Source organism: Clavelina lepadiformis, chromosome 5 (assembly GCF_947623445.1).
Source record: "Clavelina lepadiformis chromosome 5, kaClaLepa1.1, whole genome shotgun sequence".
NCBI lineage: Eukaryota > Metazoa > Chordata > Ascidiacea > Aplousobranchia > Clavelinidae > Clavelina > Clavelina lepadiformis.
Window position 1 is genome coordinate 7,131,935 of NC_135244.1, and position 135,118 is coordinate 7,267,052.

At 36.0% G+C, this 135,118-nt stretch overlaps 16 protein-coding genes, 1 long non-coding RNA gene and 1 other non-coding gene across 24 annotated transcripts; 5 read left to right on the plus strand and 13 right to left on the minus strand.

Annotated features, from left to right (window-relative positions):
- Positions 1-841: 841 nt before the first annotated feature.
- Positions 842-5,420, plus strand: LOC143459671 (uncharacterized). Its single transcript, XM_076956898.1, has 7 exons — positions 842-1,039; positions 1,477-1,565; positions 1,785-1,902; positions 2,422-2,507; positions 3,216-3,424; positions 4,125-4,512; positions 4,697-5,420. Exons 1-7 carry the CDS (start codon positions 957-959, stop codon positions 5,230-5,232), a joined length of 1,509 nt encoding a protein of 502 aa, XP_076813013.1. The 5' UTR covers positions 842-956; the 3' UTR covers positions 5,233-5,420.
- Positions 5,421-5,536: 116 nt separating this feature from the next.
- LOC143459672 (hsp90 co-chaperone Cdc37-like) lies at positions 5,537-8,966 on the minus strand. The gene is made up of 8 exons (XM_076956899.1): positions 8,693-8,966; positions 7,984-8,209; positions 7,556-7,681; positions 7,296-7,380; positions 6,926-7,115; positions 6,599-6,714; positions 6,412-6,506; positions 5,537-6,199 (listed from the first exon to the last, which is right to left on the minus strand). Exons 1-8 carry the CDS (start codon positions 8,853-8,855, stop codon positions 6,046-6,048), a joined length of 1,155 nt encoding a protein of 384 aa, XP_076813014.1. The 5' UTR covers positions 8,856-8,966; the 3' UTR covers positions 5,537-6,045.
- A 6,475-nt stretch (positions 8,967-15,441) lies between these two features.
- LOC143459929 (uncharacterized) lies at positions 15,442-18,390 on the minus strand. Of its 4 annotated transcripts, none has more exons than XR_013117805.1 (3): positions 17,568-17,871; positions 16,218-16,518; positions 15,442-15,925 (listed from the first exon to the last, which is right to left on the minus strand). XR_013117805.1 is itself a non-coding variant. In XM_076957252.1 (3 exons), the coding sequence occupies exons 1-3, from the start codon at positions 18,095-18,097 to the stop codon at positions 15,486-15,488; spliced, it is 603 nt and encodes a 200-aa protein (XP_076813367.1). In that variant the 5' UTR covers positions 18,098-18,390; the 3' UTR covers positions 15,442-15,485. The 4 variants fall into 4 exon arrangements, 1 of the variants encoding a protein (XP_076813367.1); XR_013117806.1 differs by lacking the exon at positions 17,568-17,871 and adding an exon at positions 16,668-17,561; XM_076957252.1 differs by lacking the exon at positions 17,568-17,871 and adding an exon at positions 18,067-18,390 and having other exon boundaries at positions 16,218-16,349.
- A 1,087-nt stretch (positions 18,391-19,477) lies between these two features.
- LOC143460954 (kazal-type serine protease inhibitor domain-containing protein 1-like) lies at positions 19,478-25,193 on the minus strand. Of its 2 annotated transcripts, none has more exons than XM_076958657.1 (7): positions 24,514-25,193; positions 24,148-24,321; positions 23,805-24,013; positions 21,189-21,349; positions 20,890-21,034; positions 20,352-20,492; positions 19,478-20,228 (listed from the first exon to the last, which is right to left on the minus strand). In XM_076958657.1, the coding sequence occupies exons 1-7, from the start codon at positions 24,840-24,842 to the stop codon at positions 19,972-19,974; spliced, it is 1,416 nt and encodes a 471-aa protein (XP_076814772.1). In that variant the 5' UTR covers positions 24,843-25,193; the 3' UTR covers positions 19,478-19,971. The 2 variants fall into 2 exon arrangements, with proteins under 2 accessions (XP_076814772.1, XP_076814771.1); XM_076958656.1 differs by having other exon boundaries at positions 19,478-20,231; positions 24,514-25,191.
- Positions 25,194-27,132: 1,939 nt separating this feature from the next.
- LOC143459834 (organic cation/carnitine transporter 2-like) lies at positions 27,133-33,423 on the plus strand. The gene is made up of 11 exons (XM_076957131.1): positions 27,133-27,529; positions 27,653-27,815; positions 28,164-28,261; positions 28,807-28,910; positions 29,019-29,173; positions 29,332-29,500; positions 29,778-30,011; positions 30,236-30,450; positions 30,629-30,811; positions 30,905-31,043; positions 31,165-33,423. The coding sequence occupies exons 1-11, from the start codon at positions 27,302-27,304 to the stop codon at positions 31,253-31,255; spliced, it is 1,779 nt and encodes a 592-aa protein (XP_076813246.1). The 5' UTR covers positions 27,133-27,301; the 3' UTR covers positions 31,256-33,423.
- A 10,176-nt stretch (positions 33,424-43,599) lies between these two features.
- LOC143459677 (uncharacterized) lies at positions 43,600-47,384 on the plus strand. Its single transcript, XM_076956906.1, has 3 exons — positions 43,600-44,641; positions 44,870-44,981; positions 45,098-47,384. The coding sequence occupies exons 1-3, from the start codon at positions 43,713-43,715 to the stop codon at positions 45,476-45,478; spliced, it is 1,422 nt and encodes a 473-aa protein (XP_076813021.1). The 5' UTR covers positions 43,600-43,712; the 3' UTR covers positions 45,479-47,384.
- Positions 47,385-48,517: 1,133 nt separating this feature from the next.
- On the plus strand, positions 48,518-50,352 carry LOC143459719 (uncharacterized). Its single transcript, XM_076956967.1, has 3 exons — positions 48,518-49,196; positions 49,410-49,543; positions 49,724-50,352. Exons 1-3 carry the CDS (start codon positions 48,539-48,541, stop codon positions 50,036-50,038), a joined length of 1,107 nt encoding a protein of 368 aa, XP_076813082.1. The 5' UTR covers positions 48,518-48,538; the 3' UTR covers positions 50,039-50,352.
- A 1,103-nt stretch (positions 50,353-51,455) lies between these two features.
- LOC143459532 (ribonuclease H2 subunit A-like) lies at positions 51,456-53,711 on the minus strand. Its single transcript, XM_076956736.1, has 6 exons — positions 53,570-53,711; positions 53,055-53,256; positions 52,807-52,945; positions 52,472-52,643; positions 52,308-52,391; positions 51,456-52,140 (listed from the first exon to the last, which is right to left on the minus strand). The coding sequence occupies exons 1-6, from the start codon at positions 53,709-53,711 to the stop codon at positions 51,962-51,964; spliced, it is 918 nt and encodes a 305-aa protein (XP_076812851.1). The 3' UTR covers positions 51,456-51,961.
- Positions 53,712-53,777: 66 nt separating this feature from the next.
- LOC143459531 (heterogeneous nuclear ribonucleoprotein A1-like) lies at positions 53,778-55,587 on the minus strand. The gene has a single exon (XM_076956735.1). The coding sequence runs from the start codon at positions 55,455-55,457 to the stop codon at positions 54,426-54,428; it is 1,032 nt and encodes a 343-aa protein (XP_076812850.1). The 5' UTR covers positions 55,458-55,587; the 3' UTR covers positions 53,778-54,425.
- A 3,279-nt stretch (positions 55,588-58,866) lies between these two features.
- Positions 58,867-65,457, minus strand: LOC143460203 (traB domain-containing protein-like). Its single transcript, XM_076957628.1, has 8 exons — positions 61,865-65,457; positions 61,097-61,266; positions 60,869-61,009; positions 60,629-60,747; positions 60,392-60,523; positions 60,135-60,304; positions 59,929-60,037; positions 58,867-59,773 (listed from the first exon to the last, which is right to left on the minus strand). The coding sequence occupies exons 1-8, from the start codon at positions 62,154-62,156 to the stop codon at positions 59,629-59,631; spliced, it is 1,278 nt and encodes a 425-aa protein (XP_076813743.1). The 5' UTR covers positions 62,157-65,457; the 3' UTR covers positions 58,867-59,628.
- Positions 65,458-66,382: 925 nt separating this feature from the next.
- On the minus strand, positions 66,383-74,201 carry LOC143461291 (sodium-dependent phosphate transporter 2-like). The gene is made up of 15 exons (XM_076959167.1): positions 74,062-74,201; positions 73,261-73,415; positions 72,940-73,099; positions 72,553-72,693; positions 70,965-71,050; positions 70,785-70,881; positions 70,390-70,527; positions 70,045-70,142; positions 69,768-69,861; positions 68,852-68,904; positions 68,676-68,723; positions 68,425-68,555; positions 68,015-68,200; positions 67,700-67,784; positions 66,383-67,480 (listed from the first exon to the last, which is right to left on the minus strand). Exons 1-15 carry the CDS (start codon positions 74,180-74,182, stop codon positions 67,325-67,327), a joined length of 1,749 nt encoding a protein of 582 aa, XP_076815282.1. The 5' UTR covers positions 74,183-74,201; the 3' UTR covers positions 66,383-67,324.
- LOC143461303 (uncharacterized) lies at positions 73,326-76,829 on the plus strand. The gene is made up of 2 exons (XR_013118033.1): positions 73,326-73,458; positions 76,298-76,829. It is a non-coding gene; the product is annotated as an uncharacterized LOC143461303 (long non-coding RNA).
- Positions 76,830-78,029: 1,200 nt separating this feature from the next.
- LOC143461288 (uncharacterized) lies at positions 78,030-86,527 on the minus strand. Its single transcript, XM_076959161.1, has 16 exons — positions 86,416-86,527; positions 84,158-84,302; positions 83,349-83,434; positions 82,861-83,074; positions 82,436-82,669; positions 82,145-82,285; positions 81,742-81,865; positions 81,378-81,549; positions 81,115-81,243; positions 80,629-80,736; positions 80,402-80,539; positions 79,873-80,044; positions 79,482-79,615; positions 79,212-79,356; positions 78,884-79,041; positions 78,030-78,747 (listed from the first exon to the last, which is right to left on the minus strand). The coding sequence occupies exons 1-16, from the start codon at positions 86,501-86,503 to the stop codon at positions 78,656-78,658; spliced, it is 2,280 nt and encodes a 759-aa protein (XP_076815276.1). The 5' UTR covers positions 86,504-86,527; the 3' UTR covers positions 78,030-78,655.
- A 4,472-nt stretch (positions 86,528-90,999) lies between these two features.
- Positions 91,000-93,365, minus strand: LOC143461300 (plasminogen-like). The gene is made up of 5 exons (XM_076959177.1): positions 92,489-93,365; positions 92,149-92,296; positions 91,848-91,933; positions 91,387-91,534; positions 91,000-91,283 (listed from the first exon to the last, which is right to left on the minus strand). Exons 1-5 carry the CDS (start codon positions 92,577-92,579, stop codon positions 91,193-91,195), a joined length of 564 nt encoding a protein of 187 aa, XP_076815292.1. The 5' UTR covers positions 92,580-93,365; the 3' UTR covers positions 91,000-91,192.
- A 252-nt stretch (positions 93,366-93,617) lies between these two features.
- Positions 93,618-106,205, minus strand: LOC143461289 (uncharacterized). 3 transcript variants are annotated; one of them, XM_076959162.1, is made up of 14 exons: positions 106,024-106,205; positions 105,032-105,236; positions 101,408-101,633; positions 100,941-101,175; positions 100,692-100,783; positions 100,135-100,294; positions 99,730-99,883; positions 99,115-99,270; positions 98,703-98,859; positions 97,538-97,549; positions 96,280-96,438; positions 95,900-95,964; positions 95,334-95,405; positions 93,618-95,066 (listed from the first exon to the last, which is right to left on the minus strand). In XM_076959162.1, the coding sequence occupies exons 1-14, from the start codon at positions 106,085-106,087 to the stop codon at positions 94,772-94,774; spliced, it is 2,052 nt and encodes a 683-aa protein (XP_076815277.1). In that variant the 5' UTR covers positions 106,088-106,205; the 3' UTR covers positions 93,618-94,771. The 3 variants fall into 3 exon arrangements, with proteins under 3 accessions (XP_076815277.1, XP_076815278.1, XP_076815280.1); XM_076959163.1 differs by lacking the exon at positions 97,538-97,549; XM_076959165.1 differs by lacking the exon at positions 95,334-95,405.
- A 7,000-nt stretch (positions 106,206-113,205) lies between these two features.
- Positions 113,206-114,684, minus strand: LOC143458929 (nectin-2-like). Its single transcript, XM_076955839.1, has 4 exons — positions 114,484-114,684; positions 114,016-114,250; positions 113,767-113,858; positions 113,206-113,364 (listed from the first exon to the last, which is right to left on the minus strand). Exons 1-4 carry the CDS (start codon positions 114,682-114,684, stop codon positions 113,206-113,208), a joined length of 687 nt encoding a protein of 228 aa, XP_076811954.1.
- A 543-nt stretch (positions 114,685-115,227) lies between these two features.
- On the minus strand, positions 115,228-129,954 carry LOC143458930 (transmembrane protein 183-like; the record flags this gene model as incomplete). The annotated part of the gene is made up of 10 exons (XM_076955841.1): positions 115,228-115,432; positions 120,005-120,109; positions 120,200-120,294; positions 120,552-120,728; positions 120,923-121,329; positions 121,604-121,705; positions 124,797-124,889; positions 125,083-125,118; positions 125,234-125,319; positions 129,917-129,954. Coding segments are annotated over 10 exons (1,200 nt in total), but the record flags the coding sequence as incomplete, so codon positions are not given.
- On the minus strand, positions 127,870-128,023 carry LOC143461344 (5.8S ribosomal RNA). Its single transcript, XR_013118037.1, has one exon. It is a non-coding gene; the product is annotated as a 5.8S ribosomal RNA (ribosomal RNA).
- Positions 129,955-135,118: the final 5,164 nt, after the last annotated feature.

Consider the following 135,118-nt stretch of genomic DNA (forward strand, 5'->3'; position numbering starts at 1 on the left):
CATCTTACTGGCAGCTTGTCCTACTCTCTAACAATTATGTTTGGATCGAATAAAAGCCGACTGAACATGCACGTCATATAGCGTTCCACGACAATCTGTGACTAGACGCAGGAAATATCATCCATCGCGTCCTTTGCATTCCTTTGAGACCGTCTCGCGGGTAAACTTTATGAGGCTTAGTAAGCGCATGACGACAAATCATGTCATGATTTGTTTGCATTTTACTCTGTCCCGCTAACAAAACAATGACTGTTTGGGCTATTTTTTGATAAAAACAAAAACGTCAGCTTAAGTGGTTGGTTGCCTTCATTAGTGCATCTTACTTATAATGAGTCATTCCGCATTCGCGTTTCCTCCTTTTTAGATAACTTTGCTCTCAGTGTACTTTTTAAGTTAACTATATTTTAACCAGTGATTAACATGTGTGTGAGTCTGTCTACGTAATATTAGCAAATAAGTATATTACATCCTATCTATGGTGCAACATTATCTGACTGATTTTGCCATGATGGGTTAGCAGTCGTGTGTACGCTTTTATGTGAAAGGTGTAATGAACAGACATACCCTTATAGATAAATTATCTTATGCTTTCTGCATAAGAAAAGAACTACTTAGTCTACATCGTAATGTAAACGATACAGAGAAATATTTCAAAGCAAGCTTTTAAAAGTTTAATAAATGTAGGTATCAGAGGAAAAAAAGAAATTTCGTTTTTAAAGAATTATTTGATAGACTATAGAATATAGATCAATGATTTATAACATGAGATGCGTTAGTTTAAATCGAAAATTAATGACACTTTTTGAGCTGTTAAAATTGGTCACGTTTTAACATTTTTATCTATATTTTTAATAATAAGATAACCGTATAATTAAACTGCAAATTGGGCGATTGAGCAAACCAATGGATACATCTTGACCTCCTAAAAGCGGGAAAAAGCGAGAAAATATAAGGAGATGTACAAATTGACATACGAATCCGATGAAGATGTTACGGCTCCAGGAGATGATGCCAGGAGCAGGACAAGCGACCACCATAGGTCAGCGCTGTATTTGATTTATGTCCAGTAAAAGCAAAAAAATGCTTTATACTATATGTAATTTGTTAACTATTTATACCTATGTATGTTTGCAATATGTTTGTCTCTGTATGCATGTGTGACTTCGTGCATGACCATTGTATATACAGTACAATTGCGTTGTATGCAGCTTGCTGTGCAAACGTAGTACAAATATTCCGTAGAGATGACATAATTTATATCAGAATATAATGTAATGTACGTCAACCGGATTACATTCCAAAGTTTCCTGCGGTCATCAGGGAACAAATCATTGTTATATCATGGCTTTACTAATACGAAAAATGACTCACCTGACTTACCTTGCGTATGTGCTGTAAAAAACCCTTCACTGCAAAAGGTTCTTGTTTACGATAAGACGCTTTCCAGTTGCATTACTGCATATACGCTTGTGGCAGAATCGAAGAAAAATCAGACTTGGGTAATCCCAGCAGCCAGGCCGAACTTCGCTCGCAGTGGTCATCGTACCCTGAACATAAAGACAAAAGTAAGTTAAAAGTGGACTTTATTGACGCCTGCAAAAAGAATGTTACAGTGTACTTCATAAAATTATTTTAGGAGCTATAAGCCACGCCTTTCTGCAAAAGGTGTCTGTCTTACTGTAATTGAAAGACGTTAGAGGTTTCATCAATATTTTAAAATTTTATTACATGATCATAATAATTATTGCAATTATAGTGTAACATTATTTTGCTCTGTTTTGTAGTGGAAGAAACGTTAGAACAAAAGGAAAGAAGCAGCACCGCGGCATCAACTACGATGGCAGCCTTTGGAGTGAAAAGAGAAAAATCAACGGAAGCCAATTCAAAACAAACGGATCAAAAGTGAGTAAAAAGAAACAGTAATAAGAAGCAATAAAACTTGCTAATAGTTTAAAACTGCCAGGATAAATTTTTAGTCTATACCGGATCTCAATCTTAATGTCCAGGCTAAAATAATCCAAACTCCGTAATAAGAATCCTAACCGAACATTTGTGTTGAATTCTTCAGTTTTATTCCATTAGCCTACTACAATGCCCAAACTAACTCAGACTCTCACAATTATCCGAAAATTTTGAAATTATCCAGAAGTTCCTATTTTTAGTCTGCTATGTCGTGTTTGTTAAGGTTATTCCAGTATAGGTATAACGCTGGATTCCCGTCATACTATAACTTAAACATTTACTATAGCATAGCGTATACACAAATTGAACAGTTACCAGCTTAAGTTGGAATATCTTTTGTTATGTAGCCGTGTCAGTTGTAAATTCGGTTCAGTCATTCATTGCGCGGTAAAATTTATGATGCATGTTGGCTGAGGTATTTCATAAAAACTTAACGGCAACTTTTTTGCATTATCACAGGAGAACATTTTACTCTCTATTTAAAAACGATCCGGTTGATGACAAATTAGGACAAAGAAACACTCCATCCACGAACCAGTGTGAATGTAAGTTAATGCCAAGCTCATTGAAAGCGAAACTTGTGTGTTTTAAACTTTGGGTGACATCACTTGCTTCTTGCAAAAAACAGTAACATCTGTTAAAACGTATTGGTTGAAATACGGTAGACAGCGATATCCATAGGTGGGCAGCAACGCGGTACTATAGTACTGAATTACTGTACCGTGGTACATTTTCCGTACCTATATACAGGTATCGTCGATATTTTTGAAAAAAATTACTGAATCCCTGTAACGAATTACTTTTTTCAAAAAATTTCAGTTGGTCCCGGTACTCGGTACTTTTCACGTGATTATTTCAAAATTTTAACAAGCATGTTTTTAAAAATATTTCTTAATTAACCCCGAATACCATTGTTAGCATCTGTTGATCTTTTTTAATCTAGAAATGTCAAGTAAAAGTGCAAGCGATTAACGTCACATATGTTTTGACCCGGAGTAACTTTTAACGGGGGCATAATAGCGGCAAATATTCCATTTGCAGCAGCATCATTTACACAAAAAGTACCGGTACAGAGTACCAACAAAGTACCAAGCTACATTTTAAAAATAATACCGAATGCCACAACCGTTGGTACATTTTTTGCCAAGTACCGTTACCATTACCGACGGTACTTTCAAAGTACCGACTGCCCACCTCTGGCGATATCCAGTGACATCTTTAACCAACATAAAACTTACCGATATATTTTTCAGTTTGGAAAGTATTTTTTGTTGTATTCTTCATGATGGGTCTGACTGCCGGAGTTGTAATACTCTTCGTGTTGTATCAAGACCTTAACATGAGGAACGATTCTCTAATGAGCCGAATAAATTATCTCGAAACACATGGACCCCGAGCAACCGGTCAAGTTGCAGTGGACGCGCTCTCTGCAGAGGTCGCCCCTCCATTACCAGAGCACGTAGTGCGTAATTATAAATTTTCGTGATGCTTTTGCAGTACTAGTTTTGTCAGTACTGTACCAGTAGGCCTACTAGTAAACTATTTTTGAATTACAATGTGTAATTGATTTGAATTACATTATATAGTAGGAATTCGTAAGTTAGATACTATTATAACTAATAGTTTATATCTTTTTGTTTTCCTAAAACTCAGTCATTTTTAGTGGGTTTCAAATCTCAGTTAGCCTATGCCGTTAGCTGACGCACATCACGGTGTGCCAAGTGGTTTTTATGGTGTCCAAGTTTTAAAACATTTAGACTGTCTTTTACACATTAATCTATAAATTCAATAATTCATACACATGTCACAAAATGTTATGCAGTTTGCATGGTATGGTATCGAACAAACCTTTTCTCGGATAAATTGGCGACCGGATAGTTTCATATATAGGCCTACACTTTTGCCTCATGTACAAAGATATTTGGCAACAAATGGTCAATGACAAATACTGAAGTATAAGGCATTGCAGACCAATACAATGAAGCAAAATACAAAACTTGGGGTATCTACTGGGATCAGCATATACTCTAGAACAGCAACAGATACAAGCAAGAAGTGTGGCTTGAAAATAAAACTTACTGTGCCGGCATCAGTAATACGACAAACCTGGCAATGTGCTTACGATGAACCCATACATTAACCAAAGATTTGTTACGTCGCAGGTGCCTCCATCGCCTCGACACTTCGATAGTTTTCAGAATCCTCCCTCTGCAGAATTGTCTATCGACGACACTCTTTCCTCATTACGGAGTGAGCTTGACCAATTTAAATTGAGAGTATCAGCGAATCAAAACGAAATCGGGGAACTCCAAGAGGAGAACAATGATCGTTCGAAAGAGTACCAGGCTGTCGTTGGGAAAATAAGAGCTCGGCTGTTGTTGTTATCTGATCGCTTGTCTAGCTCGGTGGACGCTCAACGGGTTTTCGAAAACATGCTTCGGGAATTACAGGCTGACATTGCAGTGATGAACTACACCGTCTCCTCATCTTTGCAAGATGTTTTTCAATATTTTGATTATGGTACCGAAGTTAGTGAGGATGATTATGAAGGTAATAATTTCTATGTTTGGTCTATATTTGATTGATCACAATAAAAAACATAACAGAATGAAGTAAGGTAGCAAATTACATCATCTCTTCACATACAACGGATTAATGTCTCAGCTTTGAGCCTTTCGTTAAACTATGTCGATTATAATTTAAACATGAATCTAAACACAATTTCCTTTCACAGCGATTGCTTTCGATGCCGTGCACATTCGCACCGAAACGAATATCGACACACACGGGATGGGTTCGCCGGATTTTTTCGAAGTCATGTATTTTCCTGACTCTTCCGAGGCGGATTCAAGAATATTTTACAACTACGAAATGATCAACAGGCTTGGCGTGTTTGAGGCAGAAACTGGAACCTTTAATGTTCCATCCGATGGAATTTACGTTTTTTTCGTCACTTTTTGCACCAACGTAGATAGCACTGACGAAACGGTGATTTCGTTGATGCAGAACCTTCTCCCGATTCGTCGCTTCCGTGTGCCCTTTTCCTCCTTCGGATATACAGACACCGAAGAACTATCGGACTTGGAAGAGTTGATGGAGGATTATATGGAACCGAACGTCATGCAGCATAAATATACGGTGATCACTGAGTTAATGGATGGAGATGAAATTTATCTCAGATTGACAAAGGGTTCGATTTTTGAGAAGTCCAACACAGCGGAGTTACAAGACGAAGCATGCACTAGATTTTCGGGCTTCAAGCTTCGTTGACCTAACCGCATTTACGCTTGGCATTTTAAGTGCTTGTCGTTATTTTATTTGGGAGTTGTGAAGTCTTAGATATTCATTACTGTCATGTTGAATCATTTCTTTACTGTACCCACGCACTTCTATGTTCCGCGTAGTAGCTTATACTCTTGTACCTGTAACCAATTTTTTTAAGATTTCATGTGCACATATTTTTATGTTTCAGCTAGTATTAAGGTTACGATAGCTTGTCTGGAAAGTGGAAAGGCTTAACATTTCTACACAAGTTCAAAAATAGCATGTTTACAAACATTAAACAGATAATGACTGCAAGACAGAAACAAATTTATTGCGATGCACATACATACAGATAAAAAATTTAACATGAACAGCGGGCATTAAACAACACATCAGCATATATCCAGTCACCAAACAGAAGGAAATAAACTTAAGAAAATTATAGGTCCAGTTTCTGAAAATAACCATGACAGCTCAAATATACAAACGTACTGGTAGGGGACCTAATTTCACGAGTAAAATTTTGACCTAATCTCACAACGCAAAAATTTCTTTCTTAGGGAGTGTGCACCGATTCAAGAAAACACCAAAGTCTATATTTACACGATATGGTATTACAAAGTTGGAAACTTTAACAGATAAATTTACTTTGATCGCAAGTGGAGAAAATGAGACTGAACAAGAAAATCGCTGTTTATAAAGAGGGTATTCACACTTGGTTACGATTTAATAGACTTCAGCTTTGGTCAGGCATCCTTCATATTTGGTACTGAAGCCGAGTTCGATCATGCCAACCAATTACTAACGTTTTTTGGTAAATCAGACCTGCGTTCCATCCTTATTTGATGTTTCTGGAGGATTTTCTGAGACCACTTCGTATTCTCCATCTGAACCATTTTCCCCTTCTTCGAAAGTATTTTCTGTACCATCCTTACTTTTGCCTTCAGGCACCCAGAGTCCAGCTGCCACACATCTGTAAAATAAAAAGCAAACTTGCTTAGGGTTATCATCTTTATTAGTGGCAATAAGGTTCATGTACTTGAGCGCTGGTAACAACCTGCAGCACCTTTCGAAATGAGGTTCAACCAAAGATCACAATAAGAATGTCAAAGCAGGCAAAAACTGAAACATTGGCTACAAAACATATTCCCACCCAAAACAGTGACACAGAAATGAATATTTTACCTTTTCATGTGGTATTTGGCCTGATCTGTGTCCATCTCTTTGATGACTTTTTGCAACATTGGAACGTCTTGTTTCTCGAAGCATTCCCGCAATTCCTAAAAGAAAAAATTATCATGAAACATCCTCATTATTTCCTAGAATATGCAAAATGTAATGTAAGCCGCATTAAACTATACAACAAACTAACCGCTGGCAGCGTCTCCATGACATCAGCAGGGTGCAATCCTCCCGGGCCCATTTCCTGCTGTCTCTGCTCCTCTTCGTATCTTTTCACTGCTTCCTCAATTCGAATCCGGGCTCTTTCTGTTAACAACAAAGTATGACACTTATCACATGAAGGCACTGAACACATTAAAATCAAATTATGGTGTCTCAGCAACGTAGAAAAAATAAAATTTGATTTTAAAACGATGACCAACACCAAACGAAATAAACTTTTACTGAATAAATAAAAAATAAACAATTTAAGCAATCATGAAACAATAGCAATGAGTTGAACCAAAGCACTTCTTGCCTTTTACTCTGCCTTTGAAGGCATTCAGCTCATCATTGAAACTCTCAATGTATTCAGCTTGCATGGTTTCAAATCTTTTGAAGAAAGCCATGTAACAGTCTCGAGGATCAGTCTTCATCTGTATGCCCAGTTGGAGAATAAATTGCAAAATAATTGTCTGATGAGCAACTTGTTCCATGAGGCTTGTTTTCTGCAAGAAGATTAACAAAATACAATTAAAAAATCAAAATCAAACACCAATGACACGGATAATGAGATAAACATTCATACACAATAATCAAGGCATTTACCAGCTGGTTATTTGTATTTAATGATTAATGATACAATAATATTAGCATGAAGCTATTCATAGTGAAAATGTAAACCTTACCTCTTCAACCTGAAGATCAATGCACCAAATCACCAGGTAATTTGCCGCTTTGTCACTAATAAGGTGTGGATTGTCTTGGAGATACCTTAACATTGTATTACTGTTTTACAACTACATCAGTCTATTTACACTTTGCTACTGGACAGTCTTAATTTAGTAGGAAGTATAGATACCCTGAATACAAACTTAGTATGAGATATCAGACTCAAAACAGACAATCATAAAATGCAGAATCCAGAAGAAACATATTTCTATCTAACCTACGGCTATCAGCTGCTTTGCTCAACATGCCATAATGCTGAAGTTGATCCCTGTACTTGTCTTGAAAATCTTTTTGCTGTTCAAATTGTTCGTCTTCTGAAAGCTCTTTTGCTTCTTTTGGTGACCTATGAGTGAAATTTAGTTATACTCAGCCACAAGACATACAAAGATGAAGTGCAAAACACATTTATCTTGCAAGAAATTTAGGTTTATATTTCTGTAAAGAACTCTTTTTTTTGAAATATATACATGATAAAAATATGTGCCAGCATTTATCATTCCTTTGATAATTATACACTTCAGTATGGGTAACACTTGTTGTTACTGAATTAAATATCTAATCAGTACTTAAGAATATAAACATGTTTATTCTTAATTTACCCGGAAGGACAATCTGAATAAAATCATGTAAAATAATTTGACATACTTGTTGATGATTGATTTGCTAAAACCTTCTTTACAAATGGTGTCAACATTCCATGGAGTCAGTTTATCTTTGTTTTCTAATTCCTGCTCTTTCTTCCTAAAATTTTCTTCTTGCTTCAATAACTCAGCTTTAGTCAATTTTACTTTCTTTAATTCCTGATCTGAGAGTTGTTGTCGCTTCATTTTCTCTTCTACTTCTTTCAACTTCTGTTTTTGTTGCTCTTTCTCTAAACAAACCAAAAAATGAAAATAATTTTAGAGACAGTGCCAGCCAATATTAAATTACCTGAATTAAAATTGGCATCTATAAGTACAAAGGCAAGCTAAATTGTATTTTTGCCAGGTTTGGGGGATATCTCATCCACAACAAAATGCTTGTTTTAGTGCACTTTATTTTAAGTTTCATTTTGCATCTTATCAGTGCAACATGCAAAGAATGCAATTTATATGGTGATAAGAAAATATGGCAGCTTTTGACAAGAAATCATGTGTGCAATTTACTTGTCTTCTCAGCACATTATAAATTGGCATAAATGTAAACGATTGGTGTGCAGGCTGACGAGTCTTGCACATTAGTGTGGTCCACTCTGTACAACCTACATGGTGAAGCATGTAAGTACAAAATCAAAAACGCTATATGCTTTCATTTGTGCGTTTATGTTATTACAGGCATTTACAAAAGTCGCAAAGACTTTAGTCTATGAAAAAACCTTTTTCAAGTTTTTCCCATTCTTCTTTTCTTTCTTCCATTCTGTCAACTCTAGCCTGGTGTCTCCATCGAAAAAGACTCGGTGTATCAACATTTGGATGAGTGTCATCCTCATCATCAGATATTTCAATGTGATCCCATTTGCTGTAATCCAGCCTAGACATTTTTCACATGTGGAATCAACCGTGTATAAACTCCTTTTTCAGTTTTGAAGTGTTTTTAATGCAAAAATGAACTGAAATATAAAACTTGGGAATCTGTAAAATTTGAAATTGTAATTTTAAGTACCGTACCCCACTGCCCTAAAAAATAGCTCATAGTTCCTTAAAAAAAAAAACAGAACAGTGGTATAATGTCATAATCTTTATCCTCAGACTGAGAAAAGCCTGCAAGACTCAAACTCAACGATTATTATTATTCTTCGTCGCTCATCCTTACCGAGCTTGCCTTTGTGCAAGTGCACACTTTTTTTGTACGGTATTACCCTAATTTACAACTATTCATCAGGTCCACTGAACAGAAGCCAGTATCGAATGATCACGATACTGAGGCATTAATCCTTAAGGCCTGTAACCAGCATGATAGTTAGGGCCGTTAGGGGGTCTAATGCAAGTGCGGGACCATACAACTGCCTGATCACCTCGACATTGTACAGAAAAAGTGACGTTTATACCTTGCTCAAGGGCCACACTGGGAAGTACGGCAGCTTTGACAAAATATTGTGTGTGCAAAGGCACAAACTGTGATGTGACGGTTCGCATTTAAGTAAAATTTTTTTGTTTAGTTAAGCAATATTAATAATTGGCGTTTAAACAATTAACTGTTTCTCGCTTGTTTAATATAAATCGGTGAGATGATGGAAAAGTTTAACATGCACGTTGATAAATCTTGTGTGTGCAAATGCCACACTGGCTTTCCACTATGGCTCAAAGGCATTATACTGGTAAAATGCCAAAATAGTAGCACAACTGGGAATTGATCCCAATTTGCATATGTAGTGCCCCACTCATAACTATATAATTGCTACCACAAACTACACAAGCAACAACTCTATAATTAGCATCACAAACGAGAACCTACTTTAATAGATTACTTTAAAAATGCCTAGCTGCTTACAATGTTTGAAATGTGAGTTGGTCAAATCCCTGACTGAAAGGCACAGCAGTTTTTGACGAAAAATTGTGCGTGCCAAGGCGCAAATTTTGGCATGAAGCCTCAATTCTTCGTTTATTTTTATAAATTGGTATTTTAACAACCAGCTTTTCTTTGTTTCTTTATTACACAGCACAACAAAAAAAATTTTTTATGGTGCCGGAAATGTTTCAACAGCTATAGGGTATTTTTAGGGTGCCAAATTCAAAAATGGCATTGGATTTACCAAACTGGCTCTACTTTTTGAGATATTGATGTTTTAATATTTTCATCAAATACGTGTTAACTGCATATACTTTATGCAAAACCTGTGTAGAGATGCTAAGGTTGTGGATAAATGGAAAAAAAGCTTAAACTTTGGGGTACCTAATGGTGGGGAGGGAACGAAATTATCACCACAATAACTGTTATTATTGTATAGTTAAGTTAACAGTTTTTAACTGTAACGAAAAAAGTGGGATTATCCTGGCTTGGCATCAATGAGGCGACCAGCAGTGTTGCACTGTGAAGGCAATCCTGACCCTGTCTTTGCATCACTGCCACACCTTTAAAAATAAAACACTGAAGAACCTCATGAGAGGTAACGTAGAGAAGCCGACTGTGGTAGTTGCCACGGGACCAACACATGGTGGCAGGTTACTGCTGGAGCCTCGAACATTGTTGTCCTGATGTCCACTACAAAAGAAAGTCATTTAAGTCAGCCAATTGGAAAAAACATCCTTATTTTTGGATTTAGCACCCCAAACATAACCCAAAATTGATGAAACATCTCCGGCACAAAAAATTGTGCTGACCAGTGTTATAAATCAGTGTGAAGATGAAAAAAATTTGGCATGCACGTTGTTGAATCTTTTGTGTGCAGCTGCCACACTTTCCACTATGGGTCACATCTCTTTAGTTCGCCAATCTGAATCCTAATCGATTCTCCAATCTGAATGCTAACCAATCCGCCAAATGTGTAGCCTACTATCAATCATTGGCACATTATCGTATTGTTGTTTCTTTCAATGGTTAGCTTTTTAACCATAGCATGTTGCAAATTTTCGTCTTTTCGAGATAAAACATCTTTGTCGTATGTCCATTGTTTTACACTTTACAACATTTATGTCCAAAGATACAGAATGGTGTTAGAACCAAACATCTACCATCAGCGAAAACAAAGAAATACGCGGCGCATGAGGAGAAAGAAACAATATGAGAGCATATAGGAAGTAGGGGAGAAAAAGAAAAAATCTTGTATCAATACCATTATTGAAAAAGCGTACTGATATTACTGGTATCATAACCGATTTCTCACCCAAAAGCAATAAACTTTCCAATTTGGTTAATAAACGGCCATACTGAAAAGCATGGCACCCATCTGCAATATCTCGAGTGTGCAGGATGGCCAAAATTGTGGGGTCCGTTTTCCAGAGGTAAATGTGAAACTTTCGGGTGCAGTTGCCATTCTTTCCTCTATGCATGAACAGAAAATGCAGTCAAAGTCAAGTTAGGTAATTGGGCCTTCCTATAATTGCAGGTAATAACTACAGAACTAGCACAGCCAGCACTAAGCCTATGTACTACAGTATTAGATCCCGGGTCTGCTACATTAAGGTTTTAGTATGTTATAGTTATATACAAATCCGTTTTATATACGGTATTCGCTTTAATCTCAGAAAACCATTGACACCAGCCGTTTGCAATTTTTGGCAAGGGTGCATTCAAGTGTGGTTTGACTGAGATTTAGCAGAGCACCTCAGGCGAATTAATGTGCACAATAATGCACTTGCACACTTGGGATAGGAATAGGATAATGTTTATATGCCAATACTGGCTGACCTGTAGGCTACTCAATCGTGGACACAGTTTTTGTGCACTTTGACATGATTTATTGCACTATTACAGGTTTTATAGAAAACAGGCAGTACAAGGGAAAGGGGCCATGGCCCCCCCTAAATTTTTCTGTCTATAGGCTTCTACATCAGCTGGCGATGTCTTAAAACCAACACTTCGTAATTCCCTTGAGCTCATAAAATATTTGCCCTCCCCCATTTTTTTTTCTGGCTACGCCACTGCAAGGGGCTGGTTAAAACATCAAAACTCGCACATAACAGACTTCGAGTACACCCTTCCATCTTTTACCCATCCAAGACCATTCTAGGCTAGGCTAGACATAGTCGAAAACGTTTAAAAATGTTGTCTGAAGTCATGTTTGCATCACCACCCTCCACTCTTCACACTATTGTAGTTTTTTACATGCGTAGATGACGTCACAGGGAAAAATCTAGACATCTTCAGTTTGGTGATGCAAAACTTTGTTATAGACATTACATTAACGTGTTAATGTAATATCTATGACTTTATAACACGATTATAGAAAACAAATTTGAGTAGATAATGTCGGCAAAAATAGAGTTGTTTTCTAATTTACGTTTTTCTTATTATTACAGTATAAGCGAACGTGTATCACACACAATAACAGTGTAGCGTTCTCCACCCTATCCGCTAGACAGCGGAAGGACATCACGTTTATATGCTCAAAGAATTATATAGCGTAATGTCGTTGCGCTATATATTTCGGTGACCCCGGTAAAATTAAAACGTAACTTTTGACTGGAGTCAAGAATGGAGTCAGCTTAACAAAGTAACCGTTCAGTTTTGCACTGTACTCGAATGATAGACAGCACTATGGCGATTGTAATAGTGAATTGTATTAATTTAAATAATTGGCGTTTTAATAAGCGATTGTGTGTTTTCCAGCTAGATAAAATGTATTCTTAAGAAAGTTGTACTGTCCTTGGATAATCATGTCATTCAAAAATTTAATTCCTAAACCAACATATTTGACCTAGTATATAAGTGTTTTTAAGTGGCGTCATATATTCAGAGTATACGAAGTTAGATGGTACTTGTGGAAAAGAGTCTCGGTGACGTAGAATATGTTAGATTTTTAATTATTACTATGAAATAGTTTTGGACGCGTATTATGACGTAAAAAGCAGTGTCTCTTTCTGATTGGCTGAGCATAGCGATATTAAAACTGAGGCTTTGTTCAAAGTGACTCTTTTACCTCTTCTGTTTTATTCATCCTTCAATTCAAGTCATTAGCTCTATTCGGATTTTGAAATGGATATGAAATTGCTTCTGATGTAATTACGACTATATTTTGGAATGTAAGAATTTGGACTTTATGAACGTTGTACCGACTTGAAGAAACAATCAGAGATAGCATAAACAACGGAGTCAAAAATAAAATAGACAAGGATTTCTAAAAGAACGACTAAAGCCATTGGCTTTAGGCCATTAACCTAAAACAACCAACCTCGCCATCCTCATAGCACGATGGTGTTCAGAAGGATGTAATATCATTTCTAAAAAACTTTTATGTCTGATGATTTGTGATAGAGCTTGAAATTGTATTATTTTCGCAATGTATCGTAAAAGATATATTACGTACAACTTTTGAGACTCCACATTTTTGATGTATGCTGAGGTAGGCAATCGGTACTTTGAAAGTACCGACGGTAACGGTACCGGTACTTGGCAAAAAAATGAACCGACGGTTCCGGTATTCGGTACTATTTAAAAAAAAGTATAGTTCGGTACTTTGTCGGCGCTTGGTACCGGTACCTTTTGTGTAAAAGATGCTGCTACAAATGCAATGTTTGTTGCTATTATGCCCCCGGTAAAGGTTACTCCAGATCAAAACATATGTGGCGTTAATCGCTTTCAATTTGACTTGACATTTCTAGATTAAAAAGATGAACAGATGCTAACAATGGTATTAAGGGTTAATTAAGAAATATTTTTGAAAACATACTTGTTAAAATTTTGAAATAATCACGTGAAAAGTACCGAGTACCGGGACCGACTGAAATTTCTTTAAAAAAGTGATTCGGAACAGAGATTCAGTAGCTTTTTTTCAAAAGTATCGACGGTACCGGTATCGGTACAGAAAGAGTACCGCGGTACAGTAATTCGGTACTGCCCACCTATGGTTGTATGTAGTGCACACTACACAGCTGTAGTTGCTGTAGGCTATAATGTAAACTGCTATGTTTTTTTGCATATGGTCTGGTGTTTCAAGTGCTTTCGTCATTGTTATAACAACGTATGTCTTTATTTGATGGCATTGCTCTAAGTTATTCTTCGTCGCTTCTCGCCCCTCATTCGCTCTTGCCCGGAAGGAAAGATGTTGTGTAGCGGCAATTAAGTGTTTCATAGTTTGTCGCTGGTTGGCGCCCTTAAATTACTCCCCGTATTTTGTGTAAAACCGTGGCATTAAATCATTGCATACTGTTTGCCATTCATTCTACGATTCGACTGTTACACTATTAAAGTGTTGAGCTCAGAAACCTATTATTTATTTAATATATGAGCGAAAACAGCCTACTAGTAGCAGCTTTTTGATCTACTTCGCGTACTTTGTCAGATCTACTTCGCAGGAAATAACAACCCAACAACATAACCTCGCCATAACAACATTTTCTTCATTCGGCTAATTCTGGATTGTATCTGAAAATCTTTTTCTTTTTTAAAAGAAAAAAGTCTGTTTATAAAACTCCGGCATAGTTGAGCTGCATTACACAAAGTAGATTTTAGCCATTTAATGTTTATTGGAGTTAGATTAAGATTAGAAGATAGGTTTAGGTTACCATGTTATAAAATTTAAGTTTGATTAACAAGAAACTGTGAAAAATAGCTTCCAACGCTTGATTTTTGCTGGTAAAATAAGGGCAGTCATAAATAAATGACAACACTGGCTTCCTTGTCGGCTCGGTAGCCGAGTGGTTAGAGCGCTGGCCTCGCAATAAATGTCGCTCAGGTTCAGTGTCCGATACCCATTAGCGCTATACTGCTGTAATCCTCCTTTCAACTGTCTAACTCTGTAATCCAAAAATTCTGGGTTAGAATTGTCGGGTTTCAATTGTCGCCATACAACAGCCTTTAATGCAAACCGATATTATTGAAAAACAAATAGGCTATACAGTTAAGTTAATAACGAATGAAATCAAAGCAGTGATAGAGTTGTTGTATCAACGTTTTGCACTCCAAAATTTCTTTAAAATGGCTTACTTAAGGGTCAAAATTAACTCAAACATGTGTCCTAATTATGAATTCCAAATGTAGGGGAAAATGGGGTAAATAGGACACGTTAAGAGAAAAAGACGTTTTCTCACCAATTTCAACGCAACTTAAAGCAGGTTCAAAAAAGCACTATTCATCGAAAAAGATTCTATGCAAAAATTAGCTTCAAATCTTAAAGGGCATGAACCTCCCAGGTTCATTTTATCCCAATGAAGTTAATATGTCGTTTGTAAATATTAATGCATTTGCTGATGTTAATGTTTTACCCAAATGAAGTTATTATCCTCATTTTTTCACTACGGTATACTACCCCTTAATAACATTTTTAACAAAGGAAATGAAAGTAGAATCACTGCTCTAACTCAAGCCTTGGAAACTTAGAAGACTGTACTTTCTCGCTGAAGTTTCCTGGGGGAAAAAGTGATGTATTCACAAAACGGCGGTGCCGCCACCGTTCGTCGTTTTTTTTTAAAACGCACGGTCCGTTTTGCACCACTTTCCCCTATGCAAAGCAGTATAAGGCCTTCGGCAAAAACTTTAAAACCACACATTTGAAAATCAAATTATTTGCACTATTTTTTGCAAAAACAGTTAACCAGGAAACGCTTAAAGGAATATAGTCCAAAAACAAAGGCGTGTACAACAACTGGCGCTATTATAATCATTGCCAAAGTTACCAAAAGCGCTTGAAGAGGCGCTTCACCCCAGTCAATGCTGTCATAAACAGCAGATTTTATATGAGTTACATGCAAAAGCAACAGGATAATCCCATACAGTGCAGAAATGGCGGTGATTATAACAAACTGTATCATATACAAAGGTATAGCGTTTAGAATAAGGTCGACTAGAAGAAGAACCAGGTTTATTAAATGAATGTTAATGCTGAAATACGAAAAACCATGATACGTGCTGTCTTGTACAATTGGGTATAAACACGAAACAATAACAGCTGTGTCCATGGCTACTACGAACATCAGACCAGTTGTGATGTGATACCATCGCATTTTTTCACCTGAAATGTAACATTATGATACATGAATTCAAAGCAAACCTATATCACAAATCAAAGCAGATTTATCAGAGTTTGCGATTTTACACCAATTTGCTTTTGCCTGAGCAAAATTTCCATGCAAAGCTAAATCGATCAGTTTGTGCATGGGTAGCAGGATTTATTTTCCATAGGCCCATGAAAAAAATTCTGCTGTATCTTAGAATGGTATATCTATGTAAGGGCTATTTAAATTTTTTCATGTTAGCGTACATTCTAATTATAGAAAAGTAAATTGTAAACAAAATTGATTTACCGGACATTGCTTTTGTTCTGTGTAGAAATTTGTCAAAATTTCTTTCATCGTTTTGCTGTTTTTCTGCCATCTCGATGACAACAACACCTTTTGTTAAAGACGGCTTTTTTCTTACGCATTCCAACAAACAGACTGAGAAGGCAAATGTCATATATAAAAATACAAACATTTGTCCCCAGTTAGAAAGATAAAACAAAAAATGTGCTTTATCTCGGAATTTGACAAAATAAGCAATGAAGGTGGACGTCCAGTATGAGAATGCAAAGGTCCTGTAGATTTCATATAATGGACGGATGTTCCACTGCAAGCAAGCATTATAACTGTTAAATTACGATCAAAACATATATATGGAAGCAACAAGGTGTCAGTCAAGTCTAAACACAAGATACGTATTCAGCGACTATATGCTTAAATGTGTATTGGGCTAGTGCAAATAAAAGTTTAACTTACCCCGAAGAACACTATTGAACACAGGCTTTCAAAGAACTTTCAAAAATATTGTCAGTAGGCTTAGGTCGGTAATAAACGCCAAAATTATATCGCACATTTAAAGTTGTGTCACGCACAGCGGTATGACGTCTGTAAGAAAGGCTATCGCGAACTATTCTTGTTTATAGGGTATTTTACCGTACAGAATTTTGTAGTTTGAAGCTATTTTTTTTTGTTTTTAGAGTCACTGTTTCACCATAAGTAGGTCACGCGGCCTGTTGTTAAAGATAGGCGGTTCGTTTAGAAGAAAAGCCATGTAAAATTTGATTTAAGCTATTTAAGGTTTTATTGGAGTTAGATTTATATCAGATGGTAGATTTGGGTTAGGTTTAGGTAACCAAGTTATAACATTTTAGTGAGATTAACAAGAAACTATGAAAATAGCTTTGAACGCACGATTTTTTCGTTGAAATAATGGCAGCCTTTTGCATGTGTGTACTTTTTATAGGCTACCTAAGTTGTCTACCCTAACCCTGACCCTAATTCTCACCTAAGTGCAGGCAATGCATAGGGTAACCTCTCGTGCAACGAAGCTCAGCAAAACAAAATACCGTGCTAGGTTCTTGCCATTTTTCGCTCTGTAGGAGAAAGCGAATTTTCGGCGTCGTCACACAACATGATTTTTAGTGGCTTAATTTCACCGAAAAATTTGTGGGTTTTCGACTGTTCGGTTTTTTCTTTTTTGTTGTTGTTAATCGGACTTGAGAGTTTAAAACATACTACACCAGAAAACGATCCCAAATGTATTTTCAAATTTAATCTGAGCCACAATTAAGGTTTGTAACGAAAATAAGCCTATATCTTTTTCATATCCTTTCTTCAAACTTAGCCTTAAAAAAGCTGAAATCGCGACCAACTTACCGTAAAATAGTATGAATAGCTTTCGAATACGGTGAAATAGCTTTCAATGGGTTATATACTCATCCCTTATTCTCATCAACGCTGGAATAAACCAAACCATGTAATACAATTCCTATAAATAGACACTGTGTATTACACAATTTTGGCGTCTGATTCAAGTTAATTTAATGCTAACCTTTAAATATAATCATTGGTTAGTTCCGGGATCATATATACTGTCCTAGAATAATATCTTAATGCCAACAAAGAACTGACATCATGTCGCGGCTAGTAGTAGTGACATAATCTATAACGACCCCGCCTCGCGTCGAAAGATCACATAAACATGATCAAATTTGGTACTTAATTTTGGCAATTACCTGACCATTGAAAATTTTTTTCAAAATCTCCTCGACCAGTTCATTTAGTTAGTAATGTTCTTCGAAATATTAAACTTAAATTTGCACTAGCCCTACTCTTTAAATGTTTACGATAATTAATTTGTAGATGTAAACTTTACCTGAGATTTGTAAAACATACTCGGGCGACATGATGTGAAAAGCAAATGGTGAAGCTTAAACTGCTCTGCGCAGCAACCCATTAAAAATGTATGTCTTAGCTTAGATCAAAGGCAACCTTGACAGAGTGTAAGCAAACTTGGCATAAAAACGCATTGGGTCACATTACATTATTGCAAGGCTTGTACAGTATGATATCCCTATCTCTAAACTATAATTATGTAGCTAGCATACATGCAATATACGTTTTATAGACCAATGTAAAGGTTATAATACTTAAACCTAATGAATTCTGCATCGTTTGCAGAAACTATGGTTCTGCTGTATATTCTTTCCCGTCTGATGCCTGATTCTTGCGTCTTCATAACAAAACCTACTCGCTTGGCTAACCCTCAACATTAACGTGACTAGTACCGTAAATGTAACAGCACACAACGATTTGTGGAACCGTAACCATTTATGACGCTTTGTGGCGCCAAAATCGGGAAAACAAAATGACACGTATGATTTCTAAATCTAGAGTGGTCTACAGAGAGCAAGTTAAGCGCCATCCATAACACTTTCTTACAAAATCTCTTGTTTTTCAGAAAGTATGTTGGTTCATATAATATATGAGGTAATAATTACAGAATAATTCTAGCGCATGTTGATTGCTGCTGTTTTTTTAACAGCTAATATATCGTACTTGAAGCGATTATTTCAAAAGTTATTGTCTTGTCCATCAATACTTTTACCGGAATGTGTGCCACAAATAAATGTAGGCTGTTCAGCCTTCACATGATCTCACTGTGACTTCTGTGAGTAAACGGATGAAATGGCTACTAGCACTATACCGTAATACATTAGCGATTAGCCAAACTGATTTAGCTCTGGCAATTTAATCGAGTAAGTATATTGAATAAAGATCTATATCCAACTATATGCACATCATCCATATTTCTACTAGTTTGCCAAATCGGCTTGGTTACCTTGTTCTACCTACCTTCATGCTTGGATAAAACAATTACGTACGCATACTAGATCGCTAAATAGCCGTGTCCTGCATAGACAAGAATACCACTTAAGTTTAGAATTCATATCGTATATATGTATTTTCATCTTTATCTAATAACTGCTACAAGCAATTTGCTCAATATTAACACAGTTTTGTTTATTCTTAATTTTAAAACTTAATCCGACCGGAAGACTTTGTAACGCCCACGAGGTATCGGCACATTTCCGTCTTAGATCTACATAGCGTTGCAGGCAACAGACGTTCTCATACGAGCTATCAGGTTACAGAAATTTATAAGCGGCTGAGCAAAATTTAATTCAGTGGTGGTTTACGATTGGAGTTGTCTGGTAGCTAACTAACTCACATACACAAGGTTGAATAACTTTCTGAAAACCGTATTTCTATAGAACAGAATAGAGTTGTTCTCTCATCAAAAGCCTCATTTGCGTAATCGAGTTACTGTTGTCAACAAAATAAAACAAACACTCATAGAGTTGTTTACAAAATAGCAACACCGCAAAAACTAAACAGGCAAACAGACTTTAAAATAGATGAGCATTTTCTTTCATTGGGACATATGGTATAAGTAATGCTAAAATGGCATTAGTCCATATGAGCAGCAAATTAGCTTCATTTAAGAAAACTTGGAACGCATTTTTGATACATGAAATAGATAAAGATAATGAGACATATATTGTATATAATTATTACTAAGTACAATATTGTTCACGTAGTGCGAAATGTGGATCAATTAACTTATACAAAACGATTGCTAAGCCATAAAAGTATGTTGAAGATAAAAGGACAGATACTTTGCCAAAAAAGAAAAAACAAAAACAGTGGCTGCATCTCTACATGTAAGTGCTTTACGCGATGACAACTTGTGACCTCAGCACAATTTATAAAAATTGTATTAATGCATCAAATTTTCATTATTTCCAGAACCTTCCGAAAAATCATCGTCGTCAAAAAATATGTCTTTGAAATCTTTTGGCTCCACCAATTTTTTCAAGGCTTTAACATAAAGTTTTTCGATTGAGTTGCTTAGATCATTATCTTTTTGTCTTACACGATCAAAATCAGCCTTTGCGTTTAGGCGTGTACTCAGCAAATCTGTCCTTTCTTCGTGTGTGTAATGTCCAGACTGGTGCATCGTTTGAGGTCCAGCTACTTCTAAACATAAAATTTCTGTATAATAGGACTGATTCATGCTACAAGTTACAGGTTACAACTGCTAAGCCTGTAGTTCAACACGTAAATGGAAATAATTAATGAATTCACTTGTTTATTTACCAGGCAACCTGTGAGATTGCAAATATGAGGCTGTGTAACGCATTTGTGCGGAGGGCTTGGCAGTTCCTTTTTCTTCCGCATCCTCAACAAAGGCATAATGTTTTCCGCGATATACGTAATGGTTCGTTTCGTCAAACTCGCCTAAATAAAAAGAACAATGGAATGTTTATGTAAGAAAATTTAAATGTTGCCAGGGTATAAGCCCACTAGCCAGTTATACAACAAGCAACTATATTGTCATCGCACTTGGCTTGGCTTTTAAAACAATGAAGGAAAACTTTTGCTACTTTTAAGTAGCCTATAAATCACTCAAACACCAAACCTAAAACATCAAAACTCATAAACTCACCCAAAATATCACCTAAATACTAAATACACAGAATCACAGATAACGCTTTTTAAGCGCTTAAGCCATGTTAAGCAAAGTTATGTACAATCTATTCTCTATATATACAAGTTACCAATTGAGAGCGGGCATTTGTTTGTTCTGTATTTGCCGTTGCCTAATCTTTAGGGTGTAATCGTGGCGTATAGTTACCTGGAATAACTTCAAGAGTTGCAGTTGCGTTTGCAGCTCCGTACTGGTTTTCTGCTATGCAGGTGTAACTACCAGAATGCGATTTGTCGATCTTCTCTAACTCCAACCAGGTAGTAACTTGATATTTAAGGGGGCCGCCCCGGATCTGCCAATTTTTTAAACACAAGTGAAAATGTCACTAAAGATACAACAACATATGAGCGCAACTTAAAAATCGGCACAGTTGAAACATTAGTACTCGATGTGTATTACCAGATAGCGCACTTAATTTATTATCAGTTCGTTCAAATAGAAGATACCTGCATGGCCACGCCATCAGTAAGACCGGGCTGGAATATGTTTTCGCCGTTCCTGAACCATTCAAACCACGCGAAAGGGTAACCTGACACAGAGCAACTGAATACCGCGGCGCTTCCAGTTTCTGCAGTCTGGTTCATGGGAGGTATCTCCACCCGCGGTGCTAAAAAGAGAAAGTGGACCATTAAGACCTTATGTGAGTTACGCCTGAGCTTTGCTGGGTGTTGAACATATTTTCGGTCATTGCACGACGTTACTGGGGTCAACCTAACATGCAAGGAGAATGTCAGCACGCAAAGTTTGCGGTCGTGAAATCATTGATCTATACTTGAACTTATATACCTAAATTACAAAACCTCGTTTTGTTTTGTATTTTTGCAATTTGAGTGACCTTTAGCAATGCGGCGTGAAATCAAAGAAGTCGCTTTTATACAAAACTTTGTGTACTTGCAGCTATTTATCTTTCGCCAAAGTACAATGCATTAAATCTCTTACTACACAATAAGAACACAATTATGACGGACACTTAGCTATAGATTCTTTATCGTGACGTTTTAAGACGGTGTGATAGTAAAGAACTAAATAGAAGTACTGCAGCAAACAAACTGAACTTCAATAAGATCTTTAAAACCGTTTAAGAATCTTATAACTTAATCTCGATAACCTCGATCCAATGTATCGTGTAAACATAGAAGAAGATTACATGGGACATTTTGGCAAGGTTTAGTATTGTGAATACTATAACGAACGTTAACACTATACCGTACTTCAAACGCATCAAAAACTAGCACTATGGTAACCAATATTTAGTTACGTAAATGGTAATCGATGATGTGGTTTATTCAATAAAAAAGTTGACTCAAACAACCATATGGTATTGACACAACAGTAATAAACTCAGCACTCAACATGATAGAATCTTATAACTATATATGTGGTTTCACGGTCCGACGCTCATGAACGTATCACTCATAACGTGAATAATGTACAAGTTTAAATAATCACTTGGCTAAGTGCATTGCATAGCACCCAAGACAGTACTTAGGAATTGAGGCGCAATTCTGGAATAAAAATGGTTGACTAACGTACGTTTACACCTGCGGTGCTGCAAAGATAATAACGTACCTAGCCTGTATATATCTATTTAAAAAAAGCTTAGTTTAAGATTTAACAGCAACGTTTAGCGTCAATTAAGTGACCACTTGAGAGAAATAGGCGTCATCTAATCTTACCAAAGTCTGACAGGACATGGGCATTTGCACAAGGGTTAACGATGGCATCATCGCAAGACACAATAGGTGCTCAGGTGGTTAAGTGTTTAGAAAACGTCACCTACCGATAGAAATAGGGCAAAGCCTGAGCTTGAAATGCTTTGCATACCGAGTATACCGTGCTTATTAAAATGCCAAAACATTGAAATTTGTATGCGTTGTTTTGACCAACAACAAACCCGCCAAAGACACGCTTAAATGCACTAGCACTTCGCACATAACTCAAACCGATAAATCTATCAAACAGCAGATCTTTATCGATAAAGATAAAGATGCGTATAAAGATCTTAAAGATTTCCTGTGCAGACAGAGATTCAAAGCACGTCATTCAATCAGCAGTGTGATGCGCACCATTGAAATTTGGTTGAACGTATCGTATATACATTTTCACCCTAATCGCTTAGATTGACGTCAAATGATACCTGGGAGAAGTGGCAAAAAGTTTTGGATACTAAATGGAAATGCTAAACGAAAATTCTTGTCTATTAAATTATTATATGTCTTTACAAGATTTTTATCGCAGGACGCAAAAATATCCGTAAGGCATCATTTGTAGATGCCAACTCCATGTAATAACATTCGGTTTACACATATACGTAAATTGCAGTGGGCGTTAACCAGAAAATCAACCGAGTTGGTTGTAGTGTTACAAGAAGCGCACAGTTCGTTAATTTATTAGGCCTGCTTAGAAATATGTCTGATCATCTCAACTCTTTATCGACCTTATCGCAAGTGGAAGAATTTGCCACAAGAAACAGTTTGCCGGCGTGGAAGGCAAGCGTGTCTACTGTCTACGCCCTCGGACGGAACCGTGTCTAATTTGAAAGGGTTGGGCACTTAGCAGACATTTCAGAACTTGCACGCGGCTTGAAGTTCCCATTACTATTAGCTGCTTTTCGTAAATCAACTTAATCTAATTAAGTGATATCGATGCCAAGTTTATCAAAAGGTAACAAGTTTGAACTTATTTAACCGGAATTTAAGCGACATAACAACCTACTGTAAACCAAATATTGATGGGTTTCAACGTGCCATCTAACTGGTGTAAAATATATCTTGTTGTAAGCCGTTTCAGAATGTTGTCTAATGGTTTAATTGCTGCTATGGCATGTGAAAACTCTTTGGCAAATTCTTGAAAGATGACTCACGCTTTAAGTAGCATTACTGAAGCCTTTACATGACATTGTATAGTCTTGTTCATAGACACTATCATTGCCAAATTTGGTTCTTCTTAGCTGTTATATGGCTGAAGCTTAAGAGATTATAACACTGGCACTGAGTCAAGTAAACGTTTTACAAGTATTCTCTGTAACTATCTGCCAGGATTTAAAATTACGCAAAAAGTACCTGCTAAACAGGGGCCTTTGTGTATTCTTTCCAAGGAAGAATTTCGTCCACTCGCTCGTTTGAAGCGACACGGATTAGAATAGGTTCTGCCATCATTGCCACATATCACAGTGGTGTCCGCACAGGTGCAGTAGGCTGCTGCTTCACGTAAGCGTATTTCGGAGCTTGATATCGGGGAGCAAACTAGTCCCTTTCCGCACTCTCCAAATCTTTGCAACAAAAATTGCAAAATCGGTTTATAATGAAACCAAAACATAAAAACGCAACTGAAGTGGTATAATAAATAGCACTAAGCTCATTCGTACATAGCACACCTGTGTAACTATAAAATAACAGCCATTACCGAAATGGCTCCCCGGGCAAATCACACGAGGAATCCTCCAGGTTTCCACAAACGTAACAGCAGTCACACGAATCCCGAATCAAACCACTTGGACAATTTTCCGGTGGCGCTTCACACCTGTCGGGATCGCAAACTCCGCACGAAGTGGTCGTCCAATCAAAGAGCAAAGGATGTCTGCATAAACAAAGATGATCACAAATGATAGAACGATTATGATAAATTACAACTCAAAATTCGATTGCAGTAAACCAACGTTATTCACGAACTCGAAAAAGTATAACATGTTTAAGTATACCATGTATAAGATTGAATGATCGATTCAAAAACACCAAGAACAGAATCCTATTTCTGTTTAACATCCATTACCGTTTGATATGATGCCTGTGCTTGACGTGAACAAAATCTTCGTTGGTTGTGCCAGTATCTGCAGATACTGGAAGAATTGACAAGAGAGGATCTTCAATACTTGCTTTGATGTCAATGCCAATGTCCAAAGTTTGCGTTGATGCATTTACGGTATGAGATATTCTGTTTCGCCTGTGATGATGTCGATGCCCTAACGAAATCCCATTTGCTGGATGCCAAGTCAATCCGACATTGAATACCAAGCATGCAAAAAGAAATGAAATTTGACGACCTATTGTCGATTTTTGTTGGATAAGCGAAACTCCGACAATCATCTTTCTCATAAACATGCCAAACACCTTATAACCTTCTTAGCTATCACCAAATCTTTTTATCACCAATCACCTTCAATATAATGACATTAAAATGAAAACATATACTGTGCAAACATAAGTTCAAGAAATAAAAATCAAACAAACAATTTTTAGCAGCTCTAGACCTTACCTTGCGCACTTGAAGTTAATCAGTGTATTGTTGCAAGGCATTTATTTGCTGCCATAACCCTTGACCTAAACTAATTCACTGAACAAATCGGATAATCTGAAGCGTAAATCTATTACAAAAGACTGACACACAATACGCTGGAGCATCTGTAGCTCGAAAATTTCTCAGCCCCGCTAAAAGTTTCGCACTTCGGATTCCATTTCAAACAAAAAAAGAGGCTGAGATTGCGGCAGCCGCCAGCGACGCATCAGATTTACGAGAAAGAAAAAGTGCACAAACGAGTTTTTTTCACTCGCTAGCCGGAAGAAAAGCCAGAGAAATGAATTTAAAGGTAGGTTATTTATTAGATCTACACATACGTTTTAAGGAAGTAAATGAGGCCGTTCAGTCCTTTGATAATACATTCTACACAAACGAACAAATAGTTCCGTACTTGAACCTATCGATTTCTAATCCGCTTGCATCATACCATTATATGACGTAACGCTTTTCGGTTTATCATTAAAGTTTTCATCCGAGCTAGAAGGGTATTGTTAAGTTGACCACACACATGGCCCAGTTTAAATTTGAGTCAAACGATTGTTGAAATTTTATTGGTCTTTACACTTCAACAACTTGCAAGTTGAGGCTTATATTAGATATTAATATCAATAATAATGTGTTGAAAAATTATTGGGTGTTTTTAACGGTATTGTGACGTGTTTAAGTTTGCTCCCCTGTCTCTCAACTGTATTACAAGCAGCAAAAGGTGTGGCCTGATACATAAAGGACAAGATAATAAAACCAACCTCTTTTCCACAGAGCAAGTTCATCAGAATGCCCTTCCATCAAGAAATGTAAACCTCGTCATTGCCACGCATGACTGGTTTTCCTGATTTTTTGCTTGTCATACGGTAGGGTCGGGCTTATCACTCAGACGCCTCATCTACCATCCCTCGTTAAATATATCACCGCAAAAAAGTTTAAAACAGGAGGTCAGATTACATAATTCGAGAAGCTGAATCAATAACAATACTGTACCCCAAGAGAAGAAACGACAATAAAACGATTTCCATGACTGCTCAACGGAGGCAGCTGCAAACCAAAGACGTAATTAGGTTTGCAGCATTTATGGATGCGCACGCCATCAGACGGTGAAAAAACAGGTCTACCACTCTGTATGAATATACCACTTTACCGTACGACATCAGCAACCACTGGCAATACCGAATATAGCAAAACACCTAAAAGTGTTATTTGGACAATTCTTATGTACGGATGTGAAACTTGAACATTAACAGCTATGTGTAAAACCGAAAATAGTTTAGAAGCCGCTGTGGTTGATGTGTGGTTTTATAGAATGATTCCACGTAGTGTATATTCCAGATTAACAAAGTATCTATAATCTTTACATTTAATATCATTTTTATGTTTGGTGACCCGGCGGTGGTAATCTTTCATTTCATCGGTTATAGCCTACAATAACCGAGGTATTGGATGTCTTGCATGGTATGTTGTATTATGGAAGTCCTTGGTTTGTGAGTATGTCTCCGTTACTTAGTGTGCTGTCACAAGGTTAGCAGCTAACGCTAAGTCTTGCTTCATACTGAATAAAGAAAAATAAACGATAAATTCACATAATATCTACAGTATATTTTCCAGGAAATTCTAATGCAGAACCTTATATGAGTATAACGAACAATACCACCCCCTACTTGTGTACGCGTCCGGGAAACCGTAATTAGGCTACAGCTTGCTGGAATTAGCTTTAAGCTTAAGTTTTTAAATTTTCTTTGTCATTTTTTATGTCGTTCTTATATAATACGTTTTGCGGATTGAAGGAGATCTCAACACGTTTTTGTAGATGTCAGAAAAATTCGACAGTTCGACCATTTTCAACATATTTCAGCACAAAGAACCGGGCTCTCTGAAATATGACCAAAACGATACATGATACCGTTTACTGCAAAACGATAACAACGGAAATGCAAGATCGTTTTCAACGTTTCCCATTTATCAGAAATGTATTGTACGGCAAAACATACGCACAAATGTAATCATTCGTCAGTCTAAAGTCTTTTTAAAGAATTGACATTTGGTAGCAAAATATAGGCCAAAAAGCTGAATAAAACACAGTTTTTTTAAAATAGAGGGCAGTTGACAGTCCTATGCTGTATGTAATAGATAAAAAACAAGAAACTACTGCCAACAATGACATCAGCAGGGTTTAGTTCAAATTGCTGAACAGGTTTGTTGCACCATGCATTTATTTGGTTGGTTTACTGATCGACTTGTTATAAGGTAATTAGGTTAATAGGTTTGTTGTATGTTACTAACTTACTTCTATCACTGCATTAAGTTACTTCTTTTTACAATGAATCTGAAAGAACTTCTGGGAAGCAATAATTTTGGTTACTATGAAAAACGACTCTGCTTTCTTCTTTTCTTATCATCAATTCCAAATGCTTTTACAATACTGCAAAGTTTGGTCAACCAGTATACTCCATCCTATAGATGTGATGTGTCATCAATTGTGAATAACATAAATAAAGAGGTAAATAAATGGCTTTCTAAACTGAAATCATTTTTGTCTTTGGCGTTGATATTTAGTTTCTGGATAGTTTGTTAAGGTAACACGTTTGATTTCTTTACCCAACGTATTTTTCTTTGTAAAAAGGCTGTGCCAGGTGACTGGAGTAATACTTATGCTGAGCAATGGGATGAATATCTCTTAAATCTAACAATTCCTTTTGAGTTAAATGGGCCGGAAACAACGATAAGAAGCTCTTGCACACAATACAATGTGTCGTTGGAACCTTTCCAAAATTTCTCGAAACATAGTAAGAATTAAGGGACATTTTATTACTTAGATTTAGGTATATAGGCTTATAGTTTTTAGTCATACAGTATGTTTATTGTGGACTGGGTATAGGCCTGCCTACGTTTTGGTAAACAAAGTTGTCCCACTTATTCGTCTTTGGTAAATTAAGCGCAAAATTGTCTGTGGTTGATTTAAATTTGTCCCTTTTTTGAAAACTGCAACAACACAGAAGACTAAATAAATTATTTAACAAAGTTTGCCATCTGGTTGTGAAAAAATAGCAACAATTTTAAAACGCGATAGAAAATTTAAAACTAAATCAAGCAGTAAAACAAACTAGTCTATTCCATCATCGAGTTATCTTTAGGAGATCTTATGCAATCAAAGGAAGAACTTCCATACCAAGATATTGTCGCCTGCTCAGAGTTCTACTTCGAAGGAGTAGAAGTTAGTGCAGTCACTGAAGTATGTACAAAGTTCTATTTTACGGTACATTCCACAGTATTCCATTTATAGCAAAAAACGTTTTATACATAACAGCATGTGGTGTCACACTTCTAAGGAATAAAATTCACATGTTAGATTTAATTACCTATAATCGGCTTGATCGCGAAGTGGTCAGAGTGCTTGGCTTGCAATAATGCAGCCCATGCATGCTCGGTAACCAGTGCTAGCGCTTATGTTGCAATGCTTTTGGGCAAGGCATTAACGACACTTGCTCCTGTGAAGTGCTCCTGATGAACAGTTCCAAATGCGTGCAATACAATACAAACAAATTCTTTCCCTCAAAATTATGTTTGGCAATCGAGGCTTACACAACGACTGCTCGGTAACCGGGGCTCGAGCAATGAGGAATCATCATTGAGATTAAGTCGTGCAAAGACTTTGTGAAGTTTGAGGATAAAGATTATAATACCATGTACCATACCAAATATAACTGAGAATTTTTAGTTACTGCACTTAGAATTATGTCGTGAACAGTTATATAAAATGGCTAATTTTTTTTACAGTTTGGATTAGTTTGTGATCAAGCATGGCAAAGACCATTTTTCGTTTCTTTATATATGATGGGAATGATGATTGGTGGAATATGTGGAGGAATCATCTCAGACTGGTATGGACTAAAAACAATAAACAAGAAATTTATATCGAGCTTTGCCATTCCTATAGGCTAAGTGATATTTACAAAAGCATTGTATATAGCCTACCATATACTATACAGGTTTGGTCGTAGAGTGGTATTCTTGTTGTTCACCTTACTACAATTTGTTGTCTCATTTGCAACAAGTTTCGTCACAACACCAGTTCTATATGGAATCGTGGTTTTTCTGGGCGGATGGACTGGTCTTGTGAATTACTCTGCTGCAACTTTGCTGGGTTTAAGTTATCGCTACCATGAAGCTAGTTTGTAGTGCATTAGCCTTGTAGTATCAATAAAGCTCAGTAGCATACAGAAGAAGTTACAAAGACTTTGAAGTAGTATGGTATTTGGTGAAAACTTAAATAGTGTTTTTTGTATTAAACCAATTATATAGCTTCCGAGTTTGTTCCTCCGAAATTTCGATCATTCAGTTATTTTGCTTTGGGCGCTGGAATCGGAGTTGGAAATATGTTACTTGGGCCCATAATGTACTTTGCTCGTAACTGGCGTTGGTTTATGGGTTTTATGGGATTGGTTGGAATTCCCTACGTTCCTTACTTTTGGTAAGACTATTTAGTTCAATGTTGTTCGTGTGCAGGAGAGTGTTGCTTCGGAATTGGTACAATATATTCAAGCAGTTTATATTCATGCATTCATCCCCAAACTCAGGAAGCATCTGCTGAATTGCATGCAATTAACCAATCATTCAATCGATAAATGGCAATGTTTGTTTACGAGCACATGAGGCCCTTAACAGAATAAATCGCACTGTTACTTATAACATGTTTCAATCTTATATCAATGCAAGAATATGTTCATTTCTGGCTTCAAATATTCCAGGTTAATTGATGAAAGTCCAGTTTGGTTGGCTGCTAAAGGGAAAGAAGAAGAGCTTGAGAGAGTACTTCAAAAAATTTCCAGGATTAACAAACAGAAGAAAAAAACCAAAGAAGAAATCAAACAACTTCTTCCATCTGAAACTGAGAAGGCCCTGCCATCATGCTTTAAGGCAGGCTTGGAGCTCGTGATAAATAGTACAATGATAGGGCGACTTCTGATTGCCTGTCTTTCATGGTAATTAAGATATGTTGTTGCTAAAATTACAATAGTAAGTGTAATAAAACGTTTCAAATAAAACAAATTTTATAATGCTATATATTGGCTACTGATATTGCAAAATTTGACATGTAGAAAAAACGTTTTGACAAAAAATTGGGAACGATCGCATAGTCAACAACAAACTTTAGTCTCAGTGGACAAAAATTAAACAGTTATTAAAGGGAGGTTGTGTTCTCCAGGTGTGTTGTAAGCATGTCTTACTACGTCATCATTCTCAACGTTAACAACCTGAGTGGAGACCGTTTCGTGAATGTGGCGATAAGTGGTGCCATGGAGCTAGTGGCTCTTGTTTTATTTTACGTCATTGTCGATTCATTTGGACGCAGAAAATCCTACATGATAACAATGGCGTGCTGCGCTGCGGGAATTGCTTTAACGCCTTTGGCAGCGATCTGTAAATGGCATTAAAAATATTTACCTTATTTTTTGATTTGTTTACCAGTTACAAAACTATTAACTGTTTTATCTGTGAATGAAAAACCAGTAAATCTACAAATGTTTCTGATAAAAACCATAAATGAACAGAAGCATTAAGTTACTATAATCTCGTAATTAATATCGTAATTTTATAGGGAATTCATACTTGGTTCTCGCTCTTTCCATGTGTGGCAGGTTGACGTCAAGCCTCGGTTTTGCGATTATTTTTTTTTATCATGTAGAATTCTTTCCAACACCTACAAGGCAAACGGTGATGGGAGTCTGTGCTGCTTGCGCCAGAATCGGAGGAATTATTTCCCCATATGTGCTGCATGCAGGTTTTCTGGTGACTTCTAACTTATCTATGAGATTGTCTGACTCTGAAGTTAGAAAATATAATTTTGAATGTACGATATTTTGCTCTTGTAAAGGAGAAAATGGTGAAGTTGCTGCTCCATGTATTGGAATGGCGGTTGTGATAGTTCTCTCCGTTGCATTAAACATTTTCTTACCTGAAACACGCGATCAACCACTTCCGCAAAATGTGGCGGGCAGTTTGAAGATGAAAGGGTTAAGTTTGCTTTCAATGTTCTTATACTTAAAGTTTAATTCGATTATATAGATAAGTTTAGTCTACGTGATAAATTGTTTTCAAAATATTATAAATTAATGCGCAACTTAAAATCGTTAGGTTGTTATCTACCAGCCGTTGTTATTGTGTCACGGAATCTGGTGAAAAACAAAAGAAAAAAGACCTTGCCCAACCAGCAATTTCGATCTGATCGAGACAAAGATTTAACCTGCCTTACCTTTCTACAATCGTATTTGACAGAACTCTTTATGAAACTAAATGATAATTGACAATTACATATAACCTAGGCTTTTAGCGGGTTAACTACATTGTTATAAAAAGTGCACGATATTACACAAAATACAACCGTATCCAGTTTAAACAGAAATGGATGAGTTCAAGCCAAGAGGAACCACAAGGCGTGGTAACTTCTCGTCTCCTCCTCACAACCTAACCACAATAACACGACGCTCCTGAACAATGATATAATCGATCGAAGAAAATTAGAAGATAGCCGTCTGTTCTGTTTAGTTGATAATCACTATATATGTACTCCTTTAAACGGGCTTACTCGTTTTTATTTTGCATCAAGACATATTGCAGTATCTACAATTTGCTATGGTGTACTGTATATTATATGCAGAATTTGCTATATATTCCCAATTCGTTGACTAGTGTCTCAGCAAATCAAGTATCAATGTACTCTCTCTCTTTTCGAAACGCTCTTTTTCCTCTCAGAAGGGTCGTGGGGTGCAAACGGCTCTAGGAGCACCCGGAACAGTTCGCGATCTTTCGCCACCTCTGTCAGTTCGGTTAAAAGAATACCTATAGTCGTGACCAGGGCAGGTCAGTGATTTAAAGTGATGTAGTTGTACCACCTTGTTCTTGGTCGACACGTTGGTCTTTTACCGGTTGTTGTGGGAAACATGACTTGGTTTGCAATTCTTTCCTGAGGCATTCTGGTGGCATGGCCAAACTATCGTAATTTGGACCCCTCAATTCGAAGAAGTACATAGGGGCTCAACACTTAGATATTTACGGATTTTGGTGCTACGCATTTGATCTAGTGGTGTTACACCACAAGCCCTTCTTAAAAATCCCATTTCTGAAGCCTGCACCCGTGAGGGCACTCTTTCAGTCATTATCCAAGACTCATGACCATATAGGTGAGAATTGAAGGAAAACTGACTTATAAATTGAGAGCTTTGCGGTCTTGGAAACCTCTCGCTTCATGACGACCGAACGTTGAAGCTCATGCATGACTGCACTTGGTTTGCCAATTCGGGTGTCTAATTCAGTGTTCTGCCTTCCATCATTCGTGAGTTGCACTCCCAGATACTTGAACTTCTCCACCTGGTACAGTGTTTCTCCGCACACTTGCAGCGAGCACTGATCAGGGTATCTTGAAAGACAGTGTACCTCAGTTTTCTCTATGCTTATTTTCATTCCGGAGTCATTGCAAACAGTTGCAAAACGATCGAGTGCATGTTGAAGATCAGGTTCGAAAGAAGCCAGAAAAAACTAGTTTATCTGCAAACAGCAAATGACCGATCCCACTGCTTCCAACCATGACACGCTCTTCGCCAAGGCTGTGCCTGTATATCCAGTTCATGTAAACTATGAAAAGAAGAGGTGAGAGCACACACCCCTGGTGCAGTCTGCCATCTGCAGTGGAAGGTTTGGACTTAAAAACGAAAGTTTTAGCGAAAGTCAATCAGCAGTCTGTGGATTACTGATCAAACATAAATGCAATTTAAAGCGACATGTAACGAACATTCTCGCCGGTTAATTTGTGGCACTCGTTTTAATTATAGTAAGCCATGCAACAATCCATATACTACGAAGTCATCCCGCTGTGATACTCCTGGAATGGCGATTCAGAATGATTCTAGTGAAGAGAAATTGGCCCCTTCCGAGATACATTGAGCAATTGTCGTCACTGTAAAATAGCATATGTACGTAATTTGTAAGGAAAATTTTTTTAACGGCAGCCTGTTTAAATCGTCTTATGAAAATGTACATCAGTTCGATGTCTGAGAAATCATTTCGTTTTCCTTTCAACGAAGGAAGTCAAATTTCAAGTGTTCGAAACAAAAATCCGTTTTCGTGTAAAATATGCAAAAAGTATTTTTCTTCTGATGGGAGACTTTCATACACATGAGCACTCTGCAATATATACGTGTAGCCGTTCACTTTGTGAAAGAAAATTTATCGAAAAAAATCAGCAAGAATTGTAATGTAACAAAATTTAGTAATTGATGTTCTATTCACCACCAACACTGCTTGATACATAACCTGTTTTATCGTTTCTATTTCATTGCCTTTGTCGTTTCACATTTTCGTGTTTTTATCTTTTAATTGCGTTACCGTGCGAGTTTTATCCTACTGGCACCTCGTCGTTATATAAGCGTCGTGTTATTAGCGCAAGAGGGTTCAGTTTTAATTACGTTGTGTGCTCGTGTACTGCCTTGAAAAAATATATAAGCATGAGAAATCTTGCCTGAAAGTTTTGCTGGTTTCGCGGTCGCGGTTCATTACGCCTGTCGCAATGTCAAGCTTTGCGAACGGTTTATTCAAGACAAAGCTTGCTTGTCAAATCTGCTGCAGAGTATTCTGTAACGCAGTGGTTCCCAAACTATGGTACGCGTACCACTAGTGGTACACGAAGGTCTTCCAGGTGGTACGCGAGCAACTTATCAAATTCACACTAAACGATCACAAAAGATCTTTTATTGTCGTCGGCATTAATTTAATTCACATAAATTAGGTAGAGCGTGAAATTTCATGCCATGTTCCCTACTGAATACTAATTTCTTAGGGTATTGACGCATTGGATTGTAAAACAGGGTTTCTTTGTGACGAAATAGAACGTCGTTTATTACTACATAACAAATCCTTGAAGTTAGTTTTTGTAATACGTTAGTTATGTTGTAGCACTGTAGCGAGGGCGGTAAAAGTTCGACTAATTTTTGTTTAACATTCACGAGCCTGTAGTAAACATTTTGCTTATCATTTTTTATTTGTGAATTCTGGAGTTTTGTCGGACCACCTACAATGTAGGTGGTACGCGAACGCTACATGAACCAAAAAAATGGTACGCGAGTAGATAAAGTTTGGGAACCACTGCTGTAACGGAAGCTGATTCAAATAATACAGATGTCTTACAACGCACTATAGTGGGAAAGCAGAGAAAACAATAATAAGCAACCCAAGTGGGATTTTATTGTTAATGTTCAACTTTAAACGTTAAAGAACAATCCTATATAGGGTTATTTAATGGCAAGATGACATACTCCTTGAGGGTTATACTGCTGTTGGTTCTGTTTTACTGACAATGTTCTACAAACAGAGTGGTTACCAAAATATATAGATTTACTATATTTTGGTTCATATATGAAACTTCTTCGTTTGAACTTCAGTCAAGATTAATGGCTTGCCGCAAAGCTGAAGCAATTTTATAACCATCATCTAAAAGTACCAAATAGACGCATTTATGGCATACTACTTGTACGAATCAAATAAAATACGTCTCTCGAGCACGGGTTGATGAAAAAATAATAACAATAAACGTGGAACAAGCCACGCCTGCTCGACGGAACAGTCAATTTAGACTTGTGTTACATCTTTAGCTACTGCAGGAAAGCGAACCATGTGTTACACTTGTTTTTACCCTATATTTATTGCGTTTCTCCTTTGCGGCCGATTATACACTTTTTTGTGCTTACTTAAACACATGTGTCCGACAGATAGTCGCATGTGTCAAAGAAACTTAAATAAACTGTTTTTAAATAAAAAATGTAACTGTAAATCTGTAAATCTAAGAGTGAGGACAACAAAGCGTAACACTTGTGATCAGTGCGCGCCCAGAACACAGTGATAATTCGCAACCTGTTCTAACCAGAGTAATAGACGTGTGCATATTCGGACTTGGATAACTAGATGGTATGGTAGGATACTTATGAGGAAAATCTAGTTGAAGATATTTCCAGTTGTCTGGTTAACGAATTAGAGCAAAATTCCAGTAATTTCTAATTAATTTGCACAAAGTTTGTGTGCTCTAATTTTAGTTCTAATCTAATTCCCAGTTTTACCGAAAACGTTAGTTTGTCCAATGGCTTTTTTACGAATGCTCCTATACCAGGAAAGCGCTATTAAGGAGGTGTATGGGTGTCAAAAAAATTTCGATTTCTTTGTTTATTTTTTTATGTGGTAAAATTATTAACTGAACTAGGTTTACCTGATACTATCTCATACTGTAGTAAATCGAAAATCACATATATCTACATCCCCACAGTCAAAAGGGGATTTTTGGGCCTAAAAATACACATTTCCTACTTTTTCATGCCAATTTCTATGTATGTTTTTTCGCGCAACCTTGAACTTTGACTTTGAAACACGCCTACTGCTTGGGGAATTCCCAGGTTACAAAACAACACTAACCATTCTGTCCGGTGATTGGTCTAAATAGATTTTCAAAGCCCTACGTAAGAGTAAAACGAAATCAGAGAAATCTTATTTTTTAATAAAAATATAATAAGATTATTAGATATTAATAGAAATTCACCATATGGTACACATGTAGATACCACAAACTCGTGTGACAATTTGTGGTTACGAAATGATACGTTGCGTATTTATGATCCAGGTCGAAGCAGATTATAGTCTATTATAGCACATGCGAATTCAAGGCAAGTCGAAAGTTGTCTGGGACTTCTGACAATTTGTGGTTAGAAAATTAGAGGTTGCCTATTTATGATCAATGTCGGTGCAGTTTGGGTTTCTGGAAACGACTTGTCTGGGAATACGATGGTGGTGCTAACGTCATAGAAGGACATGTTTTGGACCGGTTAAAACGAGGGGGTTTTTGCACGATACTGGTGTTATGTGTCTGAGAATGAAGAGTATATGATCTTCTGCGTTTGAAAATAGAAATCATCATATCAGCGAAAACAAAACGAAACGATATGTCATTTGAAATGGAAAGTAAAGCAAGAAAACTCGATATTGATGCTGTTACTATTCAAAAATTGTTTGAAGAACGGAAAGTGATAAAAAATGATTATCAACCGATGACACGTGTGTATCAGGCGTCTTTGTCGGTGAAAGCAAGAAATGGCAGTTACTACGACGTTCCACGCCTCGAAGAAGTGGTTCGTTTAATTTTCAAGGATCGACCATGCAGCATGCTGGTCACAAAGCCATGATCGGACTTTGAACTTTGACTTTGAAACACGCTTACTGCTAAAGGAATTCCCAGGTTACAAAACAACACCAACCATGCTGACCTATAACTGGTCTAAATAGATTTTTTAAAGCCTTCCGTAAGAGTAAAACAAAATCAGAGAAATCTTATTTTTTGACCCATACGCCAAGATCAAAGTTCCAAGCCGCTATCACACTGCTTAAATCTGCCTTTTCCGTCATAGTAAGATAAAGTAGTAGGCCTACCTTCCCCCATGCTGAAAAATACCGTAGGCTTACATGGCAGTGTAGCACTTGGAGAAAATCGAATTTTTCTGGCAGTTCAACATACTACGAACTTCAGTTTAGCATAAGTTGAACTTGATTTGATTTAATGTAATTCTAAAGCGGGTTTAGTTCAATTTTTAGTTTTGCAAATTCTATAACTCTAATTTAATTTGGAAAAACTAAGTAGCTTTAATTTTACTGTAAATCTGGTTTAATTTGGGAAAGTTGAAAAAAAAACCTTGCATTCACGTTCAAAGTCTTTTAAATACGATACAAAGATGCATTCCTTAACAGAAATCAGGAAACTCAAAACGCTTAATGCACGTGAACGTCGGTTGTGTAACAAAAAATGTAACACAACCAAGCAAAGTTTACGTTACAGTGGCAGCATACATAAAAGAATGTTCGCTCATGTGCAAGTTATTACAACTAACACACAGAACTAACTGTACAAATTTTCGATTGCAGCAAGTAATATTCCCTTGCCTATTGTAAGAAAGAAAGCTTAGTTCAATACATGACCTAAACTATTTTATAGTGTAAAATATGTTTATTTGTTTGGTCTATGACGACATCATTGCTATCTAATTGACTTACTTACAAATATCCTATTTATTTTATGCAGTTTTATAAATCGCCTTATGATTGTTTCTTTCAGTTACAATCTTTCACCGAGAAAATGATAACACATGACCTTTTAATCTGATGCGGTAAAGTGTATTACATTCTAAGTCCGTTTATGTATAATAGATAAATGTAAAGTTGTATTAATAGTGCTATTTACGTCTATAACAAATCAATTACAACACGATTAAACTTTAATGTTTCCATAAAGCGGCACTTTGTTCAATGCTAAGTTAGTCCAAAAGCAGGAATCTTGTAGGGCCTAAATAACTGACCTCCGTGCACTGTATTGTAACAAATGCAACGTGAAATGTAACGTGAAAACTCCGTGTACAAATCGTCACGTGAAATTACTGTTTAGATTAGATTGAAATTGTACATTGTGTACAGTACAGGCCTACATGTGCACGCGATAGGAATTAGGAAGTGATTAAGGTTTGTACAAAAGTTATTAAAAGCAGCCGTTTACGGCAAAGTTATGTAGCGGCAATCGATCGAAGCTTTTTGCTGGCAATTTGCTTGATGATTCATACCATCTTGCCCGACGGCTCAATGTGGTTTGGTTTATAAAGGCTACATGTGGATCATGTTTTCATTTCTGATATCGGTCCAGATTATAGCTACAGTCATACGGGGCTTTACAATTGCTAATCCGACTTTATTTAGGACGTCACGCAGCTAAGCATTAAAAAAAGAGATTATCATGTTAGAAGAATGAATGGGTTTGCACAAAGTTGATTTTTGTAAGTTAGCGTTTAATTGAAAATATTAGATTTGGGAACAGGTTCGTCTACTATATGCTGAATAGTAATTGAATTAGTTTGTGATTAGGCTAGTTCATAAAGGAAGTTACATTTGTTTTTCAGTTTTTAGACGCGATATGTGTTCTAAAACGTAAGAAGTGTTAGACAAGGTTACAGTTAGTCAGTTACAGGTTACAGTCTACAAACGAATACAAATTTGTGCAATTTTCTTAGTCAATTAGTATTGTCCAATGCCTACAGGCTTTTGTAGAGCATTCGGCCCTGTTTGTGAAGGAGACTTGCTTGTAACAGATGTTAACGTGTTTCACAATCAGCAAATATTTGTATACTTGAGCGAAAAGAACTCAAGTGTTTCTGAGAGCCAGAACGAAAACAGTTCATTAACTGTTGGTATTATCTGCATACGTTTCAAGTTGGGAGTAACGATTTCACCGTAAGTATGTCAAACATTCTTTTGTTGAAGGTTGGCGGTTAAGTTAGGAGAGGAGCTATGCAAAAGGTTAATGTATAGTTATTTAAGGGAGTTAGATTTATATTAGGAGGTTGATTTAGGTTGAATTTAAGTTACTATGTTATAACATTTAATTTAGGTTAACAACAAACTGTGAAAAATAGCTTCTGACGCACGATTTTTTTCTGGTAAAATAGTGACAGTCTTTCAAGTTAGGGGTGTGAAGTACCATTGTGAACATGTAACCTAACCCATTTAGTTGTAAAGGACTTTGGTATATGTTCGGAAAACTATTGACAGATTTGATGCTTTACAGGGCAAACGTTTCAAGGCAAACGTTTCAAAGCAATGAAGTGTAAGATTTCAACTTACTATGTGCACATATAGTTGTATCGTGATTATAGGTCAATAAACTTTGAGACTGACTACTATGACTAACCCAGCTGATGTTGACGCAAATATTCTTACAACTAATGTTGTTCATGCTTCCCGAAAAGGGAAAGAAAATAGCCTTAATGTGACAAAAAGAAAAAGCAAAACTTCACGATTTAAATCTAGGTCAAAAAGAGTTTCTAGCAACAGCCATCCGAGCCCGGTAGCTTGTCCAATTTGTGGATTAGTAATCAAATACAAATATAATTTAAATCGACATATAACCAATATTCACGGTGGTAATAAATCAGCACTTGTTTGCAAAGCTGAGGAAATTCCCTCTGCTGCGGATTCGTCCTGTGATACTCCAGGAAAGGAAGCTGGCGATGATACTAATGAAGATGAATTGGTATCTCCTTCGCGACATGAAGCAAATGCTGTCATTGAAAAGAAGCATATGTGCGTATTTTGTAAGGAAAGGTTTTCTACGGCAACTAGTTTAGATTGCCACATGAAGATGCACATCAGTGAGAAATCCGGTTCAAATGGCCAAGTATCTTTTACGCTTTCGCCAACACAGCAAAAAGTTACAAGCACTGGAGAAGAAAATGCCTATCATCAAATTTCGTTATCTGGGAAACCATTTCATTCCGACCGGAAAAACCATATTTTAAATGAGCACCTGGTTTGGTGTAAAATATGCAAAAAGTCTTTTTCTTCTGAAAGTAGTCTTTTTACACACATGCGCATTCATGCAACCTGTACGTATAGCTGTCCACTATGTGAAAGAAAGTTTATCGAAAAAGATCAAATAGAAGTGCATATGTTGAGACATGAAGGGAAAAGATTCTTTTCATGCTCCATTTGCGACATGTCCTGCATCCGGAAAGAGAAATTACAACAACATCTTGCCTGCCACGCTGGTGACAACCTAAAGAATATTTCATTGCACAACTTTTTCAGCTAAAGTAAACAGTCAACTGAATTGTTACAAAAACGTTTATTACTTACTGACAAATTAAAGAAAAACATTCCTGATGCCCATTGTGTTACAAAGTATTTTATGTCGGTGCTTTAATAAAACATATGGTGATCAATTAAAGAACGGTTACAAGCCTCAGATATTTGAGAAGTTGTTTGCTGATTAAATACCTTTAATAGGCATGTGAGAACACATTCGAATGTAACCTTTCGTACCATTTTTCCCTCATCCGCAAATCGTTCATATGTGTCCATGAAGACAGTTGGGCACAAAAGTATCCCAGTAGATCTCATAGGAAACGAGTGTATTTTGCTGTGAAATTTGTCTTGAAATCAACCAAATTAAAACTTTTTTCCAAGAAGTAGCTTATGTAAAGTGTTCGTATCATAGCTGGTGTAGGAAACTAACTTATAGGTTATTGCAGGAACCAAGCAATATCTTCAGATAATAACTTAAAAGAAAGAATATCTCTTATTATTATCATTGTTATCGCATAAAACTTAAATTATCTTGCTTATATTTGGCAAGTGTGTTTTTCTTTTTCCGTATCGCTAAGGGAAATTTCATTTCTGTTGATCAGAAATTTTGCGTTTGCTTCTAAGTTTTGCGTTAACTATGTTTGAATGTTAAATTATTTTGGTCACAAAGTGCTGTCTAACGAAAAAGCTTTCATCTTTACTTATCAAAAATCTCAATAAGTACAATGTTAGATTCAACCGATTTTATTTCATTATACCTGGCAAGATAAAACTTAATGTTCTCACCAGTCGCATGGAGGCGATATAAAGCCAAACAAATCAAATCAAAACAAAACTCATAAAATTGTTGGAAAAAAGAATTCAGGCCATTTTTTTTAATAATTTGCGAACGTCGTTTCGATATATTCTTCGTTTAACATATTGCTGATCTCGTTATTTTTGATTAAACAATTTTCCAAGTTCGTGTCATTTGACCGTTTTGTTAAAATAGCTTTATATCATTAAAAAGGAAAGCGATTTGCTAAAGTAATTTTAAGTTTGCCCCGTGGGATTAAGATGAGATAACTAGAAGACAACCAGCGTTGATGCTACTAAATTGTAAATAAACTGTGGTTAAAAGAAACGTTTCATACCAGCATAAATTAAAATTGTCTATACATATGGCAAATACTGTACATTCCTGTAAAAAGTTTGTTATTGTTTTCCAAGGCTAGAAATATATTAATAAAACTGCTTTTAAATATAAGAATGTCGGCTACAAATTAAAATTGCCTTTGAGGTCAAGTGCATTTCGTCGACCCAAGTTTACTTATTAAATCAAATTTGTGAATTTGATTAATTAAGCCGAAAATCAATGCAAATTGATTTACGTTTTCTTTAAGGTTGACAGATTTAATTCTAAACGTTTTTGGTAGAATAAACGTACAAAATACCACTATCAGCAAAATGGTATTTCACAAGAAGATTATCGATTATACTGTACGAAAATTCAGGCCAAAACAAAACAAAATGGTTTTCGACTAAAAGTTGATGAAAGATTTTTGCTTCAAAATATATTTTTTTGATTAGAAAGTTCCTTATACATTGCAGTACATTTGCATTTTTTTCTATTACAAAAGACATTTTAGAGATTGATTTTTCCTTCTATAATATAAAAGTTATATGGTTTCTACAGTAAGTATAGTGTGCGAATGTAAGTATAACAATTAAGCATAGACTGTGATTTGTTGAGTAATATTATGCTATATGATCTGCGTATGTTTGTGTAAGCTTCGGTTGTACGGCATCATTTTGTCTCTGTGGGAAGAAATGTGGTATATAAGGAAAACTAGTTGTTGTGTTTGTATAAATAAAATCTTGTTTCATTGATTTGCAAACGTCTGTGTATAGTGTGTCGTATCAAATTTATAGTCTTTGTTGACACAACACTGCCAGCCGTGGAAAGCAGGCGAAAGAAAGAGATCAGGAGAAAGAAAATTAACCGAAAATCATCAACGGATAGTCGACGGAAAGTAATTGTATATTTTATGAAAACCTATTTCGTCAGTTGAAAATCAGTTCGGTTATTAGCTTGATGTTATTTGCCAAAAGCCCCTTTTTAACCTGTCAAATTGGTATATATAGGAATATCAGACGTATTTACTTCACTGTAGTTGATTTTCGAAAATTTTTCTTGAAAAGAACAATACAGTCCAGCATGCGATTGGATATCTGCTTACTATATGTCTGTTTATGGTGACAACAAAAATGAAATGAGTTTCAACAAAACCAAGCTACCCATCACAAGCTTTCGATCGCGTCATAAAACATCTTGGCAACAAAGTCCTTATAATTAAGCTTTCGTCAACCAATGATATATATCGGAACAGAAAGTTTAACACGTATATTAAACTAGAGTTAGTTGAGGTTGAGGGTCATAGGTATATGTTTGCCGTATAGGGACAGAAATAACCATCACAGCTCATAAATTCAATGTGCCCCTTGGACATGCTTCAGACATGGTGAATAAATTATGTTTTAAAGTGCACGAAGAAGTGTAAGATAAGTAATGATTATATTTAACCGGCACAGTTGGTTGACATTGGTTCAGCGCAAACAACGAACAAGTAAGAAAAGAGTAACCTAAATGTTCTAAGCTTTAGCGCTTTTACTTCGTAAGCCAACCGTGTGTCCGTGCTGATTTAAATGTGTCATTTTGTTAATGGACGCACGCTTGTGTAACGTAGTTCTGAGAACGCAAAATATCGGCTTTAAATACTGTACATTGATTTTTTTACTTGGCAAAGGACAAGGTTTTTACATTACGCGAATTAAAGCTATTTGCGGAAGGGAATAAAGTTTTGTCCAATCGTCACAAAAGAGTGCACTAGTTTTTTTTTTCAGTTATACCATAATTTTATCCAGCTCGTCGTAAGTGGTGAATTACCATCGACCAACGGGTTTCTTTCTACATGGAGCTATTTTTAGCTAAAACGACTAGATGAAAGCATAACAGAGTAGACAGAGAAATATTCATCACGAGGTTCAAGATGACATTGTGTTTTATGGGGAAAACATCTGCTATAGTTTCAAATATACACGCAAATACAACTGCACACCCTCAAACGTCGTACGCGGTGTTGTCTTACAACCGCACAAAACGTTTAAGGACATGGGAAATACATCGAGGCACCATTTCTTCAAGCAATGATGAAACATGAAGTATTTTGTAGATACAGCTTAGTCGCAATTGAAAGTGGATAAGTACTAGGAGAAAGTTTGCGCAACAATGCCAAAAACACTGTAGCACTCTTGAACCAAATGTAGACTGGTCTTTAGAAAATATACTCGACATTGTAATTATAATAGCAAATTCGACGAAAGGTTGTTTTTGGAAAGGCACGCTGTGGTGTTTGGTAAGGCTAAAGCTGTTTCGAAATAAAAAATAAACGTTGAGGTTGGAAGTGTGTAGTGAAATTACGCCTAAAGAGGTAGTAATTAATATGCCCACAAAGCATAATTTGTGATACAGCTAAATGCTACCGTGAATAATGATGCTTGGAAGTACGTTGGGGTAAATCATACAACGGATTATTTACATTAGACGGGATTTTAATTGGCCTTGTTTCAATTATCTTTACAGTTTGATGAGTATGTTGTTGTCATTTCATCGATCGAATTACGATGAAATGCACTTCAAATGATTTATGAATGCGTGGCTATCTGAAGTTGTATATACGTATTTTACATAGTTTAAATGGCAATTAAATTTATGTTTGCGTAGTTAATTTGTCTAGAAATGTTTTATAAGCAGTTGAAAAATGAGCAAAATATTTTCGTTTTAGAAATTCTTGTGAAACATATTACTTTAACATAGCAGCAAAAGCTTGGTTAATATAGATTGTGTTCTATGTTTAAAATAGCTTTGTTCATTTTTCAGAAAATGGCAAGAACGTTATGCTATAGAGGTAGAAATGAAGAAAGATGTTTAAAATAGAAAAAGAATAACTGTAAGAAACTGCACGAAGCTGCTTTCCAGCTTATTGGTGATGATGGAAATTCTCGAAAATCTACCTGGTATAACAGTAGAGAGATATACGCTGATGGACCGAAGTTACAGTTTTTCCGCGCATGAAACAAAGCAATCTAAAAATCATGCAAATAAAACTGGCACAGGCAGTCACGTAAAATATTCTAGGCCACGGCGTAACTCTGCAAGGAAAGTTAACGTCCCTACTATCCATGAGGAACCAAGGCACGACAGAAATAGGGTAAGGCCGCCCCAACGGCCACAGTCCAGAGGAAAACTAAGTACAAGCTACTTCACAACAAACACGCCTCTGAATGCTAAAATCGAGTTGGAGGTTTTAGGGAAAAGCGCGCAACATATTCCACAGGCTTCTATGAGATTAACCAGTCCAGCACTTGAAATAAAATATCAGGAAAATGAAGACACTTTTCCCAAAGAACCGACTCTTAAGTCAATCTTGAAGAGACCGGGATCTGGAGTAAGCACGAGATCTTCCCGGTCGTTAGGAGTTATGTCCTTGGATTCCGGCATGGCTAAACTAGCCGCTTCGTTGCTACAAAATAAAGCAAAAACGGAAATGGATCTCAAACATTTCTACTCGAGTAAAAAATCGACAAAAGGACAGATGGGTAACCTAGAAAGCCGTACAGAATTTTCTCCTGATCTCCAGAATTTGCCTCATTTGAGAACAACTCCTCGCAAATTACTGAGCCAGGCAGCGAAGGCGGATGAGTATTCCTCGTTGCAAACGGTGTCTCCGTCCAAAAGTGTTACGTTTAAGCTTGAACCAGAAATGCAACCCAAAGAAGTTAGAAGGGAATCGGATGTAACAAAAAGCAAGATGATGAAAAAAGGAGAAGCCAGATGGGGAGTGGCTCTATCCTCTCATCAGGAACGAGTGCGAGAACGTAGCATGATTACAGATCGTTGTAATTTTCGAACAAAAAGGTATTCATCTTGTTCTTAAGTCAGAACGGCTTGTGCCGACGACTAGTTTTTTATGTTTTTTCATGTTTTTAACTGTTTTTAAAAATCACGAACTTTATGTTGAGTGTTAAGTTGTGTAACGTTTAAGTGTTATGTTGAATAACGAAGTTTTAGTTTATGTTCAGCTTTTAGTCATTTATTTTTGTCATAAGGCTTCACTGTAGATTTATAAAGGTAAATTTTTTGTAGCAAAAAGATGGCTCACGATAAGCGTACTGTAAACAACAACACAGAAAAGCAGTCTAACTGTCTTACTCGTGACTTGCAAGAGAAAATGCATACAAAAAAATTGGTTGAAGAAGTGAGTTTGTTTGACGTGATTAACGATAGTTGTTGTGAAAATGAAATTCCAATACTTTTTAAATTCATGAAACTTTAGCTATTTTGTGAAATAACCAAACAATTTCATATTTTTAGCAAAACCATCACCTTGTGGAATATGCTGTCAACGCGTATTCTTCTTCAGCGCTTTTGCGCCCTCGTCCGGATGGTGGTATAACCGGAGTTTCTGGAATACATCTTCTTTCAGACCCGTATCGGCGTTACCTCATGGCTCGGGCAGCAGAACAATCACAGCGATATGCTCTTGAAAGCAAACTGAACAAGAAAGGACCACAGACAGTAAAAATGCATATAAAGGCGAAAGAGCTTGATAGTCAAAGGAATGAATTGAAAAGTTATAGCAGCAAGGCAAACCCGTCCAAAGCAAGCAGTTTGGACAAGCAGTATATGGCGCTCTCAAATCCAAGTTACAAAAATGAAACATCAGTTTTACCTGTTCTCAATTCGGGAAGATAAATCATCTACTGTATATTTGTTACATATAACTATGGGGCCTTAGATTAATTATGATAGAGTGAGGTGTTACGAGTATCACTTATCTTGATATGCAAACGTATACATTTTATGCCCCAGAGATTAATAACCGAATTAACTAATTGTACGTTTTGCCTTCAATGGCTGAACTGAATCATTGCATCTTTTGTGTGAGGCTTCAATTTGAACTGCATGGTGTCTTATAAAATGTAAAGTGATCGGTAATTGCCAACCTTTACTATCATGTTACGAATGAACTATAGAATAAGGAAGCCTAACAATTAACGTCAAACTTTTCCGAACAATTAAAGCAATTTAATCTTTTCATAAATAGTATAGCTTTTAGATTCTTGAGATTTTTGTGTATGCATATAGCATGAAAAGCAATTATGCAGTTTTATAAAAAAAATGTTCTTATGTTCTTTTAATTTGTAAAGAAGCATTAAGTGCTTATACAAAATATAAGATCTGAAACACAGAACAAAACCACAAAACGGTAAAGCATTTATTAATATCAAAATCTACAGAAAATCTTCTACGAAAAAGATACAATGCCACTGTTGTTCAATGATGACATTATTGAATTAAAATTTGTCGAGGTTTCGAGCAAAGCCGATGTCACAAACCACTTGAGTTTATGGTTTGTTTAGAGAGAAAGGCTAAAGTTTTATATAACGTCAAATACAACGGCAAAGCATCCAAAACAACTTCTATTCCATTTTTACAAATCCAAGAGCGAGCAATAAACTCTGTTCTAAAAAAAACATTAAAAAGTATTGCAAAGTGGCAATTAAAAGCACTTTGAAGAGGTAATTAACCGAGTGGGAAACATTCGTATATTAACACTAAAAACCGTTGTACAGTTAGTTTGCGATTTTAAAACACCGATCGCCCAGAAATATATACGACATTGTAATCTTTGTGATGGTAAATTTGGCAAAAACTGCATCTTTTGAAAGGCTCAGTTTCGTTTATAACAAGACTCTATATAGCGTTCCGCTTTCTGCTATAAGCCTGCAACTGATCGATACAACTAACTTGAAATCAGTTTTTAACTTCTAAGTGTCAGTTCGGAAAAGAAAGTCTCTTTACGACTCTTGAGGTATGAGTCAGCCTCATCTTGTTAGTTGTAACTTTAATTGCCGTTAGAAACCGAAGAGCGTCTACGCAACAGTTTAATTTGTTTTGAAACGATACAATAAGGTAAAGAATCAACACTAGCGATTAAGAATTTTGACTCGGTTATTCTGTGGTTTGCTGGCAAATAAGTGAGTTGACTCCGGCGGCGCTTACTCATTAATCTGTCATCGGTAATAAAATCCAATGCAAAATAAAGTAAAGTGTAAAAGGATTTATTTTAGAACAAAGGTGCAGCTTTTACGTAAAATAACTTATACGATATCATGTTAAATATCGTAATTCCCGGATTAAATTTGTCGAGTTTTTCGAGCAAATTCAATGTCACAAACCACTTAAAATTATGCTTTATAGAGAGAAAAGCTGAAGTTTTAAATAACGTCAATACAACTGCAAAGCATTTAAAACAACTTCTATTCTGTTTTATAACTCCAAGAGCGAGCAATGAACTCCGTTATAAAATCGTACCTAAAACGCAATTTCAGGGAGCTATTAATCAAGTCGGAAACAAGTCAATAATGATACCAAAAATATTGTTGGCCTACAGTTCGTCAGCCATTTCGAAAAGCTAGTCGTTCAAAAATATGTACGATATTGTAATCATTGTGATGGTGAATTTGTCCAAAACAGGATGTTTGGAAAAGCTTAGTTTTGTTTATAATGAGATTGTGTAGCGTCTCGCGTCTCAGTTCGGAAAAGAAAGTCTTTTTAAGACTCTTGAGGCGTGAGTCAGCCTCACTTTTTCAGTTGCAGCTAGTTACCAGCAGAATCCGAAAAGCGTATACATAAAAGTTTTGAAATAAAACAATAATGTGATGAATCAAAGCTATAGCGATTAAAAATTTTGACTCTGCTACTCTAACTTTTTTGCATGCAAAATCGTGATTTGATAGCTGTACCACTTACACATTATTCTGCAATGGAAAATAAACTATACATTCCAAGGAAAATCTACGCCCAATAAAGTAAGTAAGATTGACCTTACAAATTACCTTTCGCAGTGTGGTTTTGTAAGACATACTCTGATTCAAAACAGTTTACCGTAATTAAGTTGTCACGACCTCGCTGGTACAATAGTTAATTATAGTTTGCTTGCGAAAAACAATATCAAAGCAACTGAGTTAGTTATGTATATTTTGCAGTATACATACTTGAAGCAGTAAGGCGTAGGTTACGTGCGAAATAAATCGAAGCTCAGGGTATTGATTTTGCAAGCTGTGATGTATAATGGTTGAATCCCCATACTTTAATTGAAAAACCGGAATAATAATCTTAACTGCGTAGGCCTAACAGGAATCCTTAAGATAACTATAACAATTTTTGGCAATGTCTTCAATACTATTACTTCGAATACTAAAATAAATCCTCAAAAATTATCTGAAAACGTTGGAGTTATATCAATAAGTTTTTGTTCTTAACCTATTATCTTTTGCATGGTAGGATTATTCCGGTCTATAGACAGGCCTATGTCGATAGATACGTAAATGATCCTAACGCTTTTGGCACAATGGTACAGGCTATAGAAAACTACGCCGTGCCCTGTGTGGTCGCTGTGAGAGAAACGTGACTACAACATGTCTGAAACAAAAATACCTATGACTTGACTAGGGTAAGAAATTTTATTTACGCAGTTTTTAAAGACCATTTCAAACAATCGGTCCTAAAACAATTGGAAAATATAAAGTGGTTTGAAATGTGTACTGATATTTCAACAATTACAGGCTATTAATTAGGTATAACTGTAGATATAGCGTTAATTAATAACAACGCATAAGAGAAAAAGTTTGTTCTTTTGAGAATAATAGAAATACTTGAAAAGCTTTCTGAAATAGCAGAAGAAAAAAAACAATCTAATGAGTAGAATTAGTAGTTCATGTCCACTCGAAAGAAAGCAAGTTAAAAACCATGCTTCAAAAAATGACACTTGGCCCGGTTTGTCGCAATCCAGAACCATTCCACAAACCCAATAACGATCCTGCCGTCTATGACAATTTACAATGTGACAGAAGTACAGTGCGATTGCCTACACGATCCAAAAAGAATAATCATAACCTTCAAGGCATGAAATTATCTGGTGAACCCAGGATGAAAGGGTATCTAAAAAACGAAGATATTTTTGCTCAAGAACAAGGCCTCAAATCGATTCTGAAGAGCAATGGATTTAGGAGAAGCAGTAGACTTCTCAAGTCATCGGAAGTCAGGTCCGTGAATGGAGGCATATTTCCTCATGCAGTTCCTCTGTTTCTTGACCAGGCACTTACTGAAACCGATCTCAAGAAGGGCCATTTAAATGAAACGTTGAGACAAACGTTTTCTAAAAGTTTCAGCATGGAAGCATACGTAAACGAACCTCAATCTTTGCACATTGAACCTCCTTCCAAGTGTGTGACATTTAATACGGGTCGAGAAAAAAATCAACGAAAAAAATACGAGGGATCCGATAAAACCGGGAGCAAGATGGAAAGGAAAGTTGACGCAAGGTATGAAGTAATTCTTTCCTCTAATCGACAAAGCTCCCAAAAACAAAGGGAAACGAAGGTCACAGGAATTCTAATGCAAGGAGGTAGACTCTTTTTTTGAAATTGTCTAATTGTCTGATGCTAAGTACCTTTTGCGTTATCTTCAATTGAAGGTAACACAATCTTAGAAACAATAAGCGCAAAGTAGTAACAGGTAGAGTTTCAAAAAACTCTAAATATAATTGAAGCTCGCATATGAAGTATAAGTTATAGGTAGGCTAACGTAAATACTTCTATATCCAAGTATTTCTGTTTAGTACGAAAGACGGATAAGGAAGTATTTACGGAAGATAAGAAGCATCATAAGTTGGCCGTAAAAACAAACAAAGAGAAGCTACCAAAGTGCTTGCAGCCTCACTTGTATGAAAAAATAAAAAACTTAAATAGAAAGGTAATTTTCCTAACGCTTCGTGTTAAAGATCTTCTCTTACTACTTATAGGCCTACCGTTCTTCATCTTTCACCCAGTTTCAGGAAGTGCAGTAAAATGCCTATTATAATTTATATTTATCAATACCAATGGAGTAGGTTGAAATGTATTTCATATAAATAAGTCCTGATAATAAATATAGGCTAATCAAAGTGCAGCTCCTTTGCGCTTGTGTGCGGACGGTGATTTTACTGGTGGCTCTGGAATTCGTTCTTCTGGAAAAAAGCGTCGTTGTGAAAAAGCTTGGCTACCAAAAGCGTCGCAGCTAGGTCCTTTGGAAAATGAGCTGAACAAGAAAGAACCACAAACGGGCAAAATATATATACAGGCAAATAAGTTTGATGGTCAAAATAATGATTTAAATATCTTCACGCAACCGCTGATGAAGCGAAGTTTTCCAGATAAAAGCATTTATTTTATCATTTGTGAGCATATATCTTTCAATATTGTCCAGTGAATTTTTAATCCGTTGTTATCACCTGTTTGCGCTCGTCGATATAATTTGGCATTGATCTATTTGCGATTTAATTAACCGCAATGCATATCGCTATTTACCACATATATCAGCTGTAACTTTGAGTGCTAGCCTCGCAATAATGCGGCGTGTGCCTCGCAATAATGTGTTTCGTGTTCGGTACCCAATGGCGTTACCGTTCTGATGCCCTTGGGAGAGACAATAACGATGCTTGCTCTTATTAGGGGAATTGGTGAACAATTGTAAGTTCGGACAACATAACAAAAATCCAAATAAAAAATGTGTGACATTAAGAACTTGCATTAAGGCTAGCTCGGTAACCGTTGTTCGGGCAATGAGGAATCACCACCAGGTTTAAGTCGTGCAAAGGATTTCTCCAATAAATTCGACAAAGATTATAGGCCTACCATACCATCAGCAGTAAGGCCGCATTATGGAATCTTTTTTATTCTGGGCTATTAGCTTACATATATCTAGATACAAACGATTTGCTTTAACTCTTAACTGTGCTGGCTTGAAAAGTCTTGTGTATGTCGTATTCCAACACTGACCGTTCTTAGTAGAATCGTAAATTAATAGCTTACAGCTTACCAGGGCTATTCAAAGTGTGACCCGAATGCTGCCCAGCAAAGTTTCTGCGGATCTTGACCTGTGTCGCAATTAGGGTTGATTTATTTGAATCTAAATGTAAGAAACGGTTGGCGGTAAGTTTGTGACGATTACGTCACGAGTTGTTTTGAGATGTTTGGAATTTAATTTGGAATTCTGTAATTCAGTTGTTTACCAGACTTGAGTTTTCCTTAATGACGTCAGATAAATTTCCTCGATTGAACTAGTGTGCCACATATATATACTGTTGTAATGTTTACGATCTCCCCTTTTACCGTTTCACGTGTTACTGAGCGCGATGTAACATTATTTGCCCAAAGGCAAAAGCCTTTGTGTTATAATAAATAAAATGGGAACTTTATAAGTTAGTAATTTGTATAGACAGAATCAAGCAACTAACAGCATAGTCACGCAATTTGAGAAATGAGAACTCATTCATCGAAGCAGAAGTAAAACAAGTTATCAACTATCTATCGTCCTCACTCATATTCAAACAATTTCCGCCAGCATATGCGGTCTTTATGACAGAGATGTTCGTTGTGTAATACTTCACACAAGTAGTGCACAAGTGAATATAAAATTTGTCATAAGTTCAACCACTAATCAGGTAACCCAGTGTGGACTGTCAAAGAGCGAGAAAACACTTTGAATATAACCAATTTAATAAACCAAGGTTTTTAATCCGATATTTTGAGAGAAGAATACCAAGATGCAAGAATAGCCCATGTACATAAACCTTTGGATATCCCTGGAGATTTAACTTAACTCAATTCGAAGGAACCACGTGGACAACTCCGACATAGTTTATTTCAAAAACATCGCTTGGTTAAATATTTTGGGTGGTTTAGAGATTTTTGGACGGTTCTCAAACCCTTTTAAAAATCGAAAAATAAAGCACTATAACACCCGTGATCCAAAGAGAGTCAGCCATAACGGACAATATCTAATTTTCTATAAACCCTGATCCAACTTTACTTCAGTGGAATGCAGTATCTGTGTTTTCTACATGATTTTTGGTGCATAAAATCTTGTTTTCTTAGATTTCATTCACGATAAATTACCAGCAATTGGACAAATTGTACAATAAGAATGTATTTCCTTTCTGCAGTGCCTATTGAAAAAGTTAGTTATTGTACAAACAAGATTGCTTGCAAGTGGCCACGTGGTATATCAATAAAAAAACAACGGTTAGACTGTTAGAGTAGGAGCTATAAAAAAACTCTGTTCTCAGTGTCGATTACTTGGGATGGCAGCAGAGGTATTATTGTTCTAGAAAGAAATCAACTTTGGTCCTATTCAGAAGGACTCAACTTGAGTGAGTTTATTATTTCTAAAAAAGGCGTGTCTTATCTCCGGAGTCTTCTTGGCTGCAAAAAATGAGGTGATTGCCGGAGTATTGGATGCAGCGTCACCTTCCTCCTCATCATCATCTGGCCATGTAACCTTGACCGCTTCAGTTTCCAGAATTTTGCTTGCTTCAGATGTATAAGGTTGATATTTTTGTGACAAAATGTTACATATGAATTATAATCAAAACTATAACAATGCAGTTGAGCAATCGGTGCATTGCTGCTATGCTAATATAACAATTAGTGCAAGGCATTATTGTAAATTCTGCACACGTCTTTCAAATATTTCTTACCTGTTGACCAGCTGAACCTTACAAAATTAGGAAAACCAAAAATTCTATCCACATTTTTTCTCAGCCAAGTTTTAGTTGCAGGGTCTACACAGTAACAAATTAACTTATCTTATATTTACTTTAAACTTATCGATGTCATAAAAGTGTTCCATTCAAAAACTTACCTGATGGATAACCTGAGCCATAGTTTTTTTCGATATCTGGGCTTTCACTAAACACCCATTCATTTACAACTTTATCACGGCAAACTTTTGCACATATACTTGCAGCACTGACGACTGGATATTTAGCATCAGCTTTCTTCTCCACAGTGACTTTTATTTGAGGAAATATTCTCTGCGACACAATAGAAAGCAAGGCAATTCTATTTTAAATTACCCTTTTACTCGAATATAAATATTAATTTTTGCCACATTATGCCTATAAAAAATGAGATAAAGCATTATTCTTTAGCTAAGTCATTGTGAAAATGTAAAAATAATTTGCTTTAAATAGATACCTGCAGCTTAGCCTGGTAAACGTCTGGTGGTCCCACTGTATCGACATAGATCTCTTTTACATCTACACCTAGTTTTGTAACTGTTTTTACCAAATCGATTGCAGTATCATGTGAAATGGAATTCAAATTATATTTAGACCTGCAACAAAGAACTAGCTGGTGATCTCTAAGAAAAAGTTTGACATACACAAAAAAATTTTCTTGGGCAAAATTGGTAATTGTGTCTTAAATGTTACCCTACTCATTACCTGCTTAACATGGATGTCGACAAATAATTAGGTGAAAGGATATGTATTATCCAGCCAATGAAATCCGATGTTGCTGCATTCAATTTTTCAAACAATGTTTCACGTTGTTCTTCTTTTAGTACTTTTGAATCGTCGCATCCCATATTTGCCAAATCCTCTTTGGAAGATACTGGACAGAAACAAGCTGCATATACCATAGGGCCTGCCAAAATATTTGCCTGCTCAAGTGATGCAATTTCAATTATGTTTTAACACTTTCAAAGCTAGGTATTTCTAAACAGTAATCAACGGAATATCTGCAAATAAAAGAATAATTTATTAATATCATCTGTGTTAATCAATTCCTTGTTTTAGCCCAAGGGCCGATTGTCCAAAACAAAACATTTAAAAGAGATATCTTATTGAAGATAGATATACTATGAAGATTTCTCTTACCTACTGAAGATTAACTTTGGTATCTGTAGTGTAAGCCTACATGTGGTACAATATCTAGTTTCTAGAAACAACAGTCTTACCTAGGACGGGGCCACGCCCAGCTTCATCGATTCCAAGAATGCAGGGCTCACATTTCAGTTTTTCTCCAAATGTTGAATGAAACTTGTAATTTTCATCATTCTTGGACATGTATGCGTCTACCTCCATCTTCAACTTGCGCATATAAATTCACAATACACCACTACAGCATGTACTTAGGATTTATTACAGTCTAGGGTTTTCACAACACTTTCAAAAAACAGTCAGTCATCAAAATAGGATTTTATTAGAAAAGTCAAAGTCAGACTACAATCATAAAATTTACATTGTTAGAAAACAGCTGTCATCACCATGCGAGGCAGACAAAATTTGCGATCTCTCAATGGATTATACTAGACCTATTGAAAAAGTTTGAAAACCTAGACCTGAATCTGCTTGTGCTAATGTGGCAGTGGAAAATACACAATGCTTAATTAAATCTTTGCAGAAGTAATGAGATGTTCTTTGCAGCTTGATGCTTGCCGATGTGTAGTAATGCAGCACCAGATAACTTAAAATTTTACGTTAGTCCACTGAATGCCAGTATCCTAATCACAGAAGGAAACAACACATAGCAACAGCAAGCTAAACATGTTGCTTCACTGTACAAGACAAATATAATAGAGTTTTAAAGTCACACGTCCTGCTTAATGGTATGCAATGAATGCTTGAGTACAGGCATTTGTAACTTGAATGAAGATCCACATACTATATAAGCACGTTTGGCCAAAAATTTAAGTGTATATTGTTTTGGTGTTACCAGCAGCACAATTGACTTATTTTATGAGTGAGTTGCAAACAATCCCTACATAAAATATTGACAAAGTTAGCAATCAAAGTATGCTCACAAGTTGAACTTTAGTATTTTCCACCGCCAGCGTTACTATTGCCATAGTAATGGTGTCCTTGTGAGCCATACCCACCATAACCATCATATTGTCCACTTCCATTGTAATTACTTCCTCCAGATGAGTAACCCCCATATCCTCCACCAGAACCATAACTCCCATAGCCACCTCCAGTATTGTATCCACTACCACCCGCACCACTGCCATATCCACTACCATAAGGACCACTTGATCTTTGTGACTGATAAGGCCTCATTGGTCCACCTCCTCCGCTTGCACCCCCATACCCACCATAACCATCATTGTATCCTCCGCCATAACTACCGTACCCATCCCCATAGTAATCTCCACCTCCACCTCCGCCGCCTCCCATGCGACCTCTGGATCCTCCACGACTTGATCCTCCTCTTGATGATCCACGTGTAGATCCTCTTGAACCCCAACCAGCGCGTGGAGGCTTGCTACTGACTTGTTGCTTTGCCCTTTCCATTTCTTCCCTGGAAAGTGCCTTCTTGACCTCACAGTCAAAACCACATATGTTGTGCATTCGTTTTGCTACCAACTTATCCGTGACATCAAAGTCGTTGAATGTCACAAAACCAAACTTTTTCCTCTGATCAGTTTGTTTATCTCGAGGAATTTCACAAGCAGTAATGGTGCCAAACTGGCCAAAATATTGCCGCAATGTATTTTCATCACACCCCTCTTGTATACCACCAACAAAGATTTTCTTAACTTGAACGTGTGCTCCAGGTTTTGTGGATTCTTCTCTTGAAACTGCTCTTTTCGCATCGATGGTACGGCCGTCGAGAGTGTGTGGTCTCTCTTTCATGCATTCATCAGCTTCTTCTTCTGTTTCAAAAGTAACGAATCCAAAACCTTTTGATCGCCCACTTTGTTGATCTCGGATTACAACACAGTCCGTAATATTTCCATACTTCGCAAAGTACTCCCTCATTCCCTCATCAGTTGTGTCAAGTGAAATTCCACCAAGGAACAGCTTGCGTGATTGTTCCTCTTCATTGCCCGAGCCAAACGGCATTTTCTTGACGTACCAGTAAAATGAATTTAGAAAAATGAATCTTAATCTCTAGTGGAATATATACACTACCTTTGTATCATATGTGTTAACTTGTACTTATATCAATCTAAACCACTGTACACGAAACACTTTATATAAATTCAAATAGTGGAGATTGCACAGTGCAAAGTGGGCAACAGGAAAGTAAAAAGGGTATTTCACACTCAAAAACTTTTCTTAACAAAAATTTTGTTAAGAAAAGTTTGATGAAAAATAAAACATCTTTACTCACCCAGCATTGTCACATACATGTATAACAAAAATAAATAAATTTTTAATAAAAAGGAAATTTCGCAAACATAAATTCGAAAACCTATTATTATTGTTTGTGATCATTGTACTATGGTAAATAATGAAGTAATGTTTTTGTTGCTTGTTGTATGAAAAAAAAATAAAGAAACTAACCATAGGCGTAGTTGCCTAAACTGGAAAGGCTTTTCAACGACACGATTACCCCTGGGGGCCATGCCAGGGGCATAAAACCGGCATCAGGCCCCTTCTCTCCGGCCACTTTGGAGAAAAAACGAGGGAAAAAGCACACGAACGCTTGCAGATCCAGTATGAAAACGGGCTAAAATTTGTTGAATTTTTTGCTATTACTAGATGTATGTTGGGTCGATTTTGAAAATTAAAACATTTGTAACATGGCGAGACATTCCTCTTTCCAACTATGTAATCAATTTTTGTTTAACTACAGCAACAAGCGAGGAAATCGAACATGTAGAAAGCTTACTCGAGTCAGCAAAACAAAACAAAACCAGCAAGTAAGCATTATTGTGACCTCCTAAATTTCAAATCACACACTTTTGTGTGTCACTATCCCCAGTCTGACCGAATATGAGGCGTATAGGCTAAAACTAGGTAGTTGTCAATATGCGATATGTGGGCGAATTCAACTATACCACGATATAGCCTACTTCGAGAAAGCGCGTAACAACAACAATAAGCAATGGAAATAAACTAAGCTAAGGTCATGTTTCAAGATTTAGGTTGGGCATTAAATTTTTAAGTCGCTATTTTGCCGTATGTACAGGTACATTACACGGCCTGTTATTAAAGATGGCGCTTTAGTGGGGACAATGGACAACGTACCAACGATAATACTTTAAACAACGGGAGGTAACAAAGACGCTTTGGAACACAGCGAATGAACATACAATGCGCTGTATGTGGAGCGGGGCAGGCAAAAATAAATACAGTAAAAGGAATCTTTTTAGCAAAGGAAAGATGCCATCCAACGAATGGCTAGAAATCTTGTATTACACACATGTCTACGACACTGACAAACTTCATAGCCCTAAGAACAATGTGGCACAGGTATGTTCTCAACAGGTTAGGATTCATCAATGGAAAGTTTGCAATGTGGGGCTGATAAATCTCATGCGCAGCCACAATCTGATAACAGACTGGAAAGTTTTTTTTAAATTTACTCGTAATCCACGCAACTTCAGGCCTTTTCTAAAAAATTCACGCAAGATAATTGAAATCAACAGTAAATAAGTGCAGTTTAAGTGTGAGTTGAACGTAAATCACGACATGACAGTAGTGGATATATGCTATTTCACACTATATGTGTCTCTGAGTTCATACAATATGATTCGTGCAAAAGTCATTCCTAAAAAAAATCAACACGCAAATTTTTAACTATTATCTGGTGTTGATATCCACACATTTTCGACAAAACCTGTTTTGTAGTCTGTTTAACTGCACCCATTTCATGACCTACCATACCTGACGATGTAAAAAATTTGTTTTCTGGTGAGGAATCCATTGAACAAATTTTCAGGGTGAATGAAAGTATACCTTTTCGGGAGGAATGATGTTTTACAATTTCTTCGTTTTATACAAATTTTGTCATGCCTGTTGATAATCCTCATGTGTGTAGGTGCCACACTTTCCACTATAGGACAACTCAAACGCCAAAGTAGAAAGTGTGGCACTTGGCAGCATAAGAATCATTAACGTGCATGCCAAACTTCTTATCTTCACACTGATGTGTAAAATTCCAGTGTGCACTGCGACTCATGACCCAAACCTGTCCGGTATTAGTGGTAGGCAAGGTAAGACCTTTAACAATAGAATTGGAGAAAAAATTAGTCTCCTTTTTTGGAGACATCGCTTTTCTCCAGATGTGAAATACTGTTTCGGCCAAAAATGTTGCATTTTGCAGTTAATACTATCCTTACCACAAAGTCTTTGGGCTCTCTATGTCAACAGTAAATAGGTGATCCTTAAAAAACGAGATATTGGGGTGCAACAAGCACAGTCTTGAAAAATCAGGTCAAGTACACAAGTGCACAACCACAGGATGGCTTTGTATACTAGACCCCAGCTACTCTAATTGTGACGTCATCTGGTTGTGCAGTTGTATACTAGACCCGAAAAATGTTAAGGATGCTGGGTACAGTTGCCATGCTTTCCACCAGCCTATGGAAAAGTAAGTCCGATTTATAATAATTAAAAAGAAAATTTTGAAGAAAGTCAATGATAAGAATTATTCATTTGGAACACTATCAGCTAGGTAAAGTCTGCTATAGATTTTCGATGGAATAATCGCCCCACTCGTAGGCAGCAACCGGAGTGACTGGTCTGTCTTATTGTCAATCAGTCCATAGGCCTGCAGTCCGCAAATTACCGTCGCTGTTCTGTTTAACGTAACGCCTATGATCTACAGCAAAGTAAACTTTAGAAAAGTGCTGGTTAACCAAAACAAAAGCAATGATTTTCATCAACGTGGGTCGGTAAGATGTCTTAAAACTAACAGGCAGAAAAGTAACAACGATCGAACCAACAAATTAATGGCGGGCCAAAAAGTGAAGCAGCTCTTTCAGATTACTGGATGTAGGTGTTTCCATTAATTTTATTTACTATAACTTACCTTTAAAGTACAACAATGCTCCAAGTTCATTAGCTCATAAAATTATTTTATAAAGTAAATTTTAATATTTTAGGCGTATTATATGTCATTTTTATGTCACAAATAATATTTTATTTTCGGATAAAATTTTTACAATAAGAATTTTAACAAGGTCAAGTATAGAAAAATATATTTGGCAACATGTCCCACGCGGTTTCAGAAAAAAAATCATATATCTTATTTTTTCATTGCTAGTTCAAGTTTTTTCATTCTATTTGTCTAATTTTTTTGGAAATAGTTTACGATATGCGCAAAAATAAAAGGACTAACTTGAACAAAAATAATCTAAGAGATTATAAAACAATAGGCAGCTAGGATAATATGCTAAGCAATAGTTCATTCATATTTGGATCGCTGTACACAAACTACGTTTTATTTGTCATTTTTGTTGCGGTTGGTTATTTGCATAATTTTGGATTTTATTCTCTGTTGCATTGCAATATAACTTTCGTGAACAATAAAATATATATATTGAAAACCATATTAAAATTAAAATCCGCGTATTGCTGTATTTTTGCCAATAATACCCTGAAAGAACGACCGCAAGTTACTGATTAGCGAAACCAGGTAAAATTTTATATGGCACCAGATAACAGAATCACATTTGACAAGAATGCAAAAACGCGCCAAGATTTGTAAACTTTGCTGCAAGGAAACATAATCGCTTTGAACACTAGAGCAATTGCACATGAAAAGTTAACTACCACCAAATAGAAAGAAGAAAAAAAATTTTAATTTGAATACGGATCCAGCGCTAACTTCAAAACATATTAAGTTAAAGCAGAAATATTGGAAAGGAGATATTACCTTAATGAAATAATTACAATATACAAAGCTTGTCGGATAAAAGATTTTTCACAAAAATTTGGTTTAAAATTTTATTGCAACAGTAGAAATTGCAATCCAAAAAAGCCTATCAAACACCAAAAGGTACACAAGCAATTAAAGCTCAAAATACTAACTCTTGCTGGAATGAGAGTAGCGTTGTACACACAGCAATTGACCAAGTGAACGCAACCAATATCAAAAGTATGAATAGAAGGATGCAGTTTTATGAGGAAAAGCAACTTTCCAAGTAAAAACATGTAATGCAAAAATAGCATAAAAATTGCACAGCAATGTTAAATACAAGATTTGGAGTTTCCAAAACAATGGAAAGTACAAACAACATGCTTACGGTGAATAATTCCTTGATTCAACATAATAAAGTCAAAGTTAACTAAAGGAAACCCAAGATGAAGCACGAGTGTCAAAACCTAACCAACGAGATAGTCTGTATGCTCCATATACAGTAGACAACAAGAAAATGGCTCGAAAGGCTATTTTTGTGTATTTTTTAACTCTTGATGGAGGTGGTAACCTAAAACATACAAAATAAAACGAATGCATTATAGACAGATTTAATTTATTTACTATCAAGTATCCAAAAGTACAACAGCCTAAGCACTTGTAGTATTGCCGCTTGGAGTTTTCTGAAACCGAAACAAACTGAAAACAAAATGATAGAATTCTCACCTGAGAATTTCGTCCATTTGTTGTTTCGAAATGTCAGTTGCAAAATGTGACTTGATACCACCAGTGTGACCAATGCCCACCACACCAACAACTACAGGAGGTCGCAAACCTTATATGGTAAGATATATCACAATTATTATAGCCATATAATATAAATGGCAATATGGCACTTTTTCTGTTCTTGTTAAACAAGGCGTTAAACTTACTATTGTCAGGTAGAACTACTGGTTTTTTGGCAGCTTTCTGCAAAGATCCAGTAAGATACAAATCCCTTTCAGTTACAAGAACCTTTGCCATGTGGGGAAATTCAACAATCATTTCACCCATCAGCTGCTCAAACATATCTTGTTCCTTCATACGTTCCACATCTTCAGCACTGCAATGATATTCAGGGGTTGAAAAAACACTCACTAGTAAAGGTTTGCCATGTTAACTTTATATACAAACTTATAGCTGTACAAACCTGATAGGTTTTAATTCTTGCAACATTAAAAATCCAAATTTCAATTTCTGCCATAGTGATAAAGACGCAAGCATCCTCTGCATGGTAATTTCAATAGGTCTGTCTCCCAAGTAAAGACTACATCCAGGCACTCTACAATACAAAATGTAAATCAAACTACCAATCAAATCAAATCAAATCAAATAATCAAAGTTTACAAAATCGAAACTATGAGTTTAAAAATGAAATATCATTTACTTGTTGGCTTCATTGAGTGCTTGACGAAATTCACCTCCTGGTGCCATACCTAATTCTTTAGTTATGTGTGCAGACATTTGAAGCATGATATAGAGCACTAGGCCTGATATCAGTCCCTTCTGTATGATAAAATAAAAGGTTTAATGTAATATGCCTTTCACTTTCCTATACTTGCACCAATGAAATCAAGGTTCATATGTGTTATGACCTAAATCTTTATTTATAACCATGACTTAAAACCTGGTTTATGCATTTTTTAAGCCTATCCATACGGTTTTCATCAGAAATCTCTTTTAGCTGTTCTTCATCAAAAGTCAGGATTTGTGTTCGAGAGTTGCATAATTCAACAACAACAGTGTCTGGCTGGACAGCTGAAATCACCTACAAAACAACAACAGTGCAGTCTGCTGATAATAAAAACAAAGATAATGCTAAAAGACACATAACAAATTTCAAAGGAGTTTTTACCTTTCGAACATCTTCACAGCTTTCTTTACTAAAGTGTGCTGTTCCCACCAAGTACACTTTCTCCCCATTTGAGCCTTCCAACAGTGATACAGTTTTGGGCAACTGCAAATCATCAGTAAGTTGGCGTTTTCTTAACATCTGTCTCACGAAAGCTGCTTGCTTCATGTAATCTAAATTTTTACTGAATTTTATAGATGTTATTCAACAAGAGATGACAGAAAAAGGAAATTGTAAATACTAAGAGTTTTGGTATAAAAGCATCGTTTAAAGTAACTGCAGGTTAAAAAACGAAAACTTCAAAAAAGGTTTGGTTTTTTGATAAATACATTTCTAAAGATTTCTGCAAAATTACAAGACGCAACATTTACAGATTCTTCTGCAATAACAAGTCTAAAAATTGTCTATGATGTCACTTGTTGTGGTTATGACCTGAAATAACCTATAATTGACAAGTTTTATAATGGAGTCCCAATTAACCGATGGACTCTTGGTCTCTGTTAGGCATTTGTATGGTTTAAGTTTGTATCAGCCTAATAAACTATGCATAGGTCAATCAATTTCATAGCAACAGGTAATTTTTAGAAAAAAACTAACCACTAAGTAACATCATTTCTTGCTACCTTTTTATTGATTTGTAGCTAAACAAAGAAAGCAACAGCAAGGTTTAAATAAAGATAAACTTTTCAATTATAATATGTAGTAAGACATGTTTCTAAATATCATGTGACAGCTATTTAAAAGCATATCAGTGTAAGGTTGTGTAGGTACCAATTTCTTCCATGTTGTCTTGATCCTCTTCACTTTCAATGTCTGTCCACTCATCAATTTCATCATCACTTTGAGTTTTGGATGTGGTCTCGTTTGTTTTCGCACCATTACTCTTCTGTGCTACTGGTAATTGATCTAGCATTTTTGAGTTTACTGAGGCATTTTGATTAGGATTTGTTTTATCACGGTTTATTGCATTTTTTACACCATTCTCGTTTCCTTTAAGGTTATTTTGGTTTTCTTCTGATAGGGCATTAGCATCTTCATGAATAACATCACAGGAGTTTTCCATCAATTTTGGAAAAACTTACTTAGAATCAGCTTAAATGTTTTTAAACCACTGTAACACAGCATGCATTAAAGTTTGTGATTCTCAAACAAATTATAAATAGCCTATATATTTTCTGACAAACTAAAGAGTAAATGGGAGTATTTCAATATTTGGGGAAATCAGTTTGTATAGAAACATCACTAGTCTTACTAATACGTTTTTCCATTTTAATAAAAAAGATGAAGGGCTGGTTATATATATTCTAAAATGTGCATGTAAATTCAGCTTGTACAATACAGTATGCAAAATATTTAACTACTTTAAAATAGTGACATTTTTCATGTACATGTGTCACCAGCATGGCGAAGAAGCTAGAGTTAGTCTGACTCTGGACAAACCAATACAGCTGACAAATGTTACAAGAGAGTGAATATTTCACCGAAAGTAGGTCAAGCAGCCCATAGTTAAAAATAGACAGCTAGGTTAAGAGAATTAGTATGCAAAACTTGATTTTATTATATATTCATTTATATTATTTCGGGTTTAATAAAAGTTAAGACCTAGGTTAGAAGGTAGATTTAAGTTAGGCTTAGACTACTATGTCATAACATTTAAGTTAAGTTAACAATAAACTGTGATAAAGAGCTTTGAAAAAGCTAACCAGCAACTCTGTCGAGGTTGTAGCTTACCACCTTATCTTGTGATCATAAAATAAAAATATTTCAAGCAAATCACAAGGAAGGCAAGAGTAACAATGCCAAAGTCAACTACAGTAAACAACATTTCAAGTAACACAATAGAAAGAATTAGTTAAAGCAATTTTTTGCAAAGCCAGACGTACATTAAACATTACCACATATCTCTGTATCACAGGACTGTGAACAAATGTAATTCAGAGGAATGCTCCAAACCAAACACAATTTCTAAGCTTGAAAGGACTGTTGATCTGCAGTCAGAAAATATAGTTCAAGAACAAAAGGTTAAAGCATCATATAAATTATAAACATGCAAATTTTGAAATTGGCAGGTAATTTGCCAAAGAATAAGTTATGTAATTTTCAGAAATAAAAAATTGTTAAAGTATATAATGCTCTACTGGAAAGTTCGAATGCTTCTGCACCAATTTTCTGGTGCAGACTTACCGCTTTGTCCTATGTTCTATGTTAAAAGCATTATGGCTTTACATTTGTTGATGAATTTTTTTGGAGCACTGAAAGCAAACTAAGTAGGGCATACATGCTTAGCACCATAGTCCTATGCATTACAAATTAAATGTAGAATAATAGTTTAGACTTTTGCTCAAAAAATGACTTCAGTTTGAACAGTTAAAACAGTTGTAACGGTCATAATCACATTGAAAAAGTAGGTTATGATGTTTCCAGGGGGTCCTATTATAAATGGTTCTCTCATGAAATATAAAATCATTTATAAATATATTTTACTGCAATGTTTTCTATGGTACGTTGAAAGCTATTGCAACCCCTAGAAAAAAGGCTAATAGACCCCAGGTTGAAAACCACTGGTCTATGGTCATGTGAGTTGTGTTATTTTCAGGTCATATGACATGACATGATAAGGCTACAAACAAAGCCAGAATAACGATGACAGCTTATGATGCCCCCATGTTGGGTGAAATACCGAAAAAGCCTAGACTTGGCCTATCGGCTTGAAAACAAAAAATCAATATAAGTTAAACAATTATAGCCTAAAACTGTAAAACTAAACAGTGTTTAAGATGAAACATGCAACATTGGCCATCTTAACCATCAAGCTCAACTGATGGCTACTCGAGAGTGGAAAGTTTATTTGATGCATCGGGCGCAGAAAGTTGGCTTCGGCACCAACTTTCTGGGTCAGAATTGCTGTTTTACCCTATACTCTATACTATAAATATTATGTTTGCATGACGCAAACTTTGGCATTACATTTATTGACGCACTGAAAGCAAACTTTCCGATAGGGCCATCAAAATTACAAAACACTGTCAAGATGCAACCATAGGGTCTGGTATACAAGTGCACAACCAGATGTTGTCTCAATTTGAGTAGTTGGGGTCTAGAAGACAAAGGCATCCTATGGTTGTGAGCTTGTATAATTTATGCTTATGTTAAATTTATGCAGCCTGTTAGTGTACACATTCGATCATGGGTAGGCTAGTTTGTTTCATTGGTGAGTTAGTAATAACTGTCTGGATATTATCAAGTGGCGAGGGAGTCCAATCCCTACAACGCTAAGGACAAGACACAAAGTAAGAAGAGAAAAGGTGACAAGATGTGATTCCACTAGAGTGAAAAATGTTTAAAATCATCGATGCGTAACAAATAAGCAAATCTGGATTCATTCATTGAGCCATAACGATTGTCTGAATTTCGATTAGAATAGATGAAAATTTATCCAGCCCACATATAGCCAGAGATTGATTGATAAATTTACAGTCCTAGCAGCCATGTTACAGAATGTGTTAGCTACGAAATGCACTGGGGAAAAACAGAATAGATGCACATTTGTGTTAGTGCGTCTGTACACTCAAGATCTTGGCGAATCCTGCCATGAACTACAGACCGGCTTTGTGCAAGTTCCAATTGTCACATATTTTTAATTTTTTATTAATTTTTTGATGTTTTATGTAGTGTTCCCCGAATTTAGAATCGTCCACCATGTCCACTGGTCCTGGTGGAGCAGGAGCAAGTGTCAATGGTGTCTTTAACGCCTTGCCCAAAGCAAGGGCGTTACGACGGTATGGCACCACTCGAATACAGAACACAAGCTACATTTGCTGGGAGGCCAGTATTCACACCACTTGGCTACCGAGCTGACAAAGTAGCCCATGATACAACCAAACAATGAAAATAGGCCTGCTAGTAGTAGGCCTATTTGCAATGTTTACTAATCTTAAAGATTATAAGATTGCTATAGGATAGGAAGCCAGAATTCAGTACATATCACAACTATAGCCTAGGGATGTAGGAATAATACAGAACAATTGACTCTTCTAGAATAACCTAGAATAATTTTTTCCGGATCTATAATTTCGAATCCTATTCTAGAATGGCATAAAAACTATAAAAAATTAAGCACCCGCAGTGCTTTGTTTTGCCTTGCAATAGACTCACAAAATTACTATGGTTCAAGCAAGTTGACAATTGACATGACGCACTGTTTATTTCATGACGATTAACGAACCCAGCGATTAATATTGAAATGTGAAATAAAAATCGACAACAACATCTCCTGCACGTGTCAATGAAAACTTTCAATCATAACATAAAACCGGTTCCTAAAATTCGGAAAAATTACAATAATTGAACTTGAATCTTTTGAGATTCGGATTTTGTTTAGAATTCTTTGTTCAAGAATGTGCATCTCTAATCACAACAGTTCGAAGGGAATTTCCCTGTATGTTCCAAATGCGACTTACACATCCTAAAGTTAGTATAACTTTAAATAATTAATCCTTACTATTCTAGGAAACCGAGTTTGCGGAAACGACTTATTTGCAAAAAGGGTACAACGTTTCTGCAATTAGTTAGGGTCTACATGTTAGTTGATTTTACACTACGATCTGTTTACCCGTTACCGTATTCTAACAAATCATAATCAGGCTATTAGCCTCATAAATCAAAACAAAATACATAAATACCGTAATCAGATCACAAATAAGCCAGTTAGTTACTGCACCCACAACAAATTATGCCCATCGGTACATTATCGCTGTTACTTGTATAACATGTTCGGTAGACTTATTCCTAATCAGGCTATATTTTGTGGGTGGTGTTAAGAATACGAGTGTAACTTAAAGCGATTTTCTTTACGGTTGAGAGCGAGAAATAAGTTGTATAATTTTAACCTCATTTCATAACCGTAAGTAAATGTGCAACAAAAACGGCTGCATTTTTTCACGGTCCCAGATTTTATAGCTTTTAATGTACACTTCTAGAAAATTGACTACTTTTCTTAAGATGTGTTTTTGCTGTAAATGAATTTGACTGAGTTTTTACCGCCAGAAGGCAGATATGAGCAAACATATATTCGCAAAAATTAACCATCATGGTATACAATACACTAAATACAGTATCCTCAGCAGTTAATATCCTTGTTCACTTTATTACTGTGAATTTGGTGATTGCGTTTAATCCCTCCTAGTAAGTCGTTCAATACAATCAAACTTAATATATTTCTACTTTCTAGCTTTAAGAAATCCCGGGTTTTTAGAAAAGAACATAAGCTGCAGATACATAAATTGAGCCTTCTTGACGCAAAACAGCTTTCTTTGTACAAGTTGATTGGTAATATTTGCAGTTAAATGTAGAATACACCATGCATAAAATATCGTTTAAGGCCTACCTTAATTAAAACAAAAATGATATATCAACTTTCTTATAGGTGTGTCAGTGTAACAAAAATACATCAAATATGTACTTAAAGAACAAAAACGCATGGTTGTTCAAAATAGACAGTGTGGGTGTGTTCCAAGAATTTTAAGAATTTTAAGAATTTTTTATATTATTTTAGTCTTAGGGCCATTTCAACCATTCAAATTGAGCAAGATAATGGATTGACAAGTAAATGAATTGACGTGAAAAATTAGCAAAGCTATAGCAAATAAGCCACAAACAAATTTTGTTAAACAAAACGACATCCACTTTTAAAAAAGTATTTAAATAAACAAGAGATTAAAACTGTGAGATTTGTAAAACACTTCTAACAATTACAATCCAGTAAAATGAATTGATACATACTCGTGGAAAAGAGTAGGTTCTATTACAAAATTCTTTAAACTTTAGTTTAATGAAGAAAATTCAACACGAAGAGGTATTTTGGAAATAATCAATAAGGAAGAATGCTGCCAATTAGGAACTTGTGTTTTCATTAATTCGTGTAACAAACGCATGTAAAAATAAAACAAAAGCATACGAAAAACAGAACAAAGCGAGGGATAACAGTTCAATCAGAGTTGCATCGATAAAAAATTTGGAACAAACATAACATACTTTAACTTAACAAAATGGGGCTTCCGAAAATACCCTAGTGCAGAACTAAACAAACTATAGGCAATTTGAAAATCGAGGCCAGTCGAACTTTCAAGGTAACGAGTTGAAAATTAGAAAATTACTAAGTTTTATCTAGATATTGAGATTTAATCTTGCACTGGTATTTTCGGTTAAACGCGCTGATTTGATTGTGTAAGGTCATAAAGCTGCCTGCATCAGAATCCACATCGCTCCAGCGCTAAGCAGTCCGGAGACGGGTACAGTGACAAACCAGGCAATACCGATGTTGCCGACAAGACGCCAGTCAACAGCTGTCCTTGACCGCAACCAGCCTATAGAAACTACAGCTCCAACCTACATGAAAGCAAATTGTAAGTTGTTATAAGCAGACGCAACAGCTAACTGAGCTGATTGAAAGGAACCGTTTTAACATAAGTTATTTACAGTATATGTTATTAACCCGGTAATTATAAATTTGTTATAAAGCTATATAATTAAAATTATTTATTATACATACAATTTCCTTAAAAAAGGTTACATAATAATATTATGTATCTATAATCTAAAACTTACTTTACAGTGCGTGGTAGAAACTGGAAGCCCAATATTTGAAGCCACAAGTACAGTAATCGCAGTCATAAGTTCAACACAGAAACCTCTGCGAAGTACAGAAAATAATATCACTTGTAGGCAACAACAAACAAAAAATCAGCCTAGCTAGCTGTAGGTACACACTATCGTTTCTGTTACATATCTATAACAATTATCCATTTTACTGTAGTTTATATTTTTAAAACGATGAAATCCTTTTGTAGACTGCATGGTTCAAGTATCGCTGTGTGTGTTTGTGCTGTCTGCCGCCAAAATCGTCACACAAGTAGTTCTCACCGGGATGGTGTAACCCTGGTCAAGTCACTTCCAATTGTCTGGATAACGCGTCTTCCCAGGACCCATAGCCCAGCACTTATGCCCACTCCCCCGTATACAAGCAGGTACCACGGTGTAAAAGCTTTCTGCGCGACCTCGCCCGACTGGAAGACGATCCACAATGCTATGAGCGGTCCAATAGCATTGCTGCAACAATGATTTAAAAGATTACGTCAAAGAAAAAGAAAGTTATAGTTTGGGAATTTTCAAACGTTTGCTTGTACTACCCCTTTAACAAATGTTGACGCCCAGCGGAAACTAAATATTTACTGAAGTGCTTAAGGAAGAATAGTAAATCTAAAAGCAAAAATGACGTGAAAGATCACATGACAAAAAAAGGAAGCAAATTTAAAAATTATCACACAGTAAACCTGACGTCATTTCCGCCGTGAGCGAAACTAGCAAAGCACGCGGTCATAATCTGAAGGAATGAGAAAAGCTCTTTGACCACTGGAGGGTCTTCTTCATCTTCGTCATCCGTTGAACCGGATTCCAGAAGTTTCTGTCGAAAACAAGCTTTAGGTCACGTAACCGTAAACGTTTTATGGTGAATGTGCGTCGCGTCAAAATACATCACAATTTATAAATTGCTGTTTGCTGAATATGTTCTCCACAACCTTACCTCTTCCTTTTCGTCTTTTTCTTCCTTTTGCTTCAAAGTACGCAGATCCTTTAATTGTAAAAGTTTTGTTTTACACAACAACACCACATTTCAAACCACGAACAACAGTTACAAAAAGTTCTAACTTAAATATCGACAAAATCGCATCGCATCACATATTGACAAAATCTACTTACTGTGGTCTTCATCTGACCGTTCGTCCGTTCGACTTTGAATTCAACGTTTTTCACTGGAATTAAAGAAATAATATAAAATAACACGTTGCAACATGTCTGAAACGAAAATGGCTCTTGGAAGAACAAAATGCGCTGATTCACAATACAAATTAATAGCGTTGTGATTTTGAAATTTCGAAGAGAAACCATACTGGATGCGAATTAAGGTAAAAGTTCACATCAATATTTCATTTCATGGGGTATTTGTGGTCAGTAATCAAACCTTGTTGAAGTAGACAGCACTTTGGTAAACATACTGTCGTTTTTTAGTTCAAAGAACGCAAACAGCAACCAAACGTCACGCCCACCATACACCCAACTCAGTGGTAAGCAAGCGTTGTTACGCTTTTGCGGTTTTGTTATCGACAAAACATAACACGGTAATCTCTATGAGGTTAGAAGTTAAATAAGCAAATGTATGCCGACACCGTTTATGAAAAGCGATAAATTTTTTGTCGCCAGTAACCAAAACGCGTTAAGTTACTGTATATGTTCAAATGGGATGCAGATTAAAGTCAAAAGTCTGATTTCAACTGGACTTCGGCCTTAGGAGCTAAGTTTTACGACATAAATGTACAAAGGCCGTCACGAGTTTGCACTGCAAGAAAACATACTTTGAACTTAGGTTTCTTTCAAAACAACGGCCATTGTTATAATTACTGTATAGATCGTGCTGCAATTACCAAGCAAAACGAAACGCTTTAATTCACTTTAAGCAATTCTTCATGGAAATCATTTCATCGAAGCCGCAACGATGACCATGTCTTGACCAGTTAGGGACATTAAGTAACCGCTGCACAATGTTATTAGATATTCAACAAGAAACACATTTGCCCTTAACTTTATCTCTATGGCAAAAATGAATAATTGCGATCACCATTTTTGCTGGAGGATGAGCTGGCTTCCTCCTCATCACTTAAAAGAGAGTCAACTTTCTCCATTAAAGTGGTTGAGAAACTTTTCTGCGTTACCTGTTGCGTAAATGTTTGACTAGGTAAAAACAATGTTTGAGATAGTACATAATGTGTACCAATACAAAACTAGAGCTGCGTAAAATGCTATGGAAGAATGTACAAGGGACGATAACACAAACTTTAAAGACATCCCGAACCAAAACAAAGATGTAAAGCAAACATAGTAAATCAAAAGCCCACCATGTTGCTTTTGTCATACGGGGTGTCATATCCAGAATCGCAATGAGTCATAAATTTGTCTGAAGTGCTGTCCTCGCTAACTTTGATTTCGGCCATCTCTGCAAAATATGATATACAGTATTGGTAAATATTTATCTCGACCTACGCCTTGGCGCCCAAACGTATGTATTGACGTCAAACACGCCATGAAAGATTGTATTCAGTAATAAAAACGTCACAAAACGAAGGGCATGGTCCTAAAGGTTTGATTACACAATTTTATTGCTTTCGTGTTTGTGAGTTTCAACCAAAAGCGTTGTGGTTGGTCAAAGGAGGTAGAAACTTTATCGGCCTAACTTTGCTTACTCTGTTCAGCAGGCAACGCGCTGATTTTTCTCCGAATCCTAGGAACGGCGATGAAGTGAACTAGCAAACCAGTCAGCAACATCACGCCAAGTGCAATTACTATGATTTGCCAGAGCAAAAGGTGGTCTAATCCTATAACTGCAAGAAAATGAAAACAGTTCACAAACCGCCACAAGTAAAATCGGTGGTCATATATGCGGCAAAGACATTTGCGCTTTATTTACACATAACCGGTTCATGAACATTAAATACTTGAAAGTATATTTATGTGACCCGTTGTAATAAAGACAATCGATTACCCAATATTCTACAGTAAAATAGTGGGTTCGCCCGATCGAATTCTGATTAAAGTTCAATCAATATGCGATGAGAAATAATAATACAACTCATCTTACGCGGAGCACCAGCGTACAGAATTGAAAATACATTGATTCCAATTGTGAGAGCGTAAAAGAACGGCAAAAGAAGAAGTCCGTTCGGAACCGGATCCGTCTGCAAAGGAATGATAAAACCTATAATTAATCAATGGTTGGTGCTACGTATTAACTGGAAGCATAAACGAAAGCGGCAACCACCTTTTTTAGTACCACATAAGTGATGAAGAGGTAGAGCGCGACAGAGGCAATTCCAGATAATACTGGCGATAAAAACCAACTTGCAACTGTAATGAAAACAACAAATTTAAATTTACCGCATACTGTATCAACAAACGGAGCTAATAGCATTAAATAAACGCTTTGCGTTTCAGTTAGGTCTAGGTGGAGTATTTATTGTATATAGTATATACTATATAGTATACGGTATATCCGAACTATCTGCTACGTATTGCGCGAATGAAAACTTTCACCCCGTCACGGCAACAGAAGAGCAGTTAAAAATATGCACACTAAACGAAGCGGTTTTCCAATAAACATAACCGAACTTTGGTAACGGAGCACGAAGTATTGGAAAAACGTGGTAGCTTACTTGCTCCATACAAGGCGGGGTTTTCGCAAATACAGTACTGTACTGCTTTTTATCTCATCAACCAGCCGAACGTACCATATGACTTGTTATAATTGTGTCATCAACATAAGTTCTATAATAAAGTTAGTGGTGTTGTTTTTGTATACGGAAAGAAGACTGTACCTGCACTTAATTTTCGGAAAACAACAAATTGCAAACAGTCTGTTTGTGAAAACTTGTCGCATATGCGTCATAATAACTTTATCTGACCACATGCGTGGCGATAACACTGCAATTTCATATCAGCCCAGCGATTATACTCATCGACCGATCAACAAAAAACTCATTAAAAACAAGCTACAAACAACTATTATTTTTCCTATATGTGGAGTAAGAGTGAAACAAATATGGCTAATCAACGTCAAATATACTTTGGAATTCAAGAATTAGGGTTAGAGAAAAACTTAGCTGTAACAGAGTTTCCTCTTGGAAAACTCCAACTCAAGCACACGTGCACTGTTCAATTATTTCGCGAAGTTGAAGTGTATGTATTTTAAATGTGGTAGTTGGTATTTCTTAAGAATTTACTAATTTAACAAGTATTTGCAGAGAATTTTGGTTAGTAATGATCGAAAACGGCTTAAATTTCCGTTTATAGAACATTAAAAACGTTTTACAAGGTACTTAAAATCAAATGTGGACACATAAAGTGGTCGTTTACGAACCCCGAAGGTCGTTGTTCGATGGTGAAAGGTCCTCATTATCGGCTCAAACTTTCCCAGCTATTGTTATTACATCATCGTGACGAAGAAACTGCGTGATCGTTGCTATTTATTGCGTAAGTTCCGCGTGACTTCAAGGGGACAAGAGCGTGAACAGACGGTGAGAAGACATAACCATGATGGCATTGCAATGACGTGTAAAATGAAACGTGGTGACGTGATACCACCGGAATTGTTCGCATGAGTAACTTGCGCTAAAATAACGGAATTTATTCACACTTTTCGTGCCAAATGCCACGTGTGATTTTAGTTTTTTAGCGTAGCCTATGCTACATGGTCTTTGACGTTTCCCAGAGGTAGCAAAAGCGACTGCCTATACTGTATTTTCACCTAAATAGGCTACTGCATAATAAGTATCTATTATACGATACAAAAAAGTTATGTTTTTCTAGTTCTTTTCTTGTTAAAAAAAAACGTTTTATACCGAAGTACTTACCAATCAGTCCAAGCTTGGTCCAGTTGACACCCTGCAATCCAATAGCGACCAACGAAAAACCAACGCAAGCACCAACAATACTGTGAGTACCGGATACGGGAAGCTTGAATACGGTGGCAATCAACTGCCAAACAGCTGAACCTGCAAAAATTCAATAGTAACTTTTATTTCAGTGCCTTTCAGTTACCGCGGATTAGTTTAATTTGTGGTATAAATCACAAATTTCGTTGACCCAGGTTGAGAGTTGCAATTTTTGATAAGGTTGGGCCATTACGCGGGATTCCGTTTGAAACAAGGGGTCACCAGCGGTCGAAATGTCGGCTACCAATGATGTTAAATGCAACCAAGTCAATGACTCATTTTTCAAACCTGGGGCGTGCTACTCACCGAACATGGCGCTCAAATTCCCAAGCATCAGTATTGTGACGCCATTTTCTATGTCATTGTACATTGTGACATCGATGATGCCCTTTCTTATAGTCTCTCCAACTTTGGCGCCCAACAAGACAGCACCAGTAGTTTCGAAAATTGTAGCCAAAATGCATGCCTTTTGTGGGGAAAACTCAATTAATCGACATGGCAACCGCGCATAGACCTGATGGACAGGTCCCGCTGTGCTGGTTTTACGTAAAAATGTTCGTAAAATACGGTTTTATTTTCCATACTATAGAATAGACCCTACGTTCTGCTTGATAAATTACCACCTACCTGCTTCAAAGTTAGAACTTTGGCGCCAACAGTAGTTCCAAAACTGTTCGCCACATCGTTGGCGCCAACAGCGAAAGACAGTACGAAAGCGACGATGAAACCAACCACAATGATCCACACCACATCTTCATTCGACCATGGCACAGCTGTCGTCCCTACGTAGTGGAGAAAAGGCGCCAAATGAAGGGAAACATGCCGGTAAGTGATATATCGTTAAGCTAATGAAATATATCGTACTTGTTCACAGTGTATACCGGTATATTACGTAACAGATTTGATTAAAGTTGACGCCATGTTACATGCAGTTCACAAGGTACCAGTAAATTAGTTATTCAATGCTGTAGTGATCAATTAAAACTTCGTAATTCGATGCATCTAAACAGACTTGTTCAGCAGTCAGTAACTAATAGACATTAGTTTAGTTACATCAATTGCTCGTTCCGTTGATGAGTGGCTACATAATGTTATTTCTCAACACTACATTTCGGTACAATATGACAACTGGCTATATCATCCGCAATAGATATCAAACAGAGTACAAACGTAAATATTGTTACATATTCATGACATATTTTATATTCAGCTTGTCGGTTAGCTGTGTCGCGGTCCGAAAACCTATAACACTATAATCTATAACAGATCAAATGTACATTAATAGAGTCTACAATATTTCAAGAATTTTGCGAAACACTTAGTCACCGAATACAAATCATGTACGTTTTTCAGGTCAAGCCTAGTAGCCTACTGTTATCAGCCCTAAACAAAAAATACTCGTATTAAGTACAAAACATATTTCCGTACCTTCGTAAGCCAATGATGAAACGTCAAACGTTGAAGAAGTTTCCATTGATAAATCTTGCAGTACAGTTCGCAGCTTGAGAAACAACAACCAGGACAAGCCCACGTTGGCTTTATATCTCATTGGCCAAACGAATGGAAGCAGTCACGTGACTACCAACTGGCGCTCTCTGCATCACGCGTGACACACGAGTTGTGCATACGTTTACCCAGATATGTGAATAATGCTGATCAGTAAAGGTTGATTTTATATTATTTGTACGATAATGACACTTTGTAAGCACTGAGCATTAATTACGATCTGATTAAGGTATGCTGTCACACGTTTTCACGGAATTTGATAAGTCAAAGCGATTGTAGTATTCAGCCGCTATTTGTTGTTGAGTTGTTATTAATCGCCAAATTTATTCATACTACAGTATAATGGGCCGTGTTTGTTCAAAATGGTGTTCAAGCGGCCGTATCAATCAGTTTCGCGAAAGTTGGGTCCGCGCAAATATATTTTATTCGCGCGCTTGCAACTTTGTGTGCATTCAGCCTGGGAAAAGCGCAATAGGCCTAAACTTTTAGCAAGCTTGTTAAGAACAGTTGTTAATGCTTTCGTGTTGCTTGATGGACGTATAACCTACTTTTTCTTCATTCTTATAAAGGAAATCTATTTTGGGAGTCAATCGATAAACATTGCTTTTGGTTGCTGACACTAACAGTATACCGAGCAGCGAAGAGATACACGTTTTTATACCAATAATCGAATAAGTATCATCACCGGAATAATTTCAAAACGATATGAAAAATTTCATCAATCACTTATCTTTTTCTACATTGGCTTAGTTAATTCCGTTCGTCTTTAATACGGGCTTCCCAAACATAACAGAGAAAACAAGAAGCTTCCCAATATATATGCAATAAAATTTACAAGCCTTAGCCCTTAGTGGAACTGTAGTTTACATTTAGATTTGAATAAAGCAAAAGTTAACGACAAAACCTTGTTGAGGTCATGAAATGACTTTGTATTTAAAGCTCTGCGCGTGACATCTGAACAGCAGAAAAGTTACGCAAAGCACGTGTGCTCATAAAGTTTTTTGTCTGCCTGCGAGTGGTTACATCAGCGATAATGCCTGATATGAGTATGACGAATAAAGTCCGTAAGTTAATAGAGGTTTAGTACTCCTATAAAACCGTAACATGTACTTGACCTCCTTAGCTAAGGTCACACACATCACCACTTACAGCAAGTGAAAGATTAACGGGCTAAAATTTGAAACGAACTGAGTTCAAATTCAAATCTTTCATTACCAGCCTGTCCAGAGTGAAAAGTTTTTTCCATTTCTTTTTTTAATTGCTGTTCTTTCCGTACGATTTTCATGAATGGTAGATCACTGATGGAGAAAAGGTAAATGTTGGACAAAACCAAAAACGTAGCGTAAATCATAAGTTTGTGAATGGGTGCGGTGCTCACTGGTGCATGGGCATAACATTTTGATGAAATTAATGAAAAAATTTTGTTAATAGTGATTCCGTGATAACACAATATTGCTGTTGGTAAAAGTACATCCTACGCGTCACAATGTTTGTACGTAGCTGTATCATTAGCATAACATTCAGGTACCAAAACAAATTTGTGTGGGCTGAAATGTCACTGGAGAATCTACAGCTAAAATCGTACATTTTTGTTTTTAGTTGATTACGTAATGTACGGTACTAACGATTTGTAAGTCTCGTAAAACATTCCAATGTGATTTCGTAAACAGCAGTGATACGGTATCGAGATTAAAGGTATGTAGCTAAATGCTGTCAATGACCTTATAGTTGACTTACAACATAGTAAGTTATCATGTCTACAAGAAGGTCACCATAAGGAAAATATAGTACGACGCTGCGCTGCATTCCAAACTTTTTTATTTGAATACCTTCCGATTATTACCAAATAGCTACCTGCACTGGTGTATTTAGGATTGCTACGAGACAAAAGTTTTTTAAAATTTTGGTCAGAAATTCCCGTGCTTGTCCAACTTACCCATAATGCGCCGAAACGCAAAATTGTTGGGGTTTTACACCTCTAATATCGCTTTAATACGCCTTAAAGAGAAATCTTTTTTCATATTTATACGTAAAATAACTGTCAATTTATCAGGTATACTTTTGAAGCGCTGTGTACAACTTGTAAGTTCTCATATCACCATTTTTAAGTGCCGTATATCCGTCTACTTAAACCTATATATTTTTTAAATATTAACAGGTTATAGCTGATAAGTTGTCGTAAACAAGGAGATGTAATGAGCGAAAAGGAATGGAGACGTCAAAAGGCCAAGAAAGTAGGGTACGTGAGCAGACGGCCATGGCCCAATGCCTTCTACAACCAACTAAATACACTGGTGCCTGGTGGTTACATCAGAGCTCAGTGTAGGGCACATTTCGATATATGAGCACGTTTATATATCAAAGAACAAATATAAGCCTACTCATTGTACTAGAAGATCACTTAGCCTATACGTAAAACAAAGTTGTCACCCAAGAAATGATTAACCTATTGTTTGTACATTTCATGGTCATAAATTAATATTGTATTCGGGCGGTGAGGGAAAACGCTCCACTGGTGAAAACACCATTCACACAATATTAAGGGGAACACGCTTTTCATAATGACATCACGTGAATTTTCTTTTAGACATAATTTGTAACTTGTTGCAATGGGAGGAAATCGGTTTTGGAATTCCAGGTATAAATTGCTTGCAATGTGTTTTTTCTTTGAAAATAGTACTTAAGACGTCGCTAATGACTGATGTAAGTGTGTGTTATTCCAGATAAAGTTTTTCTAAAATACTGTTGTATACGCTCCAATCTTCATCAACAAAATATAGTGGAAAGTAGTGCAAAACGGACCGTGCGTTTAAAAAAAAGGAACGAACTGTAGCGTCACCACTGTTTCGAAGTAACATCACTTTTCCGTCCAGAAAACTTCGAAGGGAACATGCACTATTCTAAGTTTCCAAGACTTGAGTCAGAGCAGCGATTCTACTTTTAGTTCTTTTGTTAAAAATGTTATTAAGAGGTAGTATTCCGTAATGAAATAATAAGGACAGTAATTTCATTCATTAACTTAATTGGATAAAATGGCATCAACATTAACATTGGCATTAGCAAATGACGTTAGCATTAACTTCATTGGGCCAAAACAGACATGGGAGGTTCGTTTTGCCCCGCTGAAAGAGCATATCCTTACAAAATGTGAAAATTAGTTTTTGCATAGAATGTTCTTCTATAAATGCATGTATTTTTAGAGATTGCCACTCTATTATGCCAAATTTTTTTAAGCCGCGTTGAAATTCGAATGAGAACGTCTTTTTCCCTTAAAAGGTCCGTTTGGCTTCACTTTCTCCTCCATTTATAAAAGGTTCGATAACTGTGTAAGTCTGTAACTTATGTAGCCTATAGCCTTGTCATATACCCAAGCCATCAAACTCGAGCCACAAGTGACAGTCATTTACGTTTTACATGACTCAAGTCAAGTCTTTTGGAAAAAGTGACTTGTGACAGGTCGAGTCGAGTAATTTGACAAATTAGACTCGAGTGAAGTCATGTCGATAAAGATGTATGAATTTAAACCATGTACAATAAGCAAAAGTACCGTTTTTGCCATCGCCCAACGTGAAACATTTAGAGTTTTAAAAATTGAATCCGTTTTGCTGCCCCGTAATCGTTCATAGACAAATAAACTTAATTTGTTAATAAGTTGCACTGTACTGTTTTTGTATGAAGAATACACGATTCTTTTCAACTCAATGCTCGCTGTATAACAACGAAAAAATTTGTATAGGTGAAGCTATTTTTCTCTTTGTCTCACCCTGCTGGCAGGTATGACATTCAATTCACTAATAAATGCCTATAACACTATTGTTTTACAGTGAACTGAAGGGTTAATATTGTCACTGCTAGAGAGTCATGTGGATATTGTCTTTCTGCCCGAAAAATTTTGCTCCAGGGACGTCAATGTATTTGTAAATAAATTCGTTCACAAATAATTACTGGTATAGCAGCGGAAGTCAAGCTAAAATATATTTCAGTCTACATTGGAAAAGTGAACATCGTCACATGTCACTTTTTTGATCTGCTTGTACAAAGTGTCAAGTTGATGCATCCGAGCAACAAATGTAGGACTTTTTTAACTGAAACATGAACTAACTACAAAACTTTACAAAACACAAAAGTTGCGAAATCTTCGACAACTGGTCAACACTTGCCAAAAAAAGCACAGCGCTTTATAGTCAAAGGCAAGATATCAAGGATAGAAAATAAAGCAACACAGAAGAGCAGCGATGAGATTAAGAGAAACAGTTGTTAATTAATGTTTTCGCACAAAACTGGTTGTACGTTTGGAAAGATATTTGTGTAGGCGTATTGTTAAATATTCTTGTCGCAAAAGTCTACACAACAAAGGTTTTTGCAAACGGTACGCTGTTGTGAGGAAGTGGTAATTTCGGTAGCTGATATGGTGTGCTAGGCGCAGCACAATTGCGCATACACCAGCGCACAGTTCTGAAGAAATGTTGTTGTCCTCACCAAGATGTTTCTACTCATTTCAAGAAATAGCTTTATTTCATAGACACTTTGCCTTCTTCTCTGAAATAGCTACACAGATTGAGTGCGGACAGGACAGGTTTTGTTTAAGACACGGATTTGGGAAAGAATCTAAAAATTAAAAAATTGGGTTTATTTAAATGAATTAGCGATCAATGTAAAGCATCTTACGCTTAATTTTATAACGTCGGCTATTATGACAAAATTTGACGGTAAAAGCTTTACATTCCCTGGACAGTGGACATACCTAATTCGTTTTGTTGATATTTCGTGCTAAAAAGGGCAAGTGAAGAGAGTTTGTAAAAGTCTCGTGGTCCATAGTCTTCGATGGAACCGTCAGTCAGACTCATCCTGTGTACTTGGTGGGAGCCAACAAAGTATAACGTGTCCTTGTAGACCTGGAAGCTGAATTTGAAGAAATTGTGATGATACTTAAAAGGTAACCAAAAGTTATAGTTAAGGTAACCTCGTTGCTTCATATTGTACAACTCGAACGTACTTTGTGACAAATTAGTTTTTATCCTATCTACATTATTTGACTATAGGACTAGACCAATATATCGACTACCCCATACCTCTTCAGATAAGAATAAGACTGGTCGCCAACATCTAACATGTAAGATACTTCAGGAGGTGGGTCGTCCAACAAACCATTTAATGAATCCAGAGGTATTTCAATGACCATAAGTAATTTGGCTTCTCCAACGAACAAACTGTTGCCTGCAGCAGGAAAGAGAAAACAATCTATTATAAATTCCACGTAAAACAACATCTAGTCCTGCTGAGCTCGCACTTCAGTATAATAAAGTATCAATAAACAAAAGATAATCCTTTCATGTTCTTACGTTTGTAGTCAATTGTAATTGCGTGCGGCCAGTGCAAATTCTCCATAACTACTTCATGCGATGAGCCATCAAAATTCATTCTCCATACCTGTCCATTTCCTTCCATCGAATTGGTGTTTGTGTAATACAACTTTCTAGAAACAAAACCACAGCTATATTTGAAGAATATTCTGAACGTTTTAGCACGTTTTCTTGCCCTTTGTTTTCATAATATCTTCAACCATATTCCCTTCTAATAATACTGCAATAGTCTGTTCCTTACAGCGTAGTATTCCAGTTTATCTTGTATTTACGAGCTTTTTCGCATTACATAAGCATGCAAACCACATAGGCGTCTCATGGTGTTTCGGTTTACTGCAAGCGTTTACAACAAATCAAGGCTGCTATTTACTTGTTTTTCGAATCCACTGATAACATCTTTATGTCCGACATAAAAAGCATAGACATTGGCGTCATAATGGGTATTATAAACCTTCCATCTTCGCAAGATCCGTAGATGGACTGACTATGAATGTCAGCAAAGAACACATGACCGCTGATAGGATCAACAGCTACACTGCTAGCTGCAAGACAATGTTTTTCTATTAGAATTGATTGTTTTGTCAATACCCTTCACCTTACGAAATACGCTCCTACTGATGATTATCTTTCAGTGGTATGTTGTTGTGACACAAAAGAACATCGAATAAAGTAACTTGGTACAAATGTAGGCTACAATTTTAGGCGATAAACACGTTGACATTCAACTTGCAATTTTGTCAATATTTCCATCACGTCATAGGATATTTAGGAAAGCCCATTGAAATAGACCAATAGTCATACTTTCGCAATATTATACTAAGGCAAACTAATGATGAGATAAACATAAAATTAAGTAAGGTGATTTTTCGGCTCATGAATTTGGTAAAATTTTAACGTACGTTGGACGGTCTCAGCTAACTTGGAATACATGGAAGTTGAGGGAGAATACTTCAAGATTCCTTCTTCTCTGGAGGAGAACAAATATATGTTTTGCCTCAGCGGATCTACGGTGACCTCGGAGATCTTTTCAAATCTGTCTGCAAAATCCAGTCGATAAGCTTGTTAACGAAAGAATTGTTATTACAAGTGTAATTAAAGCAACGGCACCTCTTTATGCATCTTGTACCTGTTTCTACAATTCCGTATTGAATTTCATCTTGAGGATTAAGCGAGAACTCGAAAAGTTTATAAAGTTTTTCGTCAAGAACAAGCAGATAATTGTCTTCAAGATAAACTAAAATAGAATAACAATATATAAGATTCAAATTAAAGCCAAAACGTAAATATAGCGTGACACAACAGAGATAAAACCACTAATCTGATTTTTTTTTGGACGACCAAAGGGACTTTCCAGAAGCGTCATTACTTACATTTGATGAGAATCGTTATAAGAAACAAAGCTTTCACTTACAAAAAGTATCGGAAAATTTGTGATTTTGATTAGCGAAGATCTGATAATATGATTAATACTTCCTTTAGAGTGAAAAGGCTATGTCTACATAACATACAAATAAATACAGCAACGAAATAAACAAATTCGTTAGAATAACAAGGGGATTTCTCAATTTCCCGTGTAAGGTTATCACGCACGGCTATCAATCACGGCACTTACGAGGCGTACAACCAGTATCACCATTTTTGTGATATCCCATAGAGCATGCACATTCCCTTGATGCGTTCACACGAGGAAGGCAAATGTGATCGCATGGTGGGACGCCATCACATCCTCCGAAACCAAACCCTGCAAGGGTTCAACGTAAAGTTAAATGTTGACTACCTCATAAATTTTTATCAAATTTTCCAATTTACTTAAAACTATTTACAGTTGAATATCCAAAATGTCTATACACCATTTGAGCTATATTTGATCTTCACCTTTGCTGAGGGAATCTTCTTCCTTTTTGCTTAAAACTTTTAAACCTCGGGGCTCTCCGGAGAAGTCGTACTTTAGTGTCTTTCTCGTGTTTTTGCTCAGAATCCACATGGAATAGAGAAGGTCGCCATGATTGTTGTAACGTCCTTGATCGTCGGCCATGTAAATGTAATCCTAGAATGGTTGGGATTACTCATAACTCTGGTTTGATATAATGCAACAAATTATCAAAAAAATTTTAATAACGCTTTTTTTAAATTAAAAAATTACTTTGAACAACTTAGGATTTTGTCGGAGTAGTATAGTATTTTGTAAATGTTTATGGAAATGAACTTATGAAAAAGAAGTTGCAATGTGTGACAGTACCAAGTAAGCGGCAATCCCTGTGAATTTCGAGCCAGTCCTGTAATAATGATGCTTGATGTTGCCGCCATCCATATCACAGCTTGTTACCATTGCCAAGTAGTCCCAGTAGTCAGCCACGTATAACCTGTTTATTAATATTGGAGCTTGTGGATTAACATTTTTTACATCCACATTACCACAGGTCTACACATTAAAATTTACGCTTTAAAGGAATAAAATAATCAATCAAACAGGAGATATTCAAAAACGATTTTAAAACAGTTATGGTGTCAAAATTGACATTTGTAAGGGTATTTTAAAAAGTAAATAAATTTCAGACGAAAACATTGTACTCTATTACTTAAAATTTAGATCCAGATCTGGTTATGTGGAAAGATTTTTTTGTACAACCACAATGACTCACCTATCGTCTGTATAGTCAATTGACATGGCGGTGACCTTAAAAACCTTTGGATATTTAAAGAGAACTTTTACGGTTTGGCCAGCCATATCGGTCGCTATTACCCGCGATCCCATCGGCTTGTGTGTCGAGAAAAACAATCGCCTGGAATGGAGTTAAACGCTTCTTGAAATATTTTGATCTTTAACTAATTTGCCGTGCAAGATGATTTCATGTCGTACTGACCTTTCCAAAAACACGAACACGCTTTTCCAAAGCAAAAAAGCTCAGTGAAAAAGATAAAAATAAACTCACCTCTGCGTAGAATGGACTGCAATGCTTGTCAGGGGGTCGTTGCCAGATCGATAAACGGGGGTGAAAAAGCTCAACGTTGGGTCCGCCACCATGACCCAGTTCATCGTTCCATCGGTCCAGTAAAGATTTTGATTGAACCAATCGTAAGCTATTGCTGTTATCGTTGATGCCAGTCCACGAAGATGGATGGATGATAGGTTGGAGATCATGTTTGTTGCTTCAACACAATCGGCCCTGTTTGGTTTATTAATTGTTGTTTAATAACTAAAATATTGGATATTTATAGCTTAGTTTTAAGTATAAGAATAAGGCAATAAAGTATAATTTTGATAATGACTCAAGGTAACTTATAATTTATCAGGCATAACCAATATATTATTAGTTGTAATTCTTTTGGCATACGGCAATTATTATTATAGCCTCACTTTGAATTAACGTAGAAGATTGTGTGCTCCATGTAGCTTCCTGTGACATCAACATACTCGGAGAAGAATCGATTGGCATCCACAAGCACTGAGATGTTGAATTGGCCTTTTTGCTGGGAAGACCGCTTCCCGATTAATTCAGGGTCAGCTTCAATGGCCAAGATGTTTGCTGACGCATTTTGGAGGTTGGTCCAGAGCAATAGGGAGTCGTCAGCTAAGAAACATTATAAAATGTTTACAATAATACTTGAGGTTTATGCATACTTTATATTGTACATATAAGCTACACTGTGTATAGGAACTATATAAAACCGCAGCAAAAATACATGTCTGATCGAAATATCATCTTGATAAATAGTCAAATATAAATAATGTGTAGTTAAGAGTTAATCACCTTAATTCCACAAATTGATAACCTTTCTCGTTCGTGTGTTTTTCTATATTTAAGGCAAGTAATTAAGGTGTTTGATAGCTATACGCCAACTTACGGCATTTCGGTACATCACAGTATTCCCAGCGCCGATCGGGATCAGTCGTGTAACACCATAAACCATGAACATCGTTGTCTGGATTTCTAAATAGTTCGATAACTGGTATAATTTGAATGTGAGACAACGTTACAAAATGTCTGCAACATAAAACGCAAACGACTCGTGTGTCGAAAAACCGGCGCTTGTCAGTACAAGACGCACGTTTCGACAACATGCACGACAAACTTAAAAACGGCCGTCGTATTTGCAAGCTCTAACAGTTAGTAAACCAATAACCCGTATAATGTTGCCAATCTAGTTAAACATGCTTCATATAAGAAGCATATTTTCGTACGAAAAATGTCGAAACGGTATATGATAACAACGTGTAATTGATTTCACTTGATATTTCATTTTCCCCAACGACACTTGCACGATACAGTTGTTATTTTGAGATTTTCTGTTATGTGTAAGACGATAAATATTTGGCAGGTATACCATGAAACACGTTTGCTGATAACCTTTTCAGTTCCGATAAATATTATTGAGTTGTTTTTATAGCAAAGAGTTTTCAAATGTCGCACGGTTTTAACCACTAAAATATTCCCGTAGATACAGTCAGAAGTCAAACTTGACAGATTACAAAAGCTTTTTCAAAAGCCTCATTCATACAGCGTACATGCTCAAGGCGTTGGTATTCGGCCGTAAAGCCACGAAAATGACATAAAATATTAAGCACATAAAAGCAAAAATATAAATGTAGAAACTTGTAAATCGGACATTCTGAAAACGCGTTTCCAGATTAATTTGCAAAACGTCTCGTCCACCTGCAGTAGTTGTGCCTTCCACCCTCTGGCAGGTATTTTGGTTGATGTGGGTATTTGACGTCCCACCTTTGGCATGGAATACCGGATGCTGTATAGGCGCGTGTTCCTCGGTACCACGAACTAGGGCCTTCCACGCAGTCATTTTCTATGAATTAAGGGTTGATTTGTTTACAACTCATGCGGTTACATTCATGATCTGCAGTGATTAACAATCATGCAAATTTTATGAACAACTGAGTTTTGTTCAGCTTTAGGTGGAACATAAACGGGAATTTATAAAACAAAGTTAAAGTCAAAACAATATAGGCCAGTGGTTCCCAGACTTTTTCCGCTTGTGACGCACTAGAAAAATTATAAAACGCTTGCGGCACACTCACAAGAGAAGAACAGTTGCTTTAAAAAATTTATTTTCACGTGTTAATGCGATGGATGTGCTTATTGGATGGACATGTGCTTATTTATGAGCTATTGAAGCAGTTAGAGCGCTTTTAAGTCGCATATGTTTGTCTGCATGCCTTATTTTAAATACTTCTACAGTTCTTTTCCAAAATTCCAAAAAGATTCGCGGCACACCTGAGAATCTGTGGCGACACACAGTTTGAGAATCACTGATATAGGCCTAGACGTAATCGTTCATTACAATGAAATTTTTAATCATGTTTTGCTTCGTACAAAATTGCTATGTTTGTCTCTGTGGTAAACTTACAACGTCAAACGTATTCCAATGGCGTACAGGGGTCGAGAACCTTTTTTGGCTAAGGGCGTCATGAAAGCTGCATATTTTTAATTGTATTTCCATGAGAACCATATAATATTTTTCAACAATTAATGCAACTAACGTGTGCATTTTTAAGCAAATCCAACAATTTTAGACAACGGTAAATGTCTGAATTTAATCTTTAATAACATGCTTCTTACTGTTAATGCGACTTACAATTACAGAAAAAGTTTTATTTGTCACAATCGTGCTAAGAAATGCCAGATTAGATTTATCTGTGAGCTAGATGCCGTCATCAAAAGAGCCAAATCTGACTCGCGAGCCATATATAGGTTCCCGACCTCTGGCGTAGAATTTACGCGGTACCATAACCCCCGCAGCAGAATTAAATTTTTTGGTTTTTGAGGAATTTAAGTTGTATTGTGAAGAAAATATACCCAGCATAGCGATACTAAAAGACGCAAAAAAATTTATGTTATAATATACTTTGCATGGCATAATCTTATTCAGTCAGAATTTGTAGTAAAATTATTCAATTAGTTCGTGTTCACCCGATAAAATAGACAAACCGTATTCAATGTGAAACTTTTTTCACCTTTTTCCGCTTTAGGCCAAACATATTTGAGGCGTCTTCAACCTTTTCGAGATTAACATAAAAACTTTTCGTGCTTTGTTTGCCATCTGCGCAAACTAGATTACTTCAACTCAGTAGAAACGCAGAAATTCGCATGTGAAGGACATACCTGAGGTTGTTTTATCCACGAAAATGAACAACGTTCTTTTATGCTTAGCTTAGCCATATACAGAAAACATAGTGCGAATAGAAGACATAGTGCAAACAGCTTTCTTTGAAAGGAGATTAGTTATATTATAGTTAATCGGATTTTTACTTTAAACAGGTTTCATAACAACTTTAATTAAATGCCGCTTGTTTTTGCAGGATTTTGCTGCAAATCTTGCAAAGTTGTTCCCGATTAAGCACAATTTATGGTAATAATATGTCTTGGAAAGTCCCACTTGATTGCGCACGTATATAGCCCGTTATTTGGTGCTAATAGGTATGACAAATATATCACTGATTTTATAAAGCAAACTGACTGAGTCATGATTATCACATAATCATAGCCAAAACAACGGACGGTTTGACATTTGATGACCTGCTAAAGGGTGATTGGGTTTACAAGCTAAATGGCAGGTTCAAACACATAATCGTGGGCCTTCATAATATTTTCATTATGGGGAGGTAATGTTGTAATAAATGTAATAATTCAGAACAGCAAACTTGTAAAACTTATGCATAATTGCCAGTCATACAGGAAGCATAAGATTATAAGTTTCCAAGAGATTTTTGTCAGATTTTGGAAAAAATATATTTTGAAAAAATATAAAAGTTTTTGATGGTATATGTTAAAAATTCAGTTTGATCAGTTTACTGACTTTAATCATTATTTCATCATATTATAATTATAGTAAATTTAAATCTAATATTAAATTAGCTTCTCGGAGTTGGCTAACCTGGTAATTAAAATATTTCTCTTACCTTTGCTCTTGTCATCAAAATGCAGCTCAAAACTTCTTGCTACAGAGTAGCTTGCGGCAAAGATGACCAGCAATTGCAACGTTAACATCTTTTACATAAGCTTATATTCTGTAAGAAAATGGACAAAATATCGTATTCAAGTCATAATTAAACCTATTAAACGAACTTGCAACGTAAAAGATTTTAACTTTGAAAAACATAAAAACCCTCCTTTTGCAAAAACGCTCTTACAAAAGGCAAAGCAAAGCCATTTCTATTTACCAATTTATAGGCTCTTTTAAAACATCTTTCAACCCATAATATATAGCTTAGCCACCTGTTTCTCTCAAAAACATCTCAAGAGTTATTACCTCAGCAATGCCGCAAAATCAGAATCACTCGTATTTAAAGTGGTGGCTGTCTGTTGAAAACAGAACATTTTTTTCTTCTTACAGTTAGCAGAAAAAAATGCACGTTTTTCATCTCTTCAGAGTTTTTTCAGCGGGTTTTATTATCAGGCCGATTCCTAAGGCGATTAACGTCATGCAAGCTCATCGTCGAAAACATTTTTAAGTTTGTCACGAAATCCGCAAGTTGATTAGCATTCTGGTCGGTGGCCCACCTAAAACTTGACATATTCAAAATATTTTTGTAATATCGTCAACAGTAGTTGAACAAAATATTAGCACGAGTTAAAATCTCAATAACGGTTTTACGTAAGTAATATGCATAAACAACAAAGAATTCGCCCTACAAACACATTTCTCCTATTAAAGCATGTTTAAACATTAACTGCTACCACTGTTATTGCTATAGGTGTTGTCTACCGCATACAGAAATTATAAATTTCATGACAAAACAGAAACGTTTAGAAAATGATGGAACTCAAAGATTTGATTTTAATACCCTGCGTGATTAATCAAACTTGTTTATGTTTTTCAATACAACAGCAGAAAAGAGAGCTCAATGATACTTTTGTAGCGAAGAAATTCAGTTGGTCGCTAAACACTCAAATACTAACTGATACAACATCTAACTCAACTACGGTAAGTTTATCACAAATACAAATAACGCATGCTAGTAATTTCGCTCAGGATCTGATGTCTATCGTTCAGTCTAAAATACTCCGACTGATTTGAAACAAGCTACTAAAGTCGAACTATAATAGTATAGATAAGTGAAAGGTTCTGGTTGAAAAAGGTGAAAGGAAACTTGTAGTGAAGCGAATTCGGGTTTAAAATTCTTGTTAAAAGAAGCTTCACTCTAACTTTACCGACCTTAAAAATTGACGACGTACCGTATTATTGCGCACAATAGCATTAATAGCGATAACTATCCAGGTTTTGTATCAATGCAATTGTGACCTTGCCACACTTTTCCAGTCTTTTTTGCAAATGGTAAAAACAGTGTTCTGGCTTAACAGTTTCAGATTTTTTCATGATTTCATCCCAATGAAGCCTGTTACTTTTAATTGGAAAAAGTGTTCGAAGTTGAGATGAAGCCAATTTTTGCCCAAAGCCAAGTCAAGTGGTGTATCTATTTGACCCGAGTCATCCTAAGTTAGGGTTAAAGCCAATTAAGTCAAGGTTATTAGGTTCATAAAGTTTGCTAATGTCAAAATAAGCGTTGGGTTAAATTGGTTTAAAGCGGTCTAAAATTAAATTTGGTTTGTAATTTATTTCAAATAACTATGTAATTTTTGGGAATATTTTTCCTTTCTGTTATACCTAAAGCAGAAATTTATGGCTATCACCTCTATCATAATGCGACTTCATTATTACAATTACCTCGGGCTAATGTTATGTAAAATTGTAAATGCAACTTGAGTCGACTCGAGTATGGAACCAAAACCTTACAAATCTCAACGCCGAAATAAGTCAAACTCCGTAATTAGGATATTAGTTAGACATTTTCAGCAATATCTCTAACTTACTGCAGAACTATTTGCTCAAATAAATCCAAACTATCAAAACTATTCGAAAACTTTGAAATTATCGACAAAATTTTATTTTAAACTGTTATATGACTTAATTGTGTAGTGGAGTTATTTCGATGAAAGTATATGGATGTGTTCCTTTCAAGTCTTTATAACACTATGGCTTGTGTTTCCACACTTTTTTAACACTGCAATCATTGTTCGACTTCTTCGAATTATTCCTACGGTACATACTGTTCGTGATATGATACGCAGAGTGATTAATCCCGTGTTGCCACTGTTATGATATTTTGATATTTGCATGTTGGCTGTTTCCGTTGCTTTGATTGGTCAGCGACACTACTTTAAAGCAAACAGATAAAATTCAATGATCATGTAGGGAACACTGTGTATGACACCTTTTTCAAGTAGGAAAATGGAAAAATGTAGATCTAACTGTCTAGAATCACTGAAATGCTTTTACACTACTAATTATTATTAGGGGAGATAAAATTCACAATATTTGGGTCGTACCCTGCAATATCATTCGATTAATTATTATAGACTTGTTTGGCGTCTCCAGCCAACTGCATATACGGTTAAATGTAAAGTTGCTAATATATGGAGGGTTTGATATTTTATAAGAAGATTAACTTAAATCGGTTTAAACATGTTGAACGTGCAAAATTTCAAAGTAAAAAATGTGGCTTAAATTGCAAAAACCAACAATGTATAGTTAAACTCAAGCAGCCCGATCAGACGGTACCGGCTTCTGCAAGGCACCTTTACTCTGGCTGAATGAAAGCAAATATCTGACTCGTATTCATTTTTTCGTTCTTGGATTAATACTAATCCTTAAAGAGAAGCAAAATTCATTAGTCTTGCCTGGGATTTGGTAGAGTAAACTTCAGCGTGATTTTGCTACAAAGCAAATAATAAATTTTAATGTTTCATATAGATTAAATGCTTGCGTAAATGCTGCAGACCGTTCTTATAGCCTTTGCATGAATCTAAACAGTGCAACATTTTCTGTGGAAAAAGTTTGTAAAAAATTAAAACAAGTAAAATGTTACTGGTTGCAAACTTTTTTAAAAATTCTTATTCACCTCTTTGTATATGCTGTCCATTAATTTATATGCGCCCATATTCTTAAATTGCATATAAGTAAGCTTTACGGAAAATTTGAAAAATTCAATCATTCTTAGAAATCATTTGCTGTCGGTTTCACTAACATTAAACCTTGTAAATGAAAAGCATTTTGTTATTGACAAAACCAGCCAGCAAGCAAGCAACGATAGCAAGCAAATAACATGACCATCAATACAGCGCAATTTTCTCAATATCAACTTTGTTTTATTATTTTTTTTCTAAACAAACAAAAATAGAATAGAGCTACACCACGCTGTATATTAACTAAATTTATAGTTTAAGCTTTAGCAGTAATTGCCAGTACTGTATAAATAAAACCGGTAATCTAGGCTATATAAAGAAAAGTTTAAGTTCCAGGAATAACGTCGCACGATGCTGTTAACTGGGCCAGGTTGGTTAAGTACGTCTGAGACATAAGGATTTAGGCTTAAAAAGATGCTATATATAGATCTCAGATGTGTACAACTTTTCAAAGTCCCTATTAATCAAAAATATTTTGGACGTATTTGCTCGTTGTATTAACTTCCTTTATCCTTAGTAATGAAATCATTAATTGTCAGTAGAACGTGATTTAAACTGATATCTAAAAGCATGATAGCAGTAGGCTATAGGGCGTGATTACAACTGCTATTGTGCTTATAAACATTTGAAAAATTTCGTGTAGAAATAGGTTGTTGATTTCGTGGTTTTAAAGATATGATGATCCACGATGCGGCTTGTTATCAAAACACGAAGAAACAATTTTGCGTTGGTGGGGGAATTCCTAGTCTTTTTTGGCTAGGTTTTGATTTAGAAGAATGTAAATAATAAGGATTGGGTTTGAATAAAAATATAGAGAAAAAATGAAAACCAATTAGGTGAAAAATTAAGTATTTTCACCTTGATGCGATTTTTTTAAAAAAAACAAATAAAAATGACAAAGTGGAAAATTTATTGAGCGTTTTCAAGCGGTTAAACTTAAGCAAACTACGTTTTATTCTCAGTCAATTTAATCTTAGACTCATAGTCATCTCCAGTATTTTTCAAGGTATTTTGAGGAATCGAAACAGTGTCTTAATTTTTGTCAACAGTCTATCAAAAATTATACTGCTGCAGCTGCAGCAGAAAATTAGCAGTTATTCTGTGATTTCTCAACATTTTTCAGCCAAAACCCAACTTTAAAACACTTGGTCACATCGTCTAAAATATTCATAAGGTGTCTGTTTTAGCGTTGCGTGATATGTACAAGCCTTGTAAATTATGTAGCTTATTGTGTTTGCTGATTGGATAAAAGCACTAACTTACTGGAAATTATTCTTCACGGCCTAAGCAACTCTGAAGCTGTAGTGTTTATTCTGTGATTACTGATTACTCACAATACATTTTTAATTTGTTGAAACGGTTTTCAACCGTTTTCAGCGGTTTTTAATTTGTTGAAGCGGTTTTCAACCCATGATATCAGGTTGGGTGCAAGTAAAAAATTCACTTATTCGTTTTGTTGCATGTCCGGGTACAGCGGTTTAAGGCGAACCGAATGAAAAAAACGAAAGCGAGAATTGCGGTAGGCTATTATACTCATTGTATTAACCATAAAAGTTACTGGAAGTAATACATCAAGTATAGGCCTATACATTAAGCAATACAAAGCGGCGCAAATAAATTTTGGTAAAACGATGCTTATACCAAATGGCAACATTTACAGCAATAGTCTACACGGACTGTTTTTCCGAATTCTTATCAAAGAGGCCCATGCGCTCAGTTGCATTTCGGCAAAAAGCAATATCCCCATCTTGTAGCTGGATCAGTTGTGTAGCACCACAATCCACGAGGGTCGTTATCAGGATTCCTATAACAATGCACAATGTAAATACCACTGCTTTTAAACCGTAATAATAGGTCTACTATTAGGCTACTTTTTAGTGGTAACCCGTATGTTACCGGTTCTGTACCTGCAATAATTATGATGGCCACCGTCGGTTGGGATAAGTTTTGGTATATGTGGAATTCTGACGTCCCATCTTTGGCAGATTTTATCCGAGTACGTTTTGGAAAGTTTTCCTCTGTATAAAGTGCTGTTTCCTGTTAGACAGTCGTTTTCTGAAAAATTACATTATCCTCTGAAAAAAGTGTACGATTAACAATACTTTTTCTCATTCACGCGTTATACATAGCTACTATATACAGAATATTTATTCACATAAACATATAATGATAAATATGATGGCTAATAGTGATAACGTTACTACAGTCAATGTTAAAAATGATGTTGAAAATATAATAACAATAATAATAATAATAATAGTGAATAATATATTAAAAATCTCAAATTTAATTAATAATGTTCCAAAGTCGTGTTGGAAACAGTTAACATTGTTTAAATCCTGCAATCCCACATAAAACTCATACTCACGACATTTCGATACATTGCAATATTGCCAGCGAACAGAGGAGTTGGTTGTGTAGCACCACAAACCTGCAGAATCCAGGTCAGGTTTTCTAAAAGTTAAAACCCAGTCAAGACAGTTTTTTTTACTTTTAACAAAAATTTTACTAAGTTACAAATTCAACATCCATACATTGTATAACCAATGATCAGAAGCTGTTAATTGTTCCAATGATGTGGGGTAGTGAAAAGCGAAATAATAACTTATTGTAGAAACCGGTACCTTTTGTAAGAATTGTTTTAAGAGTTTTTGAGTATATTCTTATACCTGCAGTAATTGTGGTGTCCTCCATCCTCCGGTACACGAGATGGCTTATGTGGCGTCATAACATCCCATCTCTGGCATGTTAAGCCTGTGGAAGTATATGAACGGGTTCCTTCGTAGGATGCGCTTGGTCCATCTAAGCAATCTTCTCCTGAATAAAAAACAACCGGAATAACCGTAGATTTGATGCTTTTGCTAAGTAATACGCGGTAGCCTACTGCATATATATTCCTAACTTTAACTACATAACGCAAAAGAAAATTGCGTTTTGTTGCAACAAATGTTCGACATGTTATTGTTTAAACTTACAAATGCTGGCTAGTTGCTACAGCATGTAAATTACCATGTTTAACTTCTTCAAGTTGAGTTGTAATTGTGAACGGGGTTGCCCATGTACTTAAGATTAAGACAACAACCAGTTGTAAGACAAGCATGGCTTATTATTTTTATTGTTAAAAAGAAGATGGTTCTGGTAGAATAAACTGGTATAGGCCTATCCACAGTTCAACAAAAATTATGTTTATATTTCAATATTAGCATACTAAAGCTTCACCGTTTCTTTTCTTGTACGAAGATCACGACTGTAAGCTTAAAATAACTAGACTACTCCTTGTGTGTCCGCTATGAGACATGTCCATAACGCATACAAAAAATTATTTGAACCTTCCAGAGATCGGTTGTTTTCTTTATATGTTCGGAAAACAAGTTTTGATTCCTCCAGTTACGTCATCGAACTTGTATAACATTAATCACGGATTTAGTTTCACCGTATCGCTTTTGACGTATTGGTTGATATAGACGTAGGCGTTTGCGAATTTGTTTTACTGATGATTTCTCATCTACAAAGCTTTGAAAGTTGCTGTGATTTTCTCAAAACCTACGACTTGGTTCGAGTTTGCGTCATTAAAGTAGACGTCATCACAAAATGATTTGAATACATTGTTTCTGATTTTCTCTTTGCGCAAGAAAAAACAATGATATTACGCGGTATATTGCTTGTTTGAGGTCTTAACCTGCAGTTTTGGCTTCTTGCTGTAAGCAAAACAAAAAATGATAAGCTTTTATTGTCCTACTTTTTCGACAAATGTCTTCAAACCTATGTTGGCTTGTGACACATGCTGGCTTATCATGAAACTCCTGTCAAGGGCAAACTGCTCGAGCTTCCTAATGTTGTTTACTGGCCTCAATAATGTATATAGCTCCACAGAACACTGAACTGAAGTAAACACGATCACGTGAAACAAACAAGTCCAACGTCTGTTGCAATATGGATTTTGAAGTCATAATTGATGTCAAAGAACTTGATGCCTAAGGCTGTTACAGCTAAGGTTTGGACTACAAATACATGGTTTTAATCAACGCACATGTTAAAATCTTAAGATCGTTCACCAGGAATGAGAAAACTTAAATCTATCTGTTTTATATAATACTTAAAAATATTTTTTAAGAAAAGCGTTTTTCTTGTTATAGGCTATGCTGCATAACTTGTCAACATTTATTTCCCACACAAGTGTTTCGTTTGAAACAAGCACAATGCTGAAGATTTGGCCATATCTGATAAAAAATTACTGTCACAATTCGATATTGAAGTCACAATGCTTTTCGATCAAGCACAGAAAAAAGAAAACGCAAATGCAATTCAACTTCATACATTTACAGGAAAAATGAGCAAATTTCGCAAAAAAACATGCCGACCCTAGTCGAAAACAATAGGTGGGGACTGAAAATGACATATTTAAATCTAGTTTGGAAAACGTCGATAACATTTATTCTGTTATCAATCCCTCAACTGCGCCAAGACAATTAAAGTGTAGGAAATGCATAAAACGCGGAAAACTTAATAACCAATCAGCGAGAAAAAAAATTGCGGACAAGCGCGCTACATTTTGATATAAAAGATAACAAACGACATAAAAACGTATAAATGACTATTAAACTACGTTTACAGCAAAAAAACTGGCGGAAAGCGGTTGCAGCAGGAAGTACCGTAACATTTCAATAGCGTCAACGATTGACAACGTGATTCGTTGAAAAAAATTTCTGTTGTATCATGATTTTAAAAAAATACCACAATTATCGAATACAACAACTGTGCACAAAGTTTTTAAAAATGTTTAAAACATTAATCAATTTAGAAAAACAATAATTAAAATTTCATCAAACCAATAGCACAAACAAAATATGCTTGAGTTAATCAACCCATCAAAGCATACAAAATTACTTCTATCAGCAATTACTCACTACATAACAGTTCATTGCAGATAAAGCAATTGATTAATTTAATTATTTTCACAACTGACAAAACAAGTATGTCACAATGACAAGGTTTATATGTAAACTTTGCAAGTGTTCAACCGCCAGTTTTAAATTTACCAACCATAGGCAATTGATGTGCACACCATTTAGTTCTACACGGCACAAAACTGAATGAATGTTACATATATATTGTATTTACAAAAAGGTCTTTTAAGAGATTTTGCTTGATCCCGAGGCATCAACCAATTAACAGTATTTCAACGTTTGCGCTAAAACGTCCATCTCGGCAGCAAAGCAAAATTATTGCGGGAATATCACTTCGAGATGACGGCAGAAGTAATAATACTGGCCACGTGCTACTTTACGGTCATCACACTATTCTGGCAGGCTGGTAGCCACGCTGATCGTAACCATAGTTACGGTCATCGTCATCAAATTCGCTTCCGTAGCTCGGGTTGCGATTACGATCATCGTAATACTGCTGATTGTAGTTTTGGTCGTTGTAGCCATGTTGTTGGCCATCGTACTGGGTATTGGAGTTGTAGCGATCGTCGTAGCGTTGTTGGTCATAGTATCGGTCGTCATAGCTACGGTCGTTGTAATTGTTGGCACCGCCACCGTGTTGGCGATCGTCACGGTAGTTGTCAGCGGCGTTGCCGTCGTAACTGTCAAGTAATTTTATCGTCAGTAAGCGGAATATTCAAACGTTGGAATATTGGATGCAACATGCATGAATAGTTGGATACAAGAAAGAACTCAAAAATTGCGATGATACATGCAAAACAAAGCAAGCAATAATACTTGGAAGATCATGATCTTAATATCACAAGTTATATTCCATATCATATATGGAATTGAAGAAGATGAATATATAAAGAAATGAATGAAAGATGTAGTCACCCATGCAACGTATGCTATCTACATCAACCTACTTGTAACGTTGATCAGGAATAATGTGCTGGTAGTAATTGCGATTGTCAAAAGCATTTGATTTTCCACCTGGTCTGAATTATTCAATCGAAATATTTAATTAAAGGGATTGGAACAACTTAATTTTGCAAATCTTAAATCGTTTTCTCCATCTGCGCCCGTTACCGTTCTTTTGAAAAATAATTTTTAATCTAAGCATGATTCACTGCAGCAAGGGAATAAATGAAAATCAATGCTGTAGAAAAAGCAATGACAAACGAAAAAGAAAACTCACCACTTTCTACACTACTGATTATTCTAACTCTAACAAAGTCAAGCGCGGACACTTCCGCCCTGCCCCATACATATCATGTCGAATCACAATGATGTATGCAACATGCAAGAGGAGTATAATGAACACGAAAGAAATAATGACTCAAAACCACTCCAACCACCACACCGTTAATGCTAACCAATATAATCATTATATAAAAGGTTAAACAGTGGTGATTTCATTAAACACAAAAAACAAGAAAAAGAAGTTTGTTGATTCATTTACAGAATAGATCACTATATGTTACAAGCTTACCGGTCATTTCTGCGGTCCACCGTGTCATCCATGTATGGGTATGAGTCTTGATCATTGGGACGTTCCTGTGAAAACAGAACATGTTTGACTGATGCCTTTGAAACGGAAATTTACATTCAGCAAAATGATACAAACTAGTATTCTAACAAATATCCAGGTCTCCGATTCATCAGGGAAGCTTCAAAACTATCCATCACCGTCCGTTACAATTACAATTTAAGCAAATAACTTTTAATTAATAATCATTTGTCAAAAAAACGTTGAATCTATTAACTTGACAGCAATCAAAAGAACATAACACAAAACCAACATCATCAACAAGATGTTATAACATGTTGGGGGTAGTAAATGAACCGAACTGTGAAACATAAAAAACATACCCTGGATCCATACTGATTGTGGGCATTACGAAGATCATCTTGGGATGAATACTGTGGAGGTAGGTCAACATGAAGTCCTTCACGTGTAGTGTTGAGCTGATCACGTGAATGGGCCAAGTTGTCCCAGCTTTTGTTTAAAACTTCAATGTGATCAGCAACCTGAAATAATTTTCAATATGTTTATTTCTGGTAATAATAATAACGATAACCTCGTAAATACAACCAGCTTTCATCTTACAAAATGCGTCATATATCATAACCAATTTGAATATTGTTTGTGGTTCCATGTTTAATACCACATCAAATAAAAAAATTCACACTCCACAAGCTGTAATGATTCATGTGAACGCGCCAACCATGATTGCAATTTGTAAATAATATAAAACAAATGACTAAACTAAAATATATTGATCAAATCATTTGACTAATTGTCAATTCGAATTTGTCATAACCACCTACGACAGAGTGATAGTTTGACAAACCAGTTGATTACGTACACACCACACAGATGTATTGCTTAACTAATATTTTCTTGCTAAATAACCAATATTTTTGGGGAACATGGTTCACGTTGGTAAATGGTAAACACTCTGAAATGAGTTAAAAGCAGCAAGAAACTTAACAGAAGAATGAGAACAGTAACCTACTATTCGACGTTGGTTGCGCTACTCGTGTTAGTGCTGCTAACCACTCCAACAAATTAGTAAATGTCATTTAAAAGTGGTGTGCTAACTTCATCTCACAATGTACACTACCACCAGTTACCAACTCCGAGAATTTTATACGTTGCTAAGAGCAAAATGTTAAGCGTAGATTAATGCACGCCACACCAAAGACTTCTGCAAATGCGACGTTATATCTACGGAGTTACACGCTGAATGTAGACATGCATTAAGCATCTAGCGTCTAATTCAATGAGAATAACTCTTTAGCATAACAGCGTGGTTTAAATTTATGATAAAATTACCGGAATTTAGGCGATTAAAACCACCAAACGTTCAATATTAACAACTGGATAATTTAGTAATAACAACCAGCTTAAGCAATCTGTTGGGAAATTTAATGGCACGAAAACAGCAAACAGTTGGTATCTATAACAAACGATGTATATTACATGAAATTATGCATAATCATTCGTGTGACAGACACACTGGCAAACATGCACGATGGGCAAAGACAAAATTTTGTCTCTTCACAAAAACTATTTCTTCTTACTACATAGAGCATGCGTGAAACATCTTACCAATATTCCACATACCTCATCGCCATACTGAAGAAATAATAGCACATTAAACTAGATGCTTTACAAGTTACAACGAAGCTATATATGAGCTATATAATGCCTAGTTTGTCATGGTCATGGTTTTAAAGGAAACGAGAGCTTGCCCTGTCTGAAACAGTGAGGGGCAAATCCAAAAACAAGTTGACCTTAAAATCAAAGGGTAGTTGTCAGTAAACATTCTGGTGAAAAGATTTTTTAATTATATATAGTAGGCAGTTATTGCCAAAATTGTACCACAAATTTGGCCTTCTGTTATGATGACAAACATGGCGGTCTTTATGACGTCACAATTTAAAAACAACATGCCTGATGACTGGGGTTTGGATCAGGTATGGCAGGCTAGCTAACGCGTTTTGGATGGAATACGTCTCCATAGGCACATGATTAGTAGCAGGTAATGTTTATTTTCAGCATAGGAGTGTCACAGATGACAATACATAAACTGATAAAGTATTCGTGTTTTTACAGCAGTTGCCGGTACCGGACTACGCTAGAGCCAACAGCCTAGAGCCCTAGACTGAACTGTACTGTAGGTTAGAATTTACATTAACCAGTAGCCTACAAATACACCTACAGTAAGCTAGTTTAGGCTTATTTAACGCAAAATGTTCCTGTTATACACTTAATTATACATACTACTCTTTGCTTGTCTGTCACAGGGAACATTCTATTCACACTTAATCTAAATATCCCAGTCATCCTTACTATTTCAGTTAGTGTGACGTAATAAGAACCGTCATTCTCGTCATAATTAAGCGACGAATTAGCGTTTTTTGCTACTTTTTCATGGTAATAACTGATAACTACTCATTGATTTAAGGCCAACTTGTTTTTGGATTTACCCCTCACTTTAAATAAAACCAAAAAACAGTGAAGGACTAAATTACTTTCATGTCAGACGACACATTGGGCGAGCTTGCAATGATCTAATGCTATATCTAACAGAATTTATTCTTTAACCTAGTTTAACAGGTCTGGAGCACTGCAATACGAATATTTTTTCAACATAAACAATGCAATTGGAAGAAAATAGGTGATACTTAAAGTTATTTGCAATGTAACTCAACTTAAGCAACAATTCACAATAAAGTGTTGTGAAAATGACGACGATGAATAAGAACAATTTAAGAATATTGCTGACCTTGTCAATTTCTTCCCTTGAAGCTCTGCGATTGAGACTTGAGTCTGCGTAGAGATTTTCACGAGAAAGCGGTTTATTTAATGGCACAAGCATAACACTGTTGCGATCCGGTGGACCTCCATATTTTTCTTCAACCAAATGCTCGAGAGAATAAGACCTAAAAAAACAGTAAAATAAATACTTGTTATATCAGGCATACCTCATTAAATTAAGGTAATTGCAAAATACGCAAAAATAGTAAAAATAAAGTTGAGAAAAAGAGAATAAATACACATACTGTACTGCTAAAGCACAAATGATAGGTCTCTATTCTAGTATTGTATGTAAAAGCATGCTTAATTGATTACCACAGAAGTAGATAAACCGTTGATAGATAGATATTTGCCAGATCAGCCATTTGGCAAGCACTTACCTTCCCATGCTGCTCTTCTTAGTGCCGCTGTATTCACTCGATGGTCTGGCTGCTTCCCTACCATCAGGTGTCCTCATTGAGTTGAACTCCAACAAGCTTGGTTGTGAATGACTTGCACCAGATGCAGTAACAATAGGTTTGTTATACTTTGATGCACTAAAAATGAATAATTTAATTTGAGACGATGCATGGAAATAGAAAAATTTCAAAGAATACAGTGAGTACTAATTCTACAATGATATGGGAGACGTGTGTAATTAATTATTTATTTCCAAGTGTGCACTTCTAAAATGCTTGTTTTCATAGCATTTTTATAGAGATCAAACTTGAAAATATGAATCCAAAAAAGTAGAATAAACGTTTACAGAAACCCTGGATCAGCACTTCAACAGCGGCCGTTCAGAGGCAAACGACCAGTCGGCAAACTGACCATAACGTCTATAACGTAAACGTAAATAGTAAAATAAACAAGGGTCGGTGTGCACATTCTATCGAGATGATCGACACTGATGATGCCTATAGCTGTATAGGCGAAATATATTTCTGTGTTAGATCGTGCAAACCAACCTTGGTTTATTTCAGTTTTTCCGTAAAAGTAGAAAATAAATGCAAAACCTTTTGTTTTTCTTTGCATTATATCCTGCTCCCTTCTTTTTGCGCTTGCAATAACAACAGATGGCAATGATTGTAACAATTATTAGCAAAACAACGGAACCTGCTATGATTAACCAAATCCATAATTCCAATCCCGCGAAAGTTATGGGTGGTTCTGAAAAATGTGAACAATGTGATAATAACAAACTGTCTGGGTTTGTTAAATTTGTAAGCTTTTAATAAATAATGATAGAAAACCTATAAAGACATATTGGCATGAACAACAGCGACAGTGAGACAAGAACCACTCAAAACTCAGCAGTTAACAATGCTACCATGTAACCCATTATAACAAATAACACTTTCTAAAAGAAAGAGCTTGTAGGAAAAGATTTCAAACATACGTCAAATATAAACAACACTTACTTCCATTTGGCCATCTGAGGTCGTCAACCAAAATACGAGCAACAGCAGGATCAGGAATCCCATTATCGGCAGTACATTCAAACCACTGGGTGCCTGGGAGATCGTATAGGTCTGACATCAGCAACTCTGGTCCCTCAGAATCTATGTCTCCCGGTAATACCTGTAGCAATAACACACTGTTACTGTATATATAGCCTCATGGTGATGTATGGAAACTTTTGGTTCTTGTTGGGTATATTTACTATCAACAACTTTAAACAAGTACATAGGGAGGTAATACACAGCTACAACTCCCAGCGATATCAACTAAATCCCAAAACTTAGTTTAGTTCGTTTTAAATTACTAAAATATTAACAAATAAAATCATCTGTTATAAATGTTAATTTAGTAGGCAAGGTTTTTTCCCAAGATTAGTGTCACATGACAGTGAAGTAAGCAAATTTCAAACATTTCCTTTCAATTCATTAAGTGGATAGTATTTTGCCTGATGATATTACCTGTATTAAAGTTGTGTGATATTTTTGTGAACAGACAAACCTTCCACTAAAAAACTTACCCATGTATAAGAAGGTGCTGGATATCCATCAGCTTCACAATATACATATAACGATGTTGTATTGGCCCAAATACGAATATTAACAGGATGATCTGGAATAAATCACCACATCTAGTTCAACACAAATAGCAATATTTCCAAAAAAATGCAATAATAACCAAACAAAATACACTAGCACAAATTACATGCAAGCAAAAGGTAAGTCAAACAGGAGGCATATAATTCAAATCGCAATTGCAATTTACTCACATAAAACATTTACAGAATGATTTAACTTCTTAATTTCTCCTTTGTAGGCTGGATGTTCAATGAGGCATTGGAAAGGCCGCTTATGGTCAAAACGTGTAGGGTCTTCTAATATTAAATCAAGTTCGATGTCCCATAGATAATCACTAAAAGAATTCTTTGACACCAAAGGCTGAGCTGAGGTAACAAGCGGCTCGCTACCATTCATCCAGGTCAACGTTGCCTCTGGTTTTCCTGCCTTAATTACAATTTGTATTTTTATTTGCTAAAAAATATAAATGCAAGTCCAAATACAAACAACTTGTTTGTGTAGGTATGCAGAAAACAATTTAGTCTGCAGATATTTGTAAAACATCAGACCCTGACATACACATTTACAGCCGATCTAACTGTAAGAAGTACATGTAACCATTACGCAAAAATTATATGATTTGGAATATACTCAGCACACAATTTGTATTTCAACATACCCTGCTACTACATCGAGCAACAGTGGTTTTCGTGTGTTCCAACACAGTCCCATTTCCGATAGGAATGATCTGTGGTTCTTGTGGTGTTACCCAAATGTGTACTGGAGTCTTATCGCTGAATGTGGTTGGGGCAGATGCAGAGGAAATTTCACACCAGTAATGCCCTTCATCTTGGACAGTGAGTTGGGTAATCTTGAACATGCCATTTATAAGCTGCGATCGACCCCTGAAAGTTTATAAAAATCTATTAATATTAATTTCATCAACATGCTTTATACATACATACTTTTATACCAAGTTTACTACATCTAAATTATAAAAGATTTCTTTTTAAAACTGCAATTCTGAATCTTTTTAAGTTATTTCAACCCAACTCAATCATACAAATTCCAACAAGCGGTTGATTTAACCAATGTAATATGATCATGAGACACAAAAAACAAAGCTTTAATAACTCTTGTGTAATTCATTAAAACCTAAAAGCAGAGGATTAACAGTGAGCAAACACAGAGAAATACTGCAAGACAAATCTCAGATAAGCTGACCTGGAAATTTATAGACCTTCTTTGAATTTACTACTGACAATCAGGGCTGGGAAGGTTTTGCATTGAGAGGTTAATCTCCATGATATTAACACAAAAGAATTGATTAGAAATCTTTGCTTTTTCTTAAAGGATTGAAAGGTATAATATCTTGCTAAGAAAGGACTGTGCTGATGTTCTATTTCCAAATGTTGAACACCAAAACGATCAGATTTAAAAGTAAATACTGTATTGCACCAGGAAACCGTCTATTCTTGTTTTAAATGTTTTCAAAGCTGCCAATAAGTTGACGCAAGAGAACATTTACCATTCGGTAAAGGCATCTTTCACATTTAAATAAGTCAATATTTCACAAGATATAGGTTGTGTAGGGAATACAAACGGCATAATACCAGAATACAGCACAAGTTTCATAACTTGATAGTGTGCGTGCAAAAACACGATCAAACAACACCTTGGATGTCTCTGGGTTTATTTGAGCATGACCAAAGTAAGCTCAATAAAAAACCTAATTGTGACAGACACTTTAGTAGACAAATCACCACCACCTTGTTAAAATAAATGACATCATATTTTAAAGCTATTAGACTATTAGCGGATTCTTTGTAAAATACAGGATAGAGTTGCGCAAAACTGCGCCTTGGGACATAAAATTAAGCTAATTACATTGAGTGTGACCGTTCTGGAGTGAACCCATTTTCATGTTAAAAAGGTAATGAATATCGTGCAAATAGCACAATAAACACAGGCTTCAGAGAAAAAGAAAACAGAAGATTAAAATATGAAAACACGATGAACCGCTCTGAAAGCAGAACGTGAATATCGGTACTATGACGTGCATTGGCCATTGCATAGTAGCTTCACATAACCTAAACTTTGAGCGTTTGCAGAAAACGTTTTCCTTCTTTCAAGTTATAGCGTTAACGTTGAATCTTTGCACACAAGCACGTCAAGTCACAAAAGCAAGGTAAATACATGGCGTCATAACTTCTATTTATTTAAGCTTACCATATAAGGGAAATCGAGCCAGAGAGAAAAGGGGGAGTTTTGGGAGAAAAGACTTTTGATATCACGTGCTTGTTGTTTCAGCCGCGAACGTCTGCCTTTGAACAACGCAAAGGAAAGAATATCTTACGCCTTTTCCATAACTATACCGTTGTATATTAACCCATTTCTAAAACGGTAACCTTATTGAAGTGTTAATTGCTTTCGTATAGGCAATAGCGTTAATAAAGCGCCCGCAAATCCAACAGGTTTGCAACAAAAGCCTCGAGTTTAGTTGGCCAGTATGACGCACGCAATCGACAGGAACTCAGCGAAATGAAAGTACAGTCAGATGTTTCATCTCAACTGGACAATTGGACAACCCACAAGTAACACAGCGGGTATCTTACGCTGGTTTCATTTTTCTGGTTCAGTTCTCTTAACAAAGAGCATTAAATATCATTGTGGTGGAGACGCTAGCTGGGAGAGGAAAAAGACTGGGTGTAACCTAATGACGTCACATTTCGAACAAACTAATGAAAGGTATCTTAATCTTACCAACGTTCAACGAACAGGCTTTAATCAACAAACCATGCGTCTCGTCTATCAATTAGAAGTGCCTTATCTGCTTAAATATCCCGCTTTTACCTTTGTCGGATTAGACTTACCAGACGAGTCTTGTGAATGTAGCAGACTTCTGCTTTGCTCAGTGCCCATCAAGAATGACGTAATGCATATCTTGCGTACACAAACACAGCGGGGCAAATCGCTCACACGAAACAAGATATTACCACTAAATGAGTAAGCCATAGAAACAGATGGCGTGGAGCGTAAAATCGAAAACCTTCTCAATGAATAGCAAGACTAAAATTTTTACATAAAAAGCGTTTAACTTAGTGTAATCCTTACAAACTTTTCTACAAGAACCTTTGCTTCACAATAAAACCACCTCCAACCAAACAGTCAATCTATTAGGTCAAAACCAAAAGTTTCATGTCTCATTAAGCATTTCTATAATAATCTTCGATTTACATTAACACCGTAGTTTCATGATCATAAATAAAGTATATTCATTTTTAAGAGAGTTTTTGGGTTTTGGGTTTTGGCTTTTAGTAAGTTGGCCTGGTATGGGCGCAAATTTTACGGTAGGCTTAAAAGTTTCCTACAAAGCTTCTTTATCTGTCAAAACAAAACCTTGTTTTAAACTAAAATCTGAAATAACGATTTTCAGTTAAACAAAATATTTGAAGATGTAGTCATACACTTTCATATTATGTCACATTTAAAACCAATAAAACAAGCGGTATTGCACCAATGACAAATGGAACAAGTCTCATAAATTTGAAGTTATCCAATACAATGACTTTCTTAGCATTTTAAAAAGAGGTCTCTACAGATTCTTATAAAATTTAATTTAATTTACAGTTTATGAATATGACTCAAGGTGTCAATAGCTTACAGTAAAAACTTAGTTTATGCTAAAAACTACACATCAACATAACATGTGTGACAATACACTGATCAATAGAGCAATCTCACTTGAGCTTTGGGAAGTAACAAGGTCAGCTGAAGATAGTTTAATTTTCTAACAAAAGCCACCTTATTATTGACTTAAAACTAAGTGTAAATCTTACACTTGCTATAACAAAACTAGAAAATACAAAAGGTAAATAAAACATATTTAATCGCAGATAAATGGGTTTAAGCTTTAGGAATTTATTGTTGGAGCTGTAACTGCTGTTTCCTTATTTAGCACAAGCTATAAATTGAAGTAGTTCCAATTATATACATAGTATTTCTTCGAACCCGAAAGTTGAAAATGCAACTGAATCACTATGACCATAGCTGAAACATTGCTAAATATGAGGAAGAGAGAAAAATTTTATTTCACTACAGTAAATTACTAGTGAAAACAAAATAAATCTTTGACATTTCCTACACCAGAGTGAGAAAATGAAAGACCTTACCATCATTTATCTGCTGTCACATATTTTACTTTAAGTAAATATCAAGCGAATAGAAGTTCCATCCATAAGTTATATACAAGATTAGGTAAATTAAACAATGTTAATAAAGGTAATAAGCTATATCTACGTACGGAGGTAGGTCAAACTGCTCAAAGATGGAAACTGTTCCGCCAGGGAAGAAATGTGCGGCATCAATAAGATTTGTTGAGGAATCGTTAGGTTGAAACCACCACTTCAAAAAATCTCCATTGTTAGGAACACTGCAGGGTAACGTAATACTTTCACCAGCAACAGCATATTCAGTGTCTTTTGTTTGTTGCACTCGTCCATAAACCACTGTTATGTAAAATAGTAAATTATTCCATTTACACAAATGAGTAAAATACAGTACAAACAAGTCTAACTACTTTTCCATGTGAATATTAGCATATATAAAATGAGTTCATTGTTTGACAACTTAAATCAATTCCAAATTTATGAGGAAGTAATACAATCAATAACTTCCCCTGTTCACATTAACACAGCACACAACAAATCACATTAATTAACATATTTGATTTACTTAAATCTAGGTGTGCATTGAAATTATGGCATTCAGTTGAATTTATTTGCAGATTTGATTGAAAACCGAATATATGTATGTTTAAAATACTTCTAAAAACCTGCCTTAAAATTCTTTCATTGCAACAAAACTATGACAACAGTGGACATGATTGCTGCTGCACAGGAAATCTAAGTATGCTATTAACATACCTTGCTGTTGCAAGTTACAACTAAGTATATATTTTAATTCAACTACCGTATTTCATTAATTATATGTAAAGTCACGGTTTTTGGGCACTGTTTCGTTTACTTATAGAATATGAACACTGGCAATAACTGCATGGTTCGGCTGAAATAATTAAGCTCCTTTTCTAAAAATTCGGTTTTGAACTCTACCCATAAAACACAATTCAGTGGATCCCTACTTAAATCACTCGACCTAAATCTGTTATTAGATAACCATACAAGATGTGCAAACAACTAAAGATTCAGTTGTAAATAAACTGACACTTAGATAGGCGAACCAATGTAATTTCAAACAAAATATTTCATTCAAATGTTGAAAAAACTAAAAGCAAACCTTGTAGTGAAGAGTTTATAGCAAGTAAGAGAAAACACAAGTGATAGAGCTTCATGGTTTTCATCGCTTGCTTATCTACAACTTTCCTGACAATGCAGAACAGTAGTAACACATATATATTAACAGTTGCTTAATGTCAAGAAAAAGCAATATAAAATATTCCTACATAGAAACAAAACATTGTTCATCTAGTAATGACTGTCAACTTTGACAAGGATATGCTGCATATGAAGAATGGTTTTGAAACAGTATAAGGATGAATTTATCAAGTAACAGGAGGAATAGAGTCTAAAATATTTACGAGATCTCTTTTCACGACCTGCAGATTAACTTGTAGTGTAGTCATCCTGTTTGCTAAATTTAACTAAAGAAAAACATGTGGCACAAGCATTATGTACATGGTAGATTCAACAACATGCATATTGAACAAAATTTTCCCTATATAAGCCTTAATGTTTGTCAGTTCAGTAGCAGAGTGGTTGGAGTGCTGGGCCAGTAGTAATGCGACCGGTATTTGATACCCAGTGGCGCTACCGTTGCAATACCGTTGGGCAAGGCATTAATAACACTTGCTTTTGTTCGGTGGTCCTGGTCTGGTGACCAATTAAAATTCAAGCAATATGACATAAAAATCTAAAAAGACAAATCAAAAGTGTGTTTGTCAATCGGAACTTGCACAAAGACAAGCACAATAACCAGGACTCAAGTGATAATATATCAACGGCAGTTTTAGTCATGTAAAGACTTTCCTCAGTCTGAGGATAAAGAATAAATCCTTGCCGAGTTACTGTCTGGGTGGCAAGATTTTTTTCATCGTCTATGCTTAACAACGGAAATTGTCAGCCCACTTTGATTCTTTTTTAAATTACAAGCTCCCTGGCCATTGGACTGTAAAGATCTCTCTCAGGTGAGTTGCATATAAATTCCTTGACACGATAAAAAACATTTGGAAAATATGTTGCCTAGTTCTAATTTTGCTACGGTTTGAATCCTACACACTAGACTTATTGATACGAAGTCACGTTATGTGGTCAGTGTAGCATGCAATGAAAAATACGTAAGAGTTTGTGTGGTATCGGTAGGCTAGGCTATTTAAACAGGTGTAAAAAACATAAGTACCTTAAGCAAGTATACGGATACATAAAAAACTGAAACCAGTAATGCTTATATTATGTGTAAAACACAATCAATAGTGTAGAATTATGCAAAATACATAACTATATTTGCACAAAATCATGACAATCTGGTTTCAAGTTAAACAACTTACAACATTTATTATTCCTGAGGGACCACTACGTGAGCAACAAACTAAGTGGGAACAATAACTATATATATTTCATATGGAAATGTTTAACCACTGCATTAATATTAGATTATTACGACTAGCCTATAATATATGAAGTCATGAACTACATCACTTTCTGAACACAATCTTTGGAATTAAGTTTATTTTGTGTGTGCAAGATAAATTAATAAAATTAACACCACAGGTCAACACTAATTTACACAATTGCGAAAGTAGGCTAACACTGATCTAGGCTACCTAGGCTTAAGTAAGGAATTGTGGTAAGGAAAAGTTTTACAACACTGTTCTAAGTGACAGCAATTACAGATCAATTACAGTACTAGCCTAGTCTGAAACTGAAAATATAATTATGCCACTTTTCCATTTGAAATGACATAACTCATTTTCAAAACACTAAATTAATCTAAAACTAAAATAATCTTAATCTAATCGCACCTGAAATTTCACCTGCATGACCAAATTACCTAGAAAACTTAATTTCCCTGAATTCCAATCAATTAAATAAAAATAATTAAAAGCACGTTTGTATATATTTTGGTTTTACTTACTCACTTCAGTATATTATATATTCATTATTATCTAATATTGGCCACATACTGACATAATACCGGTACAATAGGCCTATTCATTTATATCTAGGCTAACTGCTAATATAGGATATGTGACAAAACGGCAATTCTGCACGGATAAATTTATTACATACCACATATACATATGAAGGCAATACAGTCTACTATCGTACACAAGGTCCGTCAGCCCTTGAAAACGTATCGGTATATGGAAGCTACTGTATAGGCTAGGCTAGGCCTAGGCCTAACACAAGTTGGTTTTGTTTGGTGTTTCATTTACAAATCATTTCATGTGATTTACATTTAATGGGAAAAAGCATACTGTAACAACTATATCTGATTATAACTCATACAATACAGCAGTCTCTTCACTTATCCTGGGAAACTGTAGCCGACGAACAGAAACAACTCACCTTACCAAACCAACACGAAGTTCAAGCAGAACCAGTAACTGAGAAAAGATAACAGACATCCCATATATAAAGGATGTCTATACTAAACCCTAATTAGGGCTACAAGAAATTGTGGAGACTTTTTACCGAAGAGAGTTGGTGGAGCTAAAACGCAAAATTATTCTCCTGCTTGCACTAATTTTCGGAAAGCGACAAAAGCGTTGTACATCAGTACAAAAGCACGTAGTTTTTTTTAAATGTACAAAATTAACAAATTACATACTTTTGGTTAATTTACACAGTAGTGCCTTTAAGGCAGGGATCGGCAACCTTTTGCTAGTCACGGGCCAAATGTCGAGTGTACAACTCTTTGGCGGGCCGGAATTTTGATTAATACTATAATTCACACTCACTTCAGTATATTACGCTACATTGCTGCAATCTCAATCATACCAATCACAAAAAGAGCAAAATATATGTTTTCACACTTCAATAACACAGCATTAATGTGACACAGCATCTCTCTTTGTATCTATAACGACTACCGGTAGTCTTGTCTACTCCACAGACAATCTCGTACTTAGTACGAGATACTAGTCTACCGCCTTCGCACCAGTTTTATGGCGTAACAATAGACTAGTACGACGTACTTATGGCGTAACAATACCACAATTTTTTCAAACAGTGCTAACACTGCAGTTTGAAATTCAATAAGAAAGGGCGGGCCGTATTCTTGTGATAACTAATTAATATGTCTGGGGCCGGACATTTCGCATGGCGGGCCGTAGGTTGCCAACCCTTGCTTTAGGGCATACGTGTCAAACTCCCGGCCCGCTTTACAATAAAACTTGGCCCGCAATGTTATTTTATACATTGAACTATTTCCGGCCCGCGAGACCATTGTATAGTATAACTTACTTTTTTAAACAAGAAACAAGATTATAACAAATCGCACAATACAGCAGCACAGCAGTTGCCCCACCATACGATAGAATAAATAGATTTATTCTAACGCTTGGAATCTGGGCTGCTTTTTTTCTTTATTGTTTGTTAATTCTTTACTGCTTTTGCAAGGAGATGAATGAAACATAATGACGTGAGAGAAAAATAATAATCAACAATAGCCCAGTCAAAAATCGTCAAAAACATCAAAAATTTGGTGTTGTTTCGCTGCCTGTTTCAATTCATGTACTCGTGTCCCGAAACATTCAATCAAGTTTTATCCTTACGGCCCGCGGCGTTAAATAAGTTTTGAGTTTTGGCCCCTGGTGCGATTGAGTTTGACACCCCTGCTTTAGGGTGAGGCGAGCGAGGCGGTCGCCTTGGGCCTCCCTACAAAGGGGCCCTCTTTTGATGTGTAGGTTACGCGCTCTAAAAAAATGAATACGAATATTGTTGTTAACTAGTCGCACTTTTGCAGAATAGGATTCATTCACTGGTTCATGTTAATTGCCTGTTTGAACTGTATTTAGAATAGGGAAAAGTTGTGTAAATCGAATCTCGGTGCGAATTGATCCTCTTCTGCTTTGAGATTACTTTCATATAGCTTGATGCTTAGACGCTCGCGTAATTTAAGACATCTTGCCAAGACGAAGAAAAAGTTGTGTTTTCTGCTGGTAAACCTCTGAGGTAGACTATTACTTAGGCGCTCGATATAGCAACAAAGAAATGAAGGGTGTGAGATGTTGGGAGCCGTAAATTAAATTTAGGGGGCCATAAACTGAAAAGAAATGCACAAACAAATCTCATGCAGATTATTTTTTGAAAAAAGCAAACTTTTATGTATTTTAGAGCATTTTGGCGAAATTAACAATCATGCTCTCCCAGATCTCCCGAGGATAGATTGCCACGTCTTCCGTTATTTTGGGGCCCCCAAACTTTAGTCGCGCTATACCCCGCCTCCCCCTCCCACAATCTAAGTCCACCACTCAATGTACTGTTCATGGAAAGTAGGCTATAACTGTAAACATCACTTTTGACTTTAACCACGCTCCAAGGTCCCTTTAGTTTGCCTCCAAATCTCGTCAAAACCCAGTGTATTGAAACTAGGAGTACTCTGAAACTTTGGCAAGCCGAGTTATCGGAGGAATTGGGTAAAATTGAACAAATTCGCCCAAAAATTAAAAATATAAGATAGCCTTCTTCTAAAAACTGACTTGAAAATTCTTTCTTTGCAGAAAAACTATAACAACAGCGGATATGACTGTTATTGCACGTAGGCATAACAAGAAATCTAAGTATATAGTATGTCATTTACGTATTTTTTATTGCAAGTTACAACTATAACCATATCTACGTTGTAGTTCAACTATTGCATTTCGTCAACTGCATAATCCCCGATTTAGAATTATTTTTACGATATACGAATACTTGCAATGCTATAGATTTTAGGCCAATTTTTCAAATTTGGCTCTACGCCAAAAAGGGTTTCGCGCATTCACTCAAACTTAAAATGAAACAATCCCAAATGGTCCAAATGCAAACGTTTTACGATTCATATGTAGGTATATAGAATCATGTAGTGCTTTTTAGAATGATATTGGTTTAGCAATTCATGTATGTTTGTCTACTCACTCATGCATTTTCCAGATTTTTAATTTACAAAAACTAATTTCCAATCATTTCGCCATTTTATAATTTATGGTAAGTTTATAAGTTACGCGATTAAAAAATAGACATTTGATTAACAAAACCGCAATCTGATTCAAGAATATATCACTTATACATACGCATTGTAACTTGACAACAGCCAGTTTGGTTTGCAATTGTTACACCCGGCTTGAAATATCGTGGTTTGATTTTTAAAACTCAAGTTTGTAAAAATGTCGAGTAATTGTAAACGTGTCAAACCATTTTCAAAATTGGCATATGAATCGTGTAACTGCGGTCATAGAAAAGCTTGTTTGAACGCCAGTTTTGACGTTTGGTTTACTATTTCGTAATTGGTATCCACAAGATTACGTTTGAAAACCCTCCAATCAAATTATGAAAAGAACACATGTAATTTGCACAGTTGCGATAAAAATCAATACTTTGCCATTTTTGCGGTATTGACTTTCGATAAAGATGGAATAGATTGTTGTTTAATCCAGTTGTAAAGGTAAACTCAGCAAAATAAATGTTGAAAGGAAACATGTTATACAAAGCTTATTGTGACGTGAGTATCGTTATGGTTATCAGCAAATAATAGCAAGCTTACAAATTTATACCTGAAAGGTTTTACGTATAGTTACATAAGCTTCTTTCACTAAATTCATTCCGTAATGATTACATGACTTAGTCTAAAGTTAACGATTAGGTAATATTTACACTTTAATAACAGAGTACATTGCGCTGCAGCTTCAACGATAATAACGCTTCAATAAATACAGAATTGCAGTCCACAGTATAAAAACATTGGCCACTTGAGGCTGACAAAGCGTAATTGAAACAGTATTTTACTATTATGTACTATTAAAAGATGTACAGTAATATGTTTTATAAACAGACAGCTGATATGATTTTGTATATTTAGTAGACTATGATTCTACGCTCAATAAATGAGTGCTCACCACAAGGGCACAACCAGAACGTCTACAAGACAAGCTTCGTGCGGCAGAAAATGTAGGTTTTGAATGCGGCCGAGTAATAAAATAGACATGGTAGAGTAACACCTATAACAGCGAGCATTTTTAGTAAATACCAGTGACATTTACGACGTAACATAACTGTTTGACTATACACGACGTATTTGTATATAAAAAAATGATGATATATCAATATACGGAGATGATGACAATTGGTCTCATAATACACGAATTGCAAGATTAATTTTTAACAAAAGCGACATAGATAAACATATTTTAAACAACGAACAATTTGTAATTGTTGTTTATAATTTTATTTTTCATTTATTTGACACTTCAAGCTGTTGATAGTTTTGAAAACATTAATAATATTTAACATACGAATGATGCCAAGCTGTTCCAATTGTCGCCACGTTTACTTAAAAATTTCATTTAATAACCACAGAAAGACGATATCCAAAGTCTCAACACCAAAACACTTAGACGTAAAAAACCACAACAGTTGAAACTAAATGTTCTTCTAAGGCAGAGGTGTCCAACCTTTTTGGCCAAAGGGCCACATGCGATTTACCAATGATTGCGCGGGTCACTTGAGTGTTTACTGCTAATTTCTAATTAAAACCCTCACCCCAAAATTCTAATCTTAGAAATAGATTGTGATGCAATAAAATTAACTTGAACAATTGTGCACCCCTGAACTAGAAACTATAGTATATTATCTATCTATTGCTCTATTTATCTATATTATCTATTATATCTACTATGAATTGCTCTATAGTATAGAGCAGTGGTTCTCAAACTTTTTTAAAAGAAAGTACGCAACGGCCTCCTAGCAATTTTTTAAATGTCTTACGGTCCCTTAAAAAATCAACACATATAAACAAAAAACAACACGTTGGTTTTTATGATATCAACGTGACGGGTGTACCTGCTTCTTTGCAACCAGTTTGGCAATGTTTGGTTCCGTTTTGGACAACGCAACCCTAATATCGTGAATCACATTCAACCGGTTTCGAGCTTTTCGCTTGATGGCAAGTAGTGCCGTTTTTTTGGAAGGTGCTTCGCGGTTCCAGAGAATTGTCTCACGGACCCCAAAAGGACCGCGGACCCCAGTTTGAGAACCACTGGTATAGAGCAATAGACAAAGAAAGCAAACAATAAATGCCAATTTCTCGGAATGTAAGTTCGCCATAAATTCAGTTGATTCAGATTCAGTTGATAATATAAGTGATTTCGAAAAATACCGCGCGGGCCACGGGTTGGACACTCTTGTTCCAAAGTATTCAGTATTGAATAGGTCTTTTTAATGTAAAACAACCCAAGAATGAAACATTTTGACAAGAGATGTTTCAATTTGGCCATCTGAGGTCGTCAACCAAAATACGAGCAACAGTAGGATCAGGAATTCCATTATCGGCAGTACATTCAAACCACTGGGTGCCTGGGAGATCGTATAAGTCTGACATGAGCAACTCTGGTCCCTCAGCATCTATGTCTCCCGGTAATAGCTGTAGCAATAACACACTGTTAATGTATATATAGCCTCATGGTGATATATGGAAACTTTTGGTTCTTGTTGGATATATTTACTATCAACAACTTTAAACAAGTGCATAGGGAGGTAATACACTGCTACAACTCCCAACTATATCAACTAAATCCCAAAACTTAGTTTAGTTCGTTTTAAATTACCAAAATATTAACAAATAAAATCATCTCTTATAAATGTTAATTTAGTATAGTAGGCAAGGTTTTTTCCCAAGACTAGTGTCATACGACAGTGAAGTAAGCAAATTTCAAACATTTCCTTTCAATTCATTAAGTGGTAAGTATTTTGCCTGATGATATTACCTGTATTAAAGTTGTGTGATATTTTTGTGAACAGACAAACCTTCTACTAAAAAACTTACCCATGTATAAGAAGGAGCTGGATATCCATCAGCTTCACAATATACATATAACGATGTTGTATTGGCCCAAATACGAATATTAACAGGATGATCTAGAATAAATCATCACATCTAGTTCAACTCAAATAGCAATATTTCCAAAAAAAACGCAATAATAACCAAACAAATACACTAGCACAAATTACATGCAAGCAAAAGGTAAGTCAAACAGGAGACATGTAATTCAAATCGCAATCCTAATTTACTCACATAAAACATTTACAGAATGATTTAACTTCTTAATTTCTCCTTTGTAGGCTGGATGTTCAATGAGGCATTGGAAAGGCCGCTTATGGTCAAAACGTGTAGGGTCTTCTAATATTAAATCAAGTTCGATGTCCCATAGATAATCACTAAAAGAATTCTTTGACACCAAAGGCTGAGCTGAGGTAACAAGCGGCTCACTACCATTCATCCAGGTCAACTTTGCTTCTGGTTTTCCTGCCTTAATTACAATTTGTAATTTTATTTGCTAAAAAATATAAATACAAGTCCAAATACAAAATACTTATTTGTATGGGTATGCAAAAAAACAATTTAGTCTGCAGATATTTGTAAAACATCAGACCATGATATACACATTTACAGCCGATCTAACTGTAAGAAGTACATGCAACCATTACGCAAAAAGTATATGATTTGTAAAACACACAGCACACAATTTGTATTTCAACATACCCTGCTACTACATCGAGCAACAATGGTTTTCGTGTGTTCCAACACAGTCCCATTTCCGATCGGAACGATCTGTGGTTCTTGTGGTGTTACCCAAATATGGACTGGAGTCTTATCGCCAAATGTGGTTGGAGTTTCTACAGAAGACGTTTCACACCAGTAATGCCCTTCATCTTGTACAGTGAGTTGGGTGATTTTGAACATGCCGTTTGTAAGCTGTGTACGACCTCTGAAAGTTTTTATTTTTACTAAAATAGTTATCATGGACATAAATCTATAATTTTTTTTTTAATTCAAGAATTATTTTATTTTTAAAACTGCAATTCTTCTTTGTAGACAATTCAAACCGACCAAGTAAAGTTTACTATAAGTTTATTTAATAATACTACATGAACGAGTAATTGATTCTATACAAGTATACATCATCACTTCTTTGAATCAGTCGACTGGCGATAGATTGCTGTTAAATAGTTATTATTACAGTTCAAACATTGCAAAATTTGAATAACATGGTCTATATTTATATGTTTCAACATTAGAGGTTTTTATATAACCTATAAATTGTCATATATAGAAAAACGCTATGAATAATATATATAGGCTATATATCTGTATACCTACGTATAGTATATAGGCCTATATTGTATATATATACACATTGTTACAAAAATCATTTTACTTGTAATATATATTCATTTATTACTCATGTATAATATGTATTTATACACAGTATATACATACGGAGGCAAGTCGAACTGCCCAAAGGTGGAAACATATCCACCAGGAAATATCCATCCAGCATCCATACGATATTTAGAAGCGTTAGGCTTAAACAACCATCTTAATATATATCTGTTAATATTAGGAACACTGCAGAGAAATGTAATACTTTCACCAGCAACAACATATTCTGTATCTCTTGTTTGTTGCTTGAAAACTTGTCCACAAATCGCTGCATGTAAAAAATTACTTTTAGTTTACTTTCGCTTATTCATACCAATATGCAAAATACAGCAAATGTACTACAATTTTTCCATAAAATTATTATCATAAGGAAATTGGATGCACAATGAGCTTAAAAGATAATGAACAATAGACTTTTCAATAGCCGTTCGCATTTTGAAATGAAAGCGAAAATTTTTTTCTGTGGCCTATATCCCCTATCTACACTATGTTGTGGCCGACCCTGCACACAGTCACAGCAAAACGTGGCGTACAGTTGCACTTTTGCTGTAGAAACTTGAAATTAGGTGACTTTTCTTAAAAAAGGTTCAGTTATCTTTCCATGTTTGTTTTGTAATTTTTGAAATATTGTCATATTTTCATAATTTTGCTCTCTCTCCGCATTGAAGCGTATTAGTCATTCACGCACAACTAACTCGACTAACTGTTCTCTTGTGTTCTCTTCTCGCGGTCGGCTGGTTTTCCACACTGCGGGGGAACTCTCCAAAATTAGAAGGCAATGTTTCATTGACAGTGAATGCTCGTTAACATGATTTTCCTTTACTCAATATTTCAAGTAACTCGAAACAAGTTTATCACAGTCCCGGAAAAACCCCTTACAAAATACATGCAAACAACAAACGCTAATTTAAAGCTTTATAACTCGAAACGTGAGCAGAGTTCGTTTTGTCAAAATTGATCAAAAATTTTATAGCATGATATCTGATATACGTCGTGATGGAAAATGTAAGTTTTGATTACAGGAAGTGCGCATAGCCTAACTAAATTTCTCATTTAAACGAAATGATTCAGTAGAAGCCGTTTAATGTAACCTCGTTTAAAAACAAGCCGTTTTTTATGATTATACTGGTGCGATCTTTAATTTTCCAAATAAAAATATTCGTTTAACATGACCAGACTCGTTTTGGATATTGCTGTGACCGGTTTTCCCTTGTTTCAGATTTGTCTTTGCGCTCGGAACATGCGCGGTTGCTTGTGGGCGTTAGTATCGCTTCGGTGCGTGTTAAGATGCTTTTCGCTTAGATTCATAGGCGTTAGCCTTCAAGTTTGACGACATAGTTCCGGTAAAACTGTAAAATTCCATTATTGAAAAACTAAAACAAACAAAGCAAACCTTGCAGTGAAGAGTTTATAACAAGCAAAAGAAAACACAAGTGGTGGGGCTTCATGTTTTCCATGGCTGGCTTATTCATAAAGTCCGCGATAGGATTATAGTTCAGTAAAATAACAGAGCATATATTGGTACAGAAATGTCAAGAAATAATAGTTTAATAACATATCTTCAAACAAAAACAAAACAAAATATTGGTCATCTGCTAATGACTGCAAGCGCAAGGTATATACGCTGTTCTCTTTAAAAATGACATCCAAGATGGATGTTAAACGCTAATGAATTTAACAAACTGTAATCATGAGAAATACCTTTGAAAAAACAGACCTTTACAAAGGCTTACTGGTGCTTATTAAAACTGTCAATCTGCTCAAAAATTTTACCCATTTGATGACATGTGTAACACATACAATCATAGGACGCTAGTTTGTAAATAACACGCACAGGCCTCGTCGATTTAAGCCAACGGCAAGATTTGCTATGGGAGCGCCGGTTTAATAAATCAACCGTGAATAGTGAGTGTCTATAAACGTCTATAACCGAGATTATTTCAGGGCTGTAATTAAGATAAAATGCCTTTTCTGCATGGCACTCTACTTGAATTCCTCAAGTCAGCAGACCTTCTGTACAACAGACCAAGTACTTTCGTAATATTAAAAATCTTGCTCTTTTGCTGCAGCTATAAACCTTCACCCTGGAATATTATCATAGCATGTCATGTATATATAGGAGTTGATTGATGAAAGTCCGGAAGTGACGGCTTTACGAATTTCTTAGCCAAGTATAATGCGTTAGGTGTTGTATAGTGTCAAATGTTTAATGTCATTCTTCACTCCTTCTACTCACCCTGCAGCTTTACTACTGCAACTGTTTTCTATCTATTTTCTGCTTCCTGTGCTGTTAGAAAGTACCTTGGCTGAAACACATAACAGTTCTTTCTGCTTTTGGTTTTAAATCATGTTTTATGCAACCTGGAAAGGTCTAAGTCTAGCCCACATGGCCATGTAGATAAAACCGTCTCTTACGGTATTCTCTTTTCTACAGCTAAGAAAGTGACAAGGGCGAACGACCGAGCGTAAGCGAAAGATTCATGAAGGACTTTCGAAACTCCAAAGCAGCGGTGGAAAATGTCCGACCCGCAAGTGACCACGATAAGTAGACTTCGCGAGTTGGACACAGCATCACAATAAAACATCTTGATGTATGTAGCAATCTAACCAACCCATTATCGCACGCCTCAGCTTTACAGTAGGTATGAATTGATATGATACGTACAGCGCAAAAATCTGTAAATAAGCCGTTTGTTTTAAGCCGCGTGTTCATAAAATTTTCACGATCCGTCCAATAACTACAACAATCCAATAACTACTGCAACAAAAGGTTTCCCACTCCTGCTCTAAAGTTTGAAATACAAGAAAATCAATTAATTGTAAGCCCATGTTGTTCATATAATACTTGTGAAATGCTAAAAATGTGATACAAATCTGTCAACTTATATACGAGGTCATTCCGCTTGCAACGACCAGATGTAAGCTATATCATTTGGGAATAACAAATTGTTTAGTTGGATTGTACTATTGGCGTGCCACTTTGTTTACGACTACGAGAAATGTTTTCAATATCTACAGTGAAGACGTGATCCATTTCATGTCCATACATAAAACGCATCGGGCTTTATTGAAAGAAGTTCTCATATCCTGTTTGGACTTGGCTGCTGACTTGCGTTTGTTCATATCAGAAGAATCTCATATGATGACGTGCTTCCTGCGTTTTAATAACATGTACTTTTTCCAGTTCTATTGGATTACTTGCCTTAGCTGATAGCTCAGCACCTCATTTCCTCTCCAGTCTAACTCAGACTCCTGATATCTCGATGTCTCACTTTTCTGTTTTCCGTTATTGAAGCGTTTTCCTCATGATGTAAGCTGAGCCACAATGGAACTGCAATGAATTGCAATAATAATAAATTAAACAATTATTGGACGAAAGACTGCGATTGTCCTGTGCGTGCCTATCCGCAGAGGCTTCTCCCCGTCTGGCCGACTTCTTGATAAACAGATTTATGAAATTTCACCAAAAACATGTTGAAACAAAGTGTTTGAAAATCATATTCCTCATAAGAGAACAACGACTTCAACGTAAAAAAGCTGAGCAAAAAATTCAGATGGGCTGGGCTCATATCGTAAATAAAATGAGTAAACAATAATTTTACCATTAGTAGGTCAAGTAGCTAGCCTGTTGTTAAAGATAGGCAGTTAAAAGAACGGATTTAGCAAAAGTTGATTGAAAAATATAAATGACCGTAGATTTAGGATACGGGAGGATTAGGTTCCTATATATTAAAATACAAGTTATGGTAAAAAATAGCTTGGAACATACGAGTTTTTCGGTGTGCCGTAATCAACTTAGTAACAGCCAAATGAAAATTGTCTGTGCTCAGAATCAAAATGAGCCGGGCTCGGAATTAAAATGGGCTGAACTCAAAACCAGTTTTAGTCAAAACACCCTATTACCGACACTAGTGCATTTAGGGGGATAGACCATGCTCGTCTTCAAAACCTGTTTGTGGCCATAGGGTTTTTCACTTCATCTTCCTTTTCTTTCGGCAACTTACTTATCAGCTGTACCAAGCTTCTTTTTCTATAAGATCCAATAGACAAACATTATTTTTTGTTCTTTTTTTATATCGTACTGTGGAAATTTTAAATTTTTTATCTGGACCGAACAAGAGCCAGTGTTGTTAATGCCTTGCCCCAGACATTACGGCAGTATCTTTGTAGGGGTATCGAACACAGGCCGCATTATGGCGAGACCAACGCTTTAACCGCTTCGAGTTAACAATGTATAGTTTGTGCATGAGTTGATTTTTGTTTAAAAGGGTTGCTAAAACTCGATCATTAAAAATAGATTTTTGTAGATTTATGTTATTACGTAATGTCTTTCAACTCAAGTTACGAAGAAGCGATAACTTTTCCTGTGAAACTGTTGTAATAGTCGTGGAAAGTTAAAATGGAAAGACGTAGAAAAGTCAAATTTACGATACGATGTTTACGATTTAATGTAAACTGATTTACATTAAACTGTAACATTAATATTGCTACCCTCAGCTACTGGTGTTGTTTTGTTCCACATTCCACAGGCACGCTAAGATAGTTCTTCATTTTGCGCTATATAATCACGAAAGTTCACACATGACATATTTGCATAGATCATAAAAATATCAATTTAACAAAACATGCACATTACATTATTATTGCCTAGTTCTAAATAATGTAAACAACGTGTTACATCGACAAAGGAGTAAATTGGAAAATTAAAACAAAATCAAGCTCAGAATTTGAAATGAGCTCAAGATTTAAAAATAATAAAAACCTCCACATTAAACAACTTAAACGCTAGGATTCATTTAAAAATCCATAGATATTATTAAATGATATTTAATAATATCACCTATTCATGATGTTACGAAAAGGATATGATGGGTTCCACCAATGCAATACTCGAAAGGATAAAACAGAACACAAAACAATCACATTTCCAGCAGCTTCTTTGTATCTGTCGTAACAAAGAGTATCAGATGCAAATCTGATCTAAAATAAACTACCTGTAAGCGATTCAGTCTCAGATATTAAGGGTAAGGCTAACCTCGCCATTGGAAGAGGTTTCAAGCGTCTCCTCGTATCATGAAATATAAGCTTGATCTTCTGACTGGTCATGTCACCACTGATAGTAACATACGTCTACAATAAAAAAACACTTTTAAAAACATTTGAAATAAATGTTTGTGATGTGCAGTATTACTACCAGAATGTAGTAGGGCGGTATTATTGTAATTACTGCTATCTACAATGTTATCTCAAATTCCAATGCATGCACAGATTTCTGTTGCAACCTTGTATATGTATTTGTTTAACAAACATCACACCTCAAACCCTAACAAACAAGAGACAGGAATACAGATCAATGAGATCATAATGAAGCTTGATTTTGAATGCACCTTTGTCAATGTTAAGCCAGTAATTTGTGATTTTGATAAGTCCATAAAATTCTTGCAAACAACTTGCAACAAACTGCAGTTGTCTTCAGGGTTAAACCATATTTCGCTGTCCTTCATTTTTCTTAAATGAATGGAAATCTTCTTTGGAGGTGACTTCATTTTGAAATTAAAAATGCACTGGAACAAATAAGGACTGCTTGAAAAAATTTGCAAGATAAACAATAAACATATCAATATCAGTAAACCAAAATTGATGGTTTGACCAAAACCAGCTGATTTTAATTGCACTTTTATAAAATATTATGCATTAAAATCAAAGATTTTTAATTGAAAGTCAAAGTACAAGTGTACAACAACACACACTTCATCACCTGTTTGTTGTGAAGCTTGTGCCACTGCATCAAGCACTGTAATCCTTCTAGATTGTGAAGATTTTCAGAAGAGAATGATGAAGTCAAAGAATACTGAGGAAGAACGTTATGCATCGCCCTTATAACGTCTGGACAAAAACCCTTTCTTCTTTCAAAAGATTTTTCCACAGCATTGCATATCAATCGTTTGGATTGTGGCACTTTCAAATGCAGTTTAGGCTTATAACAAGACCAAAGTCTCCTGAAGAAAGCTGCTGTGCAAGTAACAGCATACGAATCACGGCACAGTAATGAGAATTTTCCTATTGTTTCAGGTAAAATATAATCCGACAAAATAAACCATAAATCAAGTGGGTAGACTCTTTCACTCGACTGCTCTGCTTGGCCCTGATGCAAATTACGATTGCCTGAAAATTCAGAATTTAATTATTACGTGATACAAATACCTGTTTATATATTTATATTATATATATGAATGGTACTAGGCAGTATCCAACAGCAACATGCACATTGTGACATTAAGCAAGGTATATACAGTTAAAAATAGTAAATGAAATACTGTTAATTTCAGAAGTTTCCATAATCTGCTTCAATATAACCAATGTACGGTGCGATCTGTTCGCAGTTTTAGTTTAAGCATTATGTAAAAAGTTTTACACTTAAATATTTATGCAAATATACCAGTTATAACACCATTCTGTTCCAGATGAACATTTTCATCAGTCAAGGTGGTGTGACCAACAAATGTATCATCATCATATTTTTCAAACCACTGTAGATCATCTAAACACAAATACTGATCATTTCAATACATGAATAATATTAACCAATGACAAGCCAGTTCAAGTGATCAAGATGTAACCTAGAGTAAATGTAAGCAAGACTTAATTAAAAGATGAATTCCTTTTCAGTGTTGAAAAATCATAAAAATACTTTCTTTCAAATACAAATGTGTATGACTGCGTTAAACAAAAGTCTCTATGTTCTTTGTGTACTCCCGAAATGCAAGGGTAGTTTACCATACAAAACATTATGTGCTTATTACATGTGTTACTCCCTTCCTAAAACTTGAAATAATAAAACTTATATCACTGGCCACCAAGAAATTTGTTACAAAAGTGTTCAAAATATGATACTGTTTTCAGCTTAAGGCTACAATCTATGTCAGCTATGTCAGCATGCGGTCCAGATAACAATTTTAGTTGTAATGTATGCCCAGTAATGATAACTTCTCTACATGCTAATAAGCAGTAAATTGTTGAGAAAACTCTTGCTGAGAATATTTGATTAAAACAAACTGATTTTATCCTAGACCCATTGAGTCGATCCACAGTTAAAATGCTTTAACTTCAGTTCAGGCTTCACAAAATTTTGTTTTACAGGTTCTACTCGAGTTTGGGTTTGCATACGTTTATTCTGTTCCGAGTTCAGGTTCAGCGAAGTTAATATATGATTCGGTTCAAGTTCAAATTTTATTATCCAGCGAATGGTTTTTTTAATTTTTTCTATTATACTGCCCAAGGAGCATTTTCTTAGCTGATGGATTTTCATCAGCAGTGGGAATTTCTTAGTTTAGGACTTTCCACATTTAAATGTAGGCATACTACTAACACACTTTCAAAAACTTTTCAAAAAGGTTACTGCATTTAAAATGTCGTTATGATCAAAAAAGGGATGACTTCGGTTCGGTTTTATGCCTTTCTGTCTTAATTGGTTCAGGTTCCGAAAAAATTTTATGTACAGCCAAACTTCGTTAATCTAGCCCACTTTGTTTAGTCACAAAATGTTGGTTTAGCAAGATATCCGGATAATCGAAATCAAAATCTGTTGCTTTTTTTCAGCTGAAATTTCTACCCTTGCTTGTGTAGATGGTGGCTGTGATGAAGACATGCTTAGGTACAATCTGACTAGTATTTATTACAGCTTGCAATGCTGAACTGTGACTGTAGGCTTCCTACTGCTTCATACTCAAGCAGTCAAGCCAATAGGATTGAGCGGGAACATGTCACAATGGTCATAAATCAGAGTTTTGTAGGGGAAAAGCTTGGTACACACTAATGTATTTTAAATGGGAAAAACTAGTCAGTGTTACAAAACCGTTTGTAAAAAACAAAAAAGAATGTTACGGCTAACCTAGAAACAAAAATATATTTTTCGTGAATGCTTTTTGTAAACTAGCTTGTCAGCACTGACACAGCGTTTCGTGTTACAATGATCTCATCTAACGATCTCACTGCTGCTATCATTGTGTGTAGATAATTGGCTATTGTTTTCGTCATCTACGATCAATGCACAAAAACTTGATTTCACAACCGATCTTTTGTGCTCCGCAATTCACAATACAGTTTATCAGATCTTTTTTCTATTGACTCAGCAAATAAATTCCGAGCTTATAAATTGAAGTCAGGCAGTAGAGTAAATATGCATGGGAAGAAATTCGTTCCCTGAAGTTTTGTGTTGGATAGCGAGGATTTCGGTTGTTCTGGGCACAGATTAACAAGGTCTGACTGTATTGGGCTCTCGCTTGGGTTCAGTTTCTCAAAAACATTCGCTCAAACCAGTTTAAAGGTTCAGTTCTGGTTCAACACCATGCCTAGAACAATATGCTGACCTGCTTTGTGCTCAAGTGCTACACAATCTAAAAATTACATTGATTCATTAAAGTTTGGGTTGAACTTGATCATGTGTGAAAGGTTATTTAACAGGCAACCTCTATTAAAATCTTAAGGTCGTTTTGGCCAGTTAAGTATTTCGGTTGGACACAATTGATCTATATATTCTGAATTGTCATTAGAGAGATAAAAAGTTGAGAAAACTTATTACATTTTACATGACCTATATTGAAGGTTTTTTTCAGAAAGTTTAAGATTTGTTAACTGCGATCATTACATTTACAAATTTTTTGCAACCAACTCAGAATGTTTGAAAATATGTTGTAAGTTGACTACACATTAATTTGGTTTCATCACCAAGTGAAACAACTACATTTTTTATCATTTTGCCTTTCTTCAGCATTCTGCATAAGATTTGTAACAACATTTGCCCCATACTTTTCTCTCCTTTAACTATAGTGATATTAATAATTTAATCGTTTCATTGTTATGCTGCTGTAATGAAGGTTAAATCGAACCTTTTACAATATTTCTGCAAAAATATAAACAGCATGGTAAGAGTTATAAATAAAATGCCCTACTGTTTCATTATTTTAAAGAACGACTCGCATTGATCATTAGATTAATTAATAACATATATAATCAGGGTTGCCATCAGTCTCAACTCAAAAATAAGGACGACTAGAAAATGAACGAGGAATACCACCTTAAACAGTGTACAACAAGAGAAAGCAACCAATGTTCCTAATAAAAAAAAAAAAAAACAAGACACTATCTGCATGTTCATAATTTTGGTATCTCTTTGGTACAAAATGGTATCCGTAAAGGTGACAAAATGCCCAAAATAAGGACAAAAGTGCCCACCTTCGCCCTAAAAATAAGGACGAGAGTGAAAATAAGGACATTTCTTAGAAAAAAGGACAAACATATTTTCTAAGACACGGACCTTTAAAATAAGGACAAATCTTAGAAATAAGGACGGTATGGCAACCCTGTATATAATGCTTGTCTTTACATTTCTATTTAATTTGTTTACAATGTGACTTTGGACTGGTTGGAAATTGTTAACTAGGCATTTGGGAAAAACCATCGGCTTTTTTGCGAGATTTGTGTTCCTCTCTTATTATGACCAGCTTAAAACCTAAATTATCATATATGGACATGGTAAAAGCAAGGCCAAAAATTCTTACAAAAAATGCAACTTAAAATGAGGTTTGATAGTATTAATTTTCATTTTAAACTAGCAAGTTAGATATTTTTACCTGTTTCACTTTTAATGAAAACTTTTGCATGTCCTTTCTTTAACCTATTTGGTGTGTGCTCAGAATTTGCAAAATGATTAATGGTAAAGTCACCTGTAAATAAATTTGGTTTTAGCTTGTTAAGTACCAGTTTGTAAATACCAAAATGCACTGAGTGAGCAAAGCAAAGTTGGGAGTTCTAAAGTAGGCTAGACAAAGAATTACTGTATGACAACATTAGGTAAGCTTCTAAGTTATTTGATGGCTATGAAAACTAAATTGCGACAGATACCACACACTGACATACCATGCAAGTTATTGGAGTAGGCCTTTAACTTCAAACCTTTATGATTCATAACTTCAGCATTTCGTCACAGGAAAACAAAAGTTTAGCACCATGAAATAGGTTATTGATTAATTAAATTATTGATAAATAAGGAAATGGTTAGATGACTGACCTACTGAGAAAGTGCTGCAGATACAGCCCTGTATGGTGTAGGCCCTTGGGTTGATCCAATAAGAAAACCAGCTGAAACATGCAAGCCTGGTAACATGACAGAGAAGTAGCTGTAAACTATTTTAATGTCAAATAACATAAATTTGGTATCAACAATATGCCGAAATACTGTAAATCACAAAACGAATTGAAAGTACACTTCCTAGGCAGCTTAGCTCACGTCTACTCAATCAAAAATTTGAAAACGATTTATTATCACAGCCCAACAAAAAAAATTTTTTTATGAGATGCCCGCGATGTTTCAACAGATTCAGGGTAATTTGAGGTCGCTGATTCCGAATTTGGCATTGGTTTTGCTAAATTGGTTCTAGTTTTCGAGATATGGTTATTTTCTTTATTTCAGCATTTTTCACTATTTCTGGCATTAGTGACGGTGTTTTAGCTATCACGTCATCGTTTGTGTTTAGGTTGAAACCTCAGAATAGACTCAATTGTGATTCTCATTAAATAAACCTGCCTTATTTGTTGATGTACCGATAAAAATTCGCTAATTTCTCCTGATTTCTTGAAATATTTAATGCACTGAAGGCAAGAATCGCTGACCTTGATCAAGTTTGCTTCATTCGAGTTGCAGGTGTATAAAGCGTTACTCTTCGTAAAACCAGTTAGTAAGGCGACCGGTTGAACACTGCAAAAGCATTCCCATACCTGCGTTTACATCAGTACCAGATTTGCAAGAAACAGATATTGAGGAAAAGCATGAAATGAAACATTTACGAAGAAAGCTCTTTCACTCTCGAACAGTTCACACAAAAGGAGCTTAATGATCTTACCAGAGACCTTAACTTATCAAAAGAAGCATCTGAGGTTTTAGCTTCCAGACTGAAGGAGAATAACTGTCTAAAGGCGGATGCAAAGAAAACAGCTTACCGGACTGGAGAAGAGGAACTCTTTCCCTTCTTCAGTCAAGATGAAGACCTTGAATATTGAAATGATATAACTGGACTTCTCCTCAAAATGAAAGTCCTAGACTACAAACAAGAAGACTGGCGATTGTTTATAGACAGCTCTACCAGAAGTTTAAAATGCATTCTGTTGCATAATGGCAACTGCTATGCATCTTTGCCAATTGCTCATTCAATAAAACTGAAAGAAGAGTATCAAAACGTCAAATCAATTTTACAGAAGATCTGCTATGCAGAGCACCATTGGTCAATTTGTGTTGACTTAAAGATGGTGAACGTTTTGCTTTGGCAGCAAAGTGAATACACTTAGTATCCCTGCTTTATGTGCTTGTGGGACCGCAGGGCAAAGACCCAGCACTGGGTAAAAAAGGCATGGTTCACAAGAGATAATGTGGAAGTAGGCAAAGCAAATGTGATTAAAGAACCTTTGTTTCAAAGAAAGAAGATCATTTTACCACCTCTCTATGTCAGGCTGGGGCTCATGAAACAATTTGTAAAGGCTTTAGATAAAGATGGTGATTGTTTTAAATATTTTTGTAGATGTTTTCCAAAACTGACAACCGAAAAATTGAAAGCAGGCATTTTTGATTGGCCTCAAATTCTCAAATTAATCAATGATTCAAATTTGGAAGAAGCAAGAACAATATGGAATTCCAAGCTTGGTCTTGTTTTGTGTCTGTGGTGAAGAACTTTTTTGGAAACCACAAGGCAGAAAACTATGCAGAGCTGGTAGAAAACATGCTCGAGGCCTACCAACAGGTAAGGGCAAATATCAGCATTTAAGTGCATTATCTCCACAGCCATTTGGATAAATTTCCTGACAATTTGGGAGATTTTTCTGAAGAACAAGGGGAGAGATTTCATCAGGACATAAAGGTGATGGAAGAAAGATACCAGGGCAAATGGGAGAAAAACATGATGGCAGACTAATGTTGGTGTTTTCAGCATGATTGTACTGACGTCCGCCATAAAAGAAAGTCATACAAAAAGCGATTCACCAGCAACTATATATAAAAACAGACTTATTACGCACTGATTGCTTTAGTATTGTGATATTTATGCATTTGACTATATTACTGACTATTGTCCAAGTACAGTACTTCCTCGATTATCCGGTCAAGTTGGGTCAATATTTTCAAAAATCTGACCGGATAAGCAAAAAAAACGGATAATTGAATTTGTATTTTTACCGAGCACGCACGCAAATCGCCGCCATGGGCCTGACACCCGCTATGGGACGATCAGAAGATCAGATCGATCAGAAGGACGCGGGCGACCCGCGACGCGCGCAAGACGAATTCTATACGCCACAATTCCGGAGCGCTCCAAAAGCGACCGGATTCGGCGATGGGCTCATCCCGCTTCACTCGCCGTTACTGAGGGAATCCTCGTTAGTTTCTTTTCCTCCGCTTAGTAATATGCTTAAATTCAGCGGGTAGTCTCGTCCGACCTCAGGCCGAAATGTAAGAGACGTCACACGTGCCGAGGATCGACGACGTTCGCGATCGATCGCGGCGACTTGGCGAAACGAGGACACCTCTTCGAGGTCGATCCGCCGCCGCCGCGCTCTCCGATCGCGTGCCGGACCCTTGCTGACTTCAACGGGATGGCGGAGACACATGTCTCCGTCCGACTCCGCATTCGCCCGGGCGCGCCGGGATTGCTTTTCAGACGACCCTGAGGCGGGCGTGGTCCCGGGATTAACCCGAGGCCGCAATTCGCGTTCAGAACGTCGATGCTCAATGTGTCCTGCAATTCACACTAATTCACGCAGCTAGCTGCGTCCTTCATCGACTCGCGAGCCGAGTGATCCACCGCCAAGAGCCATCATCGTTTATCGTTTCAGCTTCTACGAAGCAGTCACAGGTTTGAATGTGAGCGCCGAGCGGACGATCTGACGACCGTCACTTGAAACCGCGGGGGTACTCGACGCCCGTGAAAGACTTGTGCCTTGTCGAGCGCCTCAACGGGCGCGTCTTGACCTCGACAAGCGCGAGAGGCGGTCGGTTTCCCGGCGACGCCGCCGCAGCTCGAGCGGGAGCCTCCGTTCGTTTCGATAATGATCCTTCCGCAGGTTCACCTACGGAAACCTTGTTACGACTTTTACTTCCTCTAAATGATCAAGTTAGATCGTCTTTTCGGACACCGGTTCGGCCGTTGCCAGCCGCTCCGGGTCCAATCGGAGGACCTCACTAAACCATTCAATCGGTATGGTAGCTACGGCGGCGGTTCAACGTCAATTGAAAAATAAAAACCAGAGTAATCTCACGCATATGATAGTTGCAAGTGCAATCATGCGAAGAAAAACGACCTCCCAAAGTCATTGATCACTCGGCCGGATAATCGAATGCCGGTTAAACGAGGGACGGATAATCAAGGAAGTACTGTATATTACAGTTGGCTGAGACCTGAAACCTAGTATTGCCTTATGTGTGGCATGAGTGGAATTTCCAAAAATGAAAAATCTAAATATCTCAAAAACTAGAGCCAATTGAGAAAAATGATTGCCATTTTTGAAATCAGTGACACCAAATTAGCCTAGAACCGTTGTCAAATCTTTGGCATAAAAAATTGTGTTGACCAGTGAATTATCTGCTTGAGTTCTTGAGATCAGTGGTTCCCAACCTTTCTACGACGGGGGACCGCTAAAGATTTAAAAAAAAAGTTCTCGGACTGGCAACAAAAGGTCGTAAAGAATAGAACAGATGCTTCTAATCTTTTTGTTAACCAAAGTTATCGCTGCGTTTGCAGTACAAACGAAGGCGAGATACCCCACTTTTACTGCTGTGAATCGGCCAGGCATAAAATAAGTTTTACTTGGAGTAACAACTTCGCAATGCTTATGATTCCATATTAAAACTAGCTTGGCAGAAAGTAAGATACTTTGCGGACTGGCGGTTGGGTAACTTCTTTAGACCACACTTAAGCACATTGCAAGGACCCTGATTTTCGAAAAGAAATCGTGCATGCGAAGATGAAAATTTTGGTGTGATGGCATGCACTGAAACTTTAATTGTTTGTTTATTTATTATAAATTTGCATTTAAACAACCAGCTTTTCTCTGTTTATTGTAAATCGGCATGAAGATAAAAAATTCAGCGTGCATGTTGATAAATCTCCTGTGTGCAGCTATCACACTTTCCACTATGGATAAGGACAGAGACTACCCCTTAAGTTGTACGAAACAAACATAATTTGCAGCAGACAATGGTTTACAACAAGAAAGTTCACAAAAATATAAAAGACTTTTTTAAATAATTGCAGAAAATTGAATAAAGCTAGCAAGGAGATGGGCTGGAATAAATTGCAAATTACTAAATGGTGACAAAAGCAAAAATATCTTAGCAAGAGCCCAAGAGGAATTTGACATTTCAAGATCAATGAAGTGCTTACATTGCCAATATTGCTAAAAGTGTTTGCTTTGGGCCGGACTGCAGAGTATGGCCGTTTCCAGCAAAATCTTGGGTGCGCCAAACAATCAAAAAAGTCATTAAGTGCAAAATAACGTGCCTTAAGTGAAGCACTAAAGCTCACGAAAAGCAGTATGGAGTGCGCCAATGCCAAACTCTGCAGTCTGGGCTTTAGGTAGTTTTAAGAACCCTGTCGGCCTGCCAAGAACAAGGTGAATGTGTCACAGTCCACCGTTGCTTTTCGGCCAGCTTACGCTGAAAAAGAAACATCAACATAAGAAATTGGTGGTCAAAGTAGCAACAACAAATCTTTTAAAAAAATTCTTGTTTGAGCGTCCCTTCTTTTTACAATTTTACCCCCTTTTGAAGCATTCTCTTGTTTTGTCAAACACCTGTGAATTATCTACGAGTTGCATTGGGAATAACAAAAACTATCCCCATGTAAATCACTTGTAAGATCAAAGCCTTAAGGGCTCGCAATACTTACGTACGAGAAAAAGTTCAGAATACCGTCCTGACCATTAACGGCCATACAGTAGAATGAGTAGATCATAAACTTAGTTTTGGCAGAAGCAAATGGTTAACGTTTTGGGGAAGCCCCTTATAGGGTATTGATTACTAAAAGATGTAATTGTTTCTCCAAAATTCTAACCTTGGTTCCTGCGCTTTGGCCACTATATTCATGCACATAATGTGCATGAAAAAAATCCTAACATGTTTGTGTGTTAATCTGTTATAATATTTTCCATAGGGTATAATGCCGACTTTACTTTGCGGAACCCCAGTCAGTTCAATCCGAGTCAATTCAATTCTGGTCAATACAAACTCGCTAAGAGGTGAAAGTTGATAAATAACTATGTTATAAAAAATAATGTTGCTTTTGTAAGCGTGACAATATTTACTCTTTTAGGTAAATTAGTTGCTGATGTCTTCAACTCTGATTGGCAGCACCAAAACAAAGGCAATCAGCAAAGGCGGGACCATTTTCAAAGTGGTATACCCATTGAGGTAATTAGGAAAGCGCATCGAGGAAGGCTAACATTTTGTTTGATCTAAATTTTTATCTCTGCCTAAAGCGCTAAAATACAAAGAGCAAGAAAATAGCGCTTTTACTCCTCGAAACAAAATGTATTCTCGTATTTGTGCAAGCAGTAGATAGCTATATTTTTGACGTTCAATTTTGAGACGGATTTTGTAATGCCGAATAATCGCCTATTGTAATTTTACAATGATGAGCTAAACTTTTGATACACTGACCTCCTTGTATTGCGTACTCCGTACTCTCATCATAAAGAGTTTTGTAACGTGCTTTCTCTCAACATCAGTCTATGCAACTTAATTAAACGGTAAAAAAACTCGTTTCAACAATGACAATATTTAATTATCTGCTGGCATGAAACTTTGAAGTAGCCTATAGCCTAGTGGCAATGGGTAAAATTCGTCTTTGATCATTCTTATACCTTTTTTTAATACCAGTCTTGATTCCGCTTGGGTGATTTCTTGGATAAACAGAAGTGTCAAACTAGGATTCAATATCCAGGTTGATGTTCTTGAAAAAGTATTTGGTTTTGATTTCATAAAGCAAACCATCTGTGTCTGTGAATAATAGCTTAGACGTTTTTTCTGGGTACTTTGTCTTGATGTAATTATAATGAAAGTCGTACATTAACGTTTTGGATAAATCCAAAATGCTCATGCCAAGGGTAGATTGGCTTGTTAAAATATAGTTTTGTTTGTTTCATATGAGTTTCAGTTAGGTTTTCATCAAACATGGTTGCACGATCAAAGTTGGATTTAGCTGCTAATTTCACCGCTTTGTTTCTTGAAGTCATCAAATTTACATCAATTCTATTTCGTATGTTTTCCATTGTTTTTTCAAATACGATATTATTCATAACCTTGAAGAAATTGTTTTCAAAGTCATTTTTTGCTAGCATTTGGAGGTTTGTGTTTAGGTCAAAGCGTTGTTTCAACCATGCAGATTCTCCAAATACTATCCCACGATGAATTTTTGTTATTTTAAGTTCGCGACTTTCGTATAATTCAGTGTTTCGTGGTGAACAACGTAATTTCTTTTGTTGTTTAAATTTGGAATTAATTTTTCTACTTTGTTTATCTCAAGTCCTTCTGGTGCAAATAGATAGTCATTTCAATGCCGCCTACCACGCGAGACCAGAAGTTGTGTAGTACCGAGCAGAGTCGAGTTGATAATGATTTGAACAGGTTTCCCGAAAGTTTTGAAAAACATCAGCGAGAAGAAAGACATCCGTATATCAGGTAGAGATCATGATTTCATTTTCTCAAAGAGTTTGTTTGCATCTGTTCCTTGGAGATTTTCTTCAGATTTTGAACTAAATTGAAATTCTTGTTTAATATCACATTGTTTCATTAACCACCGAAGTCCGAATGGACTTTAGTTCCGGTATTGTTTTCAAAAATCTAGATTGCTTTGTTTTTCATTACTAAGAGAAACAACTTTTTGCCATACCCTTTGTGGTTGGGAACGACTGTGCGAAATTTTGTTCGAGAAAGACTTACCTTCAACGAATTTTAATGGTCTAAAAATTTCTTGAATTTTATTTTGAAAGGAGGTAAACCATTGTGGTTTTATCGGTACAGGAGGAATGTAATTCATAACTCAATCAGCAAACTTATTCATTTTAGATTTTGCTAGGTTTTTAAGGGTTTTTTTTGGGGGGGGGGGGGCTTTCGAAACTGATGGGATATTAAGAGTTGGCTTTAATACTCGAGTTTTGATATCAGGAATTGGTGCATCTAAAAAATTTGTTGATTCATTCCTTTGGAAGCTTTGCTAATCTTTTTATATTATAAGATATTTAATCTTAAAGTAATTTTTATACTTTAAGAAATTTCTAACTTTTTATAACTTATCATATCATAAAGTCACATGACCTAATTTGAACTTATTTGACCTGTCCTAGTACCTTACCGTAATTAATAGAATATTTTTAAATGAAGTTAATCGTCCTCAAACCTAAATTAAACCTTTTTTCAAAATGAACCGGAAACGGCAAAATATTATTACTAATTTCGTTATAGAAACTGGGTTATACCAAGCAGTCAGCAACTGTAAGGCTCAAGTTATGCTTAATGTTGCCTATCGAAAGTAACATGCTCAAATTAGTAAATGTACAAAGAGATTAAGGATGTAAATTATAAGAACATACTGTAGATCGCAATACAGAACAAGATTAAAGCTACTATAGAAGAGAGTCGCTCGTGATGGGATATTGCCCAAGACGGGACAGCGCGAAAAATTCTTTCAGCCACAAGGTGACATAGAATTGACTTTTGTTTTAAGTCCATTACATTGCCGTCTTTCTTTTGACACATTAACAAAAAACTAGCATATTTTGTGTTTTGAGCTATTTTAATTGACAGAAAAAAGAGCCTAAATTTTAAATTCTGCCACGATTTTGTTGCTCCATATTTAGGTTTTAATTTGACGTTGCAGTTGAGTTTCTTTCGTTATAGCCTACTGTAACAATTAAAAGACTTGAGTTAATATACGATAACTTAAAAATTGGCAAACTCAGCGGTTTGTCATTCATAAACGGTTTATTGACAGTGTGATAGCTATTTTATGACGAAAAACATTGTTTCGACTTGGGGAATTAGCGTTATTTTTCAATGACGTTGAGATGGATTTTTGTTATAACGTTTAACTTAATTTGGATGAAAACGTTTGTATTTGTATCAGGTTTAATACAAATTTATCAAAATTTATTACGATACGAACGAAAAAATTACAAAACACGTATAGCGTTAAATTGAACAAAAACGTTTATATTATACCATACTTAAGAAATTAAATTATAAACTAAAAAATATTTATTTAAAAAGGACAGTGTGTACATCGCAACCAAAAAGCTTTGGTAGCATTATCAAACAAGCTCATCTTTAAAATTAATTAGTAAACTGCGAAAGCTTCGCCTGTGCTTGAAATGGAAACAAAAGTAGGCTTACTTTGACATTGTGGCTTATTCTCCATCCATAGTTTGCCTTTCATAATCTACAACAAAATAATTTTTTGTTTAACAACAATAAACGGTGGAAATAAATGGCTACACAGTTTTTTAGAAGATCATCTTTTGTTGTTTGTTTGGTCAGTCAGTCAATTTACTCGTCCGTTTGACAGTGAAATGATGCAAACTTTATATCCAATCATTTTGGGAGAGAGCAGTTTTCCTAAATGTGTCCCATCTAGTGGGCGTTTGAATAAACACGTTTAATGTTTACTAGGCATAGTATACGCTTGTATTTTCTCCAAAAACAGACAGGACATGCTTATAAACGTGCTTATACAAAAAAAAACATGTACTTAAATCATAGTCAATACATAGGCCTACCAAGTATGTATTGACTATACTTAAATCAATTACTTTACATTTTAAACTTATCCTTGCAAATAAAGGTATATATACTTCATGGCTTTTTCTCTCTCTCTCTCTCTAGATATATAGCCTATTATCTCAGGAGCAAACTTACTCTGAAGTTCCGCAACAACAGTTTAAAAGATGACGATGTAGACTGGTCTGATGAACCGGAAGTCCCCATCTTGAAGTGAATACACAGGCAGGCAAGTGTAATGCTAGTTGTAAGCTCATACGCTAATTTAAACGCAATGTGTTTAAAATCTAAGCACAAATTAAAAATCAAAATAGTCCACAAACTCGTTGGCTAGAATCTCACAGAGGTTTGTGGCAAGCGAATGTCACATTTATTAGAACTTATGCTAGAGTCCTGCAGAGAATTTTCGCGAGTATAAGTCTATTATCCTTTTCGAGGATAGAAGGGTCAGAGAAGCTAAGTTCAAAATCAAACAAATTGTTAGCAAAAAGACTGAATTTTGCTAATAACATGTTTGTAATAAATATATATAATGCTGCTTTTGAAACAAACGTAAAATTTGGATCAAACCATTATCACTAGATGTCGCATACAGTAGTATATTAACATAACAAATTTGTTTTGCTTTGTGCTCATTTCTGCGTTGACGTTCAATGATGGTGTAGGGCTGTAGGCGTATATTTCATCGTCTGTTAGTCTACTCACTACTATTAAGTTAAAAGGAAAAACTGCGAGATTTCGATGGCCAAAGATGGGGCTGGTTTGTTGATCTCCAATCAGTCCGACGTTCAGTTTAAGAAGTGCAGTGTGGTTTGCTGGTGCCTGGTTGTTTGACGTATAGGCTGATAGGTGCAGTTTAGTCTAAGTCGGTAGCCTACCGGTAGGATTTAAATATGTTTGAATTCTCTTTTACTTTTGCACTGCCATATCAGTATCGAGTATTGAGTAATTCTCACGTCATAATTTATGTTCTATTGCTTCATAACCTCTTCCCCTTCAAATCGGAGTGCAAAAATATAAGAGACCCTATGTTTGTACTAAACTAAAGGTAGATATAACACAGGTTAAACCGCATTGAAATGTAGACGATGTTTAACGTACTTTAACTCAAGTGAAACTTTGGTCTTTAACTCAAGTATA

Coding starts and splice junctions, on each gene's coding strand:
- LOC143459671 (XM_076956898.1), top strand. CDS start 957: ATGTACAAATTGACATACGAATCCGATGAAGATGTTACGGCTCCAGGA. Junction 1,040..1,476: donor AGGACAAGCGACCACCATAG/GTCAGCGCTGTA, acceptor CGCTTGTGGCAG/AATCGAAGAAAAATCAGACT. Junction 1,566..1,784: donor CCCTGAACATAAAGACAAAA/GTAAGTTAAAAG, acceptor TCTGTTTTGTAG/TGGAAGAAACGTTAGAACAA.
- LOC143459672 (XM_076956899.1), bottom strand. CDS start 8,855: ATGTCTAGGCTGGATTACAGCAAATGGGATCACATTGAAATATCTGAT. Junction 6,507..6,598: donor TCATGGAGACGCTGCCAGCG/GTTAGTTTGTTG, acceptor TTTTTCTTTTAG/GAATTGCGGGAATGCTTCGA. Junction 6,200..6,411: donor GCCAAATACCACATGAAAAG/GTAAAATATTCA, acceptor TTTATTTTACAG/ATGTGTGGCAGCTGGACTCT.
- LOC143459929 (XM_076957252.1), bottom strand. CDS start 18,097: ATGTCGCCCGAGTATGTTTTACAAATCTCAG. Junction 16,350..18,066: donor GTATGTTTTACAAATCTCAG/GTAAAGTTTACA, acceptor TTGCCTTCTCAG/TCTGTTTGTTGGAATGCGTA. Junction 15,926..16,217: donor CAGAACAAAAGCAATGTCCG/GTAAATCAATTT, acceptor GTTACATTTCAG/GTGAAAAAATGCGATGGTAT.
- LOC143460954 (XM_076958656.1), bottom strand. CDS start 24,842: ATGTTTATGAGAAAGATGATTGTCGGAGTTTCGCTTATCCAACAAAAA. Junction 24,014..24,147: donor TTGCCCGGGGAGCCATTTCG/GTAATGGCTGTT, acceptor TTTGTTGCAAAG/ATTTGGAGAGTGCGGAAAGG. Junction 21,350..23,804: donor CAAAGGCCCCTGTTTAGCAG/GTACTTTTTGCG, acceptor TTCTCTTTTTAG/CACCGCGGGTGGAGATACCT.
- LOC143459834 (XM_076957131.1), top strand. CDS start 27,302: ATGTTACTAACTTACTTCTATCACTGCATTAAGTTACTTCTTTTTACA. Junction 30,812..30,904: donor CCCATATGTGCTGCATGCAG/GTTTTCTGGTGA, acceptor GCTCTTGTAAAG/GAGAAAATGGTGAAGTTGCT. Junction 31,044..31,164: donor GGCAGTTTGAAGATGAAAGG/GTTAAGTTTGCT, acceptor TAAAATCGTTAG/GTTGTTATCTACCAGCCGTT.
- LOC143459677 (XM_076956906.1), top strand. CDS start 43,713: ATGATGGAAATTCTCGAAAATCTACCTGGTATAACAGTAGAGAGATAT. Junction 44,642..44,869: donor TGTAATTTTCGAACAAAAAG/GTATTCATCTTG, acceptor AATTTTTTGTAG/CAAAAAGATGGCTCACGATA. Junction 44,982..45,097: donor CAAAAAAATTGGTTGAAGAA/GTGAGTTTGTTT, acceptor TCATATTTTTAG/CAAAACCATCACCTTGTGGA.
- LOC143459719 (XM_076956967.1), top strand. CDS start 48,539: ATGCTTCAAAAAATGACACTTGGCCCGGTTTGTCGCAATCCAGAACCA. Junction 49,197..49,409: donor AGGAATTCTAATGCAAGGAG/GTAGACTCTTTT, acceptor ATTTCTGTTTAG/TACGAAAGACGGATAAGGAA. Junction 49,544..49,723: donor TAAAAAACTTAAATAGAAAG/GTAATTTTCCTA, acceptor TAATAAATATAG/GCTAATCAAAGTGCAGCTCC.
- LOC143459532 (XM_076956736.1), bottom strand. CDS start 53,711: ATGCGCAAGTTGAAGATGGAGGTAGACGCATACATGTCCAAGAATGAT. Junction 52,644..52,806: donor TTTACCAGGCTAAGCTGCAG/GTATCTATTTAA, acceptor ATTGTGTCGCAG/AGAATATTTCCTCAAATAAA. Junction 52,392..52,471: donor TGGCTCAGGTTATCCATCAG/GTAAGTTTTTGA, acceptor GTTACTGTGTAG/ACCCTGCAACTAAAACTTGG.
- LOC143459531 (XM_076956735.1), bottom strand. CDS start 55,457: ATGCCGTTTGGCTCGGGCAATGAAGAGGAACAATCACGCAAGCTGTTC.
- LOC143460203 (XM_076957628.1), bottom strand. CDS start 62,156: ATGGAAAACTCCTGTGATGTTATTCATGAAGATGCTAATGCCCTATCA. Junction 61,267..61,864: donor AGACAACATGGAAGAAATTG/GTACCTACACAA, acceptor GTAAAAATTTAG/ATTACATGAAGCAAGCAGCT. Junction 60,305..60,391: donor CAAGAATTAAAACCTATCAG/GTTTGTACAGCT, acceptor ATATCATTGCAG/TGCTGAAGATGTGGAACGTA.
- LOC143461291 (XM_076959167.1), bottom strand. CDS start 74,182: ATGAGATATAAAGCCAACGTGGGCTTGTCCTGGTTGTTGTTTCTCAAG. Junction 72,694..72,939: donor GAATTTGAGCGCCATGTTCG/GTGAGTAGCACG, acceptor GAATTTTTGCAG/GTTCAGCTGTTTGGCAGTTG. Junction 68,905..69,767: donor CTCATCCTCCAGCAAAAATG/GTGATCGCAATT, acceptor CTTTAATTCCAG/TGAAAAACGTTGAATTCAAA.
- LOC143461288 (XM_076959161.1), bottom strand. CDS start 86,503: ATGTTAACGTTGCAATTGCTGGTCATCTTTGCCGCAAGCTACTCTGTA. Junction 80,540..80,628: donor ATACGGAATTGTAGAAACAG/GTACAAGATGCA, acceptor TGGATTTTGCAG/ACAGATTTGAAAAGATCTCC. Junction 79,357..79,481: donor AATTACAATTGACTACAAAC/GTAAGAACATGA, acceptor TTCCTGCTGCAG/GCAACAGTTTGTTCGTTGGA.
- LOC143461300 (XM_076959177.1), bottom strand. CDS start 92,579: ATGCTTGTCTTACAACTGGTTGTTGTCTTAATCTTAAGTACATGGGCA. Junction 92,297..92,488: donor ACTTGAAGAAGTTAAACATG/GTAATTTACATG, acceptor TTTTTTATTCAG/GAGAAGATTGCTTAGATGGA. Junction 91,284..91,386: donor GGCCATCATAATTATTGCAG/GTACAGAACCGG, acceptor GCATTGTTATAG/GAATCCTGATAACGACCCTC.
- LOC143461289 (XM_076959162.1), bottom strand. CDS start 106,087: ATGAAAACCATGAAGCTCTATCACTTGTGTTTTCTCTTACTTGCTATA. Junction 100,784..100,940: donor TCATTCTGTAAATGTTTTAT/GTGAGTAAATTG, acceptor GATTTATTCCAG/ATCATCCTGTTAATATTCGT. Junction 100,295..100,691: donor CAGCACCTTCTTATACATGG/GTAAGTTTTTTA, acceptor TTATTGCTACAG/GTATTACCGGGAGACATAGA.
- LOC143458929 (XM_076955839.1), bottom strand. CDS start 114,684: ATGTTCAAAATCACCCAACTCACTGTACAAGATGAAGGGCATTACTGG. Junction 114,251..114,483: donor TTGCTCGATGTAGTAGCAGG/GTATGTTGAAAT, acceptor ATTGTAATTAAG/GCAGGAAAACCAGAAGCAAA. Junction 113,365..113,766: donor CAGCTCCTTCTTATACATGG/GTAAGTTTTTTA, acceptor TTATTGCTACAG/CTATTACCGGGAGACATAGA.